This window comes from Cupressus sempervirens, chromosome 9, assembly GCF_028749045.1.
Source record: "Cupressus sempervirens isolate cs-2001-9-10 chromosome 9, ASM2874904v1, whole genome shotgun sequence".
Taxonomy (NCBI): domain Eukaryota; kingdom Viridiplantae; phylum Streptophyta; class Pinopsida; order Cupressales; family Cupressaceae; genus Cupressus; species Cupressus sempervirens.
The window spans coordinates 144,009,913-144,154,091 of record NC_143126.1 but is presented as its reverse complement, the minus strand read 5'-3'; the positions used below and the strand labels follow the sequence as shown (position 1 = coordinate 144,154,091).

Here is a 144,179-nt window from a genome sequence, read left to right as displayed (position 1 = left end):
ACAATCTCTAATATTCTACCAAAATAACTTCTTATAGATTCATCTTCCATCATCTTAGGAATCTTGGAATAAACATATCCAACTCTATGATCTAACCTTCTAAGCATGTTTATCACCTTCAAATGTACTTTGCAAAGCATTCAAAACATCATAAGCAAGTCATAAAGATTTTACTTGAACAAATTTTGTTTCAGGAAGAGTTGATAATAATGCTTCTCTAGAAAACATTTCATGCATGAATGTATCTTTCTCTTTTTCTTCATAGCCCTCTAGATCTTTTTCTTAAATCACAACCTTTTTCTTTGTACAACCAACCAATAATCTGGACCCATGCATAGAAGATGTGTCTCCATATTTTCTTTTCAACTATCATAGTTAACTCCATCAAACCTTAGACTTTCTTTCTTAAAATGTGCCATAGATCTACTTAAGTTATAAATATTTTCCTTCAAGGAAATGATGCTCTGATACCAATTGCTAGAAAGTGAAGTCCACCAAGATAACTGAGAGGTGGGGGTGGGGGAAAATCAATTATGCAATTAAAATAACTCTCAATATATTTTTTAATTATGAAACATGTAAATAATAAATGCAACAACCATAGAAAGATAACCATAAAAAGTAACATCAGATTTGTTAACTAGGGAAACTCTTGATTAGAGGGAAAACCTCAGTGGTGATGGTACCCACAAGATGGTGTACTAAGATAAAAGTTCCCTATAAAAGGATGGGCCCTATTAGGAGTTAATAAAATAAAATCATTACATATGAGTCCCTATTAGGAGACTTTGAATCCCTATTAGGAGATTCCACTTAGTTGTGCCAACCTTGTCAGGAGTTGTGCCAACCCTAATACAAGTTGTGCCAACCCTATTAGGAGTTGAAGGGAAGATGGGTGGACCCAATGTCCAAACAACTTGAGTACTATCCTCATGTAATAATACAAGTGTACATAAAAAATTATCACAAATAAACTTATCTTACCAATTACAATTCTTTGTAAGACCATAGTGCCTCAAATGCACCAATCTCTACTCTAATTCAAAAGACATTTGCATTCAAGATCGCATAATCCATAACACAGATATGACTGCATATCACACTTTATGTCTAAGGAAATGATCTTTTCTTTATATCAAGTCCTAAAAAAAATTATTGAGTTGGTCTTGAGGCTTTCCCAATTTAAAATAATAATATAGGACCAACTTAAGATATTCCAAAACATGTTTCCTTACATCATTACATCTTTTCACAATTACAAGTAATTTGTCGGCTCATTGTATTCATAACTTCATACTCGTTGATTATTTGATTATGTGTGTTTGACCAAAGCATCTTCAATATGTCTTTAACCTCTATCTTATCTTGCTCAACTAGATCTTAGCTTTCTCAATAAGATTCTGTAATAGGAGATAAAATCCAAACAATAATGCCTGCTTTCTAGAAATGTTATCTGAAAGTACCCTTTATCAAATTCTTTGTAATTTTGTCTAGTCTTCATATTTCTTTACATGCTCTTAGCTACAACATCAATACATACTCTAGAATATAATCTGAAGTGTGCATAAGCTAATCTTTAATCCTCAAACCACATGAAGCCAATCTGTATATGTTGCATTACTAATCTTCACACAATAACTAGTATGAGACATCAATGAAAAATGTTGTCATGAATGCAACAAAAAATCACTAAATTATGTCTCCAACACTGATAGAATACTCCCTGATAGGAATACCACATACATTCATGCTAACATTTTGAATCTACTAGTTTCAAAAGCTTGCAATTCTCCAACTAGCATTTCTCTATTAATATATTTAATAAGAGGAATAACCTTTTTAGTAACATTTACCTTATTCTCATAAGTTGGTGTCAAGGATTTGAGAATCATTTGACAAACTTTATCTTCTATTGCAATTTCACCCAAAATCCTCATACATGGAGTAGTCTCAGTAATCCTATACACAAATGCTCTTACAATTTCATCTTCTTCCATTCTAGCATTCTCTAGCCTAGTTTTCCAATTCATCAACTTATTTTTCTTTGTATATTCATCACCGTCATATAATTTTTCTAACTTAATCCAAATATCATGTGTAAGATCAATTCCTTTTAACTCAATGAATTCTAACTTAGACAATTCTTTGATTAGTGTCTCCATTGCAATAATGTTACACTAGAATATCTTCTTCTCATTATTTATGCTCAAAGATATTTTCTCTCTAATTTAACCCATACTTGTGTCTTTATAATCAACCAGAAATCAAATCCCATGCTAATCAAATGTATTTGCATCTTGTCCTTTCAACTATCATAGTCATCACTATCAAACTTAGGAATTTCCTTCTTGTAAACCATAGATCCACTCATGTTGCTAAAATTCCTTCTCAAAGAGGATCAGATGCTCTGATATCAATTGTTAAGAAGTAAAGTCCCCACACAACTGGGGGCAGGGGGAGTGGGGTGAATCAATTGCTCATATTAAACTTGAAAACTAAACTATAAATATGAACACCAATAATTAAAATATTAATGCACAACAAAATAGCATACATCATAACACAATGATTTTGTTAACTAGGGAAACCCTTGATTAGAGGGAAAATCTTGGTGGGAATGAAACCCATAAGATAATGCACTGATATATAGTTAGGAGTCAATTACAACACATTTAGTTCAATAATCCCTATTAGAGGAAAACTCCCTATTAAGAGACCTTGAAACCTTGTCAAAAGGTTCCAACCTTGTTAAAGGCTAATAGGAAACAAATAGACCACCATCAACTAACTCAATCATTTCTATTCTTTAATCATCTAAGATGAAAGATTGCATACAAAATACTTGCACTAGTACATTTGGGCTCATTTTTCGACCTTTATTGGTCGAAATTTTGACCCATTTTTTGACCAATCTTCAACCAAATTCGACCAATGAATTGGTTGATAATTTTTCGGTCAAAAATTCGACAAACCTATTGGATGGTCAAAATTTTGACCAATACGTTGGTCAAAAAATATCTAGGTTGTTGAGCCATTTTCTACCATTCATTGGTCGAACTTTCGACCAATGCTTGGTAGAAATCTATGGGGCATTGGTCAAAATTTTGACCAATGCATGGTGGAAAACTCGATGGCATTGGTTAAAAACTTTTTGGTCAAAAATTTGACCATCCAATAGGTTGGTCGAAACTTCGACGAATACGGTGGTCGAAAAATGTTGGCATTGTCAACGCATTTTCTACCATTCATTGGTCGAACTTTCGACCAATGCTTGGTAGAAATTTGTAGGGCCCATATCATGGACAGTGATATCATGGACCCACTTCTCATGTACTAGGTACGAAGATTTTTTATCGTGAGATCGAGTCAGGATCAAAGGGTGGCGTTGACTCGCTATGAAGAAGTGCTCAGAAGTTAAGTATAGCGAGTTAGCGAGTGTGGCCCACTACTGTTGAAGTAAAATTGCTATCCACAAGATCAAGTATGGATCAATGACACTCGTTGACTCGCTATAAAGAGATGTACAAAAATTAGGTATACCGAGTTAACGAGCAATGGACCCACCATCATGTTCTTAAAGGTTGTTTCAATTGTCTACCACATGATTAAAGTAAGATCAGTGATCATCGCTAGCTCACTATGGAAAGGTGCTCGAGAATTATGTATAACGAGTTAGCGAGTTGATGACACATGTGTGTAGTCATGCATGGGCCCGATTTGAAGCACTAGCCTTGAACAAAAGGTAGAGGTGGAGGTTTTTTATTGGCTTGACTGCCAATGTGTTAAGAAGAAAGCTGAGTCAGCTTAGTTGTAATTCCCAGATCATAGGATTTTTCAAGGATCAATGGCACAAGTTTAAAAAAGAAAGTGCGACGCCACTTTGTTTTTCTGTTTGACACATTTATGATAAGTGAAAGCTTCACGTGTGGGAGAAACAGAGAATAACATAGAGATTTTCATTAATTCCAGTCCCACGCGAACAGAGATTACAAATTTTCTGAGCACAAGAGCCTGATTGATTGTGTCGTGTTAAGCTTGGTAAAGACATGAAACTATTCTTCTATCGTTCAAGAGAAATTTTAGAAGTTCAGAGAAGAACAAGTTCAGCAAGTCAAGTAAGTACTCATATTATAACCTCTGTGGCATTCCAATTCTCTCAATATTGTCAAAATGCCTCCTAAGAAACCATTCTCTGGGCAAATTAATTATATGGATAGGAATGTCCACGATGATTTATTAGAATTACTCCTAGAATCTACTGTACAGCCTGCACAAGTTACAAAGTTAATTTCCTTAAACCCTAGGCTTAAAATTGGTGATGGCCTATATGACAAGGGGAACTGGGTTAGGGATGCAACAACTACTCAAATTGGCCTTATCTTGTTTAAAAAGTGGTTTTCGGAAAGAAAGTTGTTTGCCTCGCATGGTAATGTCTAGAATTTTGATTTGGGAAAGTTAGTAGTCCCAAGTGTTTTCATGGATTATGATTTGCTTGAAGCCATTGCTAAGAATTATGACCAAGCCATTAGGGTTGTAAGAAGAAAGGATGGTGTGCCTCTGGTCTCGACTACTCCTGAAGAAATTAGAGAGGTTTTTCACCTAGAACCATTATCGGACTACCATGTGCAAATCAACCTGCTAGAATTAGAGAATGAATATAAAGCAAAGAAGGATGTAATTAGGGGAGGTGCACTAAGGGCACATATTGGTATAATAGGAACTTTGCCAGTAATTACTACAGCTCTAGAGAGCCTTTTAAGAAGATTCTTTTCACTTCCTGGGCTGTAGAGATATACAGGACCTTATGCCAAGTTTTTGGTGAAGATGAGCAAGAATTTATGCCCATTGGTTTCATGTACATGATGGTTTAGATTGCTTCCTTCAGTGTAGATGTTATTTTTGATTTTTCTTCCTTTTTGGCTGAAGAAATTCACATTGGTTTAGTTGGGATTGCGAAGGGCAAGGTGGAAAAAACTTTTGGTCACTACTCTCTATTAATGCATATGTTTTTGTTCAAAGGAGTGACATATTTTGGTAATGAGATGGAACTAAATAGAGAGGAGAATGGGGAAATATTTCTAGTCTAGTTGTAGAGTGCAGATATGACCTAGGATGCAAGTAATGCTAGTTTTGTCAAATTTGATAGATATTTTGCTGCTAAATTGAGATGCCTCATATTGAGTGACAATCCCAGAATCCCTAGGATACTAATGAGTCTCATCAGGCCTATGGATAACCCCCATGACTTGAAAGTTTCACATAATTGGGGAGATATCATCCCTTACCCTGTTTCTACTATTTTTAGAATCTATGGTTTCAAGGGGAACCCTCGTGTTTTGCCTTACCAAGTTCCTTTGAAGGTGGGAATGGCTGAAGTTTTATGGCAGTTAGGGGGAGTGGAAGAAATGTTTTTTGTTGAAAGGGCAATTAGGGTCAATTTTCCCTACCTGCATAGTGGCCCATCAGTTTGTGATTACAAAAGGGGGATGGATCTTTTTGCATAAAATTTTGGAGCAGTATATGATGGTTGTCTCTCATCCCCGTTTTTATGATTCTGAGGGATTTTTCAATCAGATGTTGAGGCATAGAATCAAGTTGGGACCGGTCAAGCATGATTCTTATTATCCAAAGGATATTATAAGAAATGAATTCTCATTGCAAGAGTACGAAACTAAAAAGGAAAAATGGAGAGTTTATTCTCGGGTCTTAGAATTCATTCATTATTTTGATAATAAATATGATCCTTTGGATAATGCTATTATAGAGGCTGACAAAATAAGTAAGCTCATGAATACCTTCCCTGAAATAATGGAGGTCATGAATGAAAAGAAAAAAAAAATTATTGATTCATATCCTGATAAGGCGAGAGAGGTCATGAGGAGGTTGGCTTTCACTCCAAACGTGAGAACTGATAAAATAATTGTACAAAAGAGGCTCAGATATACTATAATTCAAAATAAAAGGGTTCCTATAGACAAGGGCAAACAAATTATAGGATCTACCAGTATAGCCCAAGAGGAGAGACCTGAAGAGCCTAGTCCTAAGAGGCAAAAGGTAATGATAGAAGAAAGGCCTCAAGATGAGGAATATTCACCCACCCAGTCCCCTTTGAGGATTGGAGAAGAGCAGCTCACTGGTGAACAGGTTGAACAAATGGGATCACAGGGAGATATTTTTATTACTCAATCAGAATTAGATGAGGGTAACCCTCTAGAACTTCCTCTCCCAAGTTTGGATCTAACAATAGCTGATTATAGAGGTAGGGAGTTCGACCCTGTATTAGAGTAGGCAAGTCATCAATTTTTGACGAATGACAGTTTTGTGAAATCAAGGGCTTTTCAGCAGTTTGCATGGAGGACAAACATGAATGTTTTCGAGGAGAAATGTAAAAAGATGAAAACAGAGCATCCAAAAATGGATGAAACTTCCATGCAAAACCAAATTAAAGAAGAAATGATGAAGGAATTGTAGAATATAAGCCCTAAGGAGGGGAGGAAAATGATAAAGGCATCTAACATTTTATTATTGCCCAATTGGGATATTACAGATGCATTAATTTTCAATTTTGTTTCAAGTAGATTGGACTTGCAAGACCCAAATAGAAGAGACTTCCAAGGCACTTCATTCATTGAAGATCAAGCTGCATTGGTCAAATGGTCGTTGAGAAAGGGATCTAGAGCCACACCATCACAATCAGATGAGTCTGGGTTGATGGGAAATATACTTGTAAGAAGGGTTGCTGACACTTCACATGTATAGGCAGCATATTGGAATGTGGATTCTTCTAAGTTTTTGTTGGCCACTACTAAGAAGGAGGAACAGATTATGTTTGAGTTACAGAATAAATATGAAACACTTCTTGAGGCCTATAATAGGGAGGTAAAAAGGAGAATTGAACTTGAAAACAAGGCAATGGGGAAATCCACAAGGCCAAGAATAACATACCCCCGTCCTCCAGTGGAACCTTTTAAATCTACCCCCCTTGTAGAGATACCAGACACACCTCAAAGGCCTGAATATTATACAGCTCAGGAATTTGAAGAAGAGAAGAGCAAACTATGGACCTTACATGTAGAGTTAAATACGCAGTATGAGGATAAGCTCAGAAAGGCTCTAATGTATTTAGTGGACAAAATTGAGTGGCCCTTATTCTTTGATCAGTTGGTAAAAGTAATAGATATATGGGAGGAATTGAAAACTCATGATGATACCCTGATGCCTATTGTTAATAAATGGGGAAGAAGGGAAAAGGAAATCACCCTTCTATGTTTTTCAGTTATAAAGTCTTCCCATGACCATGTTGAAAAATTGTATGATATTGCTAATGACCTGTTAGATTTTGATAACAGGAGAGTTGCTCTGCAATTGAAAATTGTTTCTTATTTGAATAAGTACAAGAATCAAAAATTTGATCTATTTCCTTGTGCCTTGGATAGAAAGAATAAATTGAAAAATAAGGAAGAGTGGAGTAAAGAATTGGATGACCTTTTCTACACAAGGATAAATAAAGTTATTAATGAAAAGGGGCATGCCTGGTGGGCCACCACGACAGAGGAATTGGTTAAAGTCTAATTATTTTTTGATTCTTTGAAGCAATAATTTGTTGGTTTTGAAAAGGAGGCTGGTTATATTTTTTTTTTAAAAATGATATCCTACAGTTCAGCTAGCTGGATGATATACAATTTGACACTTGGATGGCAGATCTTCTGTTGGACAAGCAGTTAGAGGAGGACAGTTCAGATGATGATGAGAAACTAGAAGGTGAGGTGTAGGTTATTGACACCTCTGCACCAGAACTAAAAAAAGAAGAAGGGGAAAAGGTAATAATGCATGCTCAGGGTGAAAGCAGTGAGAACCCGCAGGAGAAAATTTATTTGGAGGTATCACAAGATCATCCTTCTTTGGCCAGCTTGGTAGCCACATATTCTGAGGAGCCAAAATAATGAGAGACAAATCAGAAGTTGATGATTCACAACAAAAACTGGAATGGGCCTACTTGAAGGAATATTTGATACGCCTGACATTCTGTTGTGATTGTTTTTGTCTTTTGTATGATGCTTTGTTCCTTGGACACTTGTCATATTGCAATTTCCCTTTTCTTGTTGCAATTCATGCTATATAAATGAGTTTTCAAGGCATTGTGATGGTTCGAGACTTGTGCAATTTTTTGTTTTTTTCAAGAAGAGTACATATTCAGTCGGTCCAATAGTATGTAGAGGTTTTGAGTTTGCTTCCATTGTACTTTCTGATAAGAAAATTGAAGTGATAGAAATGGCAATCTATTCTAGGCATTCAAATATGAAAAGGATAATACAAAGGGGTATTTACACTATATCTGTGGATCATCAATTTTTGTCTCCAGTTTATGGGTTTTTTTACTTTGAAGTCATTTAAATAAGGTTTATTTGGCTGAATGCAGTCTGGATGGGTTGTATGCTGGTTTTATTGTTGCTTTTAATTCAAGCAATTATATAAATGCTTTAGTAAATCAGTAGGGTTTATGAGTTCATAAAAGGGATATTTCATAAGAATGGAGATGGGTGATTGCAGTTGATTAATTCTTATACAAGTTATTTGAATTAGATCTCTTGCCAATAGTCAATTTCTTGCCCAATGGATAAGGCACTGGTCCTATAAATCAGAAGTAAACAAGGATGAATTCTGCTGCTGCATATCAAATCATCTTACAAAATCAAAATTATTTTCAATCATCATACCAAGTTTTCCCACTCTCCTGAATTTGGTTAATATAGTACAAATAAATTATCACAACCTCATTGTCTCCCACCAATAACAGTGACTACAGGTGGTAGGAGAGAATCTACATTGGAAACTTCAGAATAAGTATAGTTGACTGTGCCTAACCAGTCACTGGTTTGAATGCACCAGTCTATTATTCCTTACTCAACCCGCAATGAAAATTAAAAGAATGCATGGACAAGATAAAAATAATAATAAAATTTTCTCACATTAAATATTAGTCAAAATGCATTTGATACATCATAGGAACTCACTGTTCCATGGGACGGAGACTGAATTGCAGAGAACATGATTATTTTATTGATTATAATTTTTTCACAATGCCTTGTCTCACTACCCCAACTCTACTTCTCCCCCAAACACTCGACAAATCCCTTCTAAATAACCAAACAATAGTAAACAACCACTGCTATCTAACTATCTGACTGTTACCAGTTAGTTATAAACTGAAATTTGTTGTCTAGTTGACACAAAGTGTCAACTTCGACAACTTACAATCATATATGCCTTTAATATATTTCACTAACCTTTTCAAAGGTTTTATAACTTCACTAACCCTTCCAAAGACACCTAAAACCCTTACGAGTTGTACTAGGCCTAAAGACAGGTAAAACCCTTACAAGCTTTTCTTTGCATTTTTTCTACATTTGATACTTTTCTTATAGGTGGACATGTCTATCACAAACATCCAACATGTTTGTCCTTAGACTTCATGGAAAAAACCCTACAAACAACACAAAAAAAATAAGGATATGAACCATCCAAACATCTCTAATAGCTTGTGGATATTCCAAAGATGCATAAGTGCATGACTTGTGAAAACCAAAAAGATAAGACTAACTTGTATAACAAGCGAATAACCAAAATGATTTTATGTATGTGTTATGTTTGACAATGACAATGATATTTGGATTCAAGTATGAGGAAATTTGTATCAATCAATTCATTAAATATCATTTGAATACAAAGAACATTTTAAAAGATTCAAGAGCATAATTATAAGCCAAATTTGTGGAAGACCTAAATCAGACCTAAGTGAACAGACACGTGAAGGATCATTTTGAGGTTCACTTGGTTTCAAGAATACTATAATATTCTCTACTTAACAAGGCCAACCACGTGAAGGTGGAAGCTCATCTGGCCTCACCCCCCTCCCCCTAACATCAATCTAAAGTACCCATTATCATCTAATTACATACTTCATTCATTCATTCATCCATTTATGAACTATAACATTCAATCAATACAATCACATAACATTCATTAATATGATATAAAAATCATTAATACACAATACTAATCAAAACTTCATTAACACATAACAATATTCATTAACATAAAATAAAAATTTATATTAATACGCATCATTCATACATAATTACTTAAAATAAAGTTCTTTCATTATCCAACAAGGTTTATCAAAGAAGATTTTTAAAACATCATTTCTTTTTTTTGTTTTTTTGAACTTTCTTAAGAAAAGCGCTCATAGGGACATCCATATCTACTTCATTCTCCTCCTTGTCTGGCACGTGTAATGTCAAATTATGATGGCTCCTTCTCTTTGGAGGAGTAGGAGTTTTTTGCACTAAAGGGGGCTCTGTTGCAAGAACAAGTGAATGCGATAAATTGGCATACTCTTTTTCTTTTTCTAATTGCTACAAGTTTGTAATTAAGTACGAGTACAACATAAAATGCATTTTTCTTACCTGACAATGCCACATCATGTACATTAACATTTTGATCTGCCACCGCGTCAACATGTTGAACACTTGGAACATGGTATAGTCCTTTAGCATGATGTTCAACATGCTCTAAAATATTCAAAAAAAGGATACATGTCAAATTCCAATTGAAGATGTTAAATTGTATTCATAATTGCATAATTAATTTCCAATAGCAAATTAATACCTCCACCACTATAATGCACATCATGGCCTTCATCAGGAGCAGGTTCTATGGTAGGATATGAAGGCTGCAGTAAAATGTTATGCACATTGTTATGTAGTCAATTTACGTTTAAAACTAATACCAAAAAAGAATCTTCTCAACTATTTAATTTCATTTACTTTTCATCTGACCAATTTACCTATGAGATATCATTTGGTGCACTGGATTCTTGGGCAAGGCTTACAGATTCTTCATGTAGGCGTGCAACCACAACTTTATAGCCTTTCTTCAAGGCAATTTTTCTATCTTCATCTGTGACCTCCACATTGAAATCTGTGCCCTGTGGTTTTTGCTTGATAACATTAGTTTTCCATGTATGGTTTCATTAAACAAAATTGTTTGCAACATTATATTAAAAAAAAAAAACAAAATTCATTGCTCTACTTACAAGTCGAGACTGCAAATTCATATAGCCACCAGAGCCAAGTTTGTGTTGGCCAACCTTTTCTATTCTCGCTTTTGTAGCCACGAATGTGTCCTGCAATCTATGAACAATTTCAAACATCTTAGATTATATATTTACAAATATCAATAATTAGTGCATGATTACAATGTACTTAATACTATAATGACATACCTCTTTTTGCCCTGTGCTACTTCATTATCTCTATCTTCACATAGCCTTTTCTCCTTTGCATCTTCTATTATTTCATTCCACTCCATTGGTGGAATCATAGGAGGACGGTCGTACTTTGGGTTATCCTTAAGACCCCTTCTATATTGATCCCTCATAATCTTTATATGCATTGCTGCTCTTTTCAGAAGTAGGCCAGTGTCAAAAATATTTTTCCCAAATTTCTCCTCAATGGATGCAATCAGCTGATTCTTTAATTCCTCAGCTTGTAAATTCCACCTTTTTAAAAACAAATAGATTGTTAGATCAATAACTTTAATATATTACAATAAATAGAAGAAAATAAAAATTATGTAGCAATGATATGAAACTACGTACCTTTTACGTATGGTGGGTCCAAACAGTCTCAATGTCATATGAAAAAGATGTTCAAAGAAAGCATTATTACCTACAAAAACATAAAGGATTTATCAGTCCAAAATGAGTAATGTAAAAGTAAACTAAATTTACACTTTAAAAAATATCAATTTTAAAGCACTTGGAAGCTTTCGTTCTCTTAATGGAAACATAGTTTTCTTATTCAGCAACTATGTCCCTTCATACAAACCAGTACTAATCACACGAACTACTCCAGGAAATGGATCAGCTTCAGTAGTACTGCTCTCTGTTGCTCTATCAACTAAAACATCATAACAATTAAATGACAATTTTAGTACTGCTCTCTGTTGGTCTATCTCCCTGCCTATGTCCATGTCTCTCTATGTGTGGCTATATATATATATATATATATATATATATATATATGTATGTATGTATGTATGTATGTATGTATGTATGTATGTATGTATGTATGTATGTATGTATGTATGTATGTATGTATGTATGTATGTATGTATGTATGTATGTATGTATGTACGTATGTACGTATGTACGTATGTATGTATGTATGCATGGTGTGTGTATGCATGTGTTTGTGTGTATGCAAGCTTCTGTAGACATCATTTAAGCACTAATGTGCTACTTCGTTGTTCATCAACTTGTAGAAAGACATTACAAAATATAGAACATTATAAAATATAGCAAAACAAGGTTTTACCAGTTCTATTGGGCATAGACGATAATGTTTGCATGGTCCTTGTTGCCAACAATGCAGCAGACAATAGTGGACCGCCAACTGAAGGAGGAGTCCGCACTTAATCATGAGGTGAAGAATAGAATATTGTTAGCAAAGACATTTGCAATGGATAAAGATCAAATGGGATACTAGCGAGAAACGTCAACAAAAAAAAAGGTAAGTGTTATAATGTTGATCAAAATAAACAAAGTGTTACTTACACAAAGGTACTGTGAAACAACCCTGACCATGTTCAGCATGTGATGTCGCAACTAGCACATATGTCTATACAAGAACACATAAAATAAGAGATCATGATCCATAAAATACTATAAAATATTAATATCTATTGAACTTCTATTACTGCTTTAGTTGAATTACTGCTTACTTTCAAATATTGGATTCTACGGTCCGATTCTATTCTCAGTGCCTCTTTCTCCTCACTTCTGTCACCCTTGATGATAATTTGAACAAGCTCATCAGTGTATCTTTGTGTAATTTTTTGGGTGATGAATACAGGGTCAGTACTAAGGCCAATATCATGTAGATATGACGCTCGTATTTCATATTGCATTTGATTAGCGATCATTGTAGCTTTTTCCTATCAGTTATGACATCAAATATTCATATACTCTCATTAAAATAACTCTAAATCCATAAAGAAAAGAACATAATAATAGGAAATTTGTTTCTATATTAACATTAAAATTTACAATAATTAATGTTTACCTCTACTGAAGGTGTCTAACATGGTGCATCCATATCACCCTGTGAAAAAAATTAGTAAGTCTTAGAAATCAGCAGCGAAATTAAAGTAATAGACTTACCAAAAAATATATTAATAATAAAGTAGATTGTATATGTAAATCATTTGTCTTAAGTTAAAAATTTAGCGTAACTAATGTTTATATCTAAAACAATATTTGGCATGTTCTACTTAATGTTTATATGTGCACATATGGTTTGGAAAGAAATATTTGGTCATACAAGACCCCATCATAGTTGACATTGATCATACCTGAAGATTTCATTGATCATCATGATCGTCATCCATGTCATCATCATCATCATCATCATCATCACCATCATTGTACTCGTCACTTTGATTGTCGTCGTCACCACCACCATCTTCATCACCATCATCATCCTCTTGATCACTATCATCATCATGACCATCATTGCCATGATCATCACCATCTTTGTCACCATGATCATGATCGTCATCAGCATCATCATCATCATTATCACCATTATCGTTAGCATGACCAAAATCATCACCATCTTCTTCTTCTTCATCACTGGGTAACTGTTGTTCCTAATAATCATTTACTTCCTCTTGTGCTTCTTCAATATCTTCTTCTTCGATCACATTATACTTTATCGACCTTCCTCTTGGGTCATGTCTAACGATAAATGACCAACCTAGTTTTTCTGGAACACCAAAGTAAAACACTTGCTCGCATTGACTTGGAAGAACATATGGCTCATCTCCGACTGGCTCAAATGACCTTGTATTAATCATAGTAAATCCACTATCGTGTTCAATAACAGTCCTATCAAGATCATTTTGATTCAGTCGTAACCTAAACCATTTGATGACAAATAGAACTATTTTGAATGAATTAAAGTCGCACTCAAGTATATCATCCAAAATGCCATAGTATTGATTTTCAAATTGTTAAGGATGTATGTCAGTTCTAGATGAAATATTGGTGACCGCGAAGACAACACTTATCCCAGAATCACACATTTTCTTCATTTCATCTAGCTTTGTTGTGCGAAATTTATAGCCATGGTAGTAAATAGCTTTGTGTTGTTTGACCTACAATTATTCAAACATGTCAAGAATCTTCTCATTGATCTGTGAGTTGATATTAAACTTATGTCTCATGATTAGTAATCTTATGCATACCTTTGTATCTCTTAAGCCATATATTAGATCAAGTAACATTGGCGTAACGTTGGGATCTCCATTACGATGAGCTTCTTTAACCAACGATGCAACACCATCCCATGTTAATGAGTGACCATTTTCTTGAGACTATTCAATCCACACTGTCATCCAATCAAGATTGTTTGCAATATACAAGTGTAGTGCATCCCACTCATGACCAACTATAAAGAAGACAATTACACCAATTAGAAACAACTTATATATATTGATGATGGATAAGAATTGTTAAATTATAAAAAAAAAAATTATAATTACCTCTCACCCTCCTCAATCTACCTTTCCTCGTCAGGTACTCCCCTTTGAATTTTTCATTACAGTTGGGATCCAAAATGCGATCTAGATGGATACTTGCTGCAAACTTTGGAAGATATTCATTGATATACACCATGGTTTGGTATATCATATATCTCTCTATCATAGAACCCTCAGGACGTGCTCTTTTTCGAACCAAGCCCTTCATAAATTTCAAATGCCTCTCAACCATCCACATTGATCTAGCTTGTACAAGTCCACACAATTCAATCTCCTCAACTTGATGTATGAGGTAGTGTTCTTGAGCATTGAAAAACGTTGGAGGTAAACACTTTTGCATTTCACACATAAGCTGTGGAATTTTTCTCTTCCAATATTTTATATCTTTTTTATCAATTTCTTTAGATGATAACCACCTAAATGGGATTCAACACGCAAAAACACATAGAGGAGATTTCAAATAAAATTATACAATAGATTTTAGATAAAAAGTTACAAATCTAAGAAAAAACACTCTTCCAACCTCATGTATTTTCCAAGATCATATATAACTTGTTTAATACTGTTGTCAAACTATTGTGGAAGGGATAGAGGTAGGACAAACTGCAATCATTAAAAAATGATCATTTCAATATATTATTAAATAATGCAACTGGTACTACATTCAATCTTACAAATATACTGTAAATAGAAAACATGACTTACCTTGAGGAAGGTATACCAATCATGTGTCTTCAACCCTGGCCCAAAATCACCTTTCTTTGATAGAAGAGTGCTTATATTTGCAACAAATCCTGTTGGAAATTTTGTTTTTTTTTATGACTTCTTTTAATGCATCACTTTGTTGCTCCATTAATAACCAAGGAAGGGCACTTGTATTTATGCGATCTCCATTCCTATTTGATTCAATGAAAACTTTTAGTGCATGATTAGATTCATGAATGTCAGTAGAAATTTTACCAATTTGTTCTCTATCACTCCTTCCATCCAACATTTTCCATAGCGTCTTTGTTACATTCTTTCCAATATGCATAGCATCAAACAAATGCGTGATTGGGAGATCCTTGTAGTATGGTAACCTACTAAATTGAGTAGGATAACTTTTCATTCCTCTAGGAAGTTGGTCATTGATGCCTTAACGACCTTCACGAGCATCAGTTATAGCATTAGTAAATATAAGACAATATCAAAATACAAATTGTAAACTTTGGACAACAAATTGGACATTACCTCGATGATTTAGTTGATCGTATTCCAACTTCCATAAATGAGGTGTCATTCTTCGTGGCCTTGATGATGTCTCTTCTTTCCCATTGAAAAGATGTTTTTTGGCAATTCGACACCTATGATTATTGTGGAGAAAGTGTCTAAACTCATCAAACACCTGCTTTCCTAAACTTCTTGAATGACGACATTTCATCTTCGGACCACAAACTGGACATGCAAATTTTCCCTTTGTCTGAAGACCTAAAAGATCATGTATAATTGGATCATGTACAATTATCATGTGCAACTTAAGCATTTGATAGTAATGTGTAAGCACTATAACAGACCAAAAATATGTGATCTTAACAATATAACATACTGCAAAAATGAGTTAGCCCAGGGGCATCATGTATTGTCCATACAAGCATTGCATGGAATTGAAATTGTCGATGTCTTATCGGTCTAGAGATGTCATACATAGTGATGCCATTCCATAACTTCAACAACTCATCAATTAGGGGCTCAATATACACGTTCATATCTTTAACTTGGTATTTACCTAGCAATTGAATGAACATAAACATTATGTAATTATTATAACCATTTTCATGCACTATTTATAAATTAATTTAGATAACTATAAAATAAAATAAAAACCTGGCACAATCATTGACAACATTATGTGATTCCTCTTTATGGACATCCAAGGAGGAATGTTATTGTTAATAACAAAAATAGGCCATACTGAGTAAACAGATCTCATATCTCCATATGGATTAACACCATCCGCCGCTAATGAAAGTTTCAAATTACGAGGTTCTTCTTTAAAGTGTGACCATGTTTCTTCTATCTCTTTAAATGCAGAACCATCGGCAGGCATTCGCATAATATCATCCTGACTTCTATTGCGTGCATGGTAATCCATAAATTGTGCCAAGCTAGTGCACCTGAATAACCGTTCTGGACGTGGAATAATGGGAATGTACCAAAGAACTTTGTGAGGCACTTTTTTTGTTATTTGATCTGACCGATATCTACTAACATGACAATGAAGACATTCTGTTGCAAATTCATGTTGTTTATGATATAGAATGTGATCATTGGGACATGCATGTATTGTCTGATACTTCATTCCAATTTGATCCATAATGTTAGATAATTCTCGATACAAACGAGGCAAAATGTTTGATGGTGGTAACAAAAACTCACTAATCAACCTACAACAACAAATATGCATTGTTAATATAATGAATAGTAATTGTATGCTAACCTTGAAGATGACAAAAATGAGATACCTTAGCATACATGACATTGCTACATTGGATATGCTATTCATAACCTTTAAGTTCACCAACAACACTATAGCTGATAGTAGAGTTGTTTGGGAGCCTGGGTATAAGGGCTCGTATGCCTTCTCAAGTAAAGGTATATCAAGACCATCTTCATCATTATTATCAGATTTGCTAGTACCATCATTGTGAGCCTCTTCATCACTTGCCCCAATACCATCTTCTGCAATCATGTCCTCTGGCACATTATCATCTTCTTCCATGGGAGCGTTATCCTTAGCTTGGATATTCACACCTCAATGTTCCTCCAGTAGGAAATCAACATTGAGCAATGGATGAAAATCGTGGCCCCCTTCAACATGACCATATTGCCTACAATCACTCTGGGCTGTTATGATTAGAATTCTTCGATTCTTTAAACCCATACACTTTTTGCAAGGACAATAACATTTATCAAGTTTTCTTCAGAATTGAACCCACAATGCAGCCATTGTCTCATTATTTTCTTCTAGATTCATATTGTCAAGTGTGGTCTTTCTTCATAGGAAAACATACCTACAAATAAATTGGACATGTTGTGATTAATGTTTATATCTGCACATATGGTTTTTGTTAATTAATGTTTTCAAATGTAACTAAAATGATTACAAACATATCAAAAAGGACCTTCGCAGGGTCTTATTACATCAATTGTTCTAACATAGTCATGTTGGTTATCTTGAGACCTTAATGTCTTCTCATGCCTTCAACCTTGACCTTGATGCTCCTGCATCATTCTCCCAAGGATCAAGGAAAGTTGGATCATCATGGAATTGAGTAGGCAGACCTTCTAGGAAGTTGCAATACTTCAACCTTGTAAGTGTCACGTCAATGCAATGGGTACTAAACAAACAATTTAAGTTGATGAGAAATGGTTTTTATGAATTCAAATTGTAAGCATCACCTCAATGCATTGGGTATTAAACAAACAATTCAAGCTGATGAGTATGGGTTTTTATGAACCACAACTCATGAAATATGCATTAAGTCCATACCTGCTATTTACAATGAGTATGGGTTTTTTTTTCTAAGAACATACCTGTTGTTTATAGTCAGTAAGTTTCTATATCCTCTAACAAATTTGAAGCAATGAGCCAAAGTCACACGGTTGAAGATGATCATTGTCCCCTCAAAGCGCCATCGTTTGATAAATTGTTGCATTGAAATATGATCTAGAAAGGGCCTCTCCACATAGTATGTTGGCACTATTTGGAAATTATTGATCATGTGTTTATTGCAAAGAGGCTAAGGACCAAACATGGAATCACGGAGATAGTGCATGGATGTACAAGGAAAGTTTGTTGCTCTTTAGCTACTAATCTTGCTTTGTGCTTGTCAATTAAAACATTATTTTTAAACTTGATCTTAATACTTTTTATAATCAATGGATTTCTTTCCAATGTCTATCTCTTGACTCAACACATTTTTTCATTTTTCTTTCCTTCTTGCTTCATCATAAATACTTGGTTCACAATAACTTATGGTGTTCTTCTTGCTAAGATTATGAAGTGGACAATGACTTTCAATCTAGATAATCAAATGTTTGGCTCAATTTTTTTGGGTAAGTGTGATGATATGTAGTGCACTATAAATTTTATCTTCAATGAAAGGATTAGCACCTCTAATTTTCAAATGGTGATCAAACAGAACTAGCTGACAATCTAACCTAAAAAATACATTTTATGCCAAATTCCAATCACAGTTAAAGACATTTAGCTATTGGAAAATGACAAGATTATGTCTTATTTCAGATATGCAATAAAATGGGCAAGAAATGTGGAAGAACGTTAAGTTTTTTTCCACCAAAACATGAGTAAAATTGTATAAACTTAATGTATTTTTAAAAATAATGTCAATTCCCTTCAAAAGAAATATTTTGCATGCAACTTACTTGCTGAAGATATTTCAAGTTCAGCAACTCTTTAATGACAGGATCCACAATAGTTGGAAGCTTTGACCTGTCTGTCAGCTGTGGCTTGGCCTGCAATAACAAAAAATTCTTAGTATATGCATCTCAACATTTAAAATATATATCAAGCAATTCAGGTCAGTTACAGTCTGTAAATTAACTGGCATTTGTTTCTTCTTTAACATATTCGACAATCAAGTACAATTAATAGGAATACAAGAGCAAAACTTGGAATTCTACTAATGTCATCAATGTTAATCTTGGGTACTAGTACAAAGCCAGTAAGAAATCTGCAGTTGTACCAACCAAGATATTTACAAGACTTGATCACAAAAGGTTCATTTGGCACAAAACAACTTCAAAAATATTGTATATATACACTCTTTGACGCTGTCAAAGGGAACAATTATTTTAATGATGTTTTGCATAAGAATTGCTAGAGGAAATGATAAGCATGAAATATATTCAAGTTTTGACACTAAGGAATTGAAACATCTGCACTCAGGAATTGCCTGGAGTATTTAAAGAGTGTGTATCCCACAAATGAAATTGGTATAAATGTTACAACCACCAAATTTGGAGGGCATGGAAATTCAGTCATCACTATCCTATGTAGTACACTTAATTTCATATGTTGGAATCATTTTGTGACTTGTACACATGATAGTCCTATAGTTTTTAATGTCATCTTCATCACAATTTTTCTATGATAGTCTAATAGTTGCAGGTGGCATCTTTGTCACAATTTTTCCATGATAGTTTTGTTGGTCTGAATTTTTGCATAATCGAATTCCTTTGTCCAAGGTATAGAAAAATTCAGATTGGGATCCACCTATGGTGAATAGGGTTTCTAGCCAAGTCATATTTTGTAGGTCTTTGAAGCAATTTTTTGTCAAAACCCTAGGTCTTGTTTTCTTTTAAATTTTTTGGGTGCAAAACTAAAAATATGCAAAGATTCCCATCCTTTTCAAACTTTTCGCACCTTGAGTCACATCTTTTCTTTTGTGTTTCTGACCGCCCAATCCCTAAAAGAGCTACGGCAATCGCTATCTCGCTATGAAAAGATACAAGTATTTTACCCTTAGCGACATAGCGACCACTGCTAAGTTGAAAAGGAGTACCGTCAAGTGGAAATACGATGACTGGAGATTGTATTGTTTCAGAGATATTTCATCATGTTTACAATAGACATGTCAAAACCTGAAAAGGAATTACAACATTGAGGTACAAAAGGTGTCAACAAAAATCTTAGCTTTTTCAATTAGTCGCTTTGTTGCTATCGAAGAAATTGGGCACTTCGCCGTTAGCGACATGATGCCTTCACCAAAAATAATGGCCGACAGTCACTTTTAAATTTTTCAATGATCGTAAGTTTTTTCAGGCTGTGTGGTGCATGTGTTGTTTTATTATGTGTCAGATGCATTAACAAGGGTAGTTATGACTTCACTCGCCTTTATCTTTCCGACCCTGAATTTTGATGAGTCACTAGAAATCGCTATGTCGCTATCAAAGAATTGGTGTCTCTCGCCGTTAGCGACATAGCGCCCAGACGAAAAGTAGTACTACGACAACTTTTTAGAGTAAGTGGGTGCCAGAAAGTACTCCATCATATATCAATTATAAAGCTTTGGAACACGCTGGCATCTAATGGGCTACGCGTATACACCGAGAAAAGCAAAGACACCGGGATTCGCTATGTTGCTATCGGGAACTTGTTCTTCTCACCGTTAGTGACATAGCGCCCGGCCGAGAAATAAACAAATATGGGCCCCAAGCAGTAGCTAATATAGCCAGGATTTCATCACATCATCAATGATTGGACCCACGCCCTGTTCACAAAGTATATGAAAGACTGATTGTCAGATCTATCTCAGATCCATGATCGTCGCTATCTCGCTATGGTGAGTTGCACGAAGGTTACGAATAGCGACATGGAGACAAGGGGCCCACCATATTTCTTTTGAGTAATGCATCAAATGTCATCTGCATGATCAAATCAGGATCAATGATGGGCGCTATCTCGCTATGGCAAGGTGCTCACTCTTTATGTATAGCGAGATAGCACCTAAGTGACACGTGTCCTCAGAGTTTTGTGGGTCTAGTTCAGAGGCGCCAACAATGAAGGAAAGGTACACATGGAAAATTTTCATTGGGTTGACTACCAGCTTGTCAAGAGGAACATGAGTCATCTTTGCTTCCATCCTTGGATCATAGGATTTTTCATAAATCCACGGTGTAAATTTGAATATAGAAGGTGATGCCACCCTGTGCATTTATGAGAGATGAAAGCTTTAGGTGTGAAGAAAAATAGAGTATAACATAGAAGATTTTTTTAATTCAACCACACTCGAACAAAGATTCAGAGCATTTCTAAGCAGAAACAGTTGTTGAGAAGATTGTGCTAGATTCGATAAGATTGTGAATCAGTTTGTTCGCAGAAAGATTGCAGTAACACTGAGAAGAACTAGAGTGAAATTCAAAGTAAGTAATTGCATTATAATCCTCCTGCTATTTCAATTCCTTTGAGAGTTAATTAAAATGGCTCCAAAGTAGAAAGCATTTTCTGGTCAAGAGAACTATTTGGATAGGAATGTCCACGATGATTTGCTTGAACTGCTCCCTTCTTCCATTATTGAAACTGTAGAAGTTAAGAGGCTAACTTCATTAAACCCTAGGCTGAAAATAGCAGATGGGCTATATGACAAAGGAAACTGGGTTAGGGATGCAACAACTTCACATACTGGTCTTGTTTTATTCAAAAAATGGTTTTCAGAGAGGAACCTTTTTGCCCCACATGCTAACATCTAGAATTTTGGTCTAGGGAAAACGGTGGTTCCTAGTGTTTTCATGGATTATGATCTTTTGGAAGTTGTAGCTAAGAATTACGACCAAGCCCTTAAGGTAGTGAGGAGAACTAATGGTGAAATCTTGATTACAATCAGCGTAGAGGAGATTAGGGAAGTTTTCAGTTTAGGGCCTGTCACTGATTATCATGTGCCCATTGATTTGAAAGGGTTAGAAAATGAGTATATGTCTAAGAGAGATGCAGTTAGGCAAGGAGCGTTGAGCGCACACATAGGTAGAATTGGAACACTGCCAGCAATAACAGCATCCTCTAGGGAGCCTTTCAAAAGGGCATACTTCAATTCTAGGGCTATAGAAATATATAGGTCCTTGTGTAAAGTTTTTGGGAGAGATGAAGAAGAGTACATGCCTGTGGATTTTATGTATATGATTACTCAGATTTCCTCTTTTGGTGTGGATATAATTTTTTATTTTGCTTCTTATTTAGCTAAGGAGATTCACATTGGACTGATTGGAATTGCTAAGGGTAAGGTGGAAAAAAATTTTGGCCATTATTCTCTGTTAATGCACATGTTCTTATTCAAGGGAGTAACATATTTTAGTAAAGAAATGGAATTACACAGAGAAGAGAGTGGGGAAGCATTACCAGTTCAATTGTGGAGTGTAGATATGACTTGGGATGCAGAGAATGCCAGTTTTGTCAAGTTTGACAGGTATTTCACTTCAAAGCTGAGATGCCTCCTATTAAGGGACAATCCCAGAATCCCCAAAGAATTAATGAATCTCATTAGGCCTATGGACAACCCAAGTGGTTTGAAAGTTTCACATAATTGGGGAGATGTCATTCCATATTCTGTTTCTACTGTATTTAGAATATATGGTTTTAAAGGAAGCCCTCACATACTACCTTACCAAGTGCCTTTGAAGGTAGGAGTTGCTGAGATATTGTGGCAACTGGGAGGAGTGGAGGAAGCCCTTCTATTGAAAAGACAAAAGGGGTCAATTTTTCCTACTTGCACAGTGGCTCATCATTTTGTAATCACAAAAGGAGATTGGCTTTCTCTGCACAAGATTTTGAATCCTTATAAGATGGCCACTTCCCATCCTCGTTTTTGTGATTCTGAAAGATTTTATCATTTGGCTCTAAGGCAGAGAATTAAGCTTGGTAAAATTGAGCATGAATTTTATTTTCTTGAAGACTTAATAAGGAATGAGTACTCCTTGCAGGAGCAAGAGACTAGGAAAGAAAAGTGGAAAGTCTTTTCTAAAATTTTGGATTTCATTCATTGTTTTGATCCAGATTATAGTCCTTTGGACGATGCAGTTACAAATGTAGATAAGATGAGAAAACTTATGAATAATTTTCCTGAAATAATAGAGGCAATGAATGAAAAGAAGAAATTCTTTATTAGGTTCTACCCGGATAAGGCCAGGGAAGTAATGAGAAGATTGGGTTTTACTCCCAATATAAGGGCAGGTCAATTAACTGTCCAAAAAAGGTCGGGATATACTATTTTTCAAAATAAAAAGAATACAGTGGACAAAGGCAAACAAATAATTGAGTCCACTAGTAGGGTTTTGGAAGAGAGGCCTACTGAGCCCTCCCCTAAGAGGAGGAAAATAATAAGAGAGGAGGATTCTCATGTTGAGGAGTATTCACCATCACAGACCCCTTTGAAAACTAGGGAGGAGCAGCTCACTATTGAGAAAATTGAACAAATTGGATCACAAGGGGGAGTTTTTGTCACTCAAGCAGAGATCGATGAAGGGAACCTCCTATGCCAAGCCTTGAGCTGACTGTAGCTGATTTTAAGGGAAGGGAATTAGACCCTGTTTTGGAACAAGTCAGCTAGCAATTTTTGTCAGATGATAGTTTTGTAAGGTCTAAGGCTTTCCATCAATTTTCTTGGAGGGCAAACATCCACAATTTTGAGGAAAGATGTAAGAACATGAAAATAGAGCATCCAGAAATGGATGAAGCCTCCATCCAAAACCAAATAAAGGAGCAAATGATGCAAGAATTTCAGAACATTACCCATGAGGAGGGAAGGCAAATGGTAAAAACTTCTAACATACTATTGTTGCCTAATTGGGATATTGTAGATGCATTGATTTTCAACTCTATTTCTAATAGACTGGAGTTACAAGACCCAAATAAAAAGGAATTTGCAAGGACTACTTTTAGTGATGATCAAGCTGCTCTTGTTATGTGGTCATTAAGAAGAGGATCCAGGATTGTATTAGCATAGCCTGATGGTTCAAGACTGATAGGGAATATTATTGTGAGGAGAGTTGGCGATACCTCACACGTACAGGCAGCCCACATGAATGTGGATTATTCTTAGTTTGCCTTGGCTACTGCTAAAAGGGAGGAAAAGGAAATGTTTGAATTACAAAGTAAATATGAGGCAGTTGTGGATGCCTACAATAAAGAGGTAAAAAGGAGAGTTGAGCTTGAGAACAAGCTACTGGGAAAATCCACCAGGCCTAAAATAACATACCCTCACCCCCCTGTTGAACCTTTCAAATCTACCCCCCTCATTGTAATACCAGACACACCCCAAGGGCCACAGTATTACACTGCTAAGGATTTTGAAGAAGAAAAGAGTAAACTGTGGGCCTTACATGTAAAGTTGGAATCTAAATATGAAGATAAACTAAGAACAACTCTTACATATCTAGGAGACAAGGTTGAATGGCCACTAATCCATGATCAATTGGCTAGGGTGATTAACATCTGGGAGGAGTTAAAAGCAGATGATGAGGCTCTAAAGCCTATTGTGAACAAGTGGGTGAGAAGGGAGAAAGCAATAACCTTATTGTGTCTATCTGTTATAAATAATTCTCGTGATCAGATTGATAAAACCTTTGACATTGTTTCTGATCTTGTTGATTTTGATAGCAAAAGGATACATTTACAAAAGATAATAATAGGCTACTTAGACAAATATAAGAGCCAAAAATTCAATTTATTTCCTCATGCCCTAGATAAGAAAAATAGTTTGAAAAGCAAAGAGGAATGGGCGAAGGAACTTGATGATTTATTTTGTTTAAGAATGAATCAAGTCATAAATGAAACAGGGCATGCATGGTGGGCCACCACAACAGAAGAAATGGTGAAAGCCAAAATATTCTTTGATTCTTTAAAACATGAATTTTTTGATATTGATAATGAGGCTGATTATATAATAAAGAAACAAAAGGATATTTTGCAATTCAATTGGCCAGATGACACATTATTTGACAGGTGGATGGTAGAAATGCCTTCTAGTGAACAGTTTGATGTAGATGAAACTGACAGTGATGAGGTGCAGGGTGAGGAAGTCCAAATCATTGATACCATCACTACTCAAACCCAATCAGAAGAAGAAGACAAGAAAAACCTGTCACTTTCAGTTGCAGAAATGGGACCACAAGATGCCAATACAATTAAAGAAAAGGAAAAGGTAGAAGTTGTCCTTACCATGCAGAATGAAGGTGGTGGAAGCCTGCAAGTGGAGGTTAATGTGCCCTCATCAGAACAAGCTTCATCATTGGCTAATTTAACAGTTACATATGAAGATGAATCAGATCAATAGCCAACTCAACAACATCAGAACATGTAACAGAAGCTGACCCACCAAAAAGAATGATTTGATTTTGATATCTTCTATTACCCATAGTTTTGTCATTTTGTGATAGGTGTATGTAGATATTCCTTGTAAAAGACACCTGTCAGTTTCTCTTAGCCTGAAGCTTGTTGCATTTCACACTATATAAGTGAAATTCCAGGGCAAGAGAAAAGGTCCAAATTCTATTTTCTAAGAGATACACTTAGTCTGTTTTTGGTCCACCATTTTTGAGCAAAAATTTGTGATGTATTTTCTTTGTCAGATCTTGAGAATACATGAATATAGAATGATCTGTGTTTCTTTCTGAAGGTCATTCTGAGTCTATTGTAAATTGTATACAATTTTCAAGGAAAATGAATACAAATTATGAATTTTCCCCATATCAGTTCTTTCTGAACTTTGTCTCCTTTTGATTACTTGGTTATCTTGATGTTGTATAAGTAAAGGCTTGTGCAATTGAATGCAGTTCAATTAGGTTGTATATCTGTTTATCATGGTTGTTAATTCAATGGATTAAGTAAAAGCTTTGATGAATTTGATAAGGTTGTTGCAGTAGTGGAAAGGATTTTGAATGACAATTTCTAATAAGAATTGCTGATAAAATTTGTTGTAAGGCAACAAATTAGATCTAGAGATTTGTAGTAGACTCTGAACCCCAATGGATTAAGCACTAATCAAATTTAATCCAGCTGAAAGAGAAATGTGTCACACATGATTGTCAAAATGCAAAATTATAATCAACTTTACTTTTATTTCCTGTAGATCTTCAAAGTTGGCCTCTACTTGTTTGCATGGAATGTTTTAGCTTTAGTTAGCCATTATTGCTGAGAACATCTGCAGACCTATAGAAGCTTTTTGGCCATACCTGTTATATGGGATGTGTTTATTAAAGTATCAAGAATTGTACATGTATTGGAGAATTTGAGATGAGAATCAGAATGAAACTAAGATAATTCTCATACAGTTTTCCCAGTCTTGTATCATCCCTGGGTATACCCACCCTGGTTTTGCATAGCCAAAAGAGTAGAAAACCACCCTTGGTTTTGTAGAAGTTTGGCCCAAATGATGTGCACATACAATTGATAATAAGAATTGGCTAGTCTTTAGACTGTGTGAGTATTTTCATCTTGGTATTAAGCATTTTGTTGCTTAGTAGTTTTAAAACACCAACAAGTTTGTTATTCATCCAAATGGAAACCCTTGTAGGAAGACCTAATTGCAATGCAACAATTAAATGTAATGTTGAAACATAGGAGAGAGATTCTTTTGGTTGAACTAGAAGATAAATCATCTTCTAGCAAAATGATAGAGACTTTTGGTGAAGGATCCAAAGTACATCAATTCAATTATAGTCTAGTAAATTTAGGTGTCATCTTCATCATAAGTTTTTGAAGATAGTCCAGTATTTGTAGGTGTCTTATCAAAAAATTTCCATGATAGTCTATTAGTTTGAGGAGTCATCTTCATCACAAGTTTTCCATGGCATACTTGTAGTTAGAGGTGCATTGAAGACCTTTAATCACTACATGAGCTAGTAGTAGATGGTGATTATTCATTATCATCATCATCATCTAACATAGAATCACATGAATATCATGTTTTATAGCCCACATGGCCTAGGTATTGAGGGTACAACTCCAAGCACTAAACACACTAGATTTCAAATTATTATCTTTATGTGTTGATGTTTAAGTTGAATGTTCTAGAGTTGAAGAGAGAAACACACTCAAATTTTTTTTCTTTTTGTTCTTTTTTTGAATATGAAATTGTTGTCTAAATGATACAATATAATTATGTATTATTAAAACAAAAATACAAGAAAAATATGATACCAACACAACTATATTTATAAAACAAAAAATTTGACATTATTATTTCTTCTAAGCTTTTACAACTACAGCTTCTGCATATACATTTCCTTTCTTTTCTTTCATTACTATAACAAAAAGTATAATAGTTGTTACAATAGACCAACATTCCAAATGATAATTCTGCATCTACACACTTTCAATAAAATGAAACAACAAGTACATTACATTCTTTTTGCAACTAGACTCTTTTTAACACTTATCATCAAAACATCACTGAGAAAAAACACTTGAGCGGAGACTCTCCCATTTATATTACACAACAATGGCTGAACTTTGGCATAAAAAATAATAATGATAGTAATAGTATTCACTTCGATCTTCAATATTATCATAAAAACCTACAACAAAAATACGCATGTACATATGGAAATATTCTCAAAGACAAATCCCTCTCCTCGACTACTAGAGATGCGGGTGTGATTGGAGGTCGTGAATGGAACAGCTTTTGAAGTCGAGCACATCAGGAAGAATGAAAGAAAGACAATATTGAGAGTTTCAAACTACTATTTCGCCCCTCCTATATTGATGCAAATGCAGGGCCCCCTTTCATATTATTCCCAGGGCTAGCAAGCGTCATTAATCAAGTGGGTGGAGAAAACCTGAAACGAAATTGGGCTTAGAGAAAACCATGCAAAAATGCAGAGATAACCATGCAAAAATGCTCCAAAAACATGAAATGAAATCGGGCACGAAAAACGTAATTGGGCAAATTTTTTTTGCACTTTTCAGATGTATAAGCCCTATATTGGTCAAAATTTTGACCAAAATGGTCTTATATGTAAAAAAACAAAAAATTTGCCCTTACATTTCAACCACCCTAAATTTATTTAGTTGATGGTCAAAATTTTTGGTCAAAAAATGATGTTAAATGTAGTAGTGTTGTAATAACCATACAACTATCATGATACCACTAAACCAAACAAAACATCCTTACTTTATACCCTTACAAATAATTAATTGGGTCATCTTATTTTTTCAAATTAAGGTAAAACTAGATTTTGAGGGGACCCAAAACCCCATACAAAAACTAAAGATAAACAATAAACAATCCACCTAACTTTACAAGGACTAGAAACCTACAATAACAACATCAAAAAGCTAGGTTTTACAAGTACCTAAAACCTATAAGTATCATTCTAACAAAACAACCAGATGGAAAGTAAAAATAGTAAGAAACAACTAGTTCAAAAGTATAGAATCAAAACCAAAAACCTAGACAAACAACCATGACCAAAAAAGAAAACTAGGAAAACCCTATCACTAGAGCTCTTCCATAGCCTTAGATATTTGGTGGTATCATCAATCCCTTAAAGGAGATCCTCAACAATGGAGATAGGGGAAACTTCAATGACCCTTCCAGCTCTCCACCTTGTCCTTCTACTAGGCCCAGTAGACATTTTGGTATGCATAGGAGATATAATTTCCTCATTTCTCTTCCTATCCAAACTAACCATCACCGCACATAAGTTTCTTGTAATCATGTACATTTATTGTCCACTATCCTTGACCAATTACCTAAGTTCGACTTCATAGGCCATTAGTTTCTTAGTTTTTTTCCCAACTTTCCCTTTGAGCTTAGTTATTTTGTTTCTTTCAATATCTAGATTAATCTGCAAATATTTTTAAAAATTCTTTGATGAAACAATTTCATTATAGAGCCATGTTTCAGCCTACAAAGAAACATCTCCCTTCGTTTTAGCTTTGTCAAGAAACAAAAGACTTCCACTAAATTTCTTCACCCTAGTCTCCTCATTCACACTCTTCAACTCTTGGTGACTAGAATAAATGTGGCTCTCTTCCAGAGTAGCCTCTTCTAGCTCTGAATTTGTGTCCCCAGCAAGATACTTTTCCTCATTATCCATCATCTATGTCGAATCAGTAACATTTGGCACATGGGTGGTAAGCATAGTTTTATCATCCTTCTTAGTTTCCAGTCAACCCCCCTCATCCTCTGCAACATTCTTTATGGGTGTAATATCTTTCACCTCAATACATTTTTTTCTTAGAAATCAAAGAAATTTCAAGGTTTGAAGAACCCATAGTACTCCCCATCCCACTTGACTTAGCCATAGAGTCATCTTGACTACCGGAGTACCCATCATTCTTCGATCTAAAATCTCCACTGTCCATTTGACCTTCCTCTTCATTCCTATTCTCTACTTTTGTGATGCCCTTTTCCTCTTCCAAGCTATCTTCTCTAACCTCATGTTTTTTCTTTCTTTTCCTTTTGCTTTTGACCTTCTTGTTATTCTTTTTCTTTGCACTTTTCTTCTCACTAGTCCAACTGCTATCTGACTTAGTTTTAATATCTTTAATCTGCTCAATTTTAACATTGTGCATTTTGACTTTTTTAACACTAGATTTATCCATAATCTCCTTACTACTAGACTCCTTTCTTTTACTAGTTGACAAAGAGAGCTTGATAGCATTCTCGCTACAATATTCCTCAATAAGAAGGATCAATCCTTCATTAAGAATAGGCCTAGAAATACTTTTCCCATGTGCATTGAGGTTGTTTAAAAAGGAATACTTCAAGTAGAATGAAAAAGAAACCTTGACCTTGTATCTGAAGTGATTTTAAAAAATAAAATGAAAATTATGCACTCTTTTATATCTCCCATCAAGGATGGAATGCTCATGAATGCATGACAAAACATCTTGCCACAGAACATTAATCTTGCCACAGAACAAATATCTCCCTTAACCACAAGATCCCTAATATGCTTTCCCAAACATTCAACCATAATAGTGAACAAAATTAGAGATATAGGATCTCCTTAACTTAGCCCTCTAGAAGGTTTGAAAAACTATTGGAGACCCCATTAACTAAAACTACAATAGAAGTCATTATCACTAATTGAGATATTAGTTACAAGCATCAATCACTAAAACCAAAAGACTTCGTAACTATGAAAATGAAACTCTATTCCACACAGCCATAGGCATTTGCAATATCTACTTTCATCACAAAACCCTTTATTTTAGAGGAAGCCATAAAGTGAATATTTTCATGCACCACAAATATAGAGTTCAAAATTTGCCTACCTAGAACAAAACTATTTTGTTGTTTAGATATTAGATCCATAAGAATCTTTAAAATGAGCACTGTTAAAACTTTAGATATAATTTTATAAATCGAATTGCAAAGGCTAATAGGTCTAAATAACTCTAGAGCATCCACTCCCACTTTTTTAGGAATCAAGCAGAAAAAAATAGAGTTGATCTCTCCTAGCATTTTTCTAGCTCCAAAAAATTCTTTAGCAACATCATATACATTAATTCCAACCACTTCCTATAAAAATTGGAAGAAAAACATAGAAAAACCATCTGGGTCTTGGTTTATTGGCTAATCAATAGAGAGCAATTCCTTCCACCTTTAAATTACACCAACTTTTGCATATCTAAACAAAATCTAGGTACTGGGTCCTAATGTAGGAGCATTGAGTTTGGATTTTGGGTGGATTATGCTTTTCATGGTGAGGGTTGTGTTGGAGACACATTGGGGAACCTTTCCTCATGATTGCATAGAGACTGGATGGATTGAGTTGAAGTTTGAGTTGTTTGAACCTTGTTACTGAAACTGTGTTTTTTTGGTTTTGGGGTGCCTGTTGCAAGGCATGTAACTAATTATCCTTAATGAATGAGAGTCTATTCACTTCAAGGATTTAAGAAGGCCTAGAATAATTCCTTGTATCAAGATCAAAAGTTCTAATTCATTATAGGTTGGGAGATATGGTAATTCTCCTAGAGTATCGATTTTTGGTAGTTTTGCATGAAAGTCTGTTGTATGTGACTTTCAGGATGGATGCAAACTTTTCCTTGGGGAATCAACCTTTGTACATTTAAGGGGTTGTAGAGGACCTAGATTTCTAATTATGGTTCAAAGCATGAGTTCTAATTCAATTAGAGCTAGGAGATATCATGGTTTTTTTTGGATATCAATTTTTGGACATTTAATTGTTGTTGTAGGCCAACTTGTGGCATTTAATTTATGTATTTGTATTTAATTTGTGTTTTGGGTTGACTTGTGGCTTAGATTGGTATAATCAGGGGTTGTGGAGAAGTTTTTTTTCATGAATCATCCATTGTGGAGAAGAGAAGGAGCTTGAGGAGTGAATTTGGAGAAGAGCTAGTAGTTGCGGCTTGGAAAACAAGGAGATTGCTTGGTGGGCTTGCGAGCACAAGTTGAGATCTTCCTTGGGGGTTTCTACCAGAAGATGGATCTTGTACTAGCTAGTGTTTGAGTTAGATCTTGTAGAACTGATTGTATTTTTGTAAATTCTATTTGTATTTGGCCCTAACCCGAAAGGCCTTATAGTCGGGCATATTGCATGTAATCAGTTATATATCTATGAATCAAGAATTGTAATTTGGTATTAGATCTTGCATCATTGTTCCTTGGTGTTGTGTTTTCACTATGTGGTTGTATAGCTAGGGGCTAGGACATCTCCTTTGGGGATTCTTCCACCTTGCACTGCATCATGTGGTATTAGAGTGGAGGTTGTTCCTAAGTGTATGGACAGATCGTCGAAGTTGAGGTAGTTTACACTAGGACTTGGGTTAGAGAAGTAGATCTAATTTGATCTTGATCTATTGGTGGATTTTCTTTCTGGAGTCCTAGATCTCTTGGTTGCGAGGTGGTAGATCATGGTTCTAACTTGAAACTATAGAGGGCTTACAGATGGAATGATGGATGCAAAGATGGGAGACTAATCTTGTTGAGACATGATTATAGAGAGTTTGTGGATTGCAAATCTATGGTCTTGGACTTGTGATGTGGTTCTTGATTATTCATGTGAGGTGGGAGGTTGTGATCTGACTTGCAAAAAATTCAAGATTTTCACAAGGAGTGTGGGAAGGACTTGTTACAGAGGGTTTACAAAGATCTTGGGAGATGGCTCTGAGAGGATTGGACCCTGAGATTATTGCAAATCTTCGTGATGTGGTGAAGAGGAATTTTTCTAAGATGTCTTCTCGATTTGAAGCTAGTTTGGTTGATCAAACTAAGAAAGTGGTTGCTTAGTTTGAAACTAGTTTAGATGATTGAGATAAGGATAGGATGAGGAAGGCATTTTGTAAATTTTTGTGGAGCTAGATTCTACCGATTTGGAAGAGATTTATTTGGCCGGTTAGGAGACTTGTTCATGAGAGAAGATGGAATGATAAGGTCAAGGTGGAAGAGGTTGATTTTGTTGATTAGTTTTTGAAGTTTGATACATAACCTATAGAGCATTTGGAGGTTTTTGCTAAAGATATTCCTAACCTTTTTGATGTTCAGACAGAGGTTGGTTTTCATGATGAGTTGGTTGAATCTAACATGGAAATTGCAAAGCACTTGGTCATGGATGATTTGGTTGTTGTTGGTGATGAGTTGTATCATGCAGAGCATCTTGTAGTGAGCAATGAGATTGCTAATTATGAGGATTTTCATATGGTTTTTGATATGGATTTGAATTCATATGTTGTTGCTGAGATGATTGAGGGTATAGATATTTTTATAGATGTGGAGTTTGATCTTGCTAGTCTGGATTCACTAATTGCTAATTTGGTTTTGAATCTACATGATACTATGGATCTGTATGTTCTTGATTTTCCTATGGTTGACATGGCTGAATATTTACATGTTCTTCTTATTGGGGATTTTAATCTACATATTGATATGGAGTTTTTTTATGTTGGTGTGGATTCACTAGTTGCTAATGTGGATGAGGGTTTGCTGATGAAGCTTTATGTTCAGTTTGTTCTTGGGTTTGAGCACATTGATTGGGTTGCTAATGTGTATTTGATTCTAATGTTTCAGTGGATGAATTATAGATGGTGGATTTTCAGTTTTTTTCTATTGACTTTGATGAAGTGGAAGCGTTTGGTAAAGATGAAGTTGGTTGTTGATCTTTCTTTGGGCATCAAAGTATGGGACATATTTTTCTATTTACCTGGGGAGTCTGATGCAGGAGCATCGAGTTTGGATTTTGGTTGGGTTATGCTTTTCATGGTTAGCGATGTGTTGGAGACACATTAGGGAACCTTTCCTCATGATTGCATAGAGATTCAATGGATTGAGTTGAAGTTTGAGTTGTTTGAACCTTGCTGTTGAAACTATATTTTTTTGGTTTCGAGGTGCCTGTTACAAGGAAAATAACTAATTATACTTAATGAACGAAAGGTTGTGTACTTTAGGGATTTAAGAGGGCCTAGATTATTTCCTTGTGTTAAGAGTGAAAGTTCTAATTCATTATAGGTTGGGAGATATGACAATTCTCCCAAAGTATCAATTTCTGGCAGTTTCACATGACAGTCTGATGTGTGTGACTTTCAGGATGGATGCACACTTTTTCTTTGAGAATCAACCTTTGCAAATTTAGGGGGTTGTAGAGGACCTATATTTCTACCTCAAATCATGATTTATAATTCAATTGGAGCTAGGAGATATCATTATTTTACTCAGATATAAATTTTTGGACATTTAATTGTTGTTGCAAGCTTACTTGTGGCATTTAATTTATGTATTTGTATTTAATTTTTGTTCTAGGCTGACTCATGGCTTAGATTGGTATAAGTAGGGGTTTTGGGAAATTATTTTTTCATGAATCATCCATCATGGAGAAGAGAAGGAGATTGAGGAGTGAATTCGGAGAAGAGCTAGTAGTTGCAGCTTGGAAAACAAGGAGATTGCTTGGTGGGCTTGCTAGCACAAGTTGAGATCTTCCTTGGGGGTCTCCACTAGAGTGTGGATTTGGACTAGATAGTGTTTTAGTTGGATCTTATTGGATCTTTCAGAACTAATTGTATTTTTGTAATTTTTGTTTGTATTTGGCCCTAACCCAAAAGGCCTTACAACTAGGCATATTGCATGTAATCAGTTATATATCTATGAATCAAGAATTATATCTTGGTATCAGATCTTGCATTGTTATTTCTTGGTGTTGTGTTTTTGTTGCATGGTTTTATAGGTGGGGGCTATGACATCTCCTTTGGGGATTCTCCCACCTTGCACTACATCAGGTCCACATTTTTTCAAATCTAAAAGCAAAGCTTTTCTTTTTCTTAATTGAATCTACCACAAAACTAGTGGAAAATGGTTAGAAGCCACCTTAGAGATATGCAAAAAAGAGAAATAGACCCCTTGAGCCTAATTAGGTGAGATAAGGACCCTATCTAGGTGAGCTTGAATACAATTCTCTCTTGTTCTCTTATAGTCTAGTTATAACAAATCACTTGAAGATCCATATCTATCATCCCTTCACCATTAATAAAATCCATTAGATCCAATCTACCATCAAGCTGGCTTGGATTACCTCCCATTTTTTCATGTTATGAAAGAGGAACATTGAAGTGCCCCAAGATAACCCAACTACCATTATAATACTTACTTTCAAGATTCAACAATATATTCTAATTTTTTTCGCTCTAATTCTTACAATAGGGGTGTAGATATTAACTAGATTCCATTTGACACCTAAATGTAAATGCTAAAAACTTAACCACTAAGAATTTCTTATTCAAATCAATAAGCTATCTAGAAACACTAGCTTGATTCCACATAATCAAAGTTCCTCCTGAAGCCCCTTCAGAAGTACTAGCCAACACCTCACAGTTTTTGAAAAACCTTAACTTTTCCACTTTTTCCTTATCCATTTTAGTCTCTTGAATGACTAAAATATCAGGTTTATAACCTCTAACTAGATTTATAACAACCTCCTAATATTCCATGAGATAATCTTCATTTTTTGGGGGGTAAATTCTAGAATAGTAGCTTGCTTTCCATTTGCTATATTTTGAAAACTCTCAATTTCCCTCAATTTCTTAAGGGTTTTCCTTCCTACTTTACTTGAAGATCAGAAATTCACCTTTATTTTAGGAGAGATATTCTACATTTGATTCCTCTAAGTGGAGACTCTAGAAGATGACACTGAAGGTTTCTTCTTTGATCTTGCCTTCTATTTTTTCACATCTTTAGCAATTTTTTGGTCCTCTTGCTTGAGAAAATCCTCTATATAAGAGACTCTTAAATAATTAGTATAGATAAGGGAGGATTAACCTCATCAATAAAAATATCCATTCTCATTCCTAGGGTCTCAATGAGGTTCTCATCCCGAATTTTCCCATCCTCAAATTCACCCTCCAAAGGAGAGTCATCTTTGTCTTCAAACAATATTTGGGACAAACAATCTAGTTTAGATTGCTCCATATTTGACTTAGAATCATTTATGGGAGGAAAATTAGGAGATGATTCCACCTTTCTCATGGCCATATCATGTAGATCTTCGTTCTCAACACATTCTCCTTTCTCCTCCCCCACTAACTCAGTATCATTGTCTGCCTTCTCAACAAACTTACTATTAGTATCTTAACCTGGCTTCTCTTTTTCCACCTCATTATTTGTTATATTGATAGTATTATTCACAATATTATAGGCTTTTCCTTTTGGATACTGATGGGACTCAAAATTGCATTCTTGTTTTGAGTACCATTCCAAAATTTTGAGTCATTTTAAGCCCTATAAACACATTTTCTTGCTTGTGTACCCGATTATCCTTTTGATTCCTAAGAGGTGTTTTATGTTTCTAACACCTTTAATTCATTATTTTCATGTGTCTTATAATGATAAATTGTCATTCTAAGTCATTTTGTGAAGTTTCACTTTGAGCAATGTTTAGTTCTACATTTTTTGCCTAAGTGTCAAACAACAACAAGAGCTAGTTTGCATTTCAATATCTCATACCTAGTTATGTTTCATGACTCACCAATTTGGGAGTGTTTAGTATGTATATCACTAAACCTATGTTTCAATTTTCAAGTCATTTTGATATGTTTTGAATAGGTTTTGAATCCATCAAAGTTGGTTACTTATCTCTGTCATGCTAATGCAAATTGCCCTAAATTCTGGAAGGCCCTGTTTGACCAATTATAACTTTGATCCAGTTGACCATACTAAGAAAATTCCCTTTTCATTATATTCTAGATTCCATACACTTGCTATGTTTCAAATTTGAGCCTATGAAGAATTCATTTGATTAGTTTGCAAATGTGATTACAAATGCAACTTGTAAAGTTTTACTAGTCTTAAAGTGCAGATTGATTAGTACCCTTGTTCGGGATGTCATATCTATGAATCCATGATCGTATGAACCAAATGGATTGTACCACTATATTCTACTACAAAAAATTTCTAAGTGTGTTAGTTTTTGAGTCTTGACCAATCCATTTGCACACATTCCTAGGGCCATTCCATTGTGAAAATTGTTGTTCTACTGATGTTTCCAGTCCTACAATTCTAAGTACTTAACTTCAACCATTTTCCAAATGTGCACTATTATTTTTCATAATCCCAAATCATAGAAAAAATATTCTCCTCATGACAGTAAACTAACAACCCAGTTTTTGTACCCTCAAGTATTCATTTACCCTATTTTTGAAGTCAAAACCAAATGCACTTTCCTGCTTTCTAACATGTTTGTTTGCAGGTAGTTTTGACTCCAAAAATTTGATGGTCAATATATTTTGACTCCAAAGTCATCATGAGAAAAAATCTGATACCGTGTGAGAGTGTGGAACAAAGTATCAACATGTCAGTTTTCAGATCCCAATTATCTATTTTGGTCAGTCTTTAAGGCCAACCTGTAGGCTTCCCTCTTAGAAAATCTTAGTTTGTAGAAAGTGGGAAAACAAGTTCTAAATGATGATTCAGTTCTCGAATTTGAATCTAGTCAGTGCTAAAATCTTAGTGGATCAATTCTAGGATATCAGGTATGTCAATTTGAACTTTTTTTCTACCCAGACCCACTTTGGGTTCTCACTAACTTCACCAGACTGATAAAATTGAGGGAATTGAAGATGTTTTTAACAAAGAGAGTGGCATGTTGGCAATATGTCCAAGAAATCAGTTAACGTAAATTATGGTTGTCATTTATGGCAACATATTTTTTTTGCAAATTAGCCTCATTCAGTTATAGAAGAAAATTGTCTAAGTATCAGACAGTGTTATAGCAGTAGGACAGTTTTGATGATAACAAAATATTCCCTTGTGTTGTTGACCAAAGATGCATGATATCATAATGATGACGTATACTAGTGTGCATGTCCATACAGTCAACCAAGTTCAAGTAATAAAGAAATTAGTGATGCAATAATGACACAACACCGAATAGAGCACATCAATAGAATGAGTTTAACAAATTGAGTTATGAATTGTTGTTGAGCTGACTCTAATAATGCTATATGAGCTGACTAAGGAAGAATTTATCAAAAATCTTTGTATAAGTAAAGAACTTTATTTGTGAAGTGTGTGAATTTATATGTGCGAAAGTGAATGATGATTTAGTGATCAGTAAATGTGAAGTCGATATGATCTTGTGAAATGTAAGTAACAAGTGAATGTGATACTTTGCTATATGATGTGAAGATATGATGCAATCTGATATGTGCACAGTCACTCTTGTGTGAAGAATCATCAATCATAAGATTTGTGAAGTACAACAAACTAATCAATATTGTATGTATACCTATTTCTTGAAGAACTTATTGTATAATTGCACATTAGGGTAGTGGGTTCTACTTGCACACATTTGTATGTAATCCACCAACTCATAATAGAACTGAAGCAACTCCTAACAGGGTTGAGGCTTCTAACAAGGCCTAGTCTCCTAATAGGGACTCAAGACACTATACATGCTTTATAGACTCCTAACAGGGTCAATATTCTTAATCAAATTCTTTATATAGTGGATCATCTAGTGGGTTCCATCCCCACCAGGGCTTTCCCTTGGCCAGGGTTTCCCTAGTTAACAAAATATGGTGTCATGATCTCTCTTTGTGTATGGTTGTTTACATTATTATGCACTATTGGTTTATTTTCTTATTCACATGATAAAGTAAATAATAATATTAATTGTGGGTAAAAAGATTGAAAATACTGATTCACGCCCCCCCCCCCCCCCTTCTCTCAGTATTATCTATTTCTAACAATTGGTATTAGAGCCTAGTTATTTAGAAGAGACTTAATAGCTTGAAAAAGATCCCTATGGATATGGAACAACTAAAGAAAAATCTTGAAGAAGCACTTGAACAAATTGATCTTCTTACTGATGAAAGAGATGGCCTCAAACATAGATACAAGGATGCAAAAGCCTACATTGGTGATTTGAAGGACAAAATAGATGACCTAAAACATAAAGGACCTACTAATCAGACTAGTGATGATTACATTGAAGATATGAAGAATAAAAATGAGATCCTAAAACATGAATTAAAGATAGTTGAACTTAAGCTGAGTCTAAAGAAAAATGGAGGTAAGATTGACTTTGAAATAAAAGCTAAAAATGTAGATCTAAGATCCTAGTTAAGCAAGCTAACATCAGAACTAGAATCTATTAAGTTAGAACATGAAAAATTAGAAAAATACAACACCATTGTGAAAGATGAGTTGATACAAACCGAGTAGTAGCTTGAGAAATTATATACCAATAGTGATAAAATTGAAGAACAAATATGTGTGCAAAGACCAAGTTATGATAAGACTAGACTTGGATTCTTTCTTGGTCAATCCACCAAGAAAATTGCTGAAACAAAGGAACCTATTACTCCTAAAGTCAACAAGGACCTAAGCAAGACTAATGATACATCTAAAGACAAAGTGAATATTGCTCACTCTTAGAAAGACAAAGAATCTAAGCAAGATATGAATACCAAAGGAAAGGAATCTTTTGCCTGGTGTGATGAACTTGAAGACACTAAAGTCAATTGTGAAGGTAAGTCTTTCAAACCTAATTAAAAATTTTATTCTCATAATTGTCATGGATATGGTCATTATGCACTAGATTGTAAGAAACCTAAATTTGATAGTGATACTGTAAATAGTAGAATGCATAGGAATGCTAACCATGCAGGAAACAGAAGAAGATCCTACAGTAATGATACTGGAGAAAGAAGACAGATTGTTTGCTACAAATGCAAAAATCTTGGACACATTACAAGGAATTGTAGAACACCTGATGACAAGCTGAATGAATAGAAAAGAGATGTACCTATATGTTAGTTGTGTAATAACTTTGGACACACAACGAAGTTTTGCAGAATGGACAGAAAAGACCTAAATAGGAATTAGAATTTCAAAAGGAGCAATAGAAGAAATGAAGTAAAAGAATAGCCAAATGAATTGAAGGAATCATTTGTGAAGGAAAAGGAACCATAAAGCTCTCATACAGCTATAGAAAATGAACCTGATAGGACAATGAAGTCACTTATTATCTGTGACACCTCTCACTAGAATTGAGCATTCTCAGTGGAACAGAGTATCAATTATTAATAACTGATGCTAGAAGAAATATTAAGGGTTGCACAGTTAATAGTAGGAAGTAGACATTGAGGAAAGTCTACAGTAAAGTGCGCATTGTTTGATATGATAAGGATGGGGATATATGAAAGGATCAAACTCTTTATTGCATAGAGACAATATACTAAACTAGTGGTAGATATGCATCTATTGTGTAGTACAGATTGTGAAAGATTTAAATGAGATTGAAGCGAGATTTGGAGAATTAAAGAATCTTACAAGCACATGAAGTTGTCGCAAACCCTAAAATGAAAAATTTGAGGTATTTTTTTTGATTTGTTGAGCATAATCCTTCAAGAATGGGAAAGCAAGAAGTTTATAATGTAAGCAATAGGCCTAGGTATAATTTTAAGAAACACCCATTTGTTTCTTTACTCGATGACCCCATTGGAGCATTTTTGTGAGTTTCAAAAAATGTTCTTCATGTGGAAGATATCAGAGGTTATATACATTGCAAGATTGAAAGTATAAGTGATTTAGAGATTCACAAGGATTTGGAGAAGCTGTGCAACAATGATTTATCATTGAAATCTGAACATAGGTATCTAGAACGTCTTGAACTAGTTAAGCATATGTTCTAGATGAATTTCGATAATAACAATTGGACAAGAATAATCCTTAGCAGAGTACATGATGATCTTCTATGGCTAGGAGATTCTATCATTAGCATTGACAATGACCTAATTCACAAGGTCACGGGATTGAGCGATTAGGGCAACAATCCAGTAAACATCAAGAATGTGTGCAAACTTATTGAGGCAAATCTCAACACATATTTTGATGGAAGGAACATGAAAGTCAACTCAATCCAAGATGATGGAGTGAGACTTATTTGCAAGATTTTGGGTTACAAGTATAATCATGGATCAAGAATAGATTCAATCCCTATAGGATTTCTACATGCAGCTTACCTGGTAGTAAGAGGTGAAGAAGTGAACATGTGTGATATTGTCAGAACACAACTGTTGGATAATATCTCAAAAATCAAGAAATCAAGAAGTGCAGTATTCAGATTTGAATCCCTTCTAACACACACATTTTTCTATGCTATCAAGAAGTTTCCTAGCATCACATTATGGAATGAAAATGAGTGCGCAATGCAGGAGATCACTCGAGCTTATAGGTCAAAACTTGAAGCAATTAGAGATAGTGATTTGGATAGAATAATGAAGTCCTTTCAAACAGAAATGAAGAAAAGGTATAGAATACCTCTAGCACTAGTGAAAAAATATAAGGATGAGTTATGTTTCATGGTTGAGATAGATTTTACATGCATGGAGTCAGTAGTTCCTTGGGTGAAATTTATTGAACCTATGGGATATGAGATGAGCGAGGACTTAATTGAAGGGTATGCATAGATAATCCTTCACTCTAAAATTGATTCTAACTGTCCTAGATGGGGAACATATATAGAGAAAATGAGAGAAATGAAAACCAGTCAAGCCATGAAGGACTCCAAGAAAAAGGTAGAGAAAGTTATTGATTCTATCTTTAAAGAATCTAGAATAACAAGGAAAGAGTTTGATGAGGTTAAGGGAATAGCTATGGAGATGAAGGCCAGTGGAAAATTTGAGCTCTTAACCCCTACACCCATTGCAACAACAGGACCTATTGAAGAGGTCACAGTTGCCCAAACAAATGCGCAAACTCCTTTTGTACCTTATGCAGCAGTTGTGTAGCAACAACCTCCAAGCAAACCAGTAAAGAGGGAGGAAACATCAACATCAAGAAAATCGATGAGGATAACAACCCCTCCTAAAAGGAGAGTAAATCAAGCCATCAGTGCCCCAAACAAAAGCAGGAAAACTCTATAGATTAGCTCATCTAAGTTTGAGGAAAAGATTGGAAATAGACCAGTTGAAGTAGTTGATCAGGAAGCCAAGACATCAGTAGGATGCAGAGCATGGAAGCCAAAGGTAGAAAACCTTAACATGCTAATTATAAATGACAATAATTTTGTATAGTTAAACAAATACTATGACTTGTGCAATAACATAGATAGGAGACAGCTAGAAAATGTTGTAGTTAGAAACATGATTTTGAAAGATAAGAGGTTTGATACTACAAAAGGGAAAATACCCAAAGATTTGTGCAATAGATTGCTAAATAGGAAAAGTAGAGTTATAGAAGAGGATAAATGGATAAGAATAAACATGGTGAGAAAGTTTTGCACTGTAAATAGTGAACAAGACATAAAAGAAATTTTGAAAGGTATAGCACCATTACTGAGGCATAAGAAAAGATCCATTCTTATTATGGGAGGAAATTATGAGGAAGTCAATAAAGAAACTCAGGATGCTATAGTTTCTTTCATGTCCACTATACCCAAGGACAGTGTACAAACTAAGGAGGCAAGCCAAATTCCTGGAGTAAGGGTGCAAATGCTTGAAGTAAGCACACAAATGCTAACATCAAGTGCATAGATAGAAGAGGCAAGTAAGAAGCCTGAAGTAAGTGTGCAGTTAGTAGAAGCTAGCCAGACACCCAGGGAGAGTGCAAAGACAAAGCAGGATAGTCTTATAGCTTACAACCCTCCTCACAGTACTGAACTAGTAGCTACACCAAGTTCTCCTCCTCACATCACTATTGGCAGTGACTCTATGCAAGTAGACAACACCAAAGTGACTATTGACAAATCAGAAGATCCATTCAAGGACTTTGGTGTCAGCATTATTGGCAATATTGTGGATTACAGTAGTTCTAATGAAGAAGAGATTCAGAAGACTACTAAAGAAGTTACATAGAAAATAGAGACCAACACTGTAGTAGGTATCTGAAGTGTGCCTTTGATAGAAACAACAGTAGTAGGAACTTCCACTCCTCCTACCCAAACAACAGCAACAATAGATCCATCTCAATTTGATGAAGAAGATGAGGTGAAGAACCTTATATCTTCTCTAAGCAGACTTCTTGAAAAGAAGAAATCAGTCAAGTCACTTGAGAAGACTTTGACCACAATTTTGGACAAAATGGAAAAGGTAATAAGCCTTGTTGACACCCCAGCTGATATTCAATAGTGCGCAAAAATTTTGTGCAAGGCTTTTGATGATGAGTTTTCTACACTCATGAATGTAGCTACCATTCAAGCATAGACTGAGCACGATGGTAAGCTTCTAAACACCATGTGCACTAACATGAGAAATGATACAGAAACTCTAAACATATGTATTAAAGCATTAAGGTAGTGCATAGAGGAAGGAAAATAGGCATATGCTAAGAGTAACTTAGCATACATTTATTTGAAAGAATATGATGATCAGATTAAGGATAAAGTGATTGAGCTTTAGACAGTCACTGACAACTTTTTGAAGCAGAATCAAAAAATAAACACCATTGAGCATACAATTCAGCTACTCGATGATAATATAAGGGAAATACAAGCAGAGAAGGAGAAACTTCTAAACATGTTCAATCTTTTGAGAGTACACTTATTCCCTCAAATAACATTACTGGAAAATTAATTGGAAGAATGCTTGTTTGTAAAGTCTTCATATGATAAATTTGTGGCTATAGATTTAAATGCAGTAGAATTAGTAGCATATGCTTTATGTGCACTTATCAGTGTATCTAATGCACTGAAGGACAGTTGGAAGAAATAATTAGAGTAGTTGAAGACCAATTTCAGTGATTGTTTTTCCAAGTTTTGATATGCAGCTACCAGATTTTGACAGTTTTTGATACCTTTGTAATTGATGTCAAAGGGGGAGATGTATGGAAAATTGTATTGTAATAAACTATAATATGTATAGTATGTAAGGGGGAGCGATAAGTTGAAATAGGAAGAAATAAGGAATGTAGTCTTTCATAACATAAATACAAATGCTTTCTTTTTTATGTTCTTATGTTATGACTATTTTCTTTGATTGGCATGACAACATGTTTGGGACTTAGCCAATTTTCCCAAAATGTTGCCATCAATGCCAAAGGGGGAGATTGTTGGCAATATGTCCAAGCAATCAGTTAAAGTAAGTAATGGTTGTCATTTATGGCAACATATTTGTTTTGTAGATTAGCCTCATTCAGTTGCAGAAGAAAATTGTCTAAGTATCAGAACACAACACCCAATGATGCACGTGAATGAGATATGCAAAGTCCATGCTAGAATGGGGGTGTTTCTCTAAAAAAAAATTATGGTAGAGCCAAGAGAAAGGTTGGAGGAGTTCCACGTGCAAGAAATAGGTAGAAGCGATTGCAAATGAAGTGTGGATTTGGAAGGGTTAGTAAGTTGCTAATCAACAACCAAAAGGAGCTCCTATGCAAGTAAATGGGATAGAGAGATACAAACTAGAATTCTTGTGCTAAGTAGTGACTTCATTCTTTCAACTTGGTTCCTTGCACATGTAAGAAAGGTGTCACAACCATTGTGATTTCATTGTTATATCGCCTTCTATATTGCTATTGAGGACTCTTTTTCTCATTATCATTACAAGGAGGCCACCATGCTATAGGAGGATGGAAGAAGAAACCATTGGGAGGTGTGGAGAGCACAAACTCTTGGGCATGAATACAATGGAGGAAAATCGTAATATCCCATATTGCTTGTGGGATGATATTATTTAGTCTTTAAAAACTAAAACACACAACCATCAAGTGTGTTGAGGACACACCTTGGAAAGAAGAGGCAACTTTTGTGGTGGGGTTTGCATACATGGAAGCTTGCTACAACCGAAGACTTATTTTGACCAAATGAACACAATTTACAAAGTGTAATGTGGAAAAATTCCTAAGGACTTCGTGAGATTGGAAAGGTAGTGAGTTAGGGCTATGAACTTACGATTGCATGAGATCATAAGAAAAAATAGGGAGAGTTGTGATGCTATGACAAGATCATCTAGTCAGGAGAAGAAAGATGGAGGCTTAAGATATTACAACCAGTTTGTAAGATCGTAAACACCAAAATATACAATTACACGATGTCACGATTGTTGTAAGATTGAGAGTGAGACTATGAAATATTAAGATGTTATGATGGGGGCCTGTTGACATAAGATCAAGAGGTGAAGTTTGAAGTGTTAAGATGCTACAAAAATCAAAGAGTGTTGTAAGCTCATAGGATAAAAAAATTGAAGTTTAAGATGCTACGAGATTGTCATAACATCATGAGTTTGTAAGATCACAAAATTAAAAAATTCAAATATTGCATGAAGCAAGGTGGGTTCTACTAAGAGCTGATTTGGAAAATAGGAAGTTGACATGTGGCATTTTAGGATTGGGGAAATAGGATAAAGGATAAAATGAAATATTACCAGGTAAGCATGCATTCAAAAGTGAAATATTTGAATTGAATATGAAATATTATATAGTTGAAACTATATAGTCTTTAAAAAATTTCATTTTAATGTCCTATTCATGGCCCAAGGCCCAATTTTTCAAATTGAATTAAAGGACACTATTGTTATTAGAAATATGGACTATTATATACCGCCAAAATTGGGAGAATCCAAATTTTCCATTTTGGTAGTTAGATTTTGCATAGGTCTTAAGTGGAAGAAGCTACAGGTAGTTTTGCATTTTTGGGGCATTCTTAGTGATATTGAAGATTTTCTTTTTCAAAGGGGAATATAACCAGATTATGATCAAATTGAGATAAGATTAGATGCACTAACAACCATAAAGCAAGAATTGAATGATTTAAATAGGAACTTGCAAGTGGTATGTTTGTTGACAAGAAGTAGTTGTGGATCCACATCTAAGGGGAAAATGAGTACAAACAAGATCAAATTGAAGACTTCTCACATCTTATTTGATATCAGATTTTCCTTCAAAAGATGTTTTTTTGATTTCTTTTAAGAAGATATATCAAATATTCTGCAAACAACAATTAATTAGTTTTGATTGTTAGTAAAGGAAGGAAGAGATGAGTTCAACAATAATAGAAAGAGGAGTTTTTCATAGGGCACTTGGCAGAATCAGATTTCATATCTAGGCACCTCTTCTTGTCTATATATTCATTCTCTTTTCTCTTTGTAATGGTTCTAGTTTTTCGGTTGAGAGTCTCCCCAACTACTGTGAGACCATATTTTTAGTATTTTCTCTATTCTGAACATGTTGCAGTTTCTTTTGAAGTATCCATAAGATACAATCATTCATTGTATATTCTCTAAGTTTTGGCATATAGATGATATATTGGTTTCAATGAGATTAATACAAAAGATTCATTTTCTTAGTTTCATTTTGATTCTCACCTCATTCCTCTATTGTCTGCAATGTTTTGTGTTTAAGAACAAAGATCTTAGAGCCTTTTGCAATCCCTTAAAGTTGTATGTTTGGATAGATTTTCTATTGGAACAAAGAGCCATGTAAATGCTTATTTACATTGACAGGGTTGCAAGTTTTACCAGGAGGATATTCAATAAGTATGAGAGTTCTTTATGAACATTGCTGTCCATTTGCAAGGTAGATAGATAGATCAGATATCTGAGTATATGAGTATTTTAGGTATCCATGTGTATGTTTTGACTTAGTTTATGCCCAATGGATAAGGGACTACTCAATTTGGAGATTACATGTTCTTGTTGTTGCATACCTAGGTTATGTTGATTCAAATCTTTAATCAAATATCTTTTCTCTTTTAGTTTAAGAGTTGAAAAGAGTTACCTTCACTTAGTTTATCGCGTTCATAGGTCATGTCAATCGCTATTTCATGTATGTGATTGGTTGCATAAACATAGAAGATTCAGTGGTTTTATCAATTACGTAAATTTAGTTATATGCCTTTACGTTGGTACCATATAAAGAATCTAAGGTCCACCCACCTAGGTATTGCAAAGCCTAAAGAAGAAGAAGGAGAGTGTAATGCCCCACCTAGAGATCCTTGGAAAAAGGATTCAATTCAAGCCAAGACAATTTTTTTACAAGTGTGAATGCACATGACAACATCATACAGGGATCACAAAGATCGCAACAGAAGACTTCACCAATAATTCGAGCAACCAAGGAATCTCCAAATGCCAGTACTAAACAAAAACAACAAACCATGGAGGAATGCAAATGATTCCAAAAATGAAACATTCTGAATTGTAAATCCAATTCAAGGTATTCAAGAACACCAAAGAGGGTATTCAAAACACCTCCAATTTTTTTTTGGACAAACCGAAAAGTGCCCACTATCCACTTGGATAGGTTTTTCCAAAACCTAGGTGATACTTTAAATCAGCATGGTACGGTACTTTCTAGTATTGTATGACCTTTCTAAAGAAGGCATGTGATACAATCAGGGTTTAGGCATCACTTCTTGTGAAGGTATGTGATACTTTACCAGTATCATACGACCTTTCTCCAAGAGGCGTGCAATACAACAGAGTGTCACACAATAGATTTTACAAGGGCATGCGATACTTTTTAGTATCACATGATTCTTCTCCTTTGGATGTGTGATACTTTAAAGTATCACCCAATGCTAATGCATGGTCGCCTAGAGAAAGAAGGAATTACTCTAAGGGTCAAAACAAGGGATAAAATGGGAAACATACCTCCACACCAGGGAGTACTAGATCCACATAGATCAAGGAATGAAGACTCGAGTGCATAAACAACAAGATAACATGAAACAAGAAAGAGGAAAATCTATCCATCTAAACCATAGCAGTAAAAAGGAAACACTAAAAGCAATGTCACTATGTACAGAAGCAACATCGTAATGTATAGAAATAACGTCACAATAACTAAACAACCAAACTAAGTATGCAGTTCCTCCTAACCATAATAGCATCATAAGACCATCGCGTGCCCTAGCCATCCCCCATGTGTAACATCCCAAACTACCAACTAGATCATTGATGTTATCTTATGAGGATGTCACTACTACAATGTGCTACAACATAAGAAAAAGGAAATCTAACATGCTAAAAATAAAGCATTAGATATTCCAATAAACCAACGACATCATCTATTATATGCTAAACATCATAATATAGGAATGCATCAAATAAACTAACATCATCTAAACATGATATCCAAGCATTCTAATGAAAGCATAAATCACAAGAAAGCATACTCCAGAAACCAAAGTACCAAGTGGAAACATCTAGCAACGGTCGCACTAGAACAAAAGATTGTCTCTATACACTAGTCCCCAGTAGTATGGGTAGCTATGCCTCCCAACCACGTAGAACTCGTAGGTCCACTCCCATAATGCTAATGGAAATAATGATCCAACCACAAACACACATAAAACAAATGTCCATGGCTAACACTCATACAAGATAGCATGATGATTGAAACCGAGAACATAAACAATGCATAAACTACAGGTCTTGGTCAGACAATCAATGGGTTGTTATGTAGGGGCTGACACCATGGAGAGTCGCTTGGCATTGACAAGCCCAAGCTAGTAGTAGTAGATACTCTTCCCAATAGAAGGCACACAACCTAGGTAGTAACTCTTCACAATGGATGGCACATAACCTACTTTTTATTATCTTAATTTTTATACCACTCACACATTTTTTTTTAGTTATCACTTGTATTAAAATTCCCCTACCAACCAACAAGAAATAGTCACTAGGTTGCAAGATAGAAGCCCCTCCATGTGCTACCCTACCCTACCCATGCTCATCCAATGATGTGTGCCTGTAGGCATGCATATTCCCAACCCAATCCTAAATGATCACAACTTTTTGCAAGTCCATGGAAGATCGAGCCTCACAAGTCACCCAACAAATATAGACGCACATACTCATGTGTGGCATACCACCATCACGAAGATCATAACACAAGGACTGGATGAGAGCACAAGTAAAATATCACTCAATCGAAAGAAGCTCAGGAGGACAGATTCTACATGAATCCCAAAGAACAATAAAACCATACATCATGAACTCACTCAACTAGCCTCAATCTGAGAGTATGGATTTTACACAAATCCCACTAAAGCAACAAGACCAAACATCATGAACTAACTCAACTAGCCTCAATCCAAGAGAATGGATTCTACACAAATCGTAGTGTCCATGAAATAATAACAAAGGTCCAAAAGAAACCAAATCACCAAGTATAAAATCACTCAACCAAATATAACATCGAGAGTACAGATCTAACACATATCCCAATGCAAACATAAAAGTGCAACAATGGTCTGACTGACATCCAAATGGATGATCCCGGTCCACAACCAAACCCATGCCAAGAAAACTTTAGAAAATAGGGTGGCACACAAAATTAGGTAAAAACCCCCAAAATTGGAAATTTTTAAAATTAAAATCCATTTGGTCTTTGGGCACAAAACCTCAAAAATCCAATAAAATTTGGGTTTAGAAACCATATGCAAACATGACTAGCATAACAACACAAAACCCCAAACACCCATCCTGAAAATAGGGAAAATGTTCATACCCAACCAACCAGGTAGAACTAGCAAACAAAAATGGAGGGGAGCACTAGTTCTCAACCTCCAAACAAACAACTACCAAAAATAGAAGCTGAAATGAAGTAGAAAAAATAAAATGGGAGAGCTATACCTCACAGCCAAAAGGGAAAAATAGAACTTTGAACCATTAAATAAAAATCCCAAAAAAATAGCCAAAAATCGCAGCAATCTAAGGTTTCCTCAAGCTAGATCCAATAAGATTGACCTCATGATGATCTCACACCATAGCTCCCACAACGAAAAAAATAGTATTTCCTCATGAAGAGGATTTTGGGTTTTACTCTCAAACTTTCTAATTCAAAAGTAAGAAGTGAGGAATTAAATTCCTTTTTCAATGCTTATTCACTTTTTGAGTGAATAATCGATTAGGGCAAATAATCGGCCAACCTAGTTAAACCCTAAATTGACCCAAACAAAAAAAGGTTGTTCCTAGTAATAGGAATTCATCTATGGAAAAGCTGCTAGAAATTAAATTCAATAAAATTAAAAATCCAATAACCCAAAAACAAAAAAATTTCCTTAACAACTTTTGTGACAATGCGAACCTCTAAATGCATAGACACACTCACTGGTCTAATCACATAATGAAAATAAGTTCAAATTTAATAATCACTAAAAGGATTAATTAAATAATTAAAATAAGGATGTGTTAACCATACAAGGACGACTTTGGTAAAATATGAATAGCTGAATCACTAACTCCATATGGCACTGCCAGGGATACAAATCCTGCACACTAAACAACACAATCAAGTGCAATTGCATATAATAACATAGTTGAAGCAATAAATGTATTAAATGACTAATTTAACCATTTATTCAATTATACTGAAATCATCCATTTACATCACTCATGCTCGCATATACCATAATGAAGTAAGAATAAAGTAAATACTCATAACATTAAATCCACCACATAACATAATCAAAGATATGTCCAAATACTAAATAATCAGATATCATCATAAAATACATTGTCATCTCAAAATGGCATCATCATGCAATATGATCAATTGAACAACATAGTAGTCTAACATCTATGATATTGAAATCAAAGTATAACATCTAACCCTTAGGTCATCTCAAATGTAAAACATAACATGAGCAACAAGTATCTCTTTAAAATATAACAAGGTAAATATTCACAACACATAACCAATGAATCCAACATGGACAATTAATTTCTAATTATTTAAGAATTTAATAATGGTTGTTTAAACAACATGAAAAGGCACTTAAAACACATAAGAAAACACAGTCATAAACATGACTAACCACTGCAACAAGAACCTAGTCTAGTGTAGCAGGATAATAGTAAATAGTTCAATCTCTACACACATCTTTGGGTAATTACAGAACAACACCATGATACCACATCAATCCTAGTAATCATTGACACAAACCTTAGTAAACCATAAATCACATCATAATCTCATAACTCAACCATAAGCATAATCAAAGTAATTGATATTGTAACATAAGTCCAATCACCTCAAGCGTGTAGACCACTCACGATCCCAATCACGATCCCATCTCAAGGAGAGATCAACAAGGTTGAATCCATCAAGATGACTTACATAAATCAAATGGGAGAGGCACTACAGAGAGTATAACCTTATAGTTGACCCTGGTGTCTGAATAGGTGCATTAACAATGACAATTGACTGCCCCTAGGTGTATGTGTTCTTGTCACTAGGTTATTAAAAAATTGTTAATTCAAAAGCCAACAGATCCTTCGATTTCTAGACCAGAGTAGAGAGTTTCTTCTTTTCTTGCATCACCTTATTTTCTTGCACCACCTTAGCGATATTTTTGGTTTTTTTGGTCATTTTTTAGCCAAATAGTCAAATTTCTTGTAGCAAAAAAAGCATTAGGAAAATCTTCATATTCCACCTCCCGAGACCTCTTTCCTAGTTTTGAAAAAATGTCCACTTTTTGAGGCAAATCCTTGAATTGAGAAACTACCATACAAATCCTAGCACACAAAAGTTTGGTTCTAGTAGTAGTCATAATATCAATAGCTATAAGCTCCTCAAAAGAACCAACAATCCCTTTAAAAACATCTTCATGCCAGAATTCCAGTGGAAGACCTAGAAGCTAGACCCTAATAGTTGTATTAAGGAAGAAGACATCAGATAAATCTAGATTAGGTTTCTATTTCCTAACCATAAGGGAACTGCTTCCAAATACTAGTGTCTCACACAGAGAATCATATTGAAATCCTTCTTATAGGTAAACACAAAGGAAAATAAAGCTTTAGACATAACTGCTATGCCCACTTGATACCGGAGGGCCCATTTTCTCTAGACCATATTCCTCAAAGAATCAATATCCGATCGAGCCCCCCGAAATTTACCAACAAGTGTTAAGCCCATATAAGAGATAGATCAATCAACAATGGGGTTTGATACAAATATTTGGAACTCATCTTTTCCCAACAAGATTTTGAAATAACAAGGGGAAAAGATGACTTAACTGTAGGCTTTTTACCAAAAAGCAACAACCATTTTCTCACCTTAGCATCCCCTACTTTATCTTTCACACCAAATTCATGTCCAACCTCAATCTTTTGATTGACTAGATGTAAATGACTGTCTTCTCTATTTTGCTGAAGTGGGTCCCCAACATAACCTTGATCAATAGAGCCGCAAGGAGCATCACTTTGCACTTTCTGGGATTCCCCCTCAAACTTTTCATCCTTACCATCCTATGATTCCTCCTTGACACCTTCTAGAGTGCAGGTCACATCTCCATTGCTATGCCCTGCATCTACACTTCTACCCTTCCCGCCTAACAACTCCATAATATGTTCTAATTAGGTCATCTTGTTAAGGATTCCTCGATTTACAATTAATTACATGGGTCCATGCTAAGGCACATACACCTTCATAAGAATCATTACAAATGTTACAATATTGTTCTCACACTTACAATATAAATGTTACATTTTAAAATGATAAACAATATGTTTCCTCAATACCATCGACTACTTGTAAAATACAATGCATGATATACAATATAGTCCTTTCTAGAATAATATATATGCCTCACTATCATAAAAATAGGTGTACAAACAAGTCTCATACCATAATCCAAGATGAATGAAACTAATTCCACCTCACTAATAAGATACAAGAAATATAGAATCAATTATCTTTGTCAATAATTCATGTACATTGGTCTACTACCAATCTTCACCAAATATATTGTAACTCAACTAGAACTAAACATAAGATCTAAAAAACATAGACATGATGTCTATACTCCATCTTCTACACAAATCTAAGCTCACATAGCTTAACTTCTCATGTGCCAAAAATTATCCTGTGATATGCAAAATCTCTATCTGTCATGAATATACAAACATATGTTTTCATCAATGACAAAACCTGTCATCAATATAGCACATAAACTATTGACTCAAGTACCAAAAAGTTCTCGATTCCTAACAAGCACTTCAACCTACCAATCTTCACCAATTATCTTTGTCAATAATTCATGTACATTGGTCTACTACCAATCTTCACTAGATATTTTAACTCAACCAGAACTAAACATAAGATCTAAAAAACATAGACATGATGTCTATACTCCTTCTTCTACACAAATCTAAGCTCACATAGCTTAACCTAACATGTGCCAACAATCATCCTGTGATATACAAAATCTTTGTTTGTCATGAATATACAAACATATGTTGTCATCGATGACAAAATTTGTCATTAATACAACACATAAACTATTGACCCAAGTTCCAACAAGTTCTCAATTCCTAACAAGCACTTGAACCTATAACATTATAGTTAAGCAAGTTATTGTTTAAATCTAACATTTCTTTGTAGATTTTTCTTGTCCAAAACTAATACGTAGCAAGGACATTACAAAAAACTAGAGAAACATAACTAAACAACTGTCATCTTCAATTGTATATAGATATATTATTGAAACACTAATTTTATGACCTAGGAATATAACACTAAAGGACTAATAAACATTATTCATACCTGATCACCAAAATATACCTATATTTAACTATTCTATAGCACTATCCTATTCAGCAAACTTGACCTTACTTCTTCTGGACCAACTCCCTTCTATTAAAATTATCTTGACCACTAGATATACATAAACATGCCTTCAACAAATACCTCTAGACCATAATGTTTGACATCAATGTCACAAAACAATAATAACTAGACATATATTCCAACATATACCACGTTTTAAGAAAATACATTCTCTATATCCCCTTTCCATTCTAATTTATACAAAATTTGCATTTGATTCTTCATTTAAAAGTCAAATTTATACTCAATATTGACAGGAGTTTTAAATTTTTAAAAACCAAAAGCCTACCAAAATAATCAAATTTTGCTTAATTCTCTTATTCTACCTTCAATAATTTCCATTTTTCTTTCTTCAAATCTCCTCATTTGAAGCTCTTAGCTCATTGTGCCTCTTTTTGTTCCTCAATGTATTCCTTGATAAATTACTTCCATTATTAGGCATGAGTCACACTCAACTCTTTATTCTATACTACACTTCATAAAGAGAATTGACATAAGACTATTGCAAACTCTGTGATACGAAATCATGTCCTACCCTACATCTTGAAGCCTCTCTTGGTTCAAAGACTACAGTAAGTTATCCAAACCCCAATACTATTCATACCTCTCACAAAATTGTATTATTCCCCTAATGTCTCTTTCATCCCCCAAACATGGAGTCAACATCTACATTTGTCTAATATTTGAAATTTTCATTCATTTATTCATCTCCAAACACCATTTTTATATTTTTAAAAAAATTGAATCATCCACCTAAAAAGTATTCTTTGACTAGTCCTTAGTGATTTTCCCATAGAAGGCCAACTTTTGTTTCCTAGTCCGCAAGTTGAATTTGGCCTCTATTATTGATCAATTTTGCTTCTTGTCAATGCCCAACATATTTGAACTCTATCAAAGTAGTTATCTTACCATTTGCGGAGAAAAACACTGATGTTTATGTTTGCAAAATTAACCAATTTAGTGGCATCACATGAATCTCCTTTACAAATGTCCCAATCATTTTGATGCAAAAGATTTGCACAGTCCTTATCATACCCATACCATTCCCCGTCCAAAAAAATGCCTCAAAATTCTTCAAAATTTCACATCTTTCTTTTGTAAGGAAATAATTGCATGATTCTCATCTTGTCAACTGCTAACTTGCCCTCTTATATAGTGTGGGTTATTTAAAATTCTTTAAAATTAATGAACTTTTATTTTATTTAAAAAACTAAAAGAAGGGTAAAATTTTTATTGAATACCAAAGAGAGCAGAACAACACAAGAAGCAAAGAGAACTACAAAGCTTTATCCTAGTCCACAAGTTGAACCAACATCTGAGATAAATCAAGGGGAAGCATCGTATTATCAATAATGTTCCAATCTGGTCCATGCTTAGAGGCCCATTTAGCCAAACAATCAGCCACACCATTCCACTCCCAAGGGATATGCATAAAAGACACAAAATCCAAAGAGTTGCATAACTGAATGATCTATTGAATAACCAGAGCCAAATGCTAATCCACATGCACAAGGTTTTGACTATTCAATAAATTCACAACCACTTGCGAATCGGTCTCACAAATAATTCTGTTCCAACCATGTTGACATCATTGTTTCATTGCAACTAGGATAGCCATGGCTTCCATGAGGTTATTAGTATGGTGGCCCTTGTGTATAGAAAATAGAAACTGAATATCATCGGAACTATCACGCCCAACTCCCCCAATACCAGCCAGAACAAGATTTCCCTGAGAAGAGCCATCAATGTTGATTTTAAGAATGCTCGCCTGAGGAGGAGACCAATGCCTCTCATGATTAACATGTTGAAAGTGTTGCCTAACTCTATTTCCAAAGTGGCTGTGGGGGACCGAGGGAGTGCTACCCTGAAAAGGGAAGCATAGGCGTGAGTAAATACCAACATCTCTAGGATCAAAACCTCCACCAATGTCACATTTAGCTAGGAGTGTTTCATGAAGAGAATTAACAATTTTCCCCCACAGGTGCCTGATCTCAAGCTGCACATCATGAAAGATCCTCCTATTCCTCTCAAGCCAAACATGCCATAATATAAAGGAAGGGCCAATAGTCCAAGCAACCTAAAGAAAAGAAGTCTTGGAAGGGGGATGGCCTAGATGGACCCAGGATTTAGATAGAGAGGAAACATGCCAACATGTGCATCCCCACACACTCCACCAGAAGTGTCAAATCTATTTGGCAAAGGGGCACTGGAAAAAAAGGTGAGAAATAGTCTCTTCACTTTTACGGCATAAAACATAGATGGAAGGCCCCTAGAAGCCTCGCTTGTAGAGATTCTCCCAAGTAAGACAATGATTGTAAACTAGAATCCAGAGGAAAAAGTTACACTTGGCCATGAAAACCTATTCCAAACTTTCCTCCACCAAGAGACCTCCACTTCACCAAAAAGTTGCTTCGTTAGCACAAGGTACCCTGAAGAAATATAATACTTACCAGAAGAAGCACCTCCCCAAGCCAAAACATCAGGGTCATGTAGAGAGCTGCACTCCCTAGAAGCTAATATCTGAGATAGTTCCAACCAATCTCCCGAAGACCCACCCAGTGGCCAATCAGAAGAATTCTTCCATCTATAACCCACACTGAGGCCTAGATTATAAGCCTCCTTATAACGAGCCACCTTATTCCATCCAATAGAAAGGGAAAAATCACAAAGAGATTGCAAGTGTGGATGAGAGGATAAGAGAGGAGGATGCCCATTCCAAGAATCACTCCAAAATAGAGCCTCAGTGCCTCGGTTATAGATCCAAAATACACTTCTTTGCACTAGGTGAGCACCAATCTTGAGGGTATTCCACACCATAGAACCTCTTCCCTCAAGAGAAAACCTAGAAATATCTGAAGGTTCAACACCAGGAAAATACTTGTGTGACAAGATACGAGCCCAAAGCTGAGACTGACTAGAACACCATCGCCAATAAAGCTTGGCTCTATCATTGATAATTGTGTTTATGGTGATATAAGAATCACCTTTAATATGTAACCTTTCAATTTTAGTTTCTTGCTAAGTTTATGACAAACAAAGAAACCTTTACCTGCATATATTATTAGTGCCCTTTTCTTTTTTTGTGCTCCTAATGTCAAAATGTTTACCTTTTTATCCTTCTCTATACATCCAACTCTTAGGGCCCGTTTGGGTCATGGATTAGAGTAGGAATTATAATTCAAAATTTTCAAAATTTTCAAATCCACTGTTTGGGTCCAACAAATGGGAATGGGAATTAGAAAAAATTAGAATCCGGTATCCTTATTTGCCCCCCAAAACTAGGATTTGGTATTCTATCTAAATAGGTGGAATTGTCCAAATACCTGTTTTAATTCCATTTTTCAAAAAATGAGCATTGCACATTATTGAAATAAAATTATTTTTCACGTATGCTCTACTCGTTTGATCGCTCATTTGCAACACGAGAATTTTTCACCATTGTTGCCTGTGCACATATTTACTCTGCTTGTTGCCGCTGTTTAAGAGATTCTTAAGGGAAATAGATGAAACTTATTTCACTAATATAGAAGAGAAGATTATTTGATGAGGAGGTCGAGGGTTTGATTCATGTCCCCAACTCCAAGCAATTTTGAAGCTTTTTGATTGCATCATCCCTTTCTGGCACAAGGCGATTGTTTTCCTTGGCCAGAGAAGCAATCTCTTTAAGTGCTATTTCGATCTCCTGCAAGTGCTGAGCTATGATCTTCTGCAAATTTTGCTTCAATGACACCCCCATTCTTTTAAACATTGCTTGACCTGAATTAACACACAGTGATAATCTGCCTTTTCCTTTCATGTAGAAATTTCTTCATGTTTGACCTAAATATACAAGATCCTTGCTTTAATGTACAAAATCTTAGTTCCAACTGACCCAATCAAATTAGAGTGTGGACTGTTCAACCATTCCATTGCTACCTGGAAAGTGTTACTCCATTGGAATCTTAGATGACCTAACATGTATTTGTTACAGTTTTTTATAAAGCAATAACAATATTATTACTATTATTTTATATAGTTGGTGCCAAGACATCTTTAGAATTAAAAAATCTAGAGTAAACAAAGAATCATTGAGTTTAAAAAGATTAATTACATCATGCATATTGTTCTTGCATATGACAAGCTTATTTTAAGCTGGGAACAATAACTAATCAATGAATAATGTTTACTCTAGTTGGTATTCCAATTCCACAATGTGCAACCAAATGGAGGAAATCTGTATTCTCATAATGAATTCTTGGTCAACCAAATGGTCCCAAATTGAATTCCCTAATCATAAACTAGATTCTGAATTCTAGAATCCCAAAGCCAGCATTCTAAATGCCAATGCTTAATTTATATTCCAGCAACCAAACGAGCCCTTAGGGTCTGTTTGGTTCCTGGAAGATGACAGGAATTGGCTTTTTCAAAATCTGGATTTGAAAATTTATGCGTTTGTTTCAAAATTTGCAAAATGGAATTAGCATATAGGACTTCCAATTTTGCCTCAAAACCAGGTTTTTCAACTTCCTAAAAAAAGTAGGAATTGAAAATCAAAACTTGGTTTTGTTTTTTAAGGAGTGCAAAAACAATAGATTCGACTACTTTTTGAAATTTGCCTTCAACTCCAAGCTTACGCATAAAAATTTGTCTTCACACGCATCTTCCAAGTGAAACAAACGGTTTCAGTAAAATCTCAAAAATCGGAATGAAGATATACAAAACCTTGATTTGGCTAAACCAAGGCTTGTAGAAATCCGGGTATTTTAAATTCCACGAACCAAACAAACCCTTAAAGACTTGGTCAAAGTTAAATTTAATTCATCTTTTGTCTCACTTGATCTTTTACTATCTTTACATGATATGAATAAGGACAAATGCTTTAAAGCCCATTAACAAAAAAATATAATAATTTAAATGATTACAAGTCCCACATCATTAGAAAAAAAATGTAGATAGATAGAGATTTTAAGGGCATAGATACCCCTAGTCCCTCTAAACCTCCATAAAAAAACTATTGATTAAAAATCATCAATAATATTTATAAGAACAACAATTTTCTTAAATTGAATTGCCTGCAGGTTTCAAATTTAATTTTAACTATTGTTTCCTAGAGGAAAAGTTAATCAATTTGAATAACAGAACAACAATTTTCTTAAATTGAATTGCCTGCAGGTTTCAAATTTTATTAGTTCCTGCCGCATGGCAGGATACTATAGCATTCGGGTGCATGTTATGTGCAAATTAATATCTACCAATGGTAAAATAGTATTAAATTCTAGCACACTATTTTCTAATGTTGTGTTTTTCCTCACAATTTTCTATAATATAAATATACAATATTGTCACTTTCTTATTGGCTCGTACTTTGAATAGTAGGGTTTTCACTTTTTTTGATGTAGGAACAAGTAAATATTTTAGTTGTCTTTATTATATATTCAATGCTATGTTGGTTTAATGGTGGACATAGTACAATAATTGTCGCTTTCTTTGCTGATAGAGCTTGGACTTTTGATTTTCACAATGCTTACTTATGATAGGTGCAGTCACTTCTGTCCACTTCCATCATTTTTAATTAATAAAACAATACAATGCTTAAATGTTGGATTTATGATTGTTTTATTAACCAAACTCCATCACTTTACCTAGATTTTTTAATACTTCCTTTTTTTCAATCAAATTATTTGTAGGAATGGATGACATTTGATTTGTCTAGTATGTATAATATTTTTTTTATTAATTTAAAAAATAAAAGATAAGAAAATATTAATTATTATACTATTTATTTGTTTTGAAAAATATATGTAAGTAGAATAGTAATTTTTATTTTTTAATCAGTAAATTTTGAAATTAATTATTTCAATTACAATGATTTAAAAATAATTTATTTAATTAGTAAAAAAAATGCTACTATTTCAATTATAAAGAATAGGGGAAAATAAAAAATTGATTTAATTTATGTAATATTTTTTCAATTTGTAAAATAATTTATTAAATCAAAGATTATATTAATTAGAGAGAAAAAATTCGATTATATATAATTGAAGTTTTATAACAATGTTGTGGTTAAGATTATTTTGACAAACTTTTACTCTTCTATTAATGTGATCAGATTTCCACAATCCATCATAGTTATGTAAATCAGTTTCTGGATTAGATCGTGTTGAGATTTTTACCATCAACATTTTGAATCACACTACGTGATCCATCATCAGGATGAGAGAGCAAGAGATGTCAAACAAAGTCTAATAATATGCAAGACACTTTTTACTTTTTCACTTGTCTAATAATATGCATTATTTTAGGTTCGTAAAAGAGGAATGCTACTATTGAAATAATTATGAGAATATGACAAATATTGAAGGCTACAATATTCATCTGAAATGGATCTGGTCATTTGATTCTCTGAAAGATGTGTTGTTCTAACGTCTTCTACGTGCTTTTTTGCTTAATGCAGAAAATATTCTTTAAAATTTTTAAAAACCCAATATCACTTACAAATTGCAATGGGCAAAAAATTATTGGGTTTCTATAAATTTTATTTTTTTTCACTCTTTTTGCTATTTACAAACTCTATAGTAAATTAATAAGTATGTTGTTTAATAAAATTGCAAACTTAATATAAGTCAATTATTAACTTATGTTAGTTAAAGTTGACAACAAATGAACTAAACTTAAATAAATTTAATCAAATAATTTTTTTCAATCCTAACCATATGCACTAACAGATTTTTTTATTATAAAAATAACATAACACATGTAGCAAGAAGTTAAAAACAATTTCCGCAGGAACTAGACGCTTTGCGTCCTTGTTTTAACTATTGTTTCCTAGAGGAAAAGTTAATCAATCTGAATAACAACTTTTTGGAGTCTACAAATAGGAAATAAATCATGTGCCAGCCTTAACGACTCCCTCGAAATCGAGTATTCGGGTGCAGCAAAACATTTCGAAGTATGGGCACAGATGCTGCAAATGCTTCTCACCACTCCAAAAAGTATTCCAGACCTCACGAGTAAGCGGTTTCATCTTGAGCATCTTTTACTTGTTTACTTCATTTTTTTGAACCATCTCATATGTAATCGATTGTTGAAAACGCAAAAACCCGATTCTTTTGAAGTTTGCATCGAACTCACTGCTTTCGTTTAATCCGATCGATTCTTTTGTTTTGTTGAGTTTTTTTCTTTTCACTCCATTCCATCTAAATATATCTTTTGACATTGTCCGTATACTTGTGTTGTTAGATTGTCTAGATTGCAGCCCTGTTCAGAAATCTTAATTATAATTGGCATGAATAAATTTAGAGTGCCACCTAGTTAGCTATAAATTTTTGTCTCATCCCTTTTCCACCTTTGTTGTTCGAATCGGTAAACTCTCCCTTTTTAGTGTAACCTTTAGCATAGGGTATCCATTTCCTCAAAGTAAGACATGCTTTGAATCTGGTCTGGTCCGTTGCTGTGTGTCACATCCAGCATGTTGGATGCTGTATTTTTTTTCCAGTTTCAACACTCTATTGCACAATCTGCACTGAGCATATTGGATGCTATATTTTATCCAAATTAAACATGCATCATGTTGTTAGTAGCACCTCACTTTATGTTTTTGATATTTTTAACACGCTTCTTGGGTATGATCCTGATCCTTCACTTTCAATCTCAATCTTTTTCTAACTGCTTGAGTATCCCACTTGACTAGAACGTTGGGCCAAACATCATTGCATAGCATATGGAAACCCCGCGTTTTTACCTGATTCTTAACAGAGTTACATTCCAGTATGCCTCTGGGTGTCTTCACACGATGACACATAGAGGTGGGCTTTGGTCCACGCGTTGTCATAAGATTAATCCCGAGCTCGAGCTGTTTCCATTGTGGGTCTGTGGTATGAAAGTTACCATTTGCCATTATATTCGACAAACCCCTGGGACATTTTCATGAATATTTGTTTACAATTGTTGCTTAGAGTTTTCTAGTGTCCAAACACTTCTTCTCTAGAAAATCTGGACTACAGCTGTGATTAACAAATCCAACAAAATCGCAGATCATTTTTGAGTGTGCTGTCTGGAAAATTTTGCAGAAGGAAGTTCCCAAGCTTTGCAGTTAACCAGTTGTCTCAACTTTGCATGTTTGGTAAGAGGATTCCCCATCCCAATTGGTTTGTTGGAATAGAAATTATATCTAGTTGAAGTAATGGAGCAACAGGCAACCACGGATAAATCTAATTGCCAGAAGAATCTCCTCAGGTGCTGTCATGTCCCCTTCTTGAAACAGGATTAAACAATAAACAATAATAAATAAATTAAAAATATAAAAGGATAATATATAAAATAATTAAATATCAGTTAAGTTAAACAAAAGGTCATGAATAGAAAAGTAGTGTCTCCCTTAAATGAGAGGTATAAATGGGAGACATGAGAACTTCAGTTGGGGAAAAAGGGAAGGAGGAAATTAAGGATTTATTGAGGGAAAGGAAAGGGGAAATTTTTAAAGAAAGTGACCTTTCAAAAGGTGAAGGTTTGTGAATGTTCAATAGGGTTGTGACTTTTTGAAAGGGTTGTAATTACGAAGGTTGTGAGTCTTCAAAAGGGTTATAATTATGAAGGGTTGCGACTCTTCGAACGCGGGTCAACTACGAGTGGTTATGACTCTTGCTAAAGGCATACTTGATGAAGAGGTCAAATGGGAAGATATAAAGGCGAAGAATGATAAAATGAAATAGGCTAAAAAGGAGTAGAGGAGATCTAGTGCAGATTTAGAGCAGGAGTATAAGGAGGGATCTCAAATAAGGCTTGAGAAAGAAGAAGAAAATAAGAAGAGGATATGCAGATCTTAATGCGATATGTGTTGATTTGAAAAGTACTAAAGATAGATTTGATTACTGAGAGAAAGGTGAAGATTAAAGGAATGAGAGGGGTAATAGTTAGTTGGAGTCAAACAGATGTATCTTTTCATAAGCAAAGGGCTTGACCCTTTCATAATAGCATTGACAAATGAAAGTGTATCACTCCCTACACTCAAAGGAGATATTACAGAGGAGAAGGTTCTATTTAATGAAGAAATAAAAAAGGGGAATACAACTACGAGGATAATATATTATTCTTAAAGGAAACAATGAAAATTAGTATTAATACCTTGCGAGATAGGTAAGTCCTGTAGTGGAATGGACCATGCTATGTTATACAAAGGCGAGTGATAAGTCCTGTAGTGGAATGGGCCATGCTACATCATACAAAGGCAAGAGTCCTCCGGTGGAATGGACATGAGCTAAATTATACAAAGGCAAGGGAATAAGTGCTGCGATGGAATGGGTCATGCTACTTCATACAAAGGCAAGAGTCTTGTGGTGCAATGTTCACGAGCTGCATCATATGAAGGCAAGGGAATAAGGCTTGAGGGGGGAAAGGGTATGAGCTACATCATACAAAGGCATTATTTGTCAAGGATAGTCCATATGGAAGATTTATAGTGAGAATCCATAACCATATAGGCAGATTATATTGCAGTAACAATATAGTCAGTTTGCATGTACTTGTCCCTTGTTTGATGATTGCAGGGCCTAAATCAGTGTTTACCTTATTAAAAAGTCTTCTAAGTGGTAAGGTTATATCTCTAACCATCTTACAATTCTTATTGTAATTGAATTTGTGATTTGTAGGGCAGAATTTAGGGCAATCCCAAAAAGGGAACATTATCGATGTGCAAGTGGTAAATATTTGCTAGTCACATACACCTTTGTGTGCTTGGCAAGAGGGATTGTAGTAGGTTAATGGGTTGTTAGAAATAATATCTTTAAGTAATGTTGCATTAATATTTTTTAATCGACTTAATTCAACTGACTACAAAATGGTTATTTCAATCACATTGTGTGAGATAAAATCTTTCCTCTCAGAAAGAGGAGGCTCCCTTATTATTGCTGTCAAGAATAATTAAGCACTTAACTAGAAATATTTACACTAGACTAGCAATTGGGAGTTACACTCATCATTTTCTCTTTTTTAAGGAAAGATGTTCTATTACTTATGACAAACTTCAACATAAATTGGTTATTTTAATGATTTTACCACAAAGTGCTAACTAGAGCAATAATTTTGATATACAAAGGTTAAATGAAAGAATAACAAGTGTACACCAGTAAGTTTAATCAACCAAGAAGCTCACAAAAAATTTAGTAACAAGGATGTAATGTATTGCATCTCAAAGACTTTCGTATACATCACAGCCCAAAACACATTTTAAAATTGTAGCTCAAAGACTACAAGTTTATCTCTCATTCATACACTTAAAACAATCTTTCAAATTCGATGATGCAGCTCAAAGATTGCAAAACCAAGCTTGAAAGCTCTCTTAAACCTTTACAACACCTCAATATCTTAGATCAATTCAAGCTTATGTAAAAATAATGACTAAAGAGAATAAGAATTTGCTTCAACTCAAAGATTGAATGCAATTGGCTCCTTTAATTGACTTAAATCTGATTTGCACTCTATAAACAAAGGTTAAATGAAAGAATAACAAGTGTACACCAGTAAGTTTAATCAACCAAGAAGCTCACAAAAAATTTAGTAACAAGGATATAATGTATTGCATCTCAAAGACTTTCATATACATCACAGCCCAAAACACATTTTTAAATTGTAGCTCAAAGACTACAAGTTTATCTCTCATTCATACACTTAAACCAATCTTTCAAATTCAATGGTGCATCTCAAAGATTGCAAAACCAAGCTTGAAAGCTCTCTTAAACCTTTACAACACCTAAATATCTTAGATCAATTCAAGTTTATGTAAAATAAATGACTAAGGAGAACAAGAATTTGCTTCAACTCAAAGATTGAATGCAATTGGCTCCTTTAATTGACTTAAATCTGATTTGCACTCTATAAACAAAGGTTAAATGAAAGAATAACAAGTGTACACCAGTAAGTTTAATCAACCAAGAAACTCACAAAAAATTTAGTAACAAGGATGTAATGTATTGCATCTTAAAGACTTTTGTATTCATCACAGCCCAAAACACATTTTTAAATTGTAACTCAAAGACTACAAGTTTCTCTCTCATTCATACACTTAAAACAATCTTTCAAATTCAATGATGCAGCTCAAAGATTGCAAAACCAAGCTTGAAAGCTCTCTTAAACCTTTACAACACCTCAATATCTTAGATCAATTCAAGCTTATGTAAAAATAATGACTAAAGAGAATAAGAATTTGCTTCAACTCAAAGATTGAATGCAATTGGCTCCTTTAATTGACTTAAATCTTATTTGCACTCTATAAACAAAGTTTTACAATGCTGCTCAAACCGATAAAGTTTAGTTGGATATGCTAAGAGATGATTATTAGTTTCTGCCATAGGCAGGAAACTATAGCATTCAATATAGTGCAACTTTTTAATTTGTTTGTCCAATTAGAACAGTTTATTATTCAACTACTTTTTGCAGCTATAAAGTTTAAATATTTATTGTATTTGAAATAATTCAACACAATATATTTATTGACAATGAGATTGGTTGTTTTGTGCTACAGTAGGAAGTGCAACTTTTCCATTTGTTTGTCCAATCAGAACAGTTTATTATTCAAGTACTTTTTGCATCTATAAAGTTATAATATATATTGTGTTTGAAATAATTCACAAAAATATATTTATTGACAATTTGACTGATTGTTTTGTGCTACAGTAGGACTTTTGGTTTTTTGTACACAAAATGCAACAAATTATTTTCATCATCTCCATTAATGGCCATTATACCTCAACTTCTGCTAAGAAACTTGAATCTCAGCATCATCCATCCTCGGTGTCTAGCTAGCAATGGCTTTGACTCCTGTGATTGAGTCTTCAATGCCAATGAAGGTCTTCTTGTACTTTCCTAGAATGTACTTAAGATTATCCAAGGCTACTTGTAGGTCTACGAACTTATCAATAGAAGATATTGAGAAGTCCTCAAACTTGATCTCTACTTGGATCAATGAGACAAACTCTTGAATCATTGCATCTTCAGGAAGGAACTCTTGACTTTCATTCAGCAACTTGCTGGAAATTGCTCCAACTTTCACAATAATATCTTGCCCTTTCTCAACACTAGTTTTCTATGCTTTCTGCAAATTCTTTTTTAGATCATCAAGAATTCCCTTCCTATGCTTCATTGTTTCCCTGCATTTGATATATTGCTTCTTGAAAGGTATAACATTATTTCCAACAGTATCTTGGAATCAAGATCTTTGAACTTGAATAGGCTTCAAGATCATCTTCATGTGCTTGCTAGTCCTGTGACAACATCCAATTCAGACCAAACTTCATGCACGTTTTCTAACATCTGAATGGCTATGTTCAGGAGATGAGTGCCAAGTTCAATCATCCTGTCAGCCCATATATCTACTACCATACCTTGAATTTTTAATCCTTTCAGCCTTTTTGATGGACTTTTCTTTGGTAGTAGTAGTCACAAGCTCTTTTACTTCAGAGACTCGACTAATTTTCAGAAGTATTGCAGTAAGCTGATTAACTATAACAACCGGTTTTCCCGGGTCTAGTTTTAACATCTATCATAAGCATAGAATACAGTTTTAACTTCAACTTTATAAGAAGGCAGTTACATCATTCATGTTCATGTGATGAAGATTACCGTTAAAGTCAGTTAAACAAAATTTCTTAACTAAATACTTGAAATACTTTTTAATGAAATTACTTCAGAAATTGAAATTACATACCTCGGAAAAAAAACTGAGACTGAAATTCATCTAAGTATGCTTTTGCAACCACCTGGGTTAGTCCACAAATATTCTTTAACAATTTCTCAAATCGACTGCTATCTCAAAAATCATTTGATGAATATCACTAGATACAATTATAACTTAAATTAGGGCATCACATATCATCTTACCAATTAGGGCATCAATCACCATCGGTTTATTTAGGGCTTTTGGTACTGCTTTACCACTTAGGGCTTCCACGACCAAGGATTCAATTTAGGGCTTCCGCGACAACGGATTTATCTAGGGTTTTCGTGACGACGGATTCAATTTAGGGCTTCTGCAACCACGGATTCAACTAGGGTTTTTGATACCACGGATTCAATTAGGCTACCAATACCACCATATCAATTAAGGTTCCAGCTGTCGCACAATCAATTAGGGCTTCAAATTTCTTTTCCTTCCGATTGCTTGTCTGTGACAATTTCTCAAAAGTTAGATAATTACTTATATTCAATATACATTTATATGAAGTAAAATGATGATAACAATGAAATACCTCAATTTAATCTTACCTTCTCATAAACAAAAATGATAATTCCTGTTTCCGTTAGACAATTGATTTCATGGCATCTCTGTTTGACGCATATCTGATATCTTGAGAGAGGTGAAACATTGCCAGGGGCTTTACCACCCAACCTCGGACCACAATATATATCCCCACACGATCTCTTAACGAGAAAGGCCCTCCCTACCCGGAATTGACAGGGAACATCTTACCATTCACTAGGCATCATGATATATAACACGCCATACGACTTGGCAGCAGGAGATCATCATAATAGGAATTTGCATGAGCTATTATTAATGATATGTATTAAAATGTCATAACTGATATTACTGATTCTTATTGTTGATGAATCTTTCCTCACGCCCCCTCAATCTTATCAGGCCTCCAAGCCCGTGATTTTCAGATGCTTGTTTAATATCATTAAATTCACTTTTGCAGGGTATGAATGTTTGTAATACATTTTGAACTGAATATCCATATCTTTTATACATGTTTAATACTCTCTTATGAATAAAGAAACATTAATGGTTTGAGACAGTTTTTCCAAGAACAAGAATTCTTTTATTGACCATCTCAATTCAATCTACAATAGTATTAATGAAAAAGAGACACATTGAACATTCTTGATTCAACAGTTGCATTAGAAAGAAAAACACGAATGGCCATTCTAAATTTGGCAACATTCTTACTGGTCTCCTACGCTTATATCTTCGACCAATTTTTCAATATCTATATCCTTGATAAACAAATTCTCAATACACACAGATATAGCGGATGAACTCATATTATATCCAACTTACAACTAGAAAAGAACAACTCATTGCACTCACTAACCATCAACAAATCTTTAGTTCGGTGTCTCCTCGGTGCTTGAACCATTACATCTTACACTTATTCATATGAATGAGACTCTACATCCTCAGAATTTCCTTGATATTCAGAGTTGATCATTATTACTGTTTGTTTATTTGAGAACAGAACATTTCTTGACAAAATCTACAAATTTTAGACATTCGTGGTTTCACAAAGGTTTAATCTATATTCAAAGTATTTTTGAATTAAATAAAGGCAAACAGTAATATCAGACAATGATTAAGATGAGATCATAAAGTTTTATTACATCCATAGTTTGCATAACATCAACTACTTCATTAGCAACAATTCTAAACAAGTTCTGTTGGCATTCTTAAAATAACCTGGACGTATGGTAACAACAAGACTCAATACTATGCATGCATCTCTTGTATTTGAATCGACCTGACTCAGAAAAGAAGACAAAAAAAGAGATGGAAAAACGTATGCAAAGGAGATATAAACGTTTTCAGTTCACCCTTACTTGTCTGCAGTATACTGTGCGTCTTGCTTGGAGAAGTCTTCAACCTACGCTGAATTCCGTAGCTCAGAAAGTATGCAAGGATGGCTTCACGTAATCTCAGGTGAATGATTTCGTGGTGGAACCAGATATTATGGCAAACGATGAGAGTTTGGGCAGAGAGATCGATGGATATTTAGAAGGAAGTCTTGGAACCAATCACTCACGACAGAGATACTTTCATTAAAACACTAGCTCGGGTTACAGGAAAACATTACCTAAGACCATGGCGGGAGAAAGAACAGACGGATTTTGTTGTTGTTACTGCCCGAAAACGACAAAGACCACATATAAATTGATATTGCATGGCTTTACAACTTCTGCCATTACAAGACTACAATGCGATTTGAATTTCCATCGATTGGAATATGAATCGTTGGAACAAAAGGTTTTATTAATATTATTAAATGTTATATTATTACAATTCGAAAATTTATTAAAAACTTATAAGTATTTTTTTTTAAAAACATCAATCTATTAATTTATTAAAAGATGCCAAAATATTTTTATATTCAAATGCACATGTATAAACTATTATTAAAAATAATACGACAAAAGATAATTAAAAATCTTTTAAGAATACGTTTATATTTAAACTTAATTAATTATTAACAACTCATGCAGTTCCAGAGATGAATCCTGTTAGAAATCGCTTGGTCCTCTACGTGTCTATCCAATGATGGTGATGCCCTGCCTAATTCTTTTCTGACAATGCTTCCACCCCCTTCGACAAGCTCCCTGCAAGGAATTTCTCTGTAATTAAACTATAAATTATAAATAATCATATTAGTTAACCTTTCGTCTTAATTCCATGAATTCGCGATTAACGAATAACTAGCATGTCATCTTCACTTGAAATCATAACGACTAACTATCTTACCATTTCGCCAGATCAAATTAAACTACCAACTGACTTCATGTGAACTTCAACGTCTATATTTCAAACTAGGTCAAAAAATTGGGATGTAACATTAACCTTGAGTTTCAGTTGACTTTTGATAATTTTATCCTGATCATACCTTTTAATCAGTGCCTGGATAGCTGCATGTGCATCCTCCTTATCACTTTCATGCATTTGATAACCAAGCTAGACGCCCTTGATTGCATAATCTGAAATTTGAACTTCATCAACATTCTTATCAGGATTCAGCTACCTATGCATATTTCTTTTTGGCCTTGTGCAAATTAACTTTGGAAAGAGTTTCTCTTTTAGCCACCTTAGGCTTGGTTGGAGCAAGTTGAGGGAAGTCAAAGTCATCTAGGAGATGACTTCTTCCTTCCTTTTTGGTGTAATTGCTCCTAGCCATGGAGGAAGATCAAAAGTGTCTTGGTACTTGTGATAAGTGTTTGATTGGTCTGTGCCATAGTAGACAAAATGGGTGGGGTTTGTGTCATGATTGCAGATGTGGCTTCTACAGTTGGCACATTTGGCATAGAATCAAACATAAACTTGTCAAAGTCTATTATAGTGCTGTCAAGAGTGGTTACCTCAGACAAATTATGAAAAGATGAAAAGAATAAAAAACATTCTTGAGATTGTCATGTGGAGCATTGAGAATGAATTGAATGGTAGAGGAAGAGGGAATTAACTGAACTGAGACCACATGGGTGATATATACAGTGGAAAATGAATCTACATTGGTATCAAGGGGATATAGTATATACAGATATAGCAACAAGTGTAGATATGTGTGGAGTTCCTTTTGGGGTAGCTCTTTCTTTTATAGCAGTTGGAAGCTCTTGTGAGTCATGCTCCCAATGTTCTTCGCTTTGGTCTTCATCCTATATTTCAGTCTGTTCTTTGCCGCTTTAAGAGATGTCTCCTTTGGTGCTTTACCTTTATCTTTACCCATTGTGAACTTAAACTTGGTTATCTAGAGGCATCTTCTTTGTTCTTCACTTTTAACTCAAACTTTTAACTAGCATGTAACGTCCCCTACTAGGAGGCTGTCAGTTTCCAATGTTACTATGCATCCAAATCAATTCATTTTAAGGAAATAATGAATAATTCATAATACATTCGATAGTTTGTATATTTAAGCCCACCTTTTTACATATCTTCTAAATTCGACCCTAAGGAGGATGGAGATTTACTTGCCGTACGATGCTTGACATCAAGATAAGCAGGCTCCCTCAAGGCTTTAGGACCCCATCCTAATCCTATCTTGGGATTCACCTACCTTGTGAGGTTTTTCCCCACCTCTTCCTACACAACACCAACCTATCTTCTTTAGGGGTTATAGCAAGCAATTAAGGATTAGGTTATGAAATAAACTAACTACATTTGAATTATGAATGATTATATACCATAGTAACGAGAATCATGACGATTCATGCGATTTGATTCAAGCCAAACGATTTTTTGTGAATCGGTGAATCAAATCAGTGATAAAAGGTTTATGAAATAAGTTAATCATAAAATTTCAAGGGTTTTTTAAATTTGTTGATTTGATTCCGAATAATGGCCGATTAGCGATTCGATTCGGTCTTGCTGATTCTGATCCAATTCCGATTCTCGTTACTTTGTTATATACATGCATAGATATATCTTGATTTGCTACTATAAGCTATTATTATACACATACATATATATTGATTTGCTACTATAAGCTATTATTTATGCTACAGCATACTCACTAGACCGTCTATTGGCCCCTTCATTCCTAATGACATTCATACATAAGATTTTGTAAATTAGGGATGATACCTAAGTAAGTCACAGAAAACCTATTTGCTGTTATACAAGGCATACCGACAATAATATATATTCTACTTCCTTTTGATCTCTTGCTTGTTATTGTTGATGCGAGTTTTGTATCACTTACATAACATATTAGGATTTGAATATTCAATATGGGATATCAAACATGCAACTCCTCTCTTGAAAAGTTATTACTCATGAAGACATAAGCAATAGCTCCAATGTTCCTTACACCGTTGGATACTCGCTTAGTTTTATCAATGTGATTCGCTGGTAATCACGTAGGTGGCCTTACACTATTCATTCAAGGATGACTTGGGCTTTGGTGGAATGATGGTGATGGTGATGGGTTTGTGAAATATGCGGGTGGCAAATAATGTTGATGGTGGTGATGATCGAGGATGTGTCTGCCAATGGTGATGTTGATGGGAAAGCGATGGTGGGGGAGGGTGAATGGGTGTGTTCTGATACTTGATCTACTTCCCTACCTTCCTTCTCTAAGCTTCGACTACCTAGCTACTCACTATTCTACTCCTACTCCTATGAATGGAAGGTTAGCAAATGGACGGGGATCGAACCTAATGAGAGTTGACCAGCGGCCTCACTTCCATAGGTGCAATGATTCGAATGAATAATAAACTAGTTTACCACACAAAGCTTCCCAATGAGCCACTAGGATGAGTATTGACCCCTATCAAACATTTACCAATGCTACCATACAACTATCCACCTACTTTACTTTCACATAAACAACTTAAACAACTTGAAATGAAATTTACTTCAACAACTTGAAAGAAATCTAATTGTGGAAGTAGAAAACATGCAATAACACCAAATGTTCTTAATCAACATGCAAATCGCAACAATGAAGAAGAGAGCAATTTTGGTATTATCTTCGCAACAATTTCTCCAACACTTTACAAATGAGAGAAAATGGCCTTTTATAGGGGCCAAAAATACAACGGACAATGGAGATCAAAATAAGATCAACGGTCTAGATTGGATCTTCAAAACCCTAATTAGGGTTGCCACCCCATCGACCAATGAGAAGTTGCCACCTCATCAATGGACCAATGAAAAAAGTGCAAAAAGTGGCAACCAATGAGAAGGCACCAAAATGGTGGCCAATCAGAAATAGACACTTGTCCTATTCTAGAAGAAAGGGAAATTGCCACTTGGGCTTACATCAAATGATCTTCTAATATAAATCTTCCCTTTTCTTTCATTTTCTTAGCTAAGGCAATGAATTTAGCTAGCCTTTCATTAGCTTCTTCCATAGGAGGACAAGGTGTGTGCTTTGCTTTGAGTTCTGCTGACTTCACCACGCTGCTTGTTGCTTGTAGTATCTTTTCATGTTCCTTCTCATATTCTTTCGCAAATCCAATAAAAGCACTGAGAGAGGAAAGGGTGCCCAAATGCTTTTTCTTGATAGCAACCTTTCCCAACTCATCCAACCTCGATCCAAAATTTGTCTCATTGATATCCTCTTTGCCAAGGGGGATTGTCCTTCCTTTAGTCTTCCCTTCATCTTTATCATGTCCACTGTAGCGATATTTGTGTCGGTTATTCTCTTCATTTTTGAGAAGAAGGGCGTTTTGGGCATCATATCCTCTTTGTCTTTCTTAGTCTTGTCCGCTTGGGATTCTTACTTGTACTAACATCCTCCATACTCGTCGCCCTATTACGAGATGGTAGAGTGGTGGACCAGAAGGCAAGTAGAACCAAGGGAAGCAATGATGCAGGAGCATCCAGAGGTATAAGGGCAATCCTGTGTCACCTAAAAAAATATACTTAGACTTAGTTTCTGTTTCATGTGTTTTCATTTTTGGATACCCATTTGGGTCAAATAAAGGTTCCAACTCTCAGAGTTCCACTATTAGTGTTCGTGTAAATCCCGAAAAAATAGGAGTATGTAATTGAGCCATCATTTTGGTGAACTAGGAGGTGTAAATTGGCTAGATGAATGTAATTGTAATTTAGAGCATTCCAGAAAAAGAATCAGGTCAAAAGGCCCCACGGTTTGAAAGTTACTGCAGTTTTTCGGGTTTTGGAGACCTCATAAGAATGCTTCAAAGTCAGTTAGGGGCATTAAATGACCTCGAAAAGGGCCGAAAAATGGGGGACGAGCGGAGCTGGTCCATAGGGCTATAGAGCGCTTCGAGAGCTTTTCGGAAACTTAAACGGTTCGTCAATCGGAGCTACAATTCAAAAGTTATGCCTCCCGAAAGTTAGGTTACCGTTTCTGGATTCTTCTAGATTTGCGCCGACTTCTAATGCAGCTTCTGGAGCCTTCTATTTGGTCGGTGGATGCCTACTAGCACTTTCTAGAATGTATTCCTAGTCCTTAACCCTCCGGGGTCTATTTAAGGAGATTCCTAGCATTGTAAAAGGCAGTTCCGAGTGGAGTTTGAGAGGAGGTACTAAAAGGAGAAATTATCTCCACATTTATGCTATTGTAAGCCCTTAGGGCATGTTTTGAAGTTTATTTTCTCTGTACTGAATGTACTAGCTTATTTTTCAGTTAATACAATTTCCCTTTTCTGTTGTGTCCATTCTGTTCTTGGGTTGTGTCTCCATCAAGTGGTATCAGAGTTGGTTTTCCTGAGTGTGTAGACAGAGTGCCGACTGTGAGGCAGTTTGCACCAGGACTGTGTGGTTGTGGGTTTGAGTTAAGAAGATGCCTCCACGAAGAGAGCATGGCGGAAGGGCCAGAGCTATTAATCCTGAGGAGGTTAGAGCCCTCCAAAGGCAGGTACAAGCATTGCAGGAGGAGCTCCGTAGAGGAACAATTGTGGCCGTAGGTGATGAAAGTGAAGATGACAACGAAGAAGACGAAATTGGACCAGAAGGGGAAGTTCTAAATCATGCAGAGGAAAGGCTTTTTAGGGCCATTACTAAGTTTGGGAAAAGACCTACAATTGAAGTGGGTGTATTTTCAGGAAATCTGAAACCAGATGAGTTGATCGATTGGATCAATGAGAAGAATACTTTGAGTATGAGGATGTCAGGGACCTAGATAGGGTTAAGTTTGCAAAGGCCAAACTGAAAGGCCATGCCAAAATCTGGTGGCAAGAGGTCCAATTGGAAAGAAACAGAAGAGGAAAGGAGAAGATCACAAGGTGGGATCGCATGGTGGACAAATTGAAGAAGCAGTTCATTCCTATGGACTACGAACTTGATTTTTTTAAGAAGATGCATGGGTTAAAGCAAGCAGGAAGATCAGTCCAAGAATATACAGAGGAGTTTTACCGACTCTTGATTAGAGTAGGGCATGCAGAAGCAAATAAGGAGAAGGTTGCTCGTTATATCAGTGGGTTGCGACCTAGCATCGAGGATGAATTAAGTCTGGTAAGAATGACTAGCGTTGAAGAGGCATATTAGTTTGCCCTACGAGTTGAAGAGAAGCTGAATAAAAGGTTTGAAGGAAGACAAAGAGGGCGCGGTCAAGGAGGAAGGGGAAGCGGTAGATCATCTGGAGGCCGCAATGAAACCCAAAAGAAAAATGAAGATGTGGGTACTAGCAGGAACTAGAGGAATGAGGGTTTCAACCGCTCCCATGATCAAGACTTTGGAAATCAGAGAGGAAGAGGTAGAGGACGTGGACAAGGAAGAGGAGGCTTCCGTGGTACCTGTTTCCATTGCAATGAAGAAGGTCATCGTGCCTTTGAATGCCCTCAACGACAAGGAAGGACAGATAGGAGAGCTGAGGGCCAAGCTAGGGTTGCTCATGTGGATGAAAATGCACAATCATCACATTCAGAGGATGTAGAAAGAGGAGAGACCTTGGTAAATGAAAAAATCCTACTAAGTGGTGAGATTGAACCAGGACAACGAAGGAGTCTGTTTCGTACCAGATGCAAGTGTGAGGATAAATGTTGTGACGTGATCATTGATGGTGGTAGCACTGATAACTTGGTATTAGAAGAGATGGTCTCTAAGCTGAAGCTCAAGAGGGAGAAACATTCCCAGCTCTATCGGATTGCTTGGGTAAAAGATGATCATAAGGTCTTGGTAAGTGAACAATGTTTAGTGAAATTCAAAATTGGGAGTTACCATGATGAAGTTCTTTGTGATGTTATTTCGATGGATGTTTGCCATCTATTGTTGGGTAGACCATGGCAGTTTGGTAGACATGCAGTACATGATGGACATGCAAACACATACTCTCTGACAAAGGATGAAGTTCGCCACAAATTGAAGCCCATGAAAAAGGAAGGTGAAAAGGTATGTAGCAGTGCTAGGATTTGTCTTGTTGATGAAAGGAAGTTTTTAGATGGCATGAAACATCAGCATATGTGCTATGCTTTGATTCTTAGGAAAGATAAAGAAGGTAGTAGTGAAATACCACTTGAAGTTTCAGATTTACTAGGGGAGTTTGGAGATATTATCTCTGATAATGTTCCAGATGGATTGCCACCAGTAAGGCAAATCAGTCATCAGATAGATTTGATTCCAGGAGCTAGTTTGCCTAACAAGGCTGCTCACAGGATGACTCCTACTGAAACAGAGGAGCTAAATAGACAGGTTCAGGAGCTGTTGAGGAAGGGCTTGATTTGAGAGAGCCTGAGTCCATGTGCAGTACCTGCAGTACTCGCACCAAAGAAGGATGTAGAGTGGAGGATGTGTACAGATTCTCGAGCTATAAATAGGATAACCATCAAGTACCGCTTTCCTTTGCCAAGGATGGATGATCTTATGGACTGCTTGAGTGGAGCTCAGTACTTCACAAAGATAGATCTCAAGAGTGGCTATCATCAAATACAGATTCGAGAAGGAGATGAGTGGAAAACAACCTTCAAGACCAAGGAGGGTCTTTATGAGTGGTTAGTCATGCCCTTTGGATTGACGAACGCCCCAAGCACCTTCATGCGGCTCATGAATGAGGTACTTAAGAAGTTCTTGCGAAAATTTGTTATTGTTTATTTGGATGATATTTTAATTTTCAGCAAGACTTTGGAAGAACATTTATTACATATTCGTAGTGTCCTTGAAAGGCTAAGGGAAGAGAAACTGTTAATTAATGTGAAGAAGTGTATCTTTGCAAAAAAGGAGTTAGTCTATTTGGGGTTTTTTATATCACCTGAAGGTCTCAAAATGGATCCAGAGAAGGTAAAAGCCATCTTGGAATGGCCTACTCCAAGGTCTGCTACTGAGGTAAGATCATTTCATGGTCTGGTTAGTTTTTACAGGAAGTTTATTAAGAATTTCAGTGGCATATGTGCACCTCTAATTGATACAATAAGAGGGGATAGAAAAGAGTTCAAATGGACTGCAGCAGCTGCGAGAAGTTTTGAATTGCTGAAGAAGAAGGTAACAGAACAACCTGTGTTGGCAATTCTAGATTTTAGAAAGGTTTTCCAGGTGGATTGTGATGCCAGTGGCAGCGCTATTGGGGCTGTATTAAGCCAAGAAGGTAAGCCTATTGCATATTTTAGTGAAAAATTGAATGATGCAAAGAAGAAGTATTTTGTTTATGATCAAGAGTTCTATGCAATAGTTCAGGCCTTAAAGAAATGGAGGCATTATTTATTGCCAAAAGAATTTGTTTTGTATACTGATCATTAGGCATTACAGTACCTAAATAGCCAAGGTAAATTGAATCAGAGGCATATGAAATGGGTAGAGTTCTTGCAGAGTTATACATTTATGTTGAAGCATAGAAGTGGAAAATCTAACAGGGTTGTAGATGCACTAAGTAGGAGACAGTTGTTGCTTACAGTAATGCAGGTTGAAGTAGTTGGGTTTGATGAACTCAAGAATTTGTACCCCGAGGATCTGATTTTGCTGAAGCATGGAAAGCTTGTAAAGAGCCCGTTGTTGTAGATAGAACCAAGTGGTTAGACTATTTGATTCAGGATGGCATGTTGTTCAAGGGTAGTCAATTGTGCATTCCAAGGAGTTCCATGAGGGAAAATCTGATTAAGGAGAAACACAGTGGAGGGATGGCAGGACATTTTGGTTGAGATAAGACCATTGCCATTCTGAGAGAACATTATTTTTGGCCTCAAATGTCACAGGATGTGAAAAGGTTTGTACAGAGTTGTCAAATTTGTCAAGTTGCTAAGGGATTTAGCCACAATACTGGACTATATCAGCCATTGCCTATTCCATCAAAGCCATGGGAGGACATAAGTATGGATTTTGTTCTTGGATTGCCGAGGACACAAAGGGGTAATGACTCAGTATTTGTGGTGGTTGATAGGTTCTCCAAAATGGCACATTTCATTCCATGCCACAAAACTCATGATGCTGTCCATATTGCAGACTTGTTCTTCAGAGAGGTGGTGAGACTACATGGTCTCCCGAGGAGTATAGTTTCTGACAGAGATACTAAATTTGTGGGGTATTTCTGGAGGACATTATGGAAGAAGTTGAGAACAGACCTAAAATTCAGTTCCACGCATCACCTGCAGACTGACGGCCAAACAAAAGTGGTAAATAGAAGTCTGGGCAATTTGCTGAGATGTTTAGTTGGGGATAAGCCCAAGGGATGGGATTTGATTCTACCACAGGCAGAGTTTGCTTATAATAACTCTGTAAATAGGAGTACTGGAAAATCACCATTCCAAATTGTATATGGGAGTAGCCCAAGGACTGCCCCAGAGCTGAGGAAGATAGAACAAGGGGAGAGGACAAGTGCTGAAGCTGAGGAATTTGCTGAACATATCAAGCGTCTACATGAGGAGGTTCAAGCACACATTACCAAGATAAATCAAGAGTATAAAGCTAGGGCTGATCAAAGGAGAAGTCATAAGGAATTCCAAGTAGGGGATCTAGTCATGATGCACTTACGAAAAGAAAGATTTCCAGCTGGCACTTACAACAAGCTGAAAATGAAGAAATTTGGCCCCTGCAAAATTTTGAAGAAACATGACTCAAGAAATGCATATGAGGTGGAGCTGCCAGATGGTATTCACATTTCTCCCATTTTCAACATTGCAGATTTAACAGAGTATCGTGATGATGGTGCAGATGAGGAGCTGGTGTTAGAGCCATGTCCAATTCCTGCTTCTAAGAAGGAGGAGATAGAAGACATTCTAGATCATCGTGTGGGTAGGAGTACCAGAAACAAACAGTATGAAGAGTATTTGGTCAAATGGAAAGGACGACCGATCGAGGATTCAACTTGGATTTCAGCAGCTGAGGTTTCCCATTTGGGATTTCCTCTACCATTCATAAAGTGACAGGGTCACTTTTCAATCTACCCTGGGTGTCTGATGCAGGAGCATCCAAAGGTATAAGGGCAATCCTGTGTCACCCAAAAAAATATACTTAGACTTAGTTTCTGTTTTATGTGTTTTCATTTTTGGATACCCATTTGGGTCAAATAAAGGTTCCAACTCTCACAGTTCCACTATCAGTGTTCATGTAAATCCCGAAAAAATAGGAGTATGTAATTGAGCCATCATTTTGGTGAACTAGGAGGTGTAAATTGGCTAGATGAATGTAATTGTAATTTAGAGCATTCCAGAAAAAGAATCAGGTCAAAAGGCCCCACGGTTTGAAAGTTATTGCAGTTTTTCAGATTTTGGAGACCTCATAAGAATGCTTCAAAGTTAGGTTAGGGGCATTAAATGACCTCGAAAAAGGCCGAAAAATGGGGGACGAGCGGAGCTGGTCCATAGGGCTATAGAGCGCTTTGAGAGCTTTCCGGAAATGTAAACGGTTCGTCAATCGGAGCTACGGTTCAAAAGTTATGCCTCCCGGAAGTTCGGTTACCATTTCTGGATTCTTCTAGATTTGCGCCGACTTCTAATGCAGCTTCTGGAGCCTTCTATTTGGTCGGTGGATGCCTACTAGTACTTTCTAGAATGTATTCCTAGTCCTTAACCCTCCGGGGTCTATTTAAGGAGATTCTTGGCATTGTAAAAGGCAGTTCGGAGTGGAATTCGAGAGGAGGTACTAAAAGGAGAAATTATCTCCACATTTATGCTATTGTAAGCCCTTAGGGCATGTTTTGAAGTTTATTTTCTCTGTACTGAATGTACTAGCTTATTTTTCAATTAATACAATTTCCCTTTTCTGTTGTGTCCATTCTGTTCTTGTGTTGTGTCTCCATCAAGCAATCCTTAGACTAGAAGGATGTCAGCTTAAGGACCCCTTGCAACTCTAAATGATTTGAAATTACCTCTACCAATAGCCAAGGGGGATTGTCCTTCTTTTAGTCTGTCCTTCATCCGTATTATGTCCACTGTATCGATATTGGTGTCGGTTATTCTCTTCATTTTCGAGAAGAAGGGCGTTTTGGGCATCATATCCTCTTTGTCTTTCTTAGTCTTGTCTGCTTGGGATTCTTACTTACACTAACATCCTCCATGCTCGTCACTCTATTATGGGATGGTAGAGTGGTGGACCAGAAGACAAGTAGAACCAAGGGAAGCAATCCTAAGACTAGAACGAAAGAAGGATGTCAGCTTAAGGACCCCTTGCAACTCTAGATGATGAAAATTCACCTTAACCAATAATCTTACAGCGACTTTTCGGAATTAGGACTTGACCTTAAGAACTTCAAATCCCTTGCAAATCAGAAATTTATCATGCAATTCACCTCCAAATAAAATTACCCAACCTAGGGCAAAAATTGCAGCCCCTCTTGAAAATTAGAATTTTATCCTCCACAAATTTCAGCTCCCACAAATTTCGCCCTCCACAAAATTCGCCAAGTAAGGAGTGCAGATCTGCTCTTGCAAAATTGCCAACACCTTGAGAAGGAGAAGTGAGAAGTGAAGAAGAAATGGGAGAGAGGCCTCCTCTTATACCCAACTTTCTTCTTGGACCCTGGGAGAAAGAAAAACAAATAATTAAGGCAAAATTGTGGCCCACGATTAAATATTAGCTAAAATTAATTTTGCCATGATGAAAATTAACTTTTTAAATTGCCAATTGGACCAAAATTGCAAAAAGAAAATAAATAATGCCTTGGAGATGTTAAATGCTTCCATTTAATGAGGATTTAGTAATTAATACGTCATTAAAATTGTATTTTGGCTAACTAAAAGCCATTTTTCAATATTAAATTACCAATTTCATTAAAGGCAAAAAGTTTTCAAGACAATTTTAATCTACTAAAGCCATTTTTTTGGCAATTTCTCTCCAAATCGATTTAGCTAAGCAATTTTAGCTTTTTAACATAAATAAAATTATTTCTCTAGAGCCTAAAATCGATTTTGCAATTTTATTTCACCATCACAAAAATTAATCTTTTTCACCAAAAATAATAAAGATTTTCCAAAAGACCAAATTTAACAAAATTTTCATTTTTTGAAAATTATCCAAATTTTCAAAAGAAAATGTCTAAGTACAAAATTCATAATTTTATCCTGCCAAGTGTTGCTTTTTAAAATTTGTTCGGCCTAAGGATAGAATTGGTGGCTTTGGAAAAATCAAGTGGAACCAGGTGAAAATAAATATAACCCTCTCCCCACTGTCCCTGAAGGTGTCCAAGGCTCAAAAATCTCGAAAAATCGAAAAATTGTTGGACAATCCAAAAATTCGCCAAGGCAAAAGAAAAAGGGGGGTCCCCAAAAATTTTGGGGCGATGGTGTGAAAACCTCACAACAGTTATTAGTATCAAATATATTTCTTATCTCTTTTTTTCTGATGCCCAAAGGAATGTTTTCAATCCTCATTAAACATTCTAGATACCGAATGATTGCATCTTATGGAGAATAGACATGTCATTAGATAGTGACTAATTAATCCTTAGCATCACATTGTTTTCTGTTGATAACTGATTATTATCATTGGTTTATGCTTGATGGAATAGTGATTGAATTCTCTGGATGGTATCACATCCAAACTTAATAATTGTTATCAACATTAATTGAATGACTTGTTTGAATCGATCCTCCTCTATCAAATAATAATGCTGAAGCTTATAGGATCACATGGGCTGTAATGACCCAAAGGCCTCCTTAGCTGAATGGTGACCAATGCTGATCCTATACAACTCCTCCACCTTCAATGGTAGCTTGATACACCTGCACTACCTTTCTACTACATCCATACTAGCTTCATACTACCTCTGTACTACCTTTTATTAGCTTCGTACTAATAAATAATCATCCACCACACATGCCAAAAACACTCATGCTAGAAAGCAAGAAGATCAACACTACAAAATAGATTGCAATTCACATGTAGGAGATGTTTAGATAATGATAGTACTTCAGATTACAATAGTTCTGGATGAGAGCAAAGCAAAGTTGGCTGAGGAGTTACCTCTTACCGAAACTGCGGATGCTAAGTAGGGAGGCTTGTTTGCCTCCAAAATGGTAGACAAGAGAGCTCCAATTGGAATTCACACACATAAAGAAAATATCAAATTCGCATACCTATAATAAGCTACAAACTAGTCTTATGTATGGCTTTGGGAGAACTTCCTGAAGGATACCAAAAAGTGCTGACATGGCCAACATGCTATGGAGAATAAAATAAAATTGAGCCCAAAAGATAATTAAACTATTTTTTGGGGTAAAATATACAAAATATTATAGTCCTCCCGACCCAAAAATTGCTTGCCCTTGAGCAATTGTAGACTTGGATGCTCTAGAATCTGCTTGCCTTCCAGGTGGCATCCTCGACCGGAAGATCCTTCCATCGTACAAGAAACTCCATGATGGTGCATGATTCGAGTCCCTTCTCCCGGATGTTTATGAGCCCAGTTGGCTCTAGAACTAGTGTCCCCTCTTTGTCAATGGGAGGAAGTTCCTTCAATATTGTGACATGTTGTCCGACGACCTTCTTTAGACACGACACATTGAAGACATTGTATGCAACTTCGCCCACCCTCCAAACCACTCTATAGGGTTTGTAGAGACACAGTCTCAATTTCTCCTTACCATACATCTTCAGGGAGTATTGTCTATATGGTTGAAGTTGAAGGTATATGGAATCACCAACCTCAACTTCACTTAATCTGGTGTTGGTCAACATACATCTTTTGTTGGTTTTGAGCCCTCTGTAAGTTACCCTTGAGAGATCTTAGGGTGTCCAAACTCTCTTGTAGCTAGTCTTAAGCCCTCGGTGTGTGACTATCGCCCAACGATAAATCCATGAATGACGAAGGTTCATAACCGTGCAATGCTTTGAAGGGTGCTATTCCTATCGTCATGTGATAGGTGATGTTGTAATAGTGCCCACCCAAATGTAGCCAACAAATCCTTGCCTTTTGTTATGTTGAAACATAGTTACTCAGATATCCCTCCAACCATTTGTGCACAATCCTTATTTGTCCATCCTTCTATGGGTGGTAACTTGTACTTGGTGCCAACTCTGTCCCTACCAACCGAAACAACTCCGTCCAAAAAGTATTGAGGAAATGACTATCTCTTTCACTATCCATGCCTTTTGTTGTGCTGAAACATAGTTTCTCAGATATCCCTCCAACCATTTGTTCATAATCCTTATTTGTCCATCCTTCTATGGGTGGTTACTCGTACTTGGTGCCAACTCTGTCCCTGCCAACCGAAACAACTCCATCCAAAAATGTTGAGGAAATAACTATCTCTATCACTTACTATATTCTATGGAAGACCATGTAAATGGAAAACCACATGAAAAAAGAACTCGACCACTTGAGTTGCCTAGTATTCGGTGGAGATTGCAAAGAAATGGGCATACTTGGTCAAATGATCAACCACGAAAAAAATTCAATCCTTTCCTTGCACTTTGGGTAACCTAGTGATGAAATCCATCGAGATGTTATTCCACTTCTAGTTAGGGCTTCGCAATGTTTGAAGCAGTTGACCGGTAAAGCGTGCTAAGATTTGTTCTGTTGGCAAGTAGAACATTCTCGTATGTACCACAAGACATCATTCTTGAGGCACTTCCACGAAAATCATTCTCGGATTTTCTTGTAGGTCATCAAGTATCGAGGTGTTCGACCAAAGGTGAGTTGTGCATCTTCTTTAAAATTCTCTCCGTCACCTTGGACTCATGTACTAAATAGATCCTTCTCTTTTAGTAGGTGATGTCGTCTACCACCTTGTACCTATCGTCCTGTACTTGGACCATCCATCAGCTAATAGGTGAATGTGTTGGAGTATACAACCGTGCCTTCCACGCTGCCAAATCTCAAATAGAGAGCATATGACAAGCCTACTTGAGAGAGCATTAGTTGCTACAGTATTTTTTCCCTTCACATACTCAATGTCAAAGTTAAATGCTTTGGTTTTGCTCACCCACTTCATTGTCGTTTGTTCAATCTCTTTGCTCTAAGAAATATCTTAAACTGTTGTCATTTGTTGGCTCAACAAACTTTTCTCTGACGAGGCAATGCCAAAACTTCGATAGTGTGTGCATGATGACGAACATCTCTTTGTTGTAGATGGAGTATAGTGGCTCTGCTTTTGAGAGCTTCCCACTTTCAAACACAATGGGGTGATAGTCTTGCATCAACAATGCCTCGATGCCTTCTCCCGATGCATCGCACCTAGGATGAAGTTCTAAGTGAAGTCGGGTACTGCCAGAATTGAACATGAACTCATAGACATCCTTCAACTTGTCAAAGATGTGTAGTGCTTACTCATCCCAATGGAAAGATCACTTCTTTGTTAGGTCTACTTGTGGTGCACTAAGTTGTGAGAATCCCTTCACAAATCTTCTGTGATAATTTCACAATCCAAAGAATCCACGTAGAATTAAGAGTCTTGGGAGGCAACCAATCCAAGATTGCTTGAATCTTTTCCTGAGGTACTTGAACCCCTCAGGCACTGATGATGTGTCCTAGATACAATATCTCTGTCATTCCAAATTAACATTTGAATCTTTTGGCAAGAAATGATTGTGACTCCATGATCTTGAGCACTTTATCCAAACACCTTAGATGTTCCTCCAATGTCTTATTGTAAATTAGTATGTCATTGAAAAACATCAACAAGAACTTATGTATTTGCTTGTTGAAGATATGGTTCATGCAGGATTGGAAAGTGGCTGGAGCATTGGTCAACCCAAATGGCATGACCAAGAACTCATAATGATCGTAATGACAACTGAAGGTGGTCTTCTCCACATCTTTTCCCCCTCATGCAAATCTGATGGTAGCTAGAGCAGAGATCTATTTTGGAAAAATAGATTGCACCGTGAAACTCGTCCAACAATTTGTTGATCTTGGGGATGGGGCACCTATTTTTATGGTTTTCTTGTTCAATGTACGATATTCCACAGACATTCAAAGAATTCCATCCTTCTTAACCAACACTATTGATGATGCGAAGGGCCTCAGACTGGGCCCAACCTATCCTTTGTCAAGGAGTTCCTGGATTGTCTTTTCTATTTCATCCTTGAAATTTTTAGGATGGCGATAGGGTGTAGTGATGACAAGCTTGGCTCCTTGCACCAACTCAATGGTGTGCTCAAAGCCCTAGTGTGGAGGTATATTTGGTGTTATGTAATTGAAGATCATACCATGCTTATCCAACACTTCTTGGAGCTCATAATCCTTGTAGTAAGTCTATTGCTCCTTCATAGGTTTTGTTGAGGTCAAGTAATGTGCTGCCTAGACAACATCATCATGTCGAAAAATGGCCTCTATCTACCATGTTGAGATCTCCTTCAGACCACCATTTGACATTCACCTCAACAATACCTCTTGCCATCCACTTCGAAGGAGAACTCCATCCTTTTGAAACTCTGTGTACTTGTCAAGAGTCTCCATTCACTAGATACCCAATATGACCTACATGTCATTGAGATCCACTACAAAGAAGTCATCTGTCATTGTAATGCTCAATTGTGGAACCAGATGGTGCATGTCGATAGATTTCCTCATGCGACCTTGATCTTGAACCCCTAGTGTGCCTTCGTAAACAAACCTCTTTGATTCACGAGTGATGAGTTGATGAAGTTTAGTGTGGCACCACTATTCAGCACGATTGTGGCTTGTTGCCCTTGGAGGGTACCTCGTACCCAGATAATGGTACACCTCAGAGTACAACAAGTGCCATGGTGGCATCTCCTTGCCGTACCAGTGTAGCAATTCTCTTTCAATGGTCTATGCTAACCTCCTTGGAAGCTTATTGACCATCCTCTTCAGACTTAGGTTTTGCATGCTCCTCATGGTTAGACATCACTTTAATATAATGGATTTTTGCTTTGCCCTAACATCAGTGCCCTAGTTCCAACGACTCCTTACAGTTAAATATAGCTTCCTTCTCCCGAGCTCTTGTTTGGTGGCTTCATTCATTGATGGCTTCTTTGGAGGGGGTTTGTTGCTTCTTTTCTTTGGAGCAAGGGGCGGCTTGGTGTGTGAATAACTCCTAGAAGAAGAAGAGGATGTTGCCATGTCATGCACCTTCTTGATTGCTACCGTGAGTGTATAGGGGTGAAAACCCTTGGCCAAACCTTTTAAGGGCTCAATTAATCCATCCATAAACAACACAACTAGTCTTCTCTCCAAAATGTCTGTCACCAATACTAACATTCTCTAAAATTTTGTGATGTAGTTGTCCACTGATCTGGTTTGCTTTAGTTGTGCCAACTCCTTGATGTTGAGCTCTAGATCTTTTCTGTCAAAATAGTCTATAAGTCTCTCTATGAAGCTGGCATATGAAGTGACTAGATCATGACTAAGGGTGACTATCTCATGCTCCCACTGTTTGTGAGCGATTCCTTCTTGGTGAAGTGCTGTGTATCAAATGTATGTTATGTTGTTATCTCTTTCTTTAGGTTAGACATTATGATTTTTATATGTTTTTGGTGTTGATGAACTCAAAACAACCCAACCTCATAAAAGATTTTGCTGGATTCATGAACCGAAAATGTGTACGACTAGAACTGGCAACATAAACTCCTATAGTGCAAAAGGAGGTTGACAAAGTCACCTAATTTATAAAAGCACATTAATAAATACAAAAGTAGAACATCCTTCAAAGCACAAGTGCTAGTAAAAGAAACACCACAGAAAGAATTGCACAACGTATACATTTAAAGTTGGTGAGGGGTCTAGTTATATGATAGAAGAATGGCACCCAATACCTTAATGCAAGCGTTGTCCAGTTTGCAATGGGCCCTACAACATCATTAAGAAAAATAGGAGATTATGCCTCTGAGCTCAATCTTCCTCTCTTCCTTGGTTTGCACTCTTTTTTCAAAAGAAAGCTTTTGTCTGTATTCACAATCAAAATTGAGTTTGATAGCCGTGGTACTATCAAACCCTACAGTAAATCAAACTCAATACTGATTGTGCCACATTGGTAGAGATTGATTTGATCATTAATACCTAAGTCAAACAGGCAAATCATAAATAAATCACTCTGTTCTAGATTGTGAATATAGGCCAACTTTTGTCCAAAGGACAATGGTACACCAAAGTTGAAGTCTCTCAAAAGCTTTCACATCTTATTTGGCAGTTTCATACAATGGGGCACATTGCTTGTCAAGGAGTGGTAACTGATCTTGGAGGATCAAAGATACTGTTGAGCACATGATTCCATGCACACCAAAACGTGGCATATGAGCTCTGTAGCAGCTATATTATCACCTGCAAAACACGTGGCAGTTGCCATACACATTTGATGGTGTCTGTTCTGATGCAAACCTTTTGAATTATTTGTGGCAGCACCATTCTGGGTAATGATGATACAAGGGAATCTCATCATTGGTACACACATTCATTTGAGCAAGTGTCTCATGAGTAATGACTACCAAATCACTCCTCCACCCTCTTGTATATTATTGTAATTTGTAAACTACCCTTCTTGGTATAAGTAGCAAGTGAAAAGTTAGTGGTAAAACAAGAGGATACCTTAGGAACTCAATATGTCCCATCTTTTGAGATTAACTATAGGATATTGCATTAAAAAACTTTGCCTTACATTACTCACTGAAGTGTCTAACTTGTTATGTTAATCCTTTTTACCTTGGTCTGATTTAGTTCTCAGGATATGTTTCATATTTACTCTTCATACCAAGCATATTTCATCCATTGTGTAATAACCCCAATCGGTTATAACTTCGACAAACACCAAATTCTTCAACTTATTCAAAATTAAACTTCACATACACAATTTCAGAATAATGATACACAATTAAATGAACAAATCCTCTTTATTCATTGCATAAATAGTACTAATTAAACACCCATACAATGAGATGTAAAATGTAACAGTGAACCTAGCAAAGTATCAAACTTCTCCACCAATTGCAGTCTAAGATGTAATGCTACAGAAGTCCCAAAATGACACCCAATAGTAGAAGATAAAGTGTTCATTAGATGCAGATCTAACAGACCATAGAAGCAGACCAAAGTCGTACCATATAGCAGGGCACTGAAGTGTCCAACAGGGCTTATATATGCAGATTGAACCACACTGAAAGCTTACCCAAATGTGCAGGAATTTGACATTTCCTAGTAGGGATTTGATTGCAAAACATAGGACAACAATTGCGCCAATCAGAAAGGATATTAGGCGTTTGTAATTGCAGATATCATTCACGCTGATCCAAGGATGATGGATGCCAAAGTTCACTGAGATCAAACTCCCAAATGCAAATAAGAATTATCACAAACTTCCAGTGCAGTAGTTGTCTTTCAAGCTGTGGCAGGAGCAGAAATTGAAGACTCCCAAATTAATTCACAAGACTCAAATTCCAAAGCTACTGTACCTCAGCAGTAGGTTGGAAAATAATCAGTTTCAACAATTAATCTTCTCCTTAGCCATAGTAATACAATAGGTGAAATGGCCAATTGTATACCTCAACACAATTGCCAATGCAAACTCAAAACAAAATCTCAGATTTGAATTTACAATACTTCAGCTGTAGATCCAATGGAACAACTCAAAATTCAAACCCTTATACTTCAGCAAGGGCACAAAAAATTAGAACTCAAAAAAAGCTACAAAGGCATCAAAAGCAAATAAAAATATCCAAGCATACTTTGCTCAACAAATGGGCTTGCACTTATAAACTCAAGATTCCCTTTTGTTGCCAAAATGTAACTTCACCTAGGAAGCTTCACCACACAATATTAATTAGAAGCTTCTATTAGATTCTTTCACTTGACTTGGCTTAACTAATTAATAAACGACACTTTCCACTGATAACTCAACCTTCAACTTAAGTTATTCGTTCGCAGGAAATTAATCTATCTGTAGTTGCAACTGTTTTGCATAGCCTGCTCTGACACCATTGTAATGAACCCTACTGGTTCACACGACCGAACTTATCAATTCTTCAAAAAATCAAGCACAATACTGATATATGTGAATGTTGACTGGTCCAACTAATTAGGCTAATTAATAGATTTCAAATTATTCTAGAATCAAGATCTCACAAATTTATTTTCTCCACTTATTTCAACTCCTAATTTGTATTTGCAAATCAACTGAATGTAACTCCAATTTAGTGATGAAGCATATGAGATACTGAAAATAACCACAGCTAAATGCCACACTGAATATATTACAATTTGAAGGTTTTCACAAATTACTGCTGCAATTTGTTTAAGAGATTTACAATTTATTAGCACCAACTTATACTGCAATGATAGAAAAATTTGCAAACAAAGGTTGAAGAAACCTGATTGGTGACAAACAGTTCCCTAATTTGCAGTGTTAGACCATACTCTGGACTGAACATTGGATTCCACCATTCACCCAAACACGGCGCTGTAGCAACCGGTATCTCCAACAGTCAAACAGGGACATTAATTACGGATGCCTGACCCGTTTCCAGTTCCACAGCAAGGCTGAATGTCATGTCAAGAAAGGCCCTGAAATTAATCTGTAATAATTGTCCAACTGTAACAATTTTTAGTCACCCGATAGGGCTTGGAATGCCACCCAGAACCCCAACTAATTGTGATGTCAGAGCTGGAAATCTAGTGCCTCAATTGCAGATTTATTTCTCCCTCAGAACAGAAATGATAAACGCCTAACAATAGGAGAACTTAGGTGCTTGCTGCAATCACAGAATCACTCAGAATGCAAGAGAAATTTGCTCCAGAATTTGCATTTAAATCAGTCACCCTATATCCACACCAAACCCCAATTTCAAACACTACAAATTGCAAGTTTGAACTCCACAGTTTGCAGGAACGATTGCAATTAATTTCTCAATCACTAGCAAAGTCTTCCTAGTCATAGCAAATATAGAAGGAAGACACTAAAATTCAGATTCAGCAAGGCTAGTAATAACCTACTATAACTCAGCAGTAGATTCAATACATAACTCTGATTTCAAATTCCTCATAAAACAAGTGCCCCTCAACCATGGTAGATACAATAAGAAGGATCTCTAAATTCAAACCCTCAAATCAAACCACTATACTTCAAAAGTGGAAGACCATCAAAATCAAACCCTTATACTTCAGCAAGGGCATAGATAATTAGAACCAACAAAAGCAAATAAATATTCAAGAGTGCTTTTCTCGACAAATGGGCTTGTATTTATAACCTCCAGATTCCCTTTTGTTGCCAAAATGTAACTACACTCATGAAGCTTCACCACACAACATTAATTAGAAGCTTCCATTAGACTCTTTCGCTTGACTTGACTTAACTAATTAATAAATGACTCTTTCCACTGATAACTCAACCTTCAACTTAAGTGAAATTATAAAGTTAAATTATAACTTTATAATAAGCCATTTAATTATTTAATAATAATTTGGCTACTAAAATTATAATAGCTCCCAAAATACTCATCATTTAAATATGTTGTCTGAAATAGGAGTCATACCTATTATTTCTCCATGTGACCAAATGCACTTTCTAAAAATAGAAATGATCCATCTTAATCAACACCAACTTACCACAAATAGTAAGTACACAACACTAAGCCCAAATGAAGTGTAATTTTTAGCCAAATGAAGACCAACCTGTAGCTTACTGAATTGTGGAGAAGATAAGACCCTCCCAAGTCAAGCCACTGCCTCAAAAGACCCTCTATCCATAATAATTAGCCTACGGGGATCGCAATAATAGGCTAATCTATGAAACTCTGATGCTAGCAAAAATGGGGACATTATAGTCCTCCCTCCTCAAGATTGCTTGTTCTCGAACAATTCGACATCACACTAGAACTTCCACCGGGATCCCATAAGAAGCGACATCTTTGTCCTCATTGAACCAACTGCATGCGAGTACCATCATCAGAACCAATAACATGACTTGCAACATAGCACCGAACACCAATGCTGATGATGTAAAAGTCAGAACATCACTAGCAGACAAATCCATAGGAGATCTCAACACACTCTCCTTCACTGTATCTACCCAATCATCTTGCAGACAATCCAACTTAGGCATAGACCAACTCTGCACCCGATGCAAATCCTAAACATGCGAGTCAAATACCAAACTGTAAATACTCATCACCGTATAAACTCTACCACCACTATGATCATCTCTATCATCGTTCTCATGTTGTTGTGACGAATTATCCTCAATCACATCAGTGTAAACCCACATACCACGATTCACTGCTCCCTTCAGCATCAACGTACAAGTATGACCTTTAGAGGAAGGCCCCTTGCACCAATAGCAAAGTTCTTGTCTCCTCAAATCCTCTTTAGAAGTGTCATCAGATCTCCCCAATGACTTGCCCTTGTCCTTAACAATTGGTGGGGACTCCTCATCACTAGACGGAAGAGCAGAAGATTTCGAATCAACCTTGCTTCGAGAAGAGGACTCCAAATCTCGTGCCTTCCTCATCGCTACTTGTAGAGAAGATGGGTCCAATGACTTCACCCATCCACGGAGTCGTTCAGTCAATCTCTCAATGAATAATATCACTCGTTTGCGCTTTGAAATATCATAAACCATGATTGAAAGCCTTTGGAACTCACTGTAATTCTCCAATTGACCAGACTGCTTCAGCTAAGCCACAACTCATAGAAGTACACCTCCGGATCCTTCTTATCAAATCTCTTGATCAGGTGATCCACAAACTCTTGATAAGAAGTAATCTGATCGTGTTGCAAAGAAACTAATCCATGGTAGCACTAGTCATGGGCAACTCCATCTAGATGCAACACTCCAAATCGGACAACGTCCACTGTTAACATAGGACGCAAAGCCAAATATGTGTCAAGAATCCAAGCTCTAGCTGTAACTCTCCTAGTAACATCAAAGTGCTCCATTGCCATCTTATTGGCAAAGTGTTCTAGCTTAGTCTGTCAAGGTCCTTGTCTCTTAGGTGCCAACCTCGCTCTAGAATGTTCTTGTTGTTGAGTTAGGAACCTATCAAAATTCAAATGATCTTTAATAGCCTGTGGTAAAACATCCCACTTCGCAAAGCGTGCCACCATGTCATCAGCGAAAGGAGTGGCCTTAGACTCCACTTCAGGTCTCAAAAACGTAGGCCTCTGCAGCCTCATATGTATGTCAACTTTGTCAGCTAATCTGCCATGATCCTCAACTCGAACTCGATCTGCATCTCTGTACCTATCACTATCTCGGGTTCTATCCTTGACTCGAGATAACATCTCGAGCTCTCTCCCTAATCCATCCTCGAGGAAGTGCTATCTGCTGTAGAGTGTTAGACAACTGCTGAAGTACACTTGTCATCTGCTATTGTCCAGCTGCCAGGTTCCTAAATGTTTGCATAGCCTCTTTGTCAGCATCAATACATTACAGGGAAAAATTAAATAATTTTAATTTATGATAGAACAATATGGCAAAAAAATAGAAGATATTACAATATAATTTCAAAAATTAAGCAGTAGAGCCAACTCTGATACTTTTAGAAAATAACCCCAGCCGATTAGAACTTGAATAACACTGATTTTTGTTATTAATCAAAAGTTTGGCATTTTGCCAAACACTTGGCAAGCAAATCAGCTATGAAATTCCGGTGATCCCTCAACTAATTTAACTATCATCACTAAATGTTATGATCAAAACCTCATCACTTTTTATTGGTTTAATCTACTGTAGTAACCCCAACCAATTATAAATCAAAAAACACCAATTTCTTCACTTAATCAATTGTTTGTCACATTGTCAAACATTTTGCAAGCCAAGGTGCCATCCATTCGAATACGATTTGAACTTTGAATTTCAGAAAACAGTTTATTAACTTTGCAAATAAGATCATCAAATATAGTTAAGCTGAATATTCAAGATATTTCGATTCACAAACTTTTGGTATGAGGCTTGAGTTTGAACAATATTAATCACATTAATTCTCAGAATGCAATTTATTTATTAACCAACCTGCTGCTATTACAAATGTACAAACTGAATTATGAATAGAACCTGAATATATCAATTTGACTCTACCAATGATACCCGGCTTGTAGGTGTAATCTGTAGCATGCCAGAGTCTCACATAGAACACAACCTTGATTGACACCCTCAGTTAATGTAGGTGCAGTTCTGCTATGTATTCATAGGCCTTCAACATTCAACCACATACCTCTAATTTTGTTATTGCAGGTTATTCACAGGCTTCCCAATTCTGTTTGCAGCCTATCAAGGCTTAATTGCAGCCACAAGGAAAAGATTGCAGTCTCTTTATTTCTCCACGCAGCCTCTCTATATTTAATCACAAGTATGCAAGAATACTCTTTCCTAGATCTTTTAGAATTCACCACTTCTAATCTTTAGTCAGTTATGTCTCCCAGTACAGAACGTACAATAGAAAGACTCCCATAATTCTTCAAGCTAACAAATCTCAGAATTTAGATCACTACAAACTTTTAGCACAAAGCTTCTTCCAAAGCAACAGATCATACATACATGGAAGATGCAATAAATTCTTTTCTCAGCCACAATAGATATAGTAGAGAAGTAATGACAATTTTGCTATAATTCAGCAACAAACTTGCAAAGACACCACTTAGAAATCAAACCCTTATACTTTAGCAAGGGCACAAAAATCAGAATTCAGAAAAAGCCACAAGGCATCAAAAGCAAATAAAATATCCAAGCATGCTTTTCTCAACAAATGGGCTTGTATTTATAACCTCTAGATTCCCTTTTGTTGCCAAAAAGTAACTTCACTCAGGAAGCTTCACCACACAACATTAATTAGAAGCTTCCATTACATTCTCTTATTTGACTTGGCTTAACTAATTAATAAATGACACTTTCCACTGATAACTCAACCTTCAACTTAAGTGAAATTATAAAATTAAATTATAACTTTATAATAAGCTATTTAATTATTTAATAATAATCTAGCCACTAAAAATATAACAACTCTCAAAATACTCATCATTTAAATATGCCGTTTAAAATAGGAGTCATTATTTCTCTATGTGACCAAATGCACTTTCCAAAAATAGAATGGGTCGATCTTGATCAACACCAACTTGCCACAAATAGTAAGTACACAAAACTAAGCCCAATTGAAGTCCAATCTGAGCCAAACGATGACCAACCTATAGCTTACTGAATTGTGGAGAAAATAAGACCCTCCCAAGTCAAGCCACTACCTCAGAGGACCCTCTATTCACAATAATTAGCCTACAAGGATCACATTAATAGGCTAATACATGAAACTCTGATACTAGCAAAAATGGGGACATTACTATACCTGAATACTAGATCTGATTTAAATCATCATCATTGGTTGAGCCATTTAGCGAGGAGTTTAGTAGTATGCATGCAGTGGTTGTAGATCTGTGCCTTGATGATAGCACACATGTCAATGATGATGAGGTGAGTGGTGTCGAGGCAGAGTCATGTTATAGTTTAGATCAACACAGTGGTGAAGTTCACTTTGTGGATAATCCTATATTTGACATGGATGCAACATTTTCTTTTGACAATCTGTTGTTTGAGGTTGATATTGATCACTCGCCTGAGTGGAGTTGGACTCAGTTTTCACCATTTGTAGATTTAGTTCACTTTTCTGTTATGGCAGTTGGTGATGTTCCTATGACAACATATTTTGATGTGACCACACCTATTGTTAATACAATTGGCATGAGTGCATATGATTCTCCTATAGCTATGTCTTTTTTAGGGGTTGTTGACGATGATTAGGATTCCAGTCCAATATATATTATGTGGGTGGATACAAGGAAGAAGAGGATGCATAAATCTTCTATGGAGATGCTTTTTGGTGAAATTCTGATTTCTACATCGTCAACACAAGTTTTGGGTGCTATGCTGCAGGACATGTGGTTGGTCCTAATGATGTTGGTTTGTAGTTGGTTTAGTGTCGATAGGGATGTCACGCACTTCTTCATTTGTGATCCATGAGGAAGTTGGAGTTCATTGTATTGCTGGATTGCTTGAGGACAAGCAATCTTTGGGAGGTGTTTACTGTACAGGCTAAAAAGATACTTATCGCATATAGTATAGTAAGATATAACAGAGAATAGATACTTTATTCATCTACGCAATATGCTCATTACAATGATTACAATGATGATGATAATCCAAAGTCCCTTCTGGATGGTGTACATATACTTTCCTGAAGGGGTGACTCAATTGTCATGCGCCCTTTTAGATACAATTCTACTTGTCGGCTACAATATAGAATTTACCGACAGCATCATCCCTCCTAAAAAGTAAAGTCGTCTCCGGACGACAATTACAAAATATTCGAGACAGATTAACAAAACGAAATATATTAACTGACTAACTATAACAAGATAGTTTTGTTTCCATCACATCACATTCACATTCTTCTCATGCCTGCACCAAACTATTCTCCACAACACGTTGCATCTATAGCCTCTGCTAACACAATACTGTCTCCTTAGCCAAGCTGACTTTGATAGCCACCTGTGCTGACTTCTCTGCTTCCAACTCTTGGGTATGCTAAGCGAAGTGTCGCTCTACTGCCTCCAATTGGATGATTAGCTTCTCCCGAGCTCTTTATGCATCCACCAAGACAGCCTCACATCCAACACCTACTCTGAGTGCCTCAAAGCGTAGCACCCCTTTCAAAAGGCTTGCTCCAGTGCTCTCTCCACCTTTGGCAGAAATAGACTCTATGCCTGCAGTAGCTCCAGGTCTCATCAACTGGTCACACTTCTCATGATTGATAACTGAACTGACTGGGGGTCTAGGAGGCAACGACAAGACCAAATTAGCACCCTCAAACCCCCACAAAAGTCCATAGAACACACCATTTTTGTGATTTTCTTCTGATCCCATACTCTTTTTGCCAACCACTTATATTTTACTACCTGTTTATGTCTTTCCCTTCCCTTCGGTATCATACGTTATTCATTGTGAAGTGTTTTGATTTGCCGTTTTTTTTTAAGAACCTCCATGAGGGTCTCCTACTTGACTGTACGGTACACACTTATTGCTCCTATATTTTGACCGTACGATGTACGACACTTCATTGATTCTGATACATACGGTGCTTCCTCTCCTTATACCTCAACATTACTTTATATGATGTGTGGCCACATAATAGATTCTTTCTGCCATAGCCATACAACAATTGTCCCTCTTCCAATTGACTGTACGGTGCCTTTCTAGGAGGTTGTACAGAATGTCATACGGTGCCGTATGCTATCCCCCTTTAACCTTCTCTTGCTATATGACGACCTTGCTTGTCCGTATGCTGAATTTCTTCTCCCTTCGTCCGTATGGCTTTGCTCTTCAGGTATTGTTGTATGGTTCTTTCATAAGCCTCCTGTTCTTCAGCTGTACACTATACGTTAATGTCTTTGCTATATGGGCGCTTTCCAAATGCCGTACAACATTTTTCTGTGCTCTTCGCTTGCTTGGAGGCCTATGATACAATGTTTAGATGATGTCTTACCTTTGTAGTTGCTTGCCATACGACCATACAATACTTATTGTTTCCCAAGTCTGTACATTCGTACGGTGACTTTAATGTTTCAGTTGATGGTTGTACCTTCCTATTTGCTGGCCATACGGTTAATCTGCTTCTCTTGTATTGCTTTATGCCGTATGGTGTTCGGATTTTTGGTTTGTCTTGCTCGCTTCGGCCGTACTATCCTCTTTCAACTCCCTGTTACCATACGTCATCCTTCTTCCAATTAATGACCTTGTGGTACCTTTATCTTTTCAATTAACAACCGTACGGTACCCTCTTCTTTCCCTCAGTGGCTGTACGGTGTTTATATATTGTGCAGTTCCCCTTTATTTTGTTGTCGCTCAAATAATCTTCTTTTATATTTATTTACTTGCTTCCTCCTTTATGGCCATATTATGAAAATCCCAATACTTATACATTATTTATACTTATTTACATATATACATTATTTATCTATTATTTTTAGACTATCTCTCAGTTGCTCGTCCACGAAGGTGCGTTATTTCTTTCATGATAACTTTTCAGCTTCGACCCATTCATCGTGTCGAGTACTTCCTTCCCATCTAGCGTCCATAATTTTATTGCTTGGTTATCGCCCACTTCATGGATTTTATATGGCCCGATCCACTTTATTTTAAATTTCCCTGGTCTAATCTTGTTGCACCCATTATACTTCAACACTAGTTGTCTCGATCGAAATCTGTTCAACCAAGTGTTTGTCATGCCATGCCTTATGCCTGTTCTGTGTAACCTTTGTGGCCTATTGTGCCTGCAATCGTCTTTCATCAAGTTTATTTAAATTATGCAATTTCTCCCTCAAACTTTCCATATCTCCAAGCTTGTTTTCGATTGCAATCCTCGAACTTGGTACCATGAATTCCGTTGGCTGCCACTCCTTGTCGTCAATAATTGTATTCTTGATTTTAGAACTTTCACTCCGTACTGCTGAAGTTTTTATTAAGCCCTTCCTCTCTGTTTTCTGAGTAGACCATTCGATTTGTTTTCCTTGCTGCCAGTTTCTTTCTACTAAATTCGTGGTGTGGCGTATCATTTTCTTTTTGCGTGGTCCGTTCACCGTGTACCGTACAGTGGAATCTTTCCTTTTGCTAGGTACTTATGGTATGTTCTTCCCTTCAGCTTTAGCCGTAACTGCCTTTACTTCTTCTTCTTCTTTGTATTCCTTCGGACATTCATTTTCCTCTCTTTTCTCACCTTCGTCGACTCTTAACATATTACAGCTTGGAAAGAGCTTAATCCTCCATTTGCCAGTGGAATAGGCCGTTCATTGAGTCTAGGTTGTCATCATTCGACCCTCCTAATCTCAACACTCCTTCGTCCGGTTCCATTCTCTTCTTTCCTTCATCGTCACCTTTACCTTCACTTCTAGAATCTGACGCCACCGCCTCCTTACCTACCATCTGTGTGTGTAGTTCAATTATAAATCTTCGGTCTCCACGTTCCATGGATAGGGTATTTTATTTCCAGTTATGTTTCACTTTTGCTTGCACCAACCTTGTCCAAGGATAGCCTCATACCCTTTTCTTTCAGTGGAAAGACCACAAAATTTACTAAAAACATTTGTGTTCCGATAGTCACTGATTGTGAGATCAAGGTTCCCAACAGTTTGATTTCGTGCTGATCCGCCGTGAGTAACTGGAATGTAGGTGGCCACAATGTAAGTTGTCCCAACTTTTTCCATATATCCTCTGGTAACACGTTCACACTTGATCCTCCATCACAATTGTGTCTGTAAGTACTGTTCCTAGGATACCCATCTCAACTACTACCGGATGCCTTCCTGTTGTGAGTGCCAGTAGCATTGGGTCTGTTGCCATCGTTCTACTACCGTCCTTTCCTGTTTCCTTCGTTGCTTTCAGAAGTGGTGTCATATTCAGAATCGCCGTTCGTAACTGGGGCATTGTAAGAAGGTTATTTAATTTTATAGGGACTTCTATTTGCATTACCTGCTTTATCATGTTTTGTTCAGCTAGGTTCCTCTTCGAGGTATCGGCATTGTCTTTTACTTGCGACTTTCTTGGTTTCATCTATCTTTCAAACTCTGTTCGTGCTTGCTACAACCTCTTCTTTTCTTCCTCTGCATTAGGGTACCTTGCCTTCTTAGCTTGCTCATGTGTAATGGCTAGTGCTTCCTCCTCACATGTTTCAATGCTTAACAAATTCACCCCTTGCTTTGGGCATTTTGAATCTTTGTGGTCTCCTGGACCACACCATCTACATAACAATTGCGACGTCTCTTTCATGGTAAAATCTCTAGCGGAGTGCCCCTAGAGCTTGCATGCACGACACTGAATCATTGACCGTCCACTCGCGTTATACTGTATTTGACTCTGGCCTCCATTGTTATTATTATTACCACACCTTCCGCACAGGTTATTGTTGCGATATCCTCTTGAAGTTGCATCGTTGTTTTTGTTTGTTCCGGCTAACACTTCCTGCATCAATAACACTTTTTGGTGTCTTTTTGACTTCATATTAAACGGGCATTCCTTTATAGAATGTGCTGCAATCTTGCAGATATCACAAAATTGTTTGTTCAGGCAAGAGCCCTTTGTGTCTCCTTTCTCCTTACAATCCGTACACCATAATTCCCCCTTCATTGAATCAATATTCTTTTTCAGATTTTTAAATTCTTTCATCATCCGTAGCATATCTTTTTGCAACGCTCGAACTTTCTTGCTTGATTCTTCGTCACTGTTGCTACTTTCGGACGATGAATCGTCTGAATCCGACGATTTATGCTTCTTCTTCTTGTTTGTTTTCTGTTCACTCTTTAGATCCATCGCCCGATTATATGCATCTACGTACGATGCTGGAGGTAAATCTCCATTTTCTTTTTCAAAGCCGGCTGTAGCCCCTCAACAAACCATCGTTTCTTCAATCCGTCAGCCGGTTGGCTCTCCATTTTCCCCACCAACTCTTTCAGTCGTCTTGCATAGGCATGGATCGTTTCACTCTTTCCCTGCTTTGTGCTACATATTTTTGCTACAATTTTGTTATCGTCTCTTAGTAGTCAAAACTCTGCTATGAACTCCTTTTTGACGTTTGCCCACGTAGTCAATTTCTAAGGATCCACATCTACAAACCAATCAATTACTACACCCCATAGGGTCGCTGAAAATTGTTGGACCCGATCATCCTTGTTTGTTACACCATTAGCTATCCATATTGTTTCACATGTCTTGCAATGCCTGATCGGATTTGCCATTCCGTTACCATTAAACTTTCACAATTTCTCCTTTGGTCTTGCCATTGCTACTTTCTTCTAGTTCTGTTTTACCTGCTGTGTACCCGCACTGTTCTAAGCATCCGCATTGTTTTGAGCACCCGTGCTGTTCTGCACAACCGCGCTGCTTTGGAGAACCGTCCTCCTTCCAACAACCATGTTACCTAGTGAAAAAAGATGTTTCTCAAGCGAAATTGTTCGATCCTTTTCCTGTATCCATTCATTGGGTGTATCAGGAATGGAGAGTTCACTCCATGCTCGTGCTTCTTCGGTACTTTGAGCCGTGCGAATTGCTTCCCTTTTGTTTGGATGTTCTTCCCTCGGTGTATATAGGTTAAAGAACTCCTCTCTTGTCTCTTCCACCAAATTCAATCGTTGTCGAGTCTCTTCTAGCAATTCCTCTGCACTCCTCGGTCTGCTAGGTGAATGCACTCCTTTCGTCTGTGCTCCTTCACCCCCTCGGTGCCCATCGGCAATCTGCTGAAGTTTTTGTCTGTGCTCTGCTTGTTGTGCTAAAATTAAAACTTCTTGTGTTGTATTTCATCCTTATCTTTTATCTTATTCCTATCCTTGTTAAGTAGATTTGGCATTAATCTTCATAATACTTCCTTCGTTCCAGGTTTGACTGCCAACGACACCAAAAATGTTTACCATACAGGGTAAAAGGATACTTATCGCATATAGTACAGTAAGATATAACATAGAACAAATGCTTTATTCATCTACGCAATATGCTCATTACAATGATTACAATGATGATCATAATCCAAAGTCCCTTTCGGACGGTATACATATACTTTCCCGAAGGGGTGACTCTACTGTCATGTGCCCTTTTGGATACAATTCTACCCATCAGGTACAATATAGAATTTACCGACAACAAGAGGGAGGACTGTAATGTGCCCATTTTTTTTAGTAGTAGAGTTTCATGGATTAGCCTATTAATGTGATCTTCGTAGGCTAATTATTGTGGATAGAGGGTCTTCTAAGGTAGTGGCTTGACTTGGGAGGGTCTTATCTTCTCCACAATTCAGTAAACTACAGGTTGGTCTTTGTTTGACTTAAATTGGACTTTATCCGGGCTTAGTTTTGTGTACTTACTATTTGTGGTAAGTTGGTGTTGATCAAGATGGACACTTTTTATTTTTGGAAAGTGCATTTGGTCACATGGAGAAATAATAAGTACGACTCCTATTGAAGATGACATATTTAAATGATGAGTATTTTGGGAGTTATTATATTTTTAGTGATCAAATTATTATTAAATAATTAAATGACTTACTATAAAGTTATAATTTAACTTTATAATGTCACTTAAGTTGAAGGTTGAGTTATCAACGGAAAGTGCCATTTATTAATTAGTTAAGCCAAGTAAAGTGAGAGAATCTAATGGAAGCTTCTAATTAATGTTGAGTGGTGAAGGTTCCTGAGTGAAGTTACTTTTTGGCAACAAAAAAGAATTTGGATGTTATAAATACAAGCCCATTTGTTGAGACAAACATGCTTGGATATTTATTTTCTTTTGTTGCCTTTGTGGTTTTTTCTAAGTTTTGATATTTTGGGGCCCTTGTTGAAGTATAAGGGTTGTGCCTAAGAAGTTCTTGGCAATTGTGTTGAAGTATAGAATTGGCCAACATCTTCTACTGTGTTGCTTGTGTCTAGGAGATTGTTTTTGCTAAAAGTAATTTGGGATTCATGCAGTGAATTATTTGTGAATTTATACTTGGAGGCTAGTTGGCATATCTTAGTAGGGCCTAGAATTTAATATTTCAGGGAATTCAAATCAATTTATGGGTTGTGAGCATTTGAAGGGCTTGCGTTTGATACAAATAGACCCGCAATATTTCACCTTGGCTTGCGATTTGCATTTTAGGGCCCGTGATTCACAATATCACCTACAAATCTGGACTTAGAGGGTCAGTAGACAGTTGTAGAGGTTAGGTGATTGATATTAGAGGCTGGGCAATCATTACTGGCACCTGCTTTTTAATTTACTACAAATCACAAGGGTTTGTGAGAGGCGACTAGGAATTTCTAGGGCCGCGGCCTGATTAAGGAGTTTGAATCAACATTTGAAGAAATTGGCATCATATTGGGTTGGGGTCCTGCATTGGAGTTGAAGGATTTGCCTATTGCATTCAGGGCTAGCATTTATTGGGAGTTGTACCTTCAATTTGGACGACAGGCATATGATTATGTGTGCTGATTGCTACATTGTCATCCTGCAATAATTGATATTAGGTTTCCCTCTTTCAATTGTAATTCCTAGGTCTCTTTAAAATAAGAAACAACTTAATTTTGTATGTTGATCACAATCATTTGCAACATTCAGAATTATAGTTATAATTATTTATTTTGCTTTGCAACTCTCCCAAAAACACAAGGAAACTATTAAAATTCTGAGCGTTTGAACATAATATTTAGTGATGATAGTTAAATTAGCTGAGGGATCATTGAAATTTCATAGCTGATTTGCTTGCCAAGTGTTTCACAAAATGCCAAACTTTTGATTAATAACAAAAATCAAAGTTATTCAAGTTATAATCGGCTAGGGTTATTATAGTGGTATTAGAAGATTGTTGGTCGCAGGGGAGTAGGTTGATGCTTTCACATATAATTTTTACTGCACAGAGTCTTTCATGGAGTATCTTTTGGAGAGTTCGGATGTGCGGGAGGATTCATTTAGAGTCTTTGAGGGTACTCTCATCTGAGGCTCTCATGCCATTCGGAGGTTGGTGGGAAAAATTGTAGAGATTCTGCCTACTATGCATCCCCTTAGGGATTTCAAGGTTGGGTTTGTTGAGAGGATTGCTCACAATCATGCTTGACTAGTAGTTCAGAGTCAGAGATTGGAGCCATTTTTTGATTCCCAGGCTGATATCGATGAGCCCTTAAGAGAGATTGGGAGTTTTTATCGACATTGCACTGTGAGGAGTGCTCATCACTTTTATTTTGACCCACAGGTAGAGGATTTGGTTTCATGTTAGTGTGAGTTGGCTCCAGTTTCATACCATCCATTATGGGATGTGTTAGCACTATCTTTTGCAGATGAGATTGATAGCTTCAAATTAGACCCCTTGTAGTATCTACACACCTAGGACGGTTTGGCAGAGGTTAGAGTTCGTGGTAGTGTTTCAGGTACCTATGGTTGTTACCATCTCCATAGTATAGTTGGGTCTGAGTATTAGTTTGATGGGGACTCAGGTGTGGATAGAGTTGGTATTTCAGTTGGGTTGAGTTCTAATGAGTTGTTGGCTTCGTTAGCACCTAGGGTCAGTTTTCAGATGATTTTGATATTGATGTTTGTTATTTGGGTGTTGGTGCTATAGGAGTTGCTTGTACACAACAGGGGTAGTACGCAGTTCTACCTTTGGGATCCAGGTGGACTGTGATGTTCATTTTGTTGACAATTGGCTATATGCAGTGATGTAATTGTTGTCATTAATGGCAACACATGATGTACATACTTGTGGTAAGCCTCGGAAATAAAGATACTTAGCTTTTGGTACTCAGAAAATTGTCCAAGTATGAAATTGGTTTACAGCAGTACATTGTTTTATATGTAAAATATTTCTTATGTCATATTATGACTAGCGAAGCTAGATGGAGATTGTATACATGTTGATGATGATGTATATAATCTTAGACATCAATACAGATAGTACAAAAAAGAGATATTCACATTTTATCAATGAAACAAAACAATGAAATTAAAGGCAAAGGAATTATTTTGTTTACAAAATAATTACTTGACCAATTAGGGCCGATATCCTATATGTTAGTCTAAGTTGGAAAAGTATATTATGGTCTTAGCCGACCTAGTAGCAATTTGTGAAAAGGCATAGTATTTATGCAAAGGACAACTTGCGAAAAGAAGTGTGCAATTGACTTATAATAATTGATATGTGAGCTTTTTGTGAAGTGATATATGTGAAGTTTTTGAGAACCTGATTTTGTGATCCGAGATCAAGTTGAGGTCAGATATTAGTCAAGAAAGAAGTTACAATACCTATATACCTAAGGACTAATTACTTGTTTGGGTAGTGAGCTCTTCTTGTAATTGAAAGTGCATGTTTGGGCAGTGAGCTCTTCTTGCATGTACTGTACTACAACTCCTAATAGGGATTCAAAGTCTCCTAATAGGGACTCTATACTGAATTTTCGCATTGACTCCTAACAGGGTCCATCCTCTAACAAGGAACATATATCAGTATATTATCTAGTGAGTATCATCCCCACCGGGGTTTTCCCTTGGCTAGGGTTTCCCTAGTTAACAAAATATAGTGTTATGAGTTCTCTTTATGCATGGTTATTATTTCTATTCAGTATTACTTGTTTACTTTCTTATGCATGGTACAAAGTAATTAATAATATCCAGTTGGCGAGAAAAGTTTGCAGAATACTGATTCATCCCCCTCTTACTATTCCCTATTTCTAACACATTTTGCTTTGGAATTGCTTGGGGAAAAGCAATCTTAGGGAGGGAGGACTCTAATGTCCCCATTTTTAGCTGGTTCCTATAGTTGGTTTGGTCAGTTCAACATTGCAACCCTTGTAAAATGATAGTGGGATTTGAGGGTCTCAGTTGTGGGGTTATAGGCTTTTCAATGGCTTGTGCTGTGTTTTGGCTCCAATTGAGGGACTTACTATTTATAGTAAGTCAAACTGTTAGTTGCGATGAGCTCAGTTGAGTTAGAGGAGTTGGTTGATGCTCTTAGTTTTTATTTCAAGCTTTCGATTTGGGCTCCAAGAATCTTGGAGAGAGCGTCTATTTATAGTAAGTCACCTCATCAGGTTCATTCATCATCTTTCATCATCAGGATCACTTTGGTGTTGTCAGATTTCAATCCTGATATTTCTTCAATTGTTTTCACAAGACGGGTGAATTATTATTATTATTCATCTAAATAAGCTAAGGTTGCTATTTTTGTTGGTATTGTTGGTCGGTCACCTTAGTATTATAGCTTGTTGGAACTGAGACAAAAATTTGTAAATCGTGGGAACAAGAAATAGTGGCCTTGCATGTTAGGATATTAATTTATGGTGGAAAATGTCATTTTTGGAGCAAAAAAACAATTAATAAATTATATTAATGACACTTTATTATATTTTAATGTTGTGTAGAGAAAGCTTCTTAAGTGGAGTTCTTTTGGGAAACTAGTGGCATTTGAAGATTATAAATATGAGGACATTTGATGAGAAAAGCATCCAATTATTTGACATCTTATTTGCTCTTGTTGTCTTTGTGACATTTCTGAGTCTGGAGTTTGCATGCTTGCTGAAGTATAAGGGTTTGGATTGCCTGGTAATTCACAGCAGAAGTATTGTGAATTATTCTCTGAGGATTAATCTTGCAAATAAACAATTTGCTATTCCTCCTACTATTTTTGCTGTGGCTAAGGAGAGATTGAGGTTTGACTGATTTGTGAAGGGATTCACAAGAATTATTATATCAAATTGTGTACTGGTTAATTTGGAGTTGGTTGAGCCCATATTTATATTTGCTGCTAGGCATTATTTTTTTCTCACACTTTGGGAGCAACATTTTTCATATTTGTAGTTGCATTTGTTGATTGAAGAATTAATTTGCTCTTACTAGTATTCATTTAAAAGGGTTTCAACTTTCAAGACATGTCTTACCTGTAAGTTCATGGATTGTAACTTCTAAATTTTCTAGGTATTGTTAAGTTAGATAATAGGGGATATTTTATCAACTAGGTTGTTGGTACTTTGTGAAAATACTTAGTGTCTAAGTTGCTATTGAAATCTGAATTTTTTTAGCTATATATTCTCTATGTAATACCCAAATATTTGAGTTGAAATTATTATTGCAATATCTTCTATTTTGCTGCTATATTGTTGTATCAAAAATTGCAAAATCTCAAGAACAAAAAAAAAAAATCAATTCTTCAGCAGAGATTGTTGAGAGCCAATAGGGTTTATTAGAGTGGTATCATGTGATTAATTTAGTGCTCTGATAAATGGTTTCAAATACAATTTTAGTACAAGCTAATGTTTGCATAGGTTCCTAAACAGTTGCTTCTAGATTGCTATACACCAATATGCAATTCTCAAATTGTGTCCTCCATACAATTTGCAAGTTGGCAATTAATTCATAGATAATTCACTGCATGAATCCTCAACTACTTTCAGCAAAAACAATCTCCTACACACAAACAACATAGTAGGAGATGTTGGCCAATTGTATACTTCAGCGCAATTGCCAAGAACTTCTTAGACTCAACCCTTATACTTCAGCAAGGGCCCCAAAAATCAGAACTCAGAAAAAGCTACAAAGGCATCAAAAGCAAATAAAAATATCCAGGCACACTTTTCTCAACAAATGGGCTTGTATTTATAACCTCCAGATTTCCTTTTGTTGCCAAAATTTAATTCCATTCAGGAAGCTTCACCACACAACATTAATTAGAAGCTTCCATTAGATTCTCTCACTTGATGTAATATCCCTTGCCCAAACTGATTGATTTTAGCTCAAGGAATATTGTCAAACACTTGTATGCTGCCTTTTAATGCTAAGAAATTTGCAAATGATATTACAATGCTTCTTACAATGAATTAATATGCAAGTGCAATTCTTTTGGTACTTTCAATGCATATACATGGAAACTAGATATGGAATGCATACCTACAGCCAACTGACATTTTGACAAACAATTGACATACAATGATTATGCTGATTATATATGCTATTAGATGGACATTTCGTCAAAGAAATGGTATGCAACATGTATCTCCTTTATTGAATTCATTCTCATGTACAATGTTGCTATGAGTTTGCCAAGACAAATGGGCTTACAATAATGACTACATTAATGCCAAAATCTGATTCTCACAGCAAAATCATATGCCTAAAAATTACAATGCTAACTACTAATAGTTGCAAGAGGAACCTGATAATAGTGATGCCCAAGGATGGAAATGAATCAAGCATAAGTACTATAGCACGGCATTGTTCTTGCATACTGTAGTAGTCAACAATAATTGTATTCTCCAATTTAAGCACAAACAAAACTCTTGAATTGAAACTCTCCTGAATACCAAATTCAGTGGATATTTCACCACCTCAAATGGTTGCAATACTGAAGAGTTGATGTTCTCCAATGGCTGACTGAAATCATAAACTTTAGTTTCTTCTCCCAAGTTTATATCAAATGCAATTCACAATAATTAGATGATTAACAATGAAACTCTCACCTCTATTTATTCTTTTCCTTGACCCTTCCTGAAGGAAATAAAATATTATTTAATTGCATTCTCTAGAAGCTTCCCCCTTTCCAATACAATAATTAGTTGTATTTCTAGAAAATGCACTCTTTAGAAGCTTCTCCCTTGCAATACAATAATTAATTGTGCTTCTAGAAAATTAAATTAATTAAATATAAAGTCACCTTTTAATTTTAATTTATTTAACGACTTTATAAGAAATTAATTTAATCAATTTCTTCTTATTTCTCCACTTAACCTTAAAAAAATATAAAGGCTAAAAGCTCCATTGAGATGCTAAAAAGATGGGGACATTACAGTCTGCCCTCCTTGAAATTGCTTGTCCTTAAGCAACTTCAAGTTTGGATGTTGCAAAATCTCCTCATTCTCCCATGTCACATCCTCTATAAGAAATTAATTTAATCAATTTCTTCTTATTTCTCCACTTAACCTTAAAAAAATATAAAGGCTAAAAGCTCCATTGAGATGCTAAAAAGATGGGGACATTACAGTCTGCCCTCCTTGAAATTGCTTGTCCTTAAGCAACTTCAAGTTTGGATGTTGCAAAATCTCCTCATTCTCCCATGTCACATCCTCTACTAGCAGGTCCTTCCATTTCACCAAATACTCCCTTATAATATGCCACCTCAAGTTCTTTTCCTTGAAATCAGTGATAGCCTCTGGCACCAATACCAATTTTCCCTCATCATCCAAGGGTGGAAGCACTGTAAAAGGAACAATATGATGTCCTAGCGCCTTCTTGAGGCGTGACACATGAAAAACGTTGTGCACTTTGCTCTTTGTTGGCAAATCTATCTCATAAGCCATCTCTCCCACTTTCCTGATAATCCTGAATGGACCATAGTATCGTGGCTTAAGTTTCTCGATGTTGTCAGTAAAATATATATTGTAGCGGACGAGTAGAATAGTATCCAAACGGGCGCATGACGCTTGAGTCTCCCCTTCGAGAAAGTATATGTACACCGTTTGAAATGGACTTTGGATCATCGTGGTAATCATTGTATTCGGATTGTAAGCATTGAGTGTATATTGCATATATGAATAAAGTACTTATTAAGTGTTATATCGTGCTATACTACATGTGTTAATTATCTTTTTACCCTGTATGGTAAACATTTGGTGTCATTTCTCGAACAAAAATGACCGAGGCCAAACGGTGGAAACACAGACAATGGTCAAGAGGAGACTTCTTCGGAGGAGAGTGGGACCAATGGGGAAGGGGAAGAGGACGAGGAGGTAGAGTTGATTACAACTATGCCATTGAGATTCCCACAGCTTATACTCTCAGCTACGACACCTTTGGCTCTTGTTGGCATACATGGCATTCCGAGTTTTGGTTAGCTTAGGCAGCCAATATTGATGACGCCAGTTTCTGTTGCGACATAGCCTACTTTAGAGACACGAGCTGTTCCGGAGATAGTAGCCGAGGCACATTCGTCACCAATGGAGACAGCCGCTTTGGAGGTAACGATGGAGCCAGCTCGTGAGGCTTTACCAAAGGCTGGAGATAAGATATCTGATACTGAGATAGACATGGAGATGGGGGTAATGGAGAAATTGATAGGCGAGGGTTTAGGGGCATTAGGTGTCCAATTGGACGTAGTGGGTTTTGATGCAATGGTTACAATAGATACGACACTATTAGCATCACCAGAGCGAGACAGAGAGAGCCGAACCAAGCAGTTGAGTGCGTACTTGAGTACGCGGTTCCACCGTACCCCAACACCTCAAGTGGTGTACCTTCAAACACCCACGCGGGAAGTAGTCCCGGAGGAGAACCCATTACAGAGATAGGAGGTGGAGTAGACTCAGAAGGAGGGACTACCGCATAGCGTTGTGGAGCGTATGACGAAAGCAGTAGAGAGGGCTATGGGTGTACAACAGTAATATCCAGTAGCGTCGAAAGTAGGGATGAGAGAGACATTCCTTGCTGATATAGAAGCTTTAGCGACTTGGGCACGCCAGGTGATAGCCTCTACAAAGACTCAGGGTTTGGATGCAGTGGTGAAGGAGCTGGAGGGAGTAATATCTATCATGAGATTAGGATGCCTGGCTGCCTTTATAGTCTATTTCGAGGAGCGAGGATGGCCGGATGTGGAGACTACAGAGATGCGGCAGGATTGGGCCATGACGATAGATCCTAGCATGGAGAGCCAAGTAGAGGCTTTGACTCACAAGATTGTGAAGTTACATAGGGAAGCGTATATCACTCTTCAGAGGAGCCAGGCAGATTAGGGAGTAGCTGAGAGGGCGCGGGAGGAATCAACTGCCAGGTTAGCCACAGAGAGGGTAGCTTGGGAATCCGATAGGGCAGTCCTGTTAGACAGACAGAGTTAGCTACAGAGGTTGGTAGCGGAAAAGGAACAAGTAGCAGCAGAGAAGGAGAAAGAGTTGGGAGAAATTGCAGGGATGATGCAATCAGCTTTAAAGCTTCAGATAAAGGTAGAAGCTGAACTGAAGGTTAGGAAAGAGCAAGTCTACAAGCTATAGGCAGAGCTGAACGAGTTGAGGGCATGGATGGCCACTACACCAGGGACGCATCCCTCTATTTAATATTTATGTATTGATTACTTAGTTTATTTTGAGTTTTGTTGTATTGTCATCTAGAGACAACTTTTCTTTTGGGGGGGATGATGTTGTTGGTAAAATCTATATTGTAGCCAACGGGTAGAATAGTATCCGAATAGGCGCGTGACGCTTGAGTCACTCCTTTGGGAAGGTATATATGTACATCGTCCGAAATGAACTTCGGATCATCATGGTAATGATTGTATTCGGATTGTAAGCATTGAGTGTATATTGCATATATGAAAAAAGTACCTATTCTATGTTGTATTGTGCTATAGTACATGCGTTAATTATCTTTTACCCTGTACGGTAAACACTCGACACTACTTTTCTTGAGAGTGGATTGACAATAAGGTTGCAACATAAGATATGCCATATCTCCAACCTCAAAAGTCCGCTTAGTTCTCTTATGGTCTGCATACTGCTTCTGCTGATTTTGTGCCTTGGGTATATTATCCTTGACAGTCTTAACAATGTCGTGACTCTCCCGTAACAAATCACCTGCTTTGGGGACTCTATTGTCACTCAAAAGCAGATCCATAAAATTGGGTGCGTCATACCCATACAGGGCCATAAAGGGTGACATCTGAATAGACATGTGATAAGTGTTATTGTAGCAATACTCACAGAGATAAATCCACCTTACCCATGCCTTCTGTTGCCCTGCTATATAATTTCTGAGATATCCGTCCACCCATTTATTCACTATCTCCATTTGACCATTTCTCTGAGGGTGGTAGCTAGTACTCGGAGTGAGCTCTGTCGCACACAACCTAAATAGCTCCTGCCAAAAGTGACTCATAAACCTACTGTCTCTGTCACTCACAATGCTTCGAGTTAAGCCATGTAATCAGAATATCTCCTTCAAGAACAGCTCTGCCACCTGTGTAGTAGTGATCGGAAATAAGTGTGCAAACTTCGTAAGACGATCCACAACTACATATATGCAGTCCCTGCCTTGGGCTCTAGGAAACCCTATGATGAAGTCCATAGATAAACACTCCCACTTCCTATTAGGAATCATAAGTGGCTGAAGTAAATCGGCTGGATAGGAGTGTTCGACTGGATAGGAGTGTTCCTGTTTATTCTACTGGTAGGTGGGACACTCCCTAACATACTGAAGTACCTTTGCTTTGAGCCTTTTCCATGTGAAGCACTCTCTAATCTGCCGATATGTCTTGTAGAAACCAGGATGTCCTGCCATAGGTGAATCATGAAAATATTTCAGAACCATCCTCCTCATTGTTGAGCCTGGAACAAAAAATATTCACCCTTTGTGAATGATGAGCTCATTCAAGAGGGTGTATCTGCTGTCCTGAATAGTTCCATCTATGAATCTGGTTGTCCACGCATCCTTTGCATACTCTGCCAGGATCAAGTGTCTCCAATCCTCCGATATATCTGTTAATAAGCTCAAATGGAGCCTACGTGATAAAGCATCAACAACTACATTCCGTGCCCCCTTCAAATATGTAATATCAAAGTCATAGGACTGTAACTTGCTCACCCAATTCTATTGCCTATTATTGAGATCTCGCTGCCCCAAAAAGTGTTTTAGGCTATTATGGTCGATTTTGATACAAAATTTACCTACCAAGTATTGCTTGAATTTAGCTGAAGCATGCATAATGACTAACATCTCCTTATCATATTTGCTGAACCTCTCCTTTGACCTTCTTAATTTCTTGCTCTCATAAGCAATAGGGTGCTTCTCTTGCATAAGCACCACTCCAATGCCCTCTCTGGAAGCATCACAGTGTAGCTCAAAAAGTTTGCTGAAATTTGGTAACGCTAACATTGGATAGGAAGTCATCAACTCCTTAAATTTCTCAAAACACTCTTGTGCCTCAGGAGTCCACAAGAAAGCTCCCTTTCTCATCAAATCTATCAAGGGTGCTACATGCTTGGAATATCCATCCACAAACCTCCTATAGCAGCCACATAATCCCAGAAAGCTCCTCAACCATGTAAGGTTTACTGGTGAAGGCCACTCCACAATGGCACGAATCTTTTTAGGAGCCATGCGTACGCCTTCTGCACTAATGATGTGACCCAAATACAACAACTCTGTCATACCCAAGTCACATTTCAACTCCTTTGCATACAAGGACTCTCTGCACAATATATCCAACATCGTGTCAAGGTGAACCAAGTGCTCCTCCCAAGATCTATTGTACACCAAGATATCATCGAAGAAGACAAGTACAAATTTCCTCGACTGAGGATGGAAAACCTTATTCATTGTTGCCTGAAAAGTAGCAAGTGCGTTAAGTAGCCCAAATGGCATAACTACAAACTCAAAATGGCCACAATGACATCTAAAAATTGTCTTCTCGATGTCATGCTCTCTAACTCCGATTTGGTGATAACCTGATCTCAAATTTATTTTTGAAAGCAAGCTACATGAAGCTCATCTATCAACTCATCGATCCTAGGAATGGGGTACCTGTTTTTAATTGTCTTCCCATTAAGAACCCTATAATCAATGCACATCCTCAATGTCTCATCCTTCTTTTTCACAAACACCACTGAAGAAGCGAAAGGAGATATACTTGGTCTAATGTGGCCCATAGCAAGTAACTCCTTTATGGTTTTTTCAATTTCATCCTTCAACCTCTTCAGATGCCTATAAGGTGTAATCATGATGGGCTTAGCCCCCTCTTCTAATTCAATGATGTGCTCAATACCCTTGTCTAGTGGTCTACTTGGTGGAATGTCACTAAACACCCTAGAGTGTTTAACTCTAAGCTGCTAAATATCAGGAGGATTTTCAGTCTTTTGTTGTCCCTCCTGTGATGGCATTAACATGCACTCTGTTGCCCACTCTACTTGATCATTTTGAATCAATCTGGCCATCCTCCAGAAAGATACCATTTTGAAAGAATTTGTGTCTTCCCATTCACTTTAAACCTCATCTTCATCTCCTTGTGATTAAGAGTGAACTTACCAATATCGTGCAAACAACTCATCCCAAGGATTATATCTTTATCTCCCATAGGCACAACATAAAAATCTACCTTAAAGGCATAATTATTAACTTCCAATGGGAGTCCACTGATTATACAATCAAAATTGAGGACATAGCCATCAATTACCCTCACTCTAATTCCTCCAAACTCCTCTGTTTGTATGCCATGCTTCTCCACCAACCTAGCATCAATGAAATTCTGAGTGACACTGGTATCAACTAAAGTTATAACTCACTGTCTAGCAAGTACTCTCATTCGAAATAATCCTTCCTGCTTAATACTAGTGAGACGAGCTTCCTTAAGTTGCTCATCTCCTTCCCCATCCGTGGACTCCATTTTAGACAAGTTTTCAGCCTTGTCTTCCTTTTTTACACCATCTATTTCCTCTATATCAGACTGCTGGTCTGAATTATCTGATTTTGATTCCTCATAGCATGCCCACATAATTTTGTTAGCTTTGCCCTTTGGTCTAAGAGGATAGTCATGGTTTGCATCATAGGGTCTCTTACAGTAGAAACATAATCTTTTCTTCCTCAAATCATTTAATGTTTCCTTGTCAATAGGTGTTGGAGTTTTATCTTTAGAATCAATTTTAAAATCAGTCCTCTTTGGTTTTTTTATAAAATGGTTTGTTATCCTTACTAGAAGATGCTCCTTTGGACTGAAATTTGTTTGTTGGGATTGCATGTTCCATACTTGCCTTTTTCATAGCTTCCTGTAAAGAAATGGGATCAAATGCCTTTATCCAACCTCTCAGTGGTTCGGATAGGTCCTCAATGAAAAGAACTATCAATCCACGCTCTGAAATGTTTGGCACCATGACTGCCAACTGTTGAAATTCACCAATGAAATACTTCAAGTTGCCTGTTTGTTTTAGCTGTGCTAATTTCTGGAAGTAAACCTCTGGATCTTTCTTGTCAAAAATTTCAACCAACCTATCCACGAAGTCCTAGTACTCTGTCACCTGATTATGCTAAAGTGTTTCTATACCATGGTACCACCAATCATGTCTTACTCCCTCTAAATGCAAAGTGGCGTATTTGATAGCTTCAATCTTTGTTATTGGCCTCAGTGCCAAGAATGTGTCAAGCTTATGAATCCAAGCTTGAGCTGTCATCTTACCACTCCCATCAAATGTAGGAATAGTAAGCTTGCCTGTAGCTCTCTTTAGCTCGCTATTTTGACTCCTAGGCCTCCTATCCTGTCTGAGTGACCTGTAATGTTCTCTCCTCTAATTTATAAAGTGTTAAAAGGTCATCCTCTCTCGAATTTGCGGTGCCAATAATTTCCATTCATCATTTGCAGCCATAAGGATATTTGCAAATGTCTCATCCTCAACTTCTTCTGTTGGTTCCTGTACTGGTTCCTCTCTAACAAAAGTAAGACGTGTAGACCTGTTTGCTCTTCTAGACAGAGTTCTATGAGTTCTAGGTGATCCCATTGCACTCCTGTTATCGCCTTGTTCCCAATTCCATCTGTCTTGTGGGTTCATGTGCTCAACCATGGTGGTGAGTGCCTGCAAAGCCTGAGCCATTTGCTCTTGTCCTGTAACCATTGCTCTAAAAAATTCTCTTGTTTCCTGATCCTCATTCCTATTGTCTCTTGGTGGGCTACGCTCTTGCCTGTCACCCATGGTGTTTGGTTGCCTGAGAAAATTTTGTTACCTGTCAAACAAAGCTTCCCTGATAGTGAAAAATTTGTGAGAGCCAACCCCAGGTGGCTTGTGATTGCTAAACCCTCAGGATGGCAGGATTTAGCTCTGATACCAATGTAATATCCTTGCCCAAAATGATTGATTTTAGCTCAAGGAATATTGTCAAACACTTGTATGCTGCCTTTCAATGCTAAGAAATTTGCAAATGATATTGCAATGCCTCTTACAATGAACTAATATGCAAGTGCAATTCTTTTGGTACTTTCAATGCGTATATATGAAAACTAGATATGGAATGCATACCTACAGCCAATTGACATTTTGACAAACAATTGACATACAACTATTATGTTGATCATATATGCTATTAGATAGACATTTTGTCAAAGAAATGGTATGCAACATGTATCTCCTTTATTGAATTCATTCTCATGTACAATGTTGCTATGAGTTTGCCAAGACAAATGGGCTTACAATAATGACTACATTAATGCCAAAATTTGATTTTGAATTATCACAACAAAATCATATGCCTAAAAATTACAATGCTAACTACTAATAGTTGCAAGAGGAACCTGATAATAGTGATGCCCAAGAATGGAGATGAATCAAGCATAAGTATTGTAGCGCGGCATCATTCTTGCATACTGTAGTAGCCAACAATAATTGTATTCTCCAATTTAAGTACAAACAAAACTCCTGAATTGAAGCTCTCCTAAATACCAAATTCAATGGATATTTCATCGCCTCAAATGGTTGCAACACTGAAGAGTTGAAGTTCTTCAATGGCTGACTGAAATCAGAAACCTTAGGTTCTTCTCCCAAGTTTATATCAAATGCAATTCATAATAATCGAATGATTAACAATGAAGCTCTCACCTCAATTTATTCTTTTCCTTCACCCTCCTAGAAGGAAATAAAATATTATTTAATTGCATTCTCTAGAAGCTTCCCCCTTTCCAATACAATAATTAGTTGTATTTCTAGAAAATGCACTCTCTAAAAGCTTCTCCCTTGCAATACAATAATTAATTGTGCTTCTAAAAAATTAGATTAATTAAATATAAAGTCACCTTTTAATTTTAATTTATTTAATGACTTATAAAAAATTAATTTAATCAATTTCTCCTTATTGGAGAATGTAAAGGCTAAGAGCTCCACTGAGATGCTAAAAAGATGGGGACATTACACTTGACTTGGCTTAACTAATTAATAAATGACACTTTCCACTGATAACTCAACCTTCAACTTAAGTGAAGTTATAAAGTGAAATTATAACTTTATAATAAGCCATTTAATTATTTAATGATAATTTGGCCACTAAAAATATAATAACTCCCAAAATACTCATCATTTAAATATGCCGTTTGAAATAGGAGTCATATCTATTATTTTTCCATGAGACCAAATGCACTTTCCAAAAATAGAAAGGGTCCATTTCAATCAACACCAACTTACCACAAATAGTAAGTATACAAAACCAAGCCCAATTGAAGTCCAATATGAGCCAAACAACGACCAACCTGTAGCTTATTGAATCGTGGAGAAGATAAGACCCTCCCATGTCAAGCCACAGCCTCAAAAGACCCTCTATCCACAATAATTAGCCTACAATGATCACATTAATAGGCTAATCCATGAAACTCCGATATTGACAAAAGTGGGGACATTACACATTGAGTATGATTATCCACTAAGTACCGTCTTGTGTGTGATTATCCACTAAGCATTCATTTGAGCAGGTCTCTCATGAGTCATGACTACCAAATCATTCCTCCACCCTCATGTATATTATTGTAATTTGTAAACTACCCTTCTTGGTATAATTAGCAAGTGAAAAGTTAGTGGTAAAACAGGAGGATAGCTTAGGAATTCAATATGTCCCATCTCTGAGATCATCTATAGGATATTGCACTAAAAAACTTTGCCTTACGGTACTCATTGAAGTGTCTAACTTGTTATGTTATTCCTTCTTACTCTCAGTCTGATTTAGTTCTCAGCATATGGTTCATATTTACTCTTCAAACCTAGCATATTTCATTCATCGAGTATGATTATCCACTAAGCACTGTCTTGTGTGTGATGTCCCTGACAAAACCAAGCACTAAACAAAGGAAACAATGTAGATTAAGCCCTTAAATTTAACTCGATACAGAAAACTGTATTTAGCATGCCATGTGAAGAACGACGATAATTCTTAAAGGACCCCGATCCTCCATATAGGGGTTACACTACACATAGCAGAATATTGTTGTAAGAGGAGTCATCAATTAAATAAATTCATGATGATTTTTCAATCAACAGTAAAAAGAAAACTGAATTAATAATATATATGGTGCCGCCAATACTTTTGTATTCCGCTAATGACCATGAAATAATTGTGGGGAAAGACTAAATTTAAACCAAGACTATTTTTGTCTGTCAGATTGAAATAATATCAATGACTGGACATATTGATATCTTTATTGTACCAGGGAGGAGAACTTCATCATGATCTATGAACAATCATTTGTACAATCACTATGCAGTGGTTGAAGAAGAATATAGTATTAGTGCGTGTGAAGGATCGACCGAGGATTGTTCAAAGCATACAATCAGCTATACCAACAGTTAGCAAGACATTTCTATGGTCTACCATTATTGAATTAGAGATCCCTCACATGAGAAAACTCGACAAGAAAGATTGTCCAAGAATATCGTTCATTGAAGAACAATCATTACTTCCATTGCGTGGAGGAAGGTGACTAATCAAATGCTTGGTCGTAACCTTTAGTTAGACATCAACTTCAATAATATCAGTGAACAATACTATTTGCTATGAAACTATTGTGACTGCAGTTTATAGCAACCGATAGTCATTAGCTATGACACACAAATATTTCTTTTCAACCCCGGACGAGGCATTGACGTTGAAATTAGCATTGGTAATATTAGAACTGATTCAAGGTGATGCAGATAAATACCATTGGCAAATGTGATATCATAAGGATTGGTGAAAGAGTTGTCCTTGAAGACATGCTCGCATGGCATGGAGTGATACCTGCTAAAGCCTGTTGTATTTGGGTTAATTCATTGACATTGCATGAAGGGATGCCTAATCATTTAACTGCATGCTTCAGAAGGAAGTAACACAAGAAGCAGAATAAAGAAGTGTGACTAATTTAAGTCTATTAGTTTACTAAAGAGCCATGATTAGTTAGTGATAGCATTATGATTAATAATAAAGAAAAGGTCTAATACTTTTAGGAGTCACAACTCTTAATGAAAGATCATATTTAGGAGTCACAACTCTTAATGAAAGATCATATGGGAGATATATAAGGCAGTTCTAAAGCATCAACCATTGAATCTATCTTACATATTCTATTGGATAGCTTGATTGAGCATTTTGGCCTAAGCGTCAAAGAAGGTTGCATACATTTCATTATCAACAATGAAGAGAGCACCACCATTGATTGCAAAATTATATAGTCAGATCAGAAACAATATCATCGAGTATTGTTGCATGTATACAAGCCCAGATCAGAAGAACATATCGCTATAAGCAATTCCCGCATAATTTCACATTCATATCGCTATATCAGACAGCTACATATTGCTATAAGTGATATTTGGAAAGTGATTCCATAAGTTTAAAGAATAATATCAGACATAACAAAAGTGTCATCAAGATCATTGCAAGTTCATATTGGTATATCAGGAAGAGCATTACATCGCTATAAGTGATAGTAATAACATGAAGCATCAAAGATCATCTTTGCGTATCTGTCAATTATTCATATCTGAGACAGCAAGATAATCTCATCATTATTCCACTAAGTATTGATAGATAGACCTAATCATTTGCATATATCTAATTAATTGAATCAGAGATAGCAGTGACATTGTCTCATATATCTTACCAATTGTATAGTCTAAGATTATAGAAGTGGTATCAAAGTTTATTATTCTTAGTGTTATTTGAGACATTGAGGAAAGAAGTTTCTTGCAATTGATTTTTGCAAGTAATTGTCCCAATTCTATTAGTTCTAACAAAAGAGGACATTACATTGTGCTCCATATCAATATAAGATTGGATATGTAGTCCAATTCATTCATCCTATAGTTGTATACCTTTCCTTGGATGACAGCTCAATTGTAGGGACCTTGTAATAGTTGGAAGGTGAATTGTTTCATTTGTCTGTAGTTATTCTTTTCTAGTAAGGTACAAGAATGGTGAATTCAGATATTAAATTTGAATTCAAGAAAGATTCTTTTGGAATAAAGAAGAGGGAAGCTGTCAAAGGGAGGTAAGGTTGTGAAGAAGTGAATGAGCACACCTTGCAAGAGAGATTGCCAAAAATTCTAAAACTTAAGATTGGCGCATAAGGAAAGTAGAAAGTACAAGTAATACTGTGATTAATTTTGGGTTGTAATCAAATTATACAACTTGCTTTTGCCATAATTTATGGGAAATTAGTAAAGAGGAAAAACCTATCAATGTCAATTTTTACGTCTGTATTGTTGTTTTACCCTGCACTGAGTTCTCATTGGTTGTTTATTTGACTTTTGAGGTCATTGATGGAAGAGTTCTCTTTCTGCTGGCAAGGGCTGTTCTTTTAAGAAAACTAATTGGATGTCTTCCCTCTGACTTATATTAGGAAGAAGTCACTGCTTCTTCCATTGTTTGTATCCATAGAGTTGTAGAGTTGTATGTAATAGCCCCCCTCTAATGATGAAATCTAATTTTAAATTATAATCTATATCCCTATTTGTAAATTAACTAAGTAGTTGATTAAAAATATATATGTAATGAGATGACTAAGTGATTATGAGTAAACCAATATGTGTTGGTTAAGTTGCCAATTGTATAGTTAAAACAATATTATCTAATAATTAAATTAATAGCTAAACATTTATTAATAAATAAATATTATACCATTGAATTAAAGACATTATATAAATTAAATATATAATAAATAAACTATAATATACTTTATTATTAAAATTAATAATGAATAAGTATATATTCATTTGTATGATATTATACATTAATGAATATAATTATAGTAAGAATTAATAACCAATTGTCTGAAGTTACTATGAATTAAATAATGCATCATTATTATATTTAATTGGCTATTACTCTTATTTGGCATTAATTGTTATTAATTGAATTTAGTTGGATTATTTACCTTATCTGATATTTGGTATCAATTATACTTGGATACCTGACAAGCCATTAACGTACAATATTACAACCTTATTATGGTAATGCTAATGCTGAAGGGTTAACCATCAACTCTACATACATTGTCATTTGCTGGCAGGGCTCCAGTCAAACATCACAACCATCGCACTAATATATAAGCAGGAAGGGTAGATAGATGTGGCATGGAACGAAAATCAATGAGTATGAAACGAAGGGAGATAATAATGATGATTCAACCTTTCTACATATGGTTATTGCCACCGTAGAGCGTGGAAAGGTCTGCAAAGGTCAAGGGGCACATGGAGTACATCCTTGCCAAACAACTGCCCACTATATTTAACATAGTGATGATAACATATATCCATCAGGCTATAAAGACTTATAAACATAACAAACATGTTAATAATTGAATAAATATTCAAATATAATTCATACCTTCATATCATTATGAATTCAATCAACATTTAATATCAAATTATTAAAGATAATTCCCAAACATCATTATAATCATAAATAATTGTTGAGAATAGAATTAATTTCCACATGATTAAAATAGTCTTGACTTTATAATACTATTACTACGAAGAATTGTTTCATCTCCAATATTATTATTTGATCTTGGGTGAGAAGCATATAATGTTACCTAGGAGGGGCTTGTATAAATCGAAGCTAAGGGGTTACCCAATAGAGGGCAGTGGGTCCTTAGCTAGTATTTGGGCAACATGGATAACACCTATATCCTTCATTTGTAAAATCCCAATAATAATATTATTTGATAACTGAAATAACTATTATGAACAGTACAATTGATTAAAAAAATTTCAATCATGATTGACTTGGAAAGGGAACATTACATTGTAAATCTGATGCCTTTGGTCAGTGAGCCAACTATCTTCCTCCCTATATTGAGATCTTCATATCATGAGATTAGGGGATGGTATTAAGGTGTATGTTGGAGAACATGCCAAAGGCAAAAACTCGCCAAGGCCTGTGAAAAAAATTCAGGAAAAACACTACCTTGTTTTGGAAAAAAAACTCAATAAAAAACTTGGGAATTGAAAAAAAACTGCTGAAATTTAGTTTTTTATTCTTTTTACAAATTTCAATGAGAAGATGCATCCAATGAGTCAATAAATGAGAACACAAAAGAAAAATAGGAATTTCACCATGCAGCAACTCCTAGTAGATTTAACACAACATATGAATAAGGAAAATAGGAAGGAAACATTCAAAGTGAGGCAAGATACATGCACATTCTAATGAATGGCAAGAATGGGTAAGAACAAAAACATTTCATTAATGAAAGGCAAAAGGAATACAAATATAGAGCATAATGTTGCTGTAATGAACTAGAGAAGAACCTTGAAAATTTGTACAAAGCTGCCTTTTAAAGAGATTAGGCATAACTCATTTACAACAGTTGAGTTCAAACTCCAACTATACTGTACTTAAAATTATAGATTTGCAAATCAAGAAAATATTTGAAGAAATCTGATTTTGTGTGTACGTGTGATCATAGAAGTGACAACAGCCAAAAATGAAGAACTTTGCAGAAGGAAAAGATAGCTTAAGTAGAACAAATTAGAAAAAGCCTGATTTCCATGTGTATCTAATCTATGAAATGATGGAATTTAGGCCAATAAATGCCCTTGCAGTCAAGAAAATCATGCCCATGCCCTTTGCAACTGGCAACATAGAATGGACAACCACTTATGTCACATGAAAAAGCTCAAAAAAGTATTTTAGTGATAAATATTCAGCTCTCGGGTCATATCATAGTAGCAGAAAAAATTAACTCAGGCCGAAAACACAACATTTTCAGCCTACGCACCATTGCACCAAGAATTGCCTTCCAAAAGATATGCGATGTCGCGAAAAAGCATGAAAACACATTGCCTCAACATTACAGCATGAAACTCCTCCTGCACAAAAGACCTACGATGTCTTAGCAACACGAAAATACACTGTACTTTTGGCCCCTGTGCACATCAAATGAGCAAAACATGTCGAATGAGCAGAGAAGGCTTCCTACGATGCCCAAACTCATTCGATGCCAGCTCCCATGACGCCCAACAACATACAATATTTTTGTGCACTTGAGAATGCCAAAAATACACAACATTTCCTGGCTTAAAACAAACATAACTTAGCCCATGAAAGATGTCTTTGTGTAACATCCCGTTTTCCATGGTCTTAAATAACAAATATCATACTCAAAGAATACAGTTATTACTTCGTTTCATAGGAAGACAGTTATATCATTCATGTTCACGTGAATAAGATTTACCGTTAAAATCAGTTAGACAAAATTTCTTAACTTTAAAATTTGAAGTACCATCAAATGAAACTGTTACAGAAGTTGAAAACTACATACCTCGAAAAATTGAGATCGAAATCAACTAGGGATGCTTCTGCAGCCACCTGGGTTAGTCCACAAATATCTCTATAACAATATCACAAAATGACTTCTATCCAATATTGTTAAACCAAAATCAAATGACGATTATCATTAAATACCATTATATAAAATTAGGGCATCACATACCACTGTATCAATTAGGGCATTGTTTACCTTCGGTTCATTTAGGGCTTCTGATACCACTATATCACTTAGGGTTTCCGATACCACTGATTCAGTTAGGGCTTCGGATGCCACAAATTCAACTAGGGCTTCTGATACCACTGTTTCACTTAGGGTTTCCAATACCACTGTTTCACTTAGGGTTTCCAATACCACTGATTCAGTTAAGGCTTTCGATACCACTGATTCAACTAGGGCTTTTGATACCGCTGTATTGTTTAGAGTTCTAGCTATCACTCAATCCAGTAGGGCTTCGATTCCTTTCCTTCCAATTACTTAACTGTGTTAGTAACTAAAGATTAGAAATATACTTATATTTGATATTCCTATAAATGAAAAGAAATCCATGAATCTATCTCTTATATGTAGGTGTAAAATAACAGTAACAATGATATAACTCAATTTAACCTTACCTCCTCATAAATAAAAGTGATATTACCTGTTTCCGTGAAACAATTGACTGCATAGCTTATCTTTGTCAGAGTCACAACTGACATCTTGGGGAGAGGTGAAACATTGTCAAGGGCTTAACCACCCAACCTCGAACCACAACTTATCCCTACACGATCTCTAACGAGAAAGGCCCTCCCTACTCGGAATAGACAGGGGTCATCTTGCCATCCACTGAGCTTCTTGGTAATTAACTCACCATAGGACTTGGCAGCAAGAGATCACAATAACAGGAATATGCATGAGCTATAAATTAATTCATATTAAATGATAAATATTGAAATGTCATAACTGATTCTGATTCATATTATTGATGATTCCTTTCTCACACCTCATCACCCATCTTCTTGGCTACACAGCCGGGTAAGTCCTAGGTATTCGGAATTCTCAGAGTAGACGACTCTATCAATTATTCAAGAAGATTACATACATCCATCATTTCACATTCTATGTTTACATAAATTATGTTCTTTAAAGATTTCAAAATTCGAATGCTTAATTACTTAATTTAATCATAATTGAATTCTCTTCCGCATTCTTGTAAACCCTCTACACCTCCTCACCATTTCAGGCTACCATGCCAGTGATTCCTAGGTGCTCACGAGTCATATCCACCATACACCTCTCCACCTATTATGGCGTTATTGCCAATGAATCCCTCAGTGTGGATTCATTTATCATCTCATTATGAAAGAAAAGAATATATTAAGTTCTGATCAAAATTATTATTCAAGGTTATTGTGGCTTATTCAACGTTGATACTCTAAGTTAAAACAAAGATTATCAAGGAGATATTGAACAGAATAATTGAACAAGAATCTTCTCTTATCAAATCGATTTCAGATTGAAAGGAAAAAGATGGGTTCAGTATTTAATTTAAAATGTAGCACATTCACAACTTGAGATTTAATTATAATTTGATTCCAACTTCAGCTGGATTCCATCAAATAGACAAGCTTACAGTCAGCATAACAAAATGATGTAGTCGGCATGGCAATTAGTAAGGTTTATGCATATAGTTGGCATAGCAATGATGAGGAAAATGCTTACAGGTGGTATAGCAAATGATAGGAAATATGTTTACAACTGGCATAGCAAATGTTATGGAAGATGATTATAGTCGGCAAAGGAAAGTATATTAAAAATGTGCAAGAGAAAAGAATACTCATATGTGACTGTCCTGTATCCTGTTACGGCAAGTTATAGCCCCGAGCCTAGCTTGATTCGCAGTTCTAAGGACGAGAGAGTATTGTGTAAGGAAAATAGCAATCGAAATACTTCACAGGTTATCTCCTTCAAGGACGTGAGCCGAGTTTCATTGGAAACAGAGAGGAAATATGGTGTGTGAGTCGATAACTATAAAGTTTAATTTGATTCATCGGCTTCCCAACGTTTACAAGATTTCATTCGAATGCTATACAAAACGTTTAAAGAAAAGGAGGAAAAGAAAGCCGAACCATGAGTGAAGGTGATTTCGTTTTTATTGCTAAAAAGGCTAAACATTTATGTTGACATTCTATACCGCTGGGTCTACTCACGGCTTCTGATATAAGGAACTACCCATGACTTCTTGGCTTCCAAAATATAAAAGATGTAAAACCATTTGAATTCCCAATTAAAAATTGACTATGAAGAGAGAAAAGAATAAAAGCAAATAAGAAGTTGGAAAGAAGAATTGGAAGATTATAATTTGGAAATGATAATAATTCAATTATTATAATTCGAACATTATTATAATGTACAACTAAACATCACTCTATTAAATTATTAAATGATAATGGTGCCAAAACATTTTTATATTTAAATGCACGTAATTAAATATTTATTAAAATAATATGATGAAAGATAAATTAAAATTCTTAGAGATACTTTATATATTTTAACTCAATTATTTATTTAAATAACTCATGCAGTTCCACAGATGTATCCTGTTTCAAATCGCTAGGTCCTTTACCCATTTGCCCAGTGATGGTGATGCCTTGCCTAATTCCTTTCTGACAATGCTTCCACCCCTTCGACATGCTTCCTACAAGGAATTTTTCCTTAATTAAATTAATAATCATAACAGTTAACCTTCATCTTAATTCCATAAATTCGTGATTAATGATCAACTAACATGTCATCTTCACTTGAAATCATAACAACTAATTATCTTACCATTTTGCCAGATTATAACAAATTAAACTGCCAACTGACTTCATGCGAACCTCAACGGCTATATTTCAAGTTAGGTCAAAAATTGGGATGTAACACTTTGATCGGTTATCTGCAATGGGCTAAAGGGTGACAAAAAATGTCAACATTTCTAGTGACTTAAGGGGGATGCTTGCCTGCTAAGCATATGATCAATGGCCTTGAAGCAATCCATTGGGCATGGTCATAAGTATCAAAATATGATGCATTTTGTCTCAACATAAAAATCAGCAACTTTGTAACTTGATATAACATCAAAAATTTTCCATCTCTAAGAGAAAACAACTGTGCTTGTACATTTCTTGGAAAGCTCGAAACACCAATTCTTCTATGCACAAGTATTTACAAGCAAAAGAATTAAACAAAGCCATTGACTGGCTTGTTGAAGTAGCTTCCCTTACTAATTGATTTGTTGCAGAGCTAGATGCCTTATGGGGCATCCTCTTGATAGCACCAGGTCTAAGCAATCAGCCTTGACCGTGTTGTTGTGCTCTACGATGATGGTCTCATATTGGTTTGGAAATGACTCCATCCTTTATTGTGAAGATACAATCTCCACCTCTTCTTCATGCTACTAATGAACCACCTCCTTGGGAGCTACTGGTATGGTGCAGATCTCCACTTGTTGGTGCAAAACATGTTAGGATAAACCACGGACAGAAATAAAAAACTACATGCAAATATAACCAATAACAAAAATAATAGAACACACAGAAATGAACACAAAGCACCAAGATTTAACGTGGTTCACCCAATCCCTGGGCTACGTCCACCAAACAGCAAGTCCGATCTTATTACAATCCAGTGATTACAACCTGATTACAATCCGTAATCCCTTACAGCTCAATACCGCCGCAAGAACCAATTTCGTATCACCACACATAAAAAATACCCAACCCTAAGCCCTTTTTATACAAGTATTAAACCGCTTTAGGGTTATAACATGTCGGCCATATGTCGGCTACCATGTCGGCTACTTCCAAAAATTTTTTTTCCCACTATTTATGAAGTATGTACAGTACTTTCCTGATCAGTCACCAGAATCTAACAAAACATGCTCTTCATATATAGGAGATAATGGTTCCAAATCTATGGAATAGTAGATAGCATCAAACTCATCCAAAAGGTCATCCTCATCATTGATCTCCTCATCACAGCTGCAATAATCTGCATAGGTAGCGGGCAACCTTGTCTATCCTTGGGAATCTCTTTTTCATCCTCCATATCATGGAGGACTGTCTGCTACAGTGACTGATTTTCTTCTTTCTTCTCTTGCAACATATCCTCTAAAATTTCTAAAGGCTAAAAAGCCATCACTTGTTCCTCAGAAGAAGGAACAACCTTATTTTCTTCTTCTTCCTCAACAATAGAGGGAAGCTCTTCAAATAAGAGGATTGGATCCTCTTCCTTATGTTCAATTTCCACCTCTTTACCCTCCTTGATTTCCTTTTTATCCTTTGCCAGTGGCTCAACATCAAGCCGAGGAGCTACATGCTCAAGATCTCTACAACATGGAATGGAAATATGGGGAGGCTCACTTCTTTTAAAGCTAGTAAACTTGCGTTTGGGTGGCTCTTCTTCAGATGGTGGATTTGAAAATATAGCTTGTGAGTGGGCCTTTGGCTCTTGTATGGGATTTTGCAAAATGGAAAGGCTGCTCTGCCTAAAGTTAGCAAATTTTCTTCTTGGAGGCTCTTGTGCTTCAACTGCTTGCATTTGAGCAAGCTTGAGCCTTGTCTCCTCTTCTGCAATAGTTAGTCTTCTTGCAAGATCCTCCTCAAGCTGGGCCTTTCTCATCTCCCACTCTCGAGAGTGAATAAGAGCTTGATAATCTGGTTCTTGTTGTTGAGAAGACTGACAAGAAAACTCTTGCTCGTATTGCCCCTGTTGGACCTCCATTTGCTACTGCATATCAAATTCCTATTGCATCTGGATTGTCTTAACGCCTTGTTGCTAGGCCTATAACTACTCACCCATGCTAACCATCATAGCTTTAATGGCTTTGATTTCATCACTTGAAGATGTTGGGTTTGGTGGAGAAAGGGTAGGAGGGTAATAACAATTTTGAGCAAATTGACTATAACCAGCTTGAGGTTGAGATTGGTATTGATAATAAGAGGGTTGGGGAATAACATTTTCATTATATGGGGGGCAATAGCAGTCATTTCTATGAAATGGGTTCATGATTAGAACTTCATAATGGTTGCAAATTCATAGAAAATTTTGAAAATCACAAAATATCAATAGTGATCTTCACATACCAGCAAAGTTTCTGCTTGAAACTAGTAGGTTTGCACTAGAGTCACCATGGTGTTTGATGGAATGCCTCCAAAGGCTGTTAGCACTAAGAATAACACCCAAATTCTCAGTGAATATAGATCTTGAGATAGCTACCAATGGACTTATGTAGCTGAATTTATGTGTCCCACTGGGTGTGCCAAAAATTGTGGACACAAAAGTTTGCACCCATGCTTGAGGCATGACCTCAAGCAACTTTGCATAACATGGAAACAACCTCTTAGTGTGAGACTTGCGCATTGAGGTTGAATCTCTGGAGAAGGCCAACTTCCTTACAATTAGGATGCACCTAACTACAACTTTGAAGGATAAATGAGGAGTGCATAAAAGTAAATTGTTGAAATGAAAGAGGGTGATGCACCAGATTGAATTTTTGGTTACTACCTCTACCTATAGCTGCACTTAACATCAATGAAACACTCAAAATACACTAATCTTAACTCTATTCTATTTTCCAAAAAATCACATGCAGTTTTGAAACTAATCCAAACACTGACAAGAAAAGGAATTTCACTATGCAACAATTGCTAGTAGATTTAACACAACATACAAATAAGGAAAATAGGAAAGAAACATTCAAAGTGAGGCAAGATACATGCACATACTAATGGATGGCAAGAATAGGTAAGAACATAAATATTTCATTAATGGAAGGCGAAAGGAATGCAAATACAAAGCATGATGCTGGTGTAATGAACTAGAGAAGAACCTTGAAAATATTTACAAAGTTGCCTTTTAAAGAGATCAGACATAACTCAGTTACAACAGTTGAGCTTAAATTTTAACTACAATGGAGTTAAGTTACAGATTTGCAAACCAAGAAAATATTAGAAGAAATTTGATTTTGTGTGTACATGTGATCATAGAAGTGATAAAAACAACCATAAATGAAGAACTCTGTAGAAGGAAAAGATAGCCCAAGTAGAATAAATAAAAATAATTCTGATTTCCATGTGTATCCAATCCATGAAATGATGGAATTTGGGCCAATAAATGCCCTTGTAGTCAAGGAAATCATGCTCATACCCTTTGCAAGTGGCAACATAGGAAGGACAACAACTTATGTTGCGTGAAAAAACTCAAAAAAGCAGTTCAACAATAAATATTCAGTTCTCGAGTTGTGTCATAATCAGCAGAAATAATCAATGTAGGCACGAAAACACAATATTTTTGGCCTATTGACCATCACACCAAGAATTCCCTTCCTTCCAAAAGACATGCATTGTCTCTAAAAGAACAAAAACACATTGGTGCAACATCATAGTATGAAATTTCCTCCCGCACAAAAGGCTTGCGATGTCCCGACAACACAAAATACACTACAGTTTTGGCCCCTGTGCCATCAAATGAACAAAACATGTCGAATGAGCGAAGAAGGCTTCCTACGACACCAGCTCCTGCGACACCCAAAAACACAAAATGTTTTCGTGCACTTGAGAATGCCAAAAATACATAATATTTCCTAGCTGAAAACAAATAGAACTTAGCCCATGAAAGATGTCTCTGATCTGTTATCTGCAATGGGCTAAAGGGTGACAAAAAATGTCAACAATTACCTTCACAATTTGTAAATCCCTTTGAGCAGAATGGTTGTCGAAGACTATGGCCATGATAGTCTCTTCTTTGACCTTCTTTGAACTAGCCATGCTTGACTCACACACATTTTTTGCAGAGAAGCCAATGCACCAATTATGCTTTGCAACGCCAACAAAATCATTGCAAACCTTGTGACATTAGTTTTCACCGAATCTCTCCCATGAGTGTGTTGTCTCCTTAGCCCTATCCATGGCCTCATAAAGATACCTCAATGGGTTTGATCCCCATTTACCAAGTGCAAAACTCTAACCAGGGGCTTAGACGCCTACAAATTGAAAAATACAAATTACAAAGACTATTTTAATGAAGTTAGCAAGTAAAAAATCAATAATGAGAGACTTCGAATTAAGAAAACCTATAAATTCAAGTTTTGAATGTACCTTCACAATCTATGAAGCCCTTTGTGTAGAATGGTTGTCAAAGACTATGGTCGTGACAATCTCTTCTTTGACCTTCTTTGAATAGGGTGAGTCTAGCCATGCTTGACTCAAACAATTGTTTCAAAGAAGCCAATGCACCAATTATGCTTTGTAATGTTGACAAAATCGTTGCAAATGTTGTGACATCAAATCTCACCAAATCTCTCCCATGAGTGTGCTCTCTCATCAAATGTAGAACCCAAGGGTGATTATAGATATATATTGTGATTCGCCTTGCATCTTCTATAACTGGAGTCATCCAATCAAGTTTTCCCATGTCCTCCAAAAGAAGGCTGTCAAGGACATGAGTTGCACAAGGTGTCCAAAAAAGAGTGGGGTGCCTTTCTTGGAGGATTCTACTTGCTGCCACATATGCTACTGCATTGTTTGTGATGATTTGCACCACATTATCTATTCTCACCTCCATGACAACGTTCTCGAACATTAATGCCAATGTTTCTGCTTTTTTCACCTTATTAGAGACATCAATTGATTTCAAGAGCACCACATTGTTCTTGCAAGCAACCAAAAAATTAATAATGCTACAATTTTTGCCATCTATCCACCCATCAAAAGAAAGGTGTAGCCAAATTTTCTCCTTTTTGTTTTGGTCCTCCACCACTTCTTTTGCCCTACCAATTGTATTTGTGAGCAACCTACAAGAACACAATGAAATTAGTTATTAGTACACAATTTTGATTTAATAAACAAGGAAAACAATTAAAATTAAAAAATAAAATCAAGTGAACTAATTAATTACCTCCCACCCAAATCCTTGTGAGAATGGGCCTTGTACCCTTTACTTGGAACTGTCATTGTCATTACCAAATTTAGCCAATAAGGCTTTTATATCACATTCAATGGGATGTTGTTCAAATACCAATAATCAACACATGCAATGTCTATTTTCTCATGTGCCTCCCTATTCTGTTCAGTGACCCCTAATGTTGGTTGTGCTCCAGGTGTGTTCCAGGGCACAAAACAACTCCTTATAGGCTATGTCCCTAATGGTGATGCAGAAGCTAACACTCTACTAGATGAAGCAAAAGCAGTAAAAGAGAGGGTGTTAATTTTGCGGATACGTGGGCCATGACTAGAGCCCACTATGCTCTCAAGTATCATTTCTTCTTCAATGTCAATTGAAGCATCTTGAGATTCAACTATGGCTGGCCTCATAGCTAATTTTGTCCTCTCCTTTAGCAAATTTTTCTCTTATCCAGCTGCAAGTATGGCATTAACAATTCTTTTAATATTTTCTATAGTTTTATCTGTAATGTCCTCTTTTTAACATTTATAGCATGATGTTGTTGTTAGCCTATTTCTCCGCGGTCCCGTAGGCTAACCAGGACATTAAAGGGACTTAGAGGCCATTTGGCCTAGATAGTTTTAGTTGCAGGTCTTTTTGAGGGGTTTTGAGGCAACTTTGGGCATACTTACTATTTATAGTAAGTCATCTTGGATATGGTCGGACATCCAGTGACAGCGGTATGTTGATGGTAATTGTTTAAAATCGACAAGAAGACTTGTTTATCATTGATAATATTTGTTATGCATTGATAAAGCTATTTTATAAAGTTAAATTTAAATATTTAACTTTATTAATGTATAGACTATAATTTGTGAGAAATATTTAAATTAAAAGAGTCCCCTTTATTTTATAACACATTGGAGACATAAGTTACATAAAGAGAGTGATGTTTTATCCCACATAGAGAAAATGAAGGATTGAGCTCTTGTGAGAACACTATAAAAGAAAGGGAAGAGCTTCTTTTTAGCATGGTTGGAAATATCAAAGAAATTGGAAATTTTTTTGGAGATTATGTCTCAATAGTTTGAAGGACGAAATCCCTTCAAGCTGGAAATCTTGACGCCATTGAAAGATATGGTCTTGAGATTCAACATGGTAGCAGTCCGAAAAAGCAGATATGAAAAAACAGCCCGAAAAAGCGGAACCGAAAAAGCAGTTCGAAAAAGAAAATTGGAAAAGCAAAGCAGAAGGGGCAGCATTGAAGAAAATTATTACAGCCATCCACAACCAGGTTCCTTTATTAGTATTGCTTTTTTAGGTGTTATAAGTTTTAATTGTAAGTGTGCATTATACCAGCATTATCATTTTGTAATCCATGTAAATGCCAAAAGTCTCGGCCATATTTCATGGGCATTGTATTAGAAATTCCATTGCAAATTAAGAAGATAATAGTTGTTGGTGTTATTTAAGCAATTCAATATCATTATTTATCAGCTAGTTAGTTTGCATACCAACTGTTTGTAAAAATACCTGTTGGCTGTAGGTGTTCATTTCTCATGCTTAGATCATATATATGCGCTAAATATTGTCAAAATTAGTAGCACACTCATGTTAGGCCATTGTGTAGTCCATTTGGAGTCTTCTAGCACGAGATTCTCATTGATGCAAATTGAAAAAAGAGTCATTTAAAGCCAGCTGAAATACTATATCATACGTCTCTTGCATGTGAATTGTTTGATGAAATTCCTTGAGCTTTCATCAGCATTTTTGAGAGCAGATTCGAGGAGGGTCATTACAATGGTATCAGAGCTATAAGTCTTGCCATCCTGTGGAGGTCTTATAGGGAATTTGGAATAGCCGGATAAAGGGGAAAGTGTTTGACAAAATGTCAAAACACTAAAATCAGAGCATTTATGTTTGAGCATGCGACAGGGGCCTTATAATTTCTGCAATATCGTAGCAAGACAAAATAGGGTTTCAGACCTGCAGAGCGAACAGTCTAGTTCATCCGGGTAGGTGGACATAGAATCCAGTCATACAGACACAGTGGAGGTATTCTTTGATCAAGACATCAATATGGGTGACCGAGATGACAGGAATACAGGATTAGGCAGAGGCGGGAATGCTAGTCTAGATTAGGGAGAGGAAAGATTCTTACAGTTATTAGACACCTTAGCATAGGGACAACGATTAGCAGAGCAGAGAGCACATGAACAGAGTCAGAGATTGGAGCTTATGATGCAGATGATGGCTCGTCAAATGGGGTTGAATGCTAATGTGGGTGGAGGAAATAATCAGAATGGTAATAATCAGGATGGGACACATAATGGAGGTGACCAAGTCGGGAACAATTTCGATCATGCACCCCAGCAAACTAGGACAGTGAGTTCGAGGCCCATGGTTCCCACATTTCCTCCTAGAGCTCCAGAGTAACCCATACCAGAGCCCCAGATCACTGATATACAGGACCAACTGAGGAGAGATTGGGAAGCCAGAGGTCCAGATTTTACTGCTGCAATCACCTTTAGGGAGTATATGGATGTGCGGATGAAGCATATGCCACGTGGACATGACAGGAACCAGAGCTATGAGCTATGGAAGAAAGTAGGGAAACTTCAATTACCATATTATGATGGCTTGGGGAAGTCTACAGCAAGAGCTTGGGTTCAAAAGCTTGACACATACTTTCAATTGAACCCTAGGCCTGAGGAAGAAGCTATTAAGTATGCAGCAATTCACCTGGATGGGTTAGCACACGAGTGGTGGCATCATGGTATGGTCACTATGGGTCATGCACACATTACCTCATATGTGGAGTTTACAGAGAGACTGATTGAATGCTTTGATAGGCCTAAGGATCGTACCTTCCCTATGACAGGCAACAACTTGTATGAGGAGTTTAACAGACATGCTAATTCGATACAGGGAGACATTAGCACATCTTCAGGTAATGGTTTATCTGCATCATCTTCATAGGCAGAAGGGGTTACAAATGTTGTGCAGGTTGAGCTAGTAGCATCAGAAGGTGATATCACAGGCACATCGGATTGTGTGATTGACACAGATAGTGATTCCAGTACAGTTGGACTGGATGAAGTTACAACAATTGAGGATACTGTCATGTTTGAGGATAGTACAGTTGATCAGAAAGTGAGCATTCAGGACTTTGCAGAAAATGAGTATCAAGCATAGTTGGATGCTTCTTCACATGAGATAGAGTAGCTCTTTACTTGGCTTGGCAAGCCAGCTGAAGACAAGGGACAAGAATATTGTCACGGTTTTATCTCATCATGACAGGATACATGGATTGATTGAGAATCACATTTGGATGATTCAACTGTAGGAGAGACAGAAAGGAGTCACAACAGGTTCTTCTTGTGACAACTTACAACAGATCAAGGAAGGCATGGAGGCAATGAAGATAAGTTACATACACCTACTTTTAGATTGCGATCATCTCCTTAATCTTGTAGGGATCTATTTAGATGCATTGAAGAAGGAGGAGGAGGAGGTTGACTGGCTTTCTCATGAGCTGGAGGATACTCGGAATTCCTTGGTGTGTATTTAGTTGGCTCTCCAGGATTCTGAGAGACATGTGGACAAGCTTTGTCTTGAGGTGAACTCAGTTCGGGAGTTAGCGCATATAGCAGGGACTCAATTTTCTTTTATAGTCAGGTCACATGTTGATGATTTCTCAAAGATGATAGAGTTTATAGGAGAGTCCCAGAATCTGAGTATTATAGATGATAGCTATTCTGAGGTTACTCCTTTGGACAGTGTACCAAGGATAGAGTATAGGAGTTCGACCAGTGGGCACAATCATGTGTCTAGTCAGCTGAGAGTTGGCGAGCGAGACATTTCTATCGCTTTCGAGCATTTCGATGCTGTTCGTCAGTTGTTAGCAGTTTATGGATGGGGTTCTCCTACTAGTGATGAGCAGGGAGGCAGTTATCTTTCCTTGACAGAGATCCACTCTTTATGGGAGGCTATCCAGATTCTGAGATAGAATTATATGCAGTTGGTAGCCGACAGAGATTATCTTATGGAGTGGAGCAGTAGAGCATATGACGCATTATTGGTCAAGGAAGATGAGGTGAGTGAGCTTACTCAGCAGCTCGAGGTGATGTCTGAGTTTCTTGAGAGTACACAGTTGGCTTTCAAGGAGTCACCGTTTCATTTAGCTAAGGTGACCATGGAGTTAGAACGACTTCAGTCTTTACCAGATTCTGTACAATCACGGATTGTGGTGTTTGGTGATCCGCGGATGTCCATGGTCAAGGTTGATAGAGGTAGTGGAGATGAGGATATATCTGTCCACGACACTAGTATTGGCATATTTGGTCCGTTTCCACTGGAGGCAGGTTCAACTGAGTTGGGCGCTGTAGCTGAGCATTGTGGTATGTTTGACTTGGAGGGCACAGGGACTAGTGATGTTGTTGATTCTGCACTCTTCGCTATATCATCCTCTGACTTAGCTGATGATCAGTCACAGTTGGTTGTATCACGTCTGCAAGATGAATCTTTGATTGGGATTGGTTCTTTTTACCGGCATTATACTGTAGGATATGTTCATCGGTTTGCTTTTGATCCATGTGTTGAGGAGTTGATGGCAAACAGGTTTGGTCTGGGCTCTCGTTTTTGCTATCTACCATGTAATGACTATTCACCATCAGCAGTGCATGGGTGTTATGGTTATGAGACAGTGGCCGGTGATCTGCAGAGTTGTGTTAATTACAGTAGGTGTGCAGTGTGTGGATTCTCTGTATTTGGTGCAGTTTCATGCAGAAGTATTCATCATTGTTGCCGAATTGTATTGTACATTCCACATAGGCTAGTGGGATGTGTTGATGGTATTTACTATGTTGGCAGTTTGGGTTATCTACTCTACTTGGGTTTTGATATTTCGAGAGCTTGTTTCTCATGGGTTCCTGACTTTGGAGTTTTGGTGAGTTGTATTCGCCAATTTGATTATGGATTCCTCTTGGTTAATTTTCAGAGGTTGTTGCAGGAGCCTATGTTGATTGACAGCAGTATAGTTCATGACTACATTTGGGATCCAGGTGGATTGATTGGGTTGTTGTTCGACCATTGCTTGGGGACAAGCAATTTTGGGGAGGGCGGACTGTAATGTCCCCCTTTTTAACATTTATAGCATGATGTTGTTGTTAGCCTATTTCCCCGCGGTCCCGTAGGCTAACTAGGACATTAAAGGGACTTAGAGGCCATTTGGCCTAGATAGTTTCAGTTGCAGGTCTTTCTGAGGGGTTTTGAGGCAACTTTGAGCATACTTACTATTTATAGTAAGTCATCTTGGATATGGTCGGACATCCAGTGGCAGCGGTATGTCGATGGTAATTGTTTAAAATCGACAAGAAGACTTGTTTATCATTGATAAGATTTGTTATGCATTGATAAAGCTATTTTATAAAGTTAAATTTAAATATTTAACTTTATTAATGCATAGACTATAGTTTGTGGGAAATATTTAAATTAAAAGAGTCCCCTTTATTTTATAACACATTGGAGACATAAGTTACATAAAGGGAGTGATGTTTTATCCCACATCGAGAAAACGAAGGATTGAGCTCTTGTGAGAACACTATAAAAGAAAGGGAAGAGCTTCTTTTTAGTACGGTTGGAAATATCAAAGAAATTGGAAAATTTTCTGGAGATTATGTCTCAATAGTTTGAAGGACGAAATCCCTTCAAGCTGGAAATCTTGACGCCATTGAAAGATATGGTCTTGAGATTCAACATGGTAGCAGTTCGAAAAAGCAGATACAAAAAAACAGCCTGAAAAAGCGGAACCGAAAAAGCAAGCTGAAAAAGCAAATCGGAAAAGCAAAGCAAAAGGGGCAGCATTGAAAAAAATCAGGCTGAAAAAGCAGTTCAAAAAGCAGATCCGTAAAAGCAGTTCGAAAAAGCAAATCAGAAAAGCAAAGCAAAAGGGGCAGCATTGAAAAAAATTATTACAGCCATCTACAACCAGGTTCCTTTATTAGTATTGCTTTTTTAGGTGTTATAAGTTTCAGCTGTAAGTGTGCATTATACCAGCATTATCATTTTGTAATCCATGTAAATGCCAAAAGTCTTGGCCATATTTCATGAGTATTGTATTAGAAATTTCATTGCAAATTAAGAAGATAATAGTTGCTGGAGTTATTTAAGCAATTCAATATCATTATTTATCAACTAGTTAGTTTGCATATCAACTGTTTGTAAAAATGCCAGTTGGCTGTAGGTGTTCATTTCTCATGCTTAGATCATATATATGCGCTGAATATTGTCAAAATTAGTAGCACACTCATGTTAAGCCATTGTGTAGTCCATTTGGAGTCTCCTAGCACGAGATTCTCATTGATGCAAATTGAAAAAAGAGTCATTTAAAGCCAGCTGAAATACTATATCAGTCATACGTCCCTTGCATGTGAATAGCATTTTTGAGAGCAGATTTGAGGAGGGTCATTACATTATCAGATTTTCTAGAATCATGCTTGTCAATGCATGCAAGGTGGTATTTAAGGTGGTTTATGCCTCCATGAATTAGTGTTTCACATTTTATGCAAATCACCATCCCATGCTCTTAATCTTCATAGGAATACCTCCATTAACACCTTTAGGATGGGTGCCTATAAGTCTAGATGGGCATAGTTCTAGTGGCCAATCATTCCCTAAATCTGCCATGTTGAATTAATGTTAATTGCTGACCTACATATAGAAAGTGAACAGACAAAATTAATATTTCAGTTAAACAATCAAGCAAACTATCTAAATTAGTTTCAATATTTTTAGAGATCATTTGAAGTTCAAAAAATTAAAATAAAAAAATTACTAGGGTTTTAAAAAAACTAGAGATTCTTCAAAACAAATAATGAAATATTGAACAAAACTTGTTAAAATCAGGGTTAAATCTTGTTCCAGCAATTCAAAATCATTTAACACTAGGAATGATTTTGTATTCATGTAGACACAACAAAAAATAAATAGATTGGTTTTAAAAACATAGAAACAAAATCAGAAATCCTACTTGGGAGTGTGATTTTTCTTCAAAAACAGGTTGAAATCTGCTCAAATCTGCTTCTGCTCGATCACAATCAGTTACTGAGGGCTTGGAAGCCTACATTCTCCCCTCATAGGCAAATAGACAAACCTTGAACAGAAAAATAAAGTGAGACTGCCATTTTTTAACTTATCTGTTTATGCTCATCCGCAGCTGAGTCTTTTACACGGACTTCGACGATTTTTCTACAAAAACTCGGTGATTACTCAACGAGTTTTCCCTGTGAGTTAAAATCTGAAGGACTTGCAGACCAGAAAAAACTTGCCAAGTACTCTGTGAGTCTGCCAACTATGGTTTGGTGATATGTTATTGCATCAACTAGATTCTTCATGACAATTTAAGACACACTGTACAGTGTCTTAGTGAGTGCATTGTATTTAGACTTTAGTGGATATCCTTAGTATGGAATTTGGAACTTCACAATATAGATATAGGATGCAGACAACATAAGAGCAAACACCATTCTTGGTAACAACCCAACAAAAGTCAAAGTTGGAGGTTTTTCAAATAATCAGGAAAAAATTAAGGTTTTCTTGTACATTTTTTAATTTTTATTTATTTTTTACCAAAATTGCTGTTGAAAAAGTAAAGAAAGGACTAAAAGTGAGCAGGAAATGCAGACATTTTTAGACATTAAAAACATATTTCTGTGAAAATTGGGAAAAATTGCAATTCTTTGGTTGAATCATGCTTGTTTTTAAAAAAAAAGCTGCAATCTGAACCAACTTGGATCACTACCATGTCCAATCCACGATTAGTTTGTGATATCTTCTAGAATAGAGACTCACTATGTCATGGTAGACTGGAGGAGGTTTATTAAATTGAATTCAAGCACATAGAGACTCACTATATCAGGTTCATTGTGTTAAACATAAATTCAGGAAAAAAGTTGAAATCATAGAAAGAGTATGTAAGATATTGTACAGGGCGTTCATAAATGTTTTTGGAAACATACTTTACAATATGAAGAAACCGAAGTTCCTAGCAAAACAAGATTATCTCATTACTTCGTAAAGTTAACTAGCAGAGAGTCAGTAATACGCTATATATATCGAAATACCTGTCGCTGATGTCAGTATAAGTGGAAACAAGTGTAAGGAATGGTGGATATATGGTCCCCAATGTTGATTTATCACATGCTACTGTATGAGATTCTGAAGGGTGGGTAGGCTGGTTGATTTAAAGACTGAGGTAAATATTTATGATTGCTGCATAACAAGGTATGATTTTACCAGTAAATTTAATTTCTATTCTTCAACTGTATTTTGTTTATTGTTATGCAATCAAAATACACAAAAAATTACAATATTTTTATACCTATGCATTTTTTCTGTTGTGTTTTTTTTTTCAATCATTTTTAGGGGGCCATGAAAACTGCAGTTGAAGTTGAAATTTGGCTCATAAAAATGTAATTTTTTTCAGTGTTTCTGTGATCTTTGATCTCTAATTGATCAATATCCTAAAGCTACTACTGTCTTAGGCACTTGGAATGTTATTATTTTAATTCACACTTTTGGTGCTTTGCAGTGATACAGAGGCTGCTGAATATAAAGAAAAGTATAACAGATATGAGGCTGATTATGTGCGCCGAGTGAATGCCAAATACTTCTCAAAAAACACTCTAAATGGGGGTAAAAATCCAACATTCTATAATATGATTGTGGCTAAGGCTTACTTTTGTTCTTTTGTATTTGAGGTTATTATTTGCATCTGGCACAGCTGTTCCTACTAGAGCGTGGTTGAAAAGCAGTGAAACCCAAGGACTTGCACCCCCGCTCTCTCCCTCCCTCACCCGCCACAAAACCTCGAAGTACCCATCCCTGCATTGGGTAATTGGAGTACCAAAGTACCCTCACCTCCACTATTCTACGACCACGCCACCACCAGGATGTGCACTTGAATTTCTCTTGGAATTTTGATTTTTGAATGTTACTAATGGTTATGTACTATGTTACTATGTTGAATGTTCAATGGTTTTGGTTCATGTTGCAATTTTTGCTATGTTCAAGACTTAAAGTATTTCAATTTGGTATGTTATACTGAAACATCATTTCATAATAACTAGCATTTCATGTTCTATATATATGGCACACAACATCTAATTGCCAACCCGCTCCCCGCCACCGTTCCGATATTGAGGCCCTTTGTCCCCTATCTCGGAAACTCGTTTTGTCGTCCTGACATAGCCCAGTGCCAGCGTTACACTGTTGAAAGGTGGTTACATTATCTCTTTGTATTTATATATACTATTGTAAGTTGATGGGGTCTCTTGGAGAAGCATGATGTTCTATAAATTTATTTTGTATTCTTCTTCTTTTCTCCATTGTAAATCTTAATACTCTGCTTTCAAATCAGAAGATCAGTGCCCTTGATTTAGATGAATGCTCACGATGATCTTATAATTTATTATGTTCTCTTCGCAAATTAAATTGTTTATATGGTTCCAAATTATCACGGACGTAATCCTTGGATAGTATTCTTAGTGACGTTGTGCTATCATAAACTGAAAAATATAATTGGTGAGGATATTAGTTTGTCAATGTCTCGTCTCCAGCCTTTGAGATAAAAATAGATAGGTTAAGTTCTGTCTTTGTTTGGATTTAATAAAGATTAAACTAGGGAGCTTTCCCTGAACATTTCAAGAGAGGATTTTGTGATGTGATGAAAGTGACAAATTTAAACATCAATAATATGGAGGGTTTCCGGCAAAAACCAGTCTTGCATTATCAAAAAAATTAATCTCAGCTATTCGAGTTTGTATTTTTATTTATTTATTTATTATTGTCTTGAGTGTGGCTCAAGGGCTTCCTGCTAGGAAACAAAACAATGAGCCTTCAAACAGTGTGCTCTTTTCTCTTCAGTTCACCTATTCTAAGCATTGTTTGAGGTTGGTTCGGATCAGGATAATACAAAATTTGAGATGTTTATTGACTTGTGTAAGGGAGCATGTGCTTCTGTCTGTTCCAAGAATATTTTTTGTGAAGTTTGGAATGTGGCATGTCTTAGAGGTTGTGATTCATGAACAGTGAATGTTTGAGTGGTAGTCAGGAAAAATTGAACTGCACCATTCTTGAAGGAGCAGGGTGCAGCACGTGTTGCAGTAAACTCCTAGAGTCGAACCTTGTTTCCCATTTCAAGTGCTGAAATGAACCACTAGAAAGTGAAACTCCTTGAAAGCGGCTGATAATTTTTATCTGTAGTTACTGTGCTTACATTTACTTTTAGCATTTGTCCATTTTAAGGTAGAAATAACTTCTTATTTGGGTTCTTTGAAGCTGTGCCCAAAATATTAATTTATGTTTGGAAAGAGGCTCTAGGAAGTGACAAAAAAGAAAAGAAAAAGTGAAAAAAGAAATAATAGAAATGGGAGTTTGGAATCGAAGAAGATGAATGTTTGTTGTCTGGAAGAACAGTACCTGAAAACATAAATTAAAAATGTGGAACCTGAGATCTTAGTGTGGACAATCTGTTGGCTGCTCTTCATCTTGGTGTTGATGGAGAACCTCATGCAGTCCTCGGTTGGAGCTACTTGGATTTGCTCCCTTCTGGTTTGTTTGTTGCTTTGACTATAGTTGTGTGAATGATACATTCTATGCTAATGCTGTAACAGTGTTGAATTTTATTTTATTTTGGATTCACTGATTAGTATGATAGTGGAATATAATAGTTAGAAATACAATTTTTTTAATGGGAACTAATAAATAAAGGCATCTCAAAGCTGTCATTTTTACTATTTCTTTAAGATGGTTCCTTACAATCAATCCTTTTCCCACAGGTTTAGAAAATAAATAGAAGTCTTTTATAGGAATTAACAAATAAAAGTGTCCCAAATCTGTTATCTTGTAGTTTACTTAATTTCTTATGTTAGTTGTTTCGTTTACCTTTAATCTGTTTTCACAGGTTTAGAAAATTGCATTCTGTAGGTGCTGAAATATATTCCCAAGTTTTGTAGAACATAGCATTCAGCATGTTCAAACTTAAAATGATTATTTTCTCTCATCTGAGGTTTGCTTGTATCAACATGCATGAAGACTTAATATGATAGAATTTAGCTCGTAGAAGTGCAATTATTTTTTCTGACTGTCATCTATTAGAAGGGGTGATTTTCCATTCTGTTTTATGCATGGCACCCTACTTTCTGAGTTTCTTGTGAGAAAGGTATGTTTAAGAGTAGACCCTTTTTTAGGATTTTTGCTACAGGTTTTCTTATTTTAATTTCTTAATCTCTTTTCTTTGATTCTTTCAATTTTACTTTATAGTTATTTTCTTCCTTAAATTCAATTAGAATTAATCCATCTATCTCATTAAGAAAATCCAAGGTGTACACCGTTGTTTTGAACAGCTGATCAAAAGACTCATTGTACCGGTTCAGCATGGCTTGCTACCTTTCCATTCAATTGTAAACATGGGGTGACCTCTGAATTCACATTTTAAAGGAATTTTAAAGAGACACTCAAAGTTTTTCTGCAGCTGATCTAAATATTTCTGGTGGAATTTATAGGCAATTTGCATATAAAATATTTTTTTGTCTAATATTGGCAAACAAATGTCCAACAAGTTTACCTGGAAGAGACAGAACTCATTGTCATAATTACCGTCCATAATTTCAGCATATGCTTCTGGCTTCTGCTGTATCACAGTGCTACCTCATTTTCCCCACAATTGTGGGGTAAGGGGGTACCCTCAGGGCTTCAAAAGAATACCTTACCTTTATTTTTTGCAGTGACAGTGTTGCCATAGCACTACAACCTGGACCCTTATGAAGGAAATTTCTATTTTCAATTGCTATACTGTTGTTTTTGAAGTTCTTTGATTTTTCATTTACATAATAGCTCAGGATAACGAAATTTTTCACACTATTTTTTATGTATCTGTCACTGGTGTCTGTTAAAAGTCCACGAGCATATATTTTGGGATGGATTGTTTTATTATGGGTTTCATGCCTTGAAATTTGACTGTTTTGAGATCAGGTCAACCATGAATCTTTTCTAGAAACATGAATTTCTTCTTTTATAAGGATTAGACAGGGAACTGAAAGCTGAATATATTCACATGACAAATGTTATGCTACCCTATTTTTGTGTTGAACTGTTCTCTACTTGCTAGGGATTTTCCGCAAATGCTATTGACTCACAGCAGGAGACTGACTAGTTAGAAGTGAATTAGGATAGACAGAAAACAAAATGTGAATACATTGGTTTGACTTAAATTCATTTCTACTATATAGGTTCTACTTATGGTGGTTGTTTGTTATTTTCAATGGTGGTCTGTAGTTTTCTTTTCAGATATGCTTTACAGCTTGAAAATGAAGGAATTTCTTATGTGTATGGTAATACTTCGTAATTTTTAACTGGATGGGATATTTATGGTCAGCTCTGATTGTATAGGTATTATATTTGATAAAGAGACAGTTGTGGATAATGAGGTTATACGAGCAAGCAGGTATATATTTCTGACATAAGTAGCCTTCGCCAATTGCTACTCGTCATTTTGTTTTCTTAAGAAGCAAATATTATGTCACGTTTAAAAATCCTATTGGTCACTCTGAAATGTAAATCTACCAACAGTGAATACATTTACTGATGTCTACATGAAACATGATTTTTGTGCGAAGCTTTAATTTGATGCTTTTACCATGAATGTAACTGAAAATACTTTTGTATCTACCTAGGGTTCCTCCTACAAAGTCATTCCTTGATGCGCCATGCTTAGGAGAGGAGAATAAGTCATCAACTTCTGCTGCCGATCCTTCTTTCAATGCATCCAATAGAAAATCACAATCCAGAAAGAATATTTAATGAATGTCATCACGCAACATTTGGACCAAAAGAATGATTAGAGTAAACTAACTGGACAAAATATCAATGTAAATATGTAAGATTTTCCTAGAGAAGTGAGGTGCTAATCTATTACCTTGTTAATAATTTTATGCAATGACTTGAATATCTGAAATGACACTTGCTGGCAGCAATGTCTTGCATAGATTGGCTATCTGATGTTACCTTTTTCTGAGGAAAGTTGAACAATGTTGAGATATTTCTAAACCATAGTTTGTAAAAGTTAATGATTTTATTTTTAAAATTTTTTTTTATTGCTAAATTGAGGGTTTGATCAAAGTTCAGAGCATTGGCCTCAATTTGGGTATTAGTTGGGCCCAGGCAGTGCAACAAAAAATACGGTTTCCATCTCCAGTTGAGATAATATCCAATACCATGGTTGTAGAGCCTCAACAAAGGCTTCTCTATTCTGGTTGGCTCTGCATCTGAGTCATTTGGCTCATGACCTGTAGCTACTCCTGTTTTCTCATCTTCACCATTTGAAACCACCTTTGTATGGTCAACCTTACCTTTTCCCCAACACTCGTGACTTGGTTGCCAATGGTCCTTGCAAGAAAAACAAAGCTTTTTCCTACATAACTCATTTCTAGCCTCATCATCCAAATTGTTCCTCTTTGGTCACTCCTTTTGGAAAGGTTTCTCATACTTCTTAGGAGGAAATGGATTGGGGTGGACTTTGTGTTTATGAGTCGAACTCTCCATGTTACAAAGCCCTTTTGATGGCATCCTTTAAGTGTTTGAATCAAATGCCTCTGGCCCAGAAAAGATTTTGTCAATCCCTTCACAAACAATACAATCAACCTAAAATGATCTCTCAACTATAAGTGAGTTTTTTGAACTCTGATATGTATGAGTCAACTGGTTCCACCTATCTCAACCGAGCCAATTCTCTGAAATGCAGCTCAGCGCCCTTTTTATCAATTTTGTCAATCAACCTGTGTAAAATCAACATATGATGTAATGCTAGTGGGTGTCCAAGGTGACTAACCCATGGTACCACTGCTCACAAGCGTCACCATTCAAATGAAGAGTGACATACTTGTTTACCTTCATTTATAACATGAAGTATCCAACTTTTGCACCCATGAATATGTTGGAAATAGTCATTGATGTCAATGGCATATTAATATAGATTGCTATCATAGTTATCAAAGGTTAAGATGTATGAGTAAGACTAAAATGTTGTCATTGATGTCACTCAATAGGCGAGACTGTTAGAATGTTATCATTGATACCACAGGTGGCAACAAAGCTATCCTTAATATCATTGATATCAAAAGGATGGAGAATGGGAACCTATTTTCAGTGAAGGCCAAAGGCCCAATGTCATTTATAGATATACACATTGCTATAGAGGTTTCATTGGAGGTTGTAACTGAATCAAGAAAGATCAAATTGTGGCCTGTGAAAACTGTATGTGTAGAGAGGAGACTAAGAGTATTGAATTAATTCTTAGTTCTTGTACTTCTTTGCATGTAGATTCTGTTGCAGCAGAGAAGGGTAAAGAAAAGACAGCAGCAACCCAAGAAGACAATGACTGACTTCATTAAAAGAGAGCAGCAACCCAAGAAGACAATGACAGTGACTTCATTAAAAGAGAGCAGCGACACAAGAAGACAATGGCAGTGATTTCATTAAGGACAATTATAACATAGCAGTTTATGTTAAACAACAATTAATTAGATGACTCAAGGTAGTTGGATCTTATATTCCATGTGTGTGACTTCATGCAAGACCATGTTTTTAGTGTGTTTATTGAAAGTCAATCCTCTTACAAGAAATAAATGCAACAAACTCGTATTTGAATATAATAATTATAATCAATGGGAAGTGATTAAAATGGCATGTTACTCAGTGATCAAAGAGTCTTTGACAGGACAATGATTAATAACACCAGTTGAAGTCCTAACAAGTTCATGACATTAACTTAAAGCAGCAGTGAATTATTAAGTTAAAGGATGCGATCCATATGCTGGTCTAGTCATAAGGAAGAAACAATAACTAATACAGAGGTGTGATTCACTAGGACAATGAAGCTGTTTTATTAAGAACAAAAAACTACTAATCAGCCGTGATTCACAATCCAAGAGTTGCTATTTTCATTAGAGTTTATTCTTCAAAAGGTACTCATTAAGATAAAAGTTTATTATTAGCAAAGTGCTTCATTTGCTAGATGGTGCCGTTCATGAACCAAAGCAATTTGAAGAGATATAAGTAGTTCTAGATGTGCCTATTTGTTAAAGAGGCACATCACATGTGAAAAGGCAGTCTTCCAAAGTCAAACGCAAGATACACACAGAGATTGAAATAGAAGAGTGTGTGTGGAGTAAAAAGAAAGTAGAATTAGTGAGATATAAAAGATACATAATTCTGCTATGAAGAAAATTTTATACTTATGAAGGATTACATTGCGTGGTGAAGAGGTATGTTGGAGTAGCATAAAAGGAGATGAGTGAGTCTGAAATGTATAAAGGTTTAATGTAATATCCTTGCAAAGAGTGAGCAGATTTATGAAGAATGTATAAGCAGATCTATGAAGACTATGTGAGCCTAATTGTGAAGACTTTACAAGATTTGTGAAGAGGGTTCATGCAAAGGTAAAGAAAACTTTGGAGCAGAATTATGAAGCATATTGGACAAAGTTTTGTGAGCAGCTGTATGAAAAATTTATAATAAAGAGAATATAGAGTGGATTGAAGAACCAAGTTGTAGTTTTGTGAAGACAATTTGAAGGCAGGGTTGGTGCCTGTAGTGGGCACATGCTATTGAATTGAATGAGGGGTTGGTGCCTCTAGTGGACACGTACTCACAAATTGAATGAGGTGTTAATGCTTCTAGTAGGGTGGGCCTATAAAATTTGTGAGAGATCATCATATGTTGCCCCATTTTTGTCCCTAGTAAATGTCATTGAGTCATCTTTCTTTAAAGTTTTTAGTCCTTTAGCTTGTTCTTTTCAATCTATGGGAGCCCAAGTTCAGTTCTGGAACACACATTAGAGTCCAATAGGACACTTGGAACTTCATCTTTCTTGC

The 144,179-nt window shown here is 36.2% G+C and overlaps 1 protein-coding gene across 2 annotated transcripts; it reads left to right on the top strand.

Annotated features, from left to right (window-relative positions):
- Positions 1-59,927: 59,927 nt before the first annotated feature.
- LOC149537919 (uncharacterized) lies at positions 59,928-143,010 on the top strand. Of its 2 annotated transcripts, none has more exons than XM_089799332.1 (4): positions 59,928-60,085; positions 136,838-136,941; positions 140,698-140,752; positions 142,627-143,010. In XM_089799332.1, the coding sequence occupies exons 1-4, from the start codon at positions 60,027-60,029 to the stop codon at positions 142,649-142,651; spliced, it is 243 nt and encodes an 80-aa protein (XP_089655458.1). In that variant the 5' UTR covers positions 59,928-60,026; the 3' UTR covers positions 142,652-143,010. The 2 variants fall into 2 exon arrangements, with proteins under 2 accessions (XP_089655458.1, XP_089655457.1); XM_089799331.1 differs by lacking the exon at positions 142,627-143,010 and adding an exon at positions 140,982-141,354.
- Positions 143,011-144,179: the final 1,169 nt, after the last annotated feature.

Coding starts and splice junctions, on each gene's coding strand:
- LOC149537919 (XM_089799331.1), top strand. CDS start 60,027: ATGGGCACAGATGCTGCAAATGCTTCTCACCACTCCAAAAAGTATTCC. Junction 136,942..140,697: donor AAAAAACACTCTAAATGGGG/GTAAAAATCCAA, acceptor CTGATTGTATAG/GTATTATATTTGATAAAGAG. Junction 140,753..140,981: donor GAGGTTATACGAGCAAGCAG/GTATATATTTCT, acceptor GTATCTACCTAG/GGTTCCTCCTACAAAGTCAT.